At 47.0% G+C, this 117,497-nt stretch overlaps 8 protein-coding genes, 4 long non-coding RNA genes and 1 pseudogene across 25 annotated transcripts; 8 read left to right on the forward strand and 5 right to left on the reverse strand.

The window, feature by feature from the left end:
- The first annotated feature begins 656 nt into the window (after nt 1-656).
- Nucleotides 657-3,862, forward strand: HOXA9 (homeobox A9). Of its 3 annotated transcripts, none has more exons than XR_012090320.1 (2): nt 657-2,441; nt 2,622-2,652. XR_012090320.1 is itself a non-coding variant. In XM_007981817.3 (2 exons), exons 1-2 carry the CDS (start codon nt 991-993, stop codon nt 2,858-2,860), a joined length of 819 nt encoding a protein of 272 aa, XP_007980008.1. In that variant the 5' UTR covers nt 657-990; the 3' UTR covers nt 2,861-3,862. The 3 variants fall into 3 exon arrangements, 1 of the variants encoding a protein (XP_007980008.1); XR_012090321.1 differs by having other exon boundaries at nt 657-2,195; XM_007981817.3 differs by having other exon boundaries at nt 657-1,570; nt 2,622-3,862.
- Nucleotides 3,863-8,940: 5,078 nt separating this feature from the next.
- HOXA7 (homeobox A7) lies at nt 8,941-12,778 on the forward strand. Its single transcript, XM_007981816.3, has 2 exons — nt 8,941-10,332; nt 11,265-12,778. The coding sequence occupies exons 1-2, from the start codon at nt 9,954-9,956 to the stop codon at nt 11,576-11,578; spliced, it is 693 nt and encodes a 230-aa protein (XP_007980007.1). The 5' UTR covers nt 8,941-9,953; the 3' UTR covers nt 11,579-12,778.
- Nucleotides 12,779-14,066: 1,288 nt separating this feature from the next.
- LOC119626282 (uncharacterized) lies at nt 14,067-18,135 on the reverse strand. Of its 2 annotated transcripts, none has more exons than XR_012090327.1 (3): nt 18,029-18,135; nt 14,780-14,854; nt 14,067-14,168 (listed from the first exon to the last, which is right to left on the reverse strand). It is a non-coding gene; the product is annotated as an uncharacterized lncRNA (long non-coding RNA). The 2 variants fall into 2 exon arrangements; XR_005242471.2 differs by having other exon boundaries at nt 14,780-14,886; nt 18,029-18,081.
- On the forward strand, nt 14,067-59,459 carry HOXA3 (homeobox A3). Of its 6 annotated transcripts, XM_007981807.3 has the most exons (6): nt 14,067-14,174; nt 26,287-26,388; nt 39,404-39,588; nt 43,859-43,941; nt 55,704-56,349; nt 57,745-59,459. In XM_007981807.3, exons 5-6 carry the CDS (start codon nt 55,824-55,826, stop codon nt 58,548-58,550), a joined length of 1,332 nt encoding a protein of 443 aa, XP_007979998.1. In that variant the 5' UTR covers nt 14,067-14,174; nt 26,287-26,388; nt 39,404-39,588; nt 43,859-43,941; nt 55,704-55,823; the 3' UTR covers nt 58,551-59,459. The 6 variants fall into 6 exon arrangements, with proteins under 6 accessions (XP_007979998.1, XP_072865127.1, XP_037860694.1 ...); XM_073009026.1 differs by lacking the exon at nt 39,404-39,588; XM_038004766.2 differs by lacking the exons at nt 14,067-14,174; nt 26,287-26,388; nt 39,404-39,588 and adding exons at nt 46,788-46,989; nt 47,642-47,713 and having other exon boundaries at nt 43,860-43,941.
- HOXA6 (homeobox A6) lies at nt 16,113-22,135 on the forward strand. The gene is made up of 2 exons (XM_007981815.3): nt 16,113-19,224; nt 20,572-22,135. Exons 1-2 carry the CDS (start codon nt 18,783-18,785, stop codon nt 20,829-20,831), a joined length of 702 nt encoding a protein of 233 aa, XP_007980006.1. The 5' UTR covers nt 16,113-18,782; the 3' UTR covers nt 20,832-22,135.
- On the forward strand, nt 20,854-25,417 carry HOXA5 (homeobox A5). The gene is made up of 2 exons (XM_007981814.3): nt 20,854-23,424; nt 24,393-25,417. Exons 1-2 carry the CDS (start codon nt 22,530-22,532, stop codon nt 24,641-24,643), a joined length of 1,146 nt encoding a protein of 381 aa, XP_007980005.1. The 5' UTR covers nt 20,854-22,529; the 3' UTR covers nt 24,644-25,417.
- HOXA4 (homeobox A4) lies at nt 35,651-37,704 on the forward strand. The gene is made up of 2 exons (XM_073009027.1): nt 35,651-36,349; nt 36,896-37,704. Exons 1-2 carry the CDS (start codon nt 35,734-35,736, stop codon nt 37,240-37,242), a joined length of 963 nt encoding a protein of 320 aa, XP_072865128.1. The 5' UTR covers nt 35,651-35,733; the 3' UTR covers nt 37,243-37,704.
- Nucleotides 43,616-52,784, reverse strand: LOC103226322 (uncharacterized). 5 transcript variants are annotated; one of them, XR_012090324.1, is made up of 3 exons: nt 52,678-52,780; nt 44,471-44,576; nt 43,616-44,033 (listed from the first exon to the last, which is right to left on the reverse strand). It is a non-coding gene; the product is annotated as an uncharacterized lncRNA (long non-coding RNA). The 5 variants fall into 5 exon arrangements; XR_012090323.1 differs by having other exon boundaries at nt 43,616-44,576; XR_012090326.1 differs by lacking the exon at nt 52,678-52,780 and adding an exon at nt 52,435-52,533 and having other exon boundaries at nt 43,616-44,576.
- On the reverse strand, nt 47,738-48,975 carry LOC140709654 (uncharacterized). The gene is made up of 2 exons (XR_012090328.1): nt 48,236-48,975; nt 47,738-47,821 (listed from the first exon to the last, which is right to left on the reverse strand). It is a non-coding gene; the product is annotated as an uncharacterized lncRNA (long non-coding RNA).
- Nucleotides 59,460-60,907: 1,448 nt separating the features above from the next.
- HOXA2 (homeobox A2) lies at nt 60,908-68,614 on the forward strand. Its single transcript, XM_007981805.3, has 2 exons — nt 60,908-64,405; nt 65,050-68,614. Exons 1-2 carry the CDS (start codon nt 64,024-64,026, stop codon nt 65,787-65,789), a joined length of 1,122 nt encoding a protein of 373 aa, XP_007979996.1. The 5' UTR covers nt 60,908-64,023; the 3' UTR covers nt 65,790-68,614.
- LOC140709653 (uncharacterized) lies at nt 66,625-70,270 on the reverse strand. Its single transcript, XR_012090322.1, has 2 exons — nt 69,975-70,270; nt 66,625-66,762 (listed from the first exon to the last, which is right to left on the reverse strand). It is a non-coding gene; the product is annotated as an uncharacterized lncRNA (long non-coding RNA).
- A 72-nt stretch (nt 70,271-70,342) lies between these two features.
- HOXA1 (homeobox A1) lies at nt 70,343-73,052 on the forward strand. 2 transcript variants are annotated; one of them, XM_007981804.3, is made up of 3 exons: nt 70,343-70,807; nt 71,011-71,105; nt 71,573-73,052. In XM_007981804.3, the coding sequence occupies exons 1-2, from the start codon at nt 70,454-70,456 to the stop codon at nt 71,068-71,070; spliced, it is 414 nt and encodes a 137-aa protein (XP_007979995.1). In that variant the 5' UTR covers nt 70,343-70,453; the 3' UTR covers nt 71,071-71,105; nt 71,573-73,052. The 2 variants fall into 2 exon arrangements, with proteins under 2 accessions (XP_007979995.1, XP_007979993.1); XM_007981802.3 differs by having other exon boundaries at nt 70,343-71,105.
- Nucleotides 73,053-83,175: 10,123 nt separating this feature from the next.
- Nucleotides 83,176-83,861, reverse strand: LOC103226318 (mitotic spindle assembly checkpoint protein MAD2A pseudogene; annotated as a pseudogene).
- Nucleotides 83,862-117,497: the final 33,636 nt, after the last annotated feature.

Below are 117,497 nucleotides of genomic sequence, written 5' to 3' on the forward strand. Positions count from 1 at the left end.
ACCAGGCCCTCAAACCCTTCGCCCTGGGGGCGACTGGCCGCTCCCTCCTGGCCAGCTCCTCAGTGGGGTCCTCGCAGCAAAGGCGAATTTAAGGACTGCTCTTGCGCCCCTCGCTCCAGGCGGGTAACCGTGGGGACCTACACCCGTGGTACTCCCCAGCGGCCAGTCCCTGCCTGGAGTGCCCTGGTAGGGCCGGCGGCTGCTTCGTTTGGGACGGATCCTGCGTTGAATTTGACTTTTCGCAGGAGGCCGGGGGTAAACTCGCCTCTCCCGGGGACCGCAGGGATTATTTACAGGGAGCTCGCCAACCAAACACAACAGTCTAACCTTTCCAAGTCCTCGTAAATTTTTACTGCTGGGAGCCAGGGCGAGGCAAACGAATCTGTTGGTCGTTCCCGACTTCCCGCCAGCCTGTGTGGCTTCTGAAACAATAACTCCTTATGAAATATCATAAATATAGATTTAAATACAGTAGAGCGAGAATGCGATTTGGCTGCTTTTTTATGGCTTCAATTATTGTCTAATTTTATGTGAGGGGCTCCGCTGGCCGCACTCGCACGCGGGACCCGCGCCTCCCTGATGGCGTGATTAATTGTGATATAAAATAGTCCGCTTAAGAAGTGTGTGTATGGGGTGGGGGGGAAGGGGGAGTACAGAGGCAAGGCTAGATTTGATCTTTTAATATTCGTTGGCCACAATTAAAACAAACCCGATCGTAGAGCGGCACGATCCCTTTACATAAAAACATATGGCTTTTGCTATAAAAATTATGACTGCAAAACACTGGGCCATTAATAGCGTGCGGAGTGATTTACGCGTTATTGTTCTGCTGGGCGGGCACGTGACGCGCACGGCCAATGGGGGCGCAGGCGCCGGCAACTTATTAGGTGACTGTACTTCCCCCCCTGGTGCCACCAAGTTGTTACATGAAATCTGCAGTTTCATAATTTCCGTGGGTCGGGCCGGGCCGGCCAGGCGCTGGGCACGGCGATGGCCACCACTGGGGCCCTGGGCAACTACTACGTGGACTCTTTCCTGCTGGGCGCCGACGCCGCCGATGAGCTGAGCTCTGGCCGCTATGCGCCGGGGACCCTGGGCCAGCCCCCCCGGCAGGCGGCGACGCTGGCTGAGCACCCTGACTTCAGCCCGTGCAGCTTCCAGTCCAAGGCGGCAGTATTCGGCGCCTCGTGGAACCCGGTGCACGCGGCGGGCGCCAACGCTGTACCCGCTGCGGTGTACCACCACCATCACCACCACCCCTACGTGCACCCCCAGGCGCCCGTGGCGGCGGCGGCGCCGGACGGCAGGTACATGCGCTCCTGGCTGGAGCCCACGCCCGGTGCGCTCTCCTTCGCGGGCTTGCCCTCCAGCCGGCCTTATGGCATTAAACCTGAACCGCTGTCGGCCAGAAGGGGTGACTGTCCCACGCTTGACACTCACACTTTGTCCCTGACTGACTATGCTTGTGGTTCTCCTCCAGTTGATAGAGAAAAACAACCCAGCGAAGGCGCCTTCTCCGAAAACAATGCTGAGAATGAGAGCGGCGGAGACAAGCCCCCCATCGATCCCAGTAAGTGTCTCCTCCCTTCAAATCAGCCGCCACCACCGCCTCCATGCCGGCCTCCCGGATCTGCTGGCCCGCCAGCTTTCTCTCGAGCCTGCCTTCGTCCTCGCTAGGAGCCTCTCAAGTTGGGGCCAGGAGCCAGAAGTTGGTGTTTGGGACGCCTCAGATAGGGCCCAAAGTCCGGAGAGCCGTGAAGAGTGGCCCGCAGGGCTACGGGAGAGGAGGCTGCTGCTGCTGCAGCGACAGGGGGCGGGGCGGGCACTTCGGGCTGAGCCACGACTGGCCGCCCCTCTCCCTGGTTGCCCGGGCTCAGGACCGAGATACTTTGGGCCGTTCTTCGAAAGCAATGCAGCCCAGAGAGCCTTTTGTGCAACTAGATTGTCCGTGAGCGGCGGCAGCCAGGGCAGCCGGAGCCAGGACGCTGGGGAAGACGGCCGATTTCCTTCCACTTCTTGCCTTCGGCCAGTGGCGGCGTAAATCCTGCCAAGATAAGGCGCGATCGACCCGGGCCACAAGGGTCCCCATGCCAGATTATTCAAATAAGCCACAGACGTGATCAACGGCCTCGGGGCGCCCTGACGGCATGCCCAGCTCCGAAGGCCTTCCAGGAAAGTCAAATAAGGAGTGGGGGGTGAGAGCGTAGAGGGAAAGGTTGGGAAGGAAAGACGAGTCAGCGAACGGGACAGAGGAATCCTAATCTTGCTACAGGACACAAGGCAGCATGCTTTCCGCCTGCGTGGCAAGGAGATCTGTTTCCAAATTTCATTCTATACAGCGTTCGGGGAGTGGGAGGAAGGAGAAGGGGGACAAGAGGACGGAGTATGAGAAAGGAGGGTCTCGGAGGGGAGGGGAAGCCGAAGTTTTACTGCGTGCAATTGTAAGTGACCCTCTGTGCTTCTGTTTGCCAGGGTTCCATTGTGTCTGAGGCCTGACTGCCTTTCCTAACCAATTCAGCAGAGTTCTGCACTTCGGCCAGAGACCCCACCCAGGAGGTTCCTTTGCCCCCAGCAGGGTGTGCGTATCCTCCTCCTAAACCCAGTGTTTCTCTTCTCCACAGATAACCCAGCGGCCAACTGGCTTCATGCACGCTCCACTCGGAAAAAGCGCTGCCCCTATACAAAACACCAGACCCTGGAACTGGAGAAAGAGTTTCTGTTCAACATGTACCTCACCAGGGACCGCAGGTACGAGGTGGCCCGACTGCTCAACCTCACCGAAAGGCAGGTCAAGATCTGGTTCCAGAACCGCAGGATGAAAATGAAGAAAATCAACAAAGACCGAGCAAAAGACGAGTGATGCCATTTGGGTTTATTTAGAAAAAAGGGTGAGCTAGAGAGAAAGAGAACTGCCCGTCCCCCTTCCGCCTTCTTCCTTCTCTCACCCCCACCCTAGCCTCCACCATCCCCGCACAAAGCGGCTCTAAACCTCAGGCCACATCTCCCCCAAGGCAAACCCTGTTCAGGCTGGCTCATAGGCCTGCCGCTTTGATGGAGGAGGTATTGTAAGCTTTCCATTTTCTATAAGAAAAAAAAAAAAAAAAAAGTAGGGGGGGCATTAGTGCTGATAGATGTGTGTGCTACCTTGTATATATATTTTTAAAAATCTACCTGTTCCTGACTTAAAAGAAAAGGAAAGAAACTACCTTTTTATAATGCACAACTGTTGATGGTAGGCTGTATAGTTTTTAGTCTGTGTAGTTAATTTAATTTGCTGTTTGTGCGGCAGATCGCTCTGCCAAGATACTTGAACACTGTGTTTTATTGTGGTAATTATGTTTTGTGACTCAAACTTCTGTGTACTGGGTGATGCACCCGTTGTGATTGTGGAAGATAGAATTCAATTTGAACTCAGGTTGTTTATGAGGGGAAAAAACAGTTGCATAGAGTATAGCTCTGTAGTGGAATATGTCTTCTGTATAACTAGGCTGTTAACCTATGATTGTAAACTAGCTGTAAGGATTTCCCAGTGAAATAAAAAAAAATTTTTTAAGTGTTCTCGGGGATGCATAGATTCATCGTTTTCTCCACATTAAAAATGCGGGCATTTTCGTCTTTCCATGATCTGTAGTCCTGTCTTGTCTATTGTATATATACTCTATATAATCAAAGAAAATATACATAATCAGACAAGCTTGAATATTGTTTTTGCACCAGACAAACAGTGAGGAAATTTGGAGCTATACATATGTGCAGAAGGTTACTACCTAGGGTTTGTGCTTAATTTTAATCAGAGGAAATGGATGCTGATTGTAACGGAGTTAATTTTATTGATAATAAATTATACACTATGAAACCGCCACTGGGCTACTGTAGATTTGTATCCTTGATGAATCTGGGGTTTCCATCAGACTGAACCTACACTGTATATTTTGCAATAGTTACCTCAAGGCCTACTGACCAAATTGTTGTGTTGAGATGATATTTAACTTTTTGCCAAATAAAATATATTGATTCTTTTCTATTTTTTGCGGGTCTGCTCTTTGCACCTTATTCTCTGGGTCAGGGGAGCCTGTGTAGAGTCTCTGGGTAAGGGCGGGCTGGGATGGGGAGAAAGAGCCCCAATTTTGCCTCTGGCTGGCTTTCAGGAGCGGGACCTGCCACAACCAGTCCGCCGAGCTAAGCTCTCCCAAACAGGCCAGCTGCCTGGCGGCGAGAAAATCTGGGAAACCCGGCGGCGGAACCAGGCTCCCGGCTTTGTGTCTATGTGCGGGACGGCTGAGAAGCCCCTGAGAAGCTGGGCTGGGCTGGCCAGTAGCGGTGGAAAAACGACCCTTTCACCTTGGTGCCCCCGAGAAAATTCCCAAACCTGGGCCTTCGTTAGCTTGGTGGGGAAAAGGGGGAGAAGGTGGCAGGATAGAGCTGGGGACCGCCTTCTAAGCAGCCTCTGAAGAGGGAAATAGGAGCCCCACCGGCCCAACGCGGCCATGCAGGCAAACATTTTGGGGGCTTGCAAAGGAACAAAGCCCTGCATCCTCGCACCGCTCACCACCCTCCCCCGCGGCGTCCTGCCAGCCTGGCCCAAGGGAATCTGGGTCCTGCACTGCAAGCCCCTCCCGAGCACAAGTCCTAACAGAGGCAGGGCTGAGGCAACAGACTAGCCCCGAAGCGCCATAAAAGAAAATGAGGGCTGTTACCGTTTATGGGGTGTAAAGGGCTGCGGGGGGAACGGCCACAACTTCGGAGGCCTAAGCGCTTTCCAGATGTGGCCGGAGGGTTCGGCCTCGCTTCCACTCCCTTGCTTCTCTCGCCCTTCCCCCTCTCCCACTCCACGACTTCTGCAAAGTTGGATGTGTTCTAAGTTTAAAAGGGGAACCAGGGCGCGGGTGGATGAGGCGTCTCCTTACACCCACCCCCACCTCGCCACCAGGCTGGGACGCCCTCTGTTGTTGCAGACAGAAGGAACTTCAAAGAATAGGCAGTAAGAGTGTGCCATAAAGGCCGGGACTGCGAACTGTCTGGAATTCGTCCCTTAATGAGTTTACAACTGTCCAGCCCTAATTAGGATATTCCACCAAAGCCCTTTCATTTGTTCATTTGTTCTGTCTGCCGCCGATAAAGCGACTGCGGAAACAGCTCTTTTATTGGCATTGCCTCCTCTGCAGTAGATTCCGGGCTCCACGCAGACTCCCCAGAACCTAGGCCCACGCCCGACCTCTGGGAGTGGAGTGCGGTGGGCTAGCCGGCGGCTCCCAAAGCTCAGGCTGGCCGTGGTAGCTGAGACTGCAGTACCGAATAATGGCCAGCAGATGGCAGTGTGGCTCCATGCAAGAGGCTTCCGCGCCGCCATCTCCCGCCTCCGCAGCCCTGGGAAGTTCCTAAGATGTCGACTTGACACGAGCCTTTCTGGAATGGGAGCCCCAGATTTTAGTGAACAGGCGCCCTATATTTTCGGTGCTCCTCACGCCTGGCTAGAAGCCTCGCTGGGAAACAAGGAATCGGCGGGGTCTTGCCCGACCCTCATCGCTCGCGCCTCCCTGACCCCACCCTGAGGGCCCAGCGAGCCGGGCTGCAGCTGTCCGGGCAGCCGCGGGGCAGCAGCTCCAGGCGCCGGCGCGGCTCCAGGGTCACCGTCCTCAGCTGAGACAGGCCTGACACAACCAGGCTCCAGGGAGCCCCGGCTGACTGTTGGACACAGGAGGAACGCCTGCAGCCCCCAGACCTGATGACCGCCCAGAGGGTGTGGACAGTGCGTGCCGAGGGCGCACACCGTGGCCCGGGTCCCGCGGCCGCCCAGGAGGCCCTCGAAACCTGCGACCTGGGTCAGGGCCCGGCGAGTCAGAACCCGAGACAGATCCAGGACCCCGAGACTCGGCTGACTTGAATCGAGACAGTAAAATTAGGCGGTGAACATTGGGAGTAAAGGCAATCTCGGTGTCTGTCCACTGTAGGTCTAGGGGCCGGGCCGAGTTGACTGGGAAGAGAATCCCGGGGGACAAACCAGGGACTGCTTTGATTATTTTTTTAATGTGATGTTTAATATAACAATCACACCGTAGCACAAAAAGTGTCGCACACGGTGTGGAAGCCGCCCGGGCTGTCTCTAGCCGCGGCACGTCCTCCGCCGTAGAGGAACCGAGGCTGCTCAGGCGTTCACCCATCAGGAGGCCAGAAGGGAGGGGACCCCAATCCAGCTCCAGCCTCTCCGGGACCCTAGGCGGGGAACACGCTGCGGCCTCCTCTCGGGTGGGAGCATCAGCCACGGATGTCGAATGGTTCCAGAGGGAAAACGCAAAAGCAAACAGACAACCTTTCGAAGCGTCCCAGAGTCCTGTGAACACGCAGCACATTGCATTTATTTGGGTCGTAATAGTCTCCGCCAAGCCCACAAAATGTTTACGGCCCGCATCTCCGCGCTGTACACGCTGTAAAACTGGGGACTGGATTTTGGCTGATGTCTCTCCCGGGTGTTTGCTCTCTCTCTCCTTTCTCTCTCTCTCTCTCTCTCTCTCACACACACACACACACACACACACACACACACACAATATCTCTCCTTTCTCTCTCTCCCTCTCTCTCTCATCTCATATATGTGTGTGTGTGTATATATATACACACACACACACATCGATATTACAGACACACGCCTTCGTTATATTTCCGTATATAATTTCACAACATCTGATTGTAAGAAGGGTTTTATAGCTTCCCCGGGAGTCAACCGTGGCTTTGTATTCAAGCCGCAGATAGCTCAATTTCTTTAACTACAAATAAATGGTGAAGTCGCAGATCTGTAGATTCAGAGAGAAAGCTCGATTTGTGTGACTACAAATAAATGAAATCACAGATCGGTGGCGACTGCGTCTCTCCACCGATCACGGAGGCCTCAGGTGGGTGCAGGCAGCCAAGGGTCTCCCAGGCCTGGGTGGACTGTCCAAAGGCGCCTCCCTTGCCCTTGGCAGGCTGGTGACTGGGAGTCTGCTTTTCCTCTGGGAAGCCTGGGAGTGGTTTCCCCGCAGCAGGCCTTCACCTAGGCAAGACCCCGCGCCGCGCCAACCCAATCTCATTTGTACGCGACGGGGACGGGTTTGTCTTTGCGCCCAGGCCAGGGATCACTCACTGACTGGGTGGGGAACAGATGCAGCCGGTGAGAGAGGCAAGGGTGGAAACCTTGAGGAAGCAATTCGCCAGCCACCCACCAAATCTCTGGAAGGCGCTATTCCCTGCCTAGAGCTGGCTTTACCTTCATAATTGAATTTAAATATTGGTATTTGGTAACAAGAAGCAGGGTGAACACGCTCTGCCAGTAGGTAGGAAGGAAGCTCAGGGACAGCAGTTGAAAATATCTATCTAAAGATAGCTCGGCTGATTAGAAACCCGCCTACATGTGCCTGCTTCAGGCTGAGGGTTAATGAGTATTTCTGTGAAAATTATCTCATATAACCTAGTGCATTTGTGTCTTTTCAGTCAAATAAGTAGAGAAACAATGAATTGAGAACACGCAGTTTAAGAAGCCTTATTGAAAGCCTGATTTTATCCGACCTTTTCGTTTTAAATCAGACCACACAGGGCAGGAGGGGAGAAAGAAGCCTGGAAACTAAAGAGAGGTTTCGGTGTCCGCAGGACTGGGCCCAGTTGGCTGACTTGGCCGAAGCCTTGCAAGCGGTATCCGGATCCTCCTTGGCCAGGGCGGAGGGGCAGTGTGTCCTGCCAGAACCTCCTGGACACGCGCCGGGCAAAACCGGGGCAGGGATGAGCTGGTGGCGAGGGCGCCCAGCCCTCCCTTGGCGAAGTGCGTTCCTTCCCGCACTCCCCGAAATCGCTCCCCGCTCGGGCTGTTGGACTGGGCAGGTTCTACTTTAAACACCAGCTCTGTCAGCCCCTCCAGCCGCTTGAGTCTAGACAGACGGCGGCGGCGGCGGGGGCCTTGGTCTTTTCTCTTTGCATCTTGCTCTGTGTCACCCCAGGAACAATTTATTGGTCTAAAGCGGTGTAATTCTGCCTCTTTGATCTCCTAGCCTTCTTGTTTGTTTCATCTTCCTTTAACTTTCTTAGGTTTTTATTTCCTTCCAGAAGGCGATGCGACAGGCATTATTTAGGTTTTTTCTTTTTGTCTTACTCTCTCTATTCTCCATCGGAGACACGATATCATCTGATCTGCCATAAAGGCATCTCCGGATATTGTCCCCCACCCCACACCCCTACCCCTGGACTTCCGTGGCACGGGAGGAGACAGCCCAGGGCCCACCTGCCCCACCAGCCCCCACCTTCACTCCCAAGCCCGGGTGGTTCACTGCGCAGGGACTGGGGCTCCATGGCGTCCCAGTCTGAACCCTCCCTCCACCTTTTGTATTCCTGGGACCCCCTGAGAGGGTGCGGTAAACGGGGGCGGCCTGGACCCTCTGAAAGTGATGGGAAGTGCTTTGTACACAAGGAACTCAACTCTATAATTTACAGGAGAATTTCCGGGGCAATTCCATTGTGAGGTCGAGTTTATGGTGTGTAATGGAGCTGAGCAGTAAAAGGTGGCTGGGCTTCCAGAGCAGCCGGGCAGTTTATGAGGCGTTTAGGGGAAGGGTTCTCCCCACTATCCTCCTCTGAGCGGTGGGCGGCAGGGGCTTCAGCTGGTCCAACATGGTGCAGGGGTCGGAGGCCTGGGAAGGCAGGAATTGGGGGCCTGGATGGGAGGGAGACCACCGTGCGCTCAGCTCCGTGTGAGCTGGTATTTGGATAGGTGAAGCCTCCACAGCTGGGTGGCATTTAGGGGGTGGTCCCCCTATTTGTTTTTGGTGTCTTCAAAAGAAATGGAAGTCCACAGGGGGTTGCAGTCCCTAGACGCAAGAGCCCACTCTCCACTCTCGGCTCTAAAGCATGTATTGTTCCCAGGCACCCCACCTAGGAGATGGAGGCCTAAGGGTGGCTGAGGTGAAGGCTACCAGAAACCTTCCACTGTTGGGAGTGCCTGGAAGGGTGCAGGCCTGAGATTTCTCCAAGCTGGGGGAAACAGCCCTGGCTACCCACTCGCCAGAGGGGAACCAGAAGTTGTGACAAGGACAAAAGAATCTTTAGACATTTATCGGACTGCTGGAGCCAGCCAGGTGCCCAGGAGCGAAGGCACAGAGCCTGCAACACTACAGCGTCCGGGAGGAGGGAGAGGAACCCCACGTTAATAAATCTGTTGGCAAATGAGTCTCATTAATAGATAAATATTTCACTGTTTCCTTTAGGGCGGATAAACAGTGTGCCTCCGATTAAGGAAAGGAAGCTGAGAGACGTTGACTTTATTCGAACCACATGGTTCCAGTTTGCGGTGACATTCTCGCTGCAGCTGCAAGCGACGCTGCGCTTTCCCCGTCTGGATCCGAGTCTAAGTCCGGCGTGTCGCCCATTGGACCTGGATGAGAGAAGACTTGGGCAGAGTCGATCTGCTCATAGCTGAGTCCTGCCCACAAGGCCACCGAAGGGCAGGCTGTTGCGGGGAACAGAGATCCTTCCAGGGGCTGGGCAAGCGGACAGGAGAGGGATGGGGAGGATCCCAAGCTGGGTCCAGGGCTCACTAGCAGGAATGGGGGAGTTGCGCGAGGCCGGGGCCGCCCGGCGTCTGCAGACCCCAGTGCCGAGGTTGGCGGCCAGCTGGGCGCTCCCGCGGAGCCTCCGGGTCTTTTTCCGCCCGACGCGCCAGGCCCACCGGGCGCGGGCGGATTCGTTGGCCGCATATTTGAGCCTCTTCCCCTTCCATTCTAGGCGGCCGCGGGCCCAGCGGAGCGAGACCACCTGTGAGGGCTGCTGAGATTGGCGGAGGCGGTCATGTGGGCGGTCACGTGCTGCGTCGAGCTCAGTCCAAAAGAAAATGGGGTTTGGTGTAAATCTGGGGGTGTAATGTTATCATATATCACGCTACCTCGTAAAACCGACACTGAAAGCTGCCGGACAACAAATCACAGGTCAAAATTATGAGTTCTTCGTATTATGTGAACGCGCTTTTTAGTAAATATACGGCGGGGGCTTCTCTGTTCCAAAATGCCGAGCCGACTTCTTGCTCCTTTGCGCCCAACTCACAGAGAAGCGGCTACGGGGCGGGCGCCGGCGCCTTCGCCTCGACCGTTCCGGGCTTATACAATGTCAACAGCCCCCTTTATCAGAGCCCCTTTGCATCCGGCTACGGTCTGGGCGCCGACGCCTACAGCAACCTGCCCTGCGCCTCCTACGACCAAAACATCCCCGGGCTCTGCAGTGACCTCGCCAAAGGCGCCTGCGACAAGGCGGACGAGGGCGTGCTGCACGGCCCAGCCGAAGCCAATTTCCGCATCTACCCCTGGATGCGGTCTTCAGGTAGGCGCAGTCGCTAGGCTGGCCGGGCTGGTGGAGCGGGACCGGGAGCGGGGAGCGCGGCGCTGGTGAGCGCGGAGCCGGGGGCCGGAAGAGCGGAGCCAGGCTGTTGCGAGCCGGCAGCCCCGTGACTCCCGGCGCAGCCTTTCTGGTTTTAATTACAGCGGAGGCGCCATTGCGTGGAGCCCATAGCATTGTATGTAAATGAGGCTCATAAAACTTTTTATGGTCCAATTAATGGGTTCGATCCTCGTAAATTTATTTAACTCCATTTGCCTTGGAATTTTAACATTAAGTTTGTTCGCTATTCTCTCTTTCTCCCTCTTCTGTCACCCTCCCTCCCTTTCTTCTCTTCCTCCTCCTTTTCCTTGCTGCCTGTCTTTTCTTCCTCAAAAGCTGGGCGAGCCAAGCCCTGCAAGGCCTCTCACCCGACCCTGTGCCAGGGGCCATTTTAAGATGGGGGCCAGGGAATGAGGCCAGAGGGTCGGGGTACCCTAGGAAGGTCCTGGGGATTGAGGTCTCAGGCTGCTGGGAAGGGTCGCCCACTTGCCTAGCAAGGTGGGGGAATGGCCGGGCTCATCTTTGAATGGCAAAAGTGCAGCTTTTCCCACTTGCCCACACTCTATATTTACAGTTTTCCTTTGTCAGGGGAAGCAGGACATTGTGGAAGCTTAGCCGGCTGGAAAAGGCGGTTGTAAAGTTGGGATTCTGTGCCTTTGCTGATTACAGAGCTGCCTGCGCGTCTGGCACTGCAGTTGGGGTCTTTCCCTAACACCCCCCCCTCCTCCCCTAGCTCAGTTTGGGGCCTGGGGCAGAGGGGGATGCTCGCCTGGGACTAGGCCAGGAGGAAGGTGTGGGCTCTGGGACAGCAGCCTAACGAGTGCCCTGTCTACTTGTCTGTCCGTGTGTTCCTGTGTCTGCATGTCTGTCCTCAGGACCTGACAGGAAGCGGGGCCGCCAGACCTACACGCGCTACCAGACACTGGAGCTGGAGAAGGAATTCCACTTCAACCGCTACCTGACGCGGCGCCGCCGCATTGAAATCGCCCACGCGCTCTGCCTCACCGAACGCCAGATCAAGATCTGGTTCCAGAACCGCCGCATGAAGTGGAAGAAAGAGCATAAGGACGAAGGTCCGGCTGCCGCAGCAGCTCCCGAGGGCGCCGTGCCCTCTGCCGCTGCCACCGCTGCCGCGGACAAGGCTGAGGAGGAGGACGATGATGAAGAAGAGGAAGACGAGGAGGAATGAGGGGCTGAGCCGGGGCCCTCGCTGCACCGGACAGTCGGAAAAGCGTCTTTAAGAGACTCACTGGTTTTATTTACAAAAATGGGAAAAATAAAAGAAAATGTAAAAAAAAAAAAAAAAAAAAAAACCGAACAAACAAAACAGTCCCCAACCTGCACTCTACCCGGCCCCCATCACCTACTCCAGCTCCCAACTTTTGTGGACTGAGCGGCCGCAGCGACTGGGTCGCCTTGGATTCCCTCTGCCTCCGAGGACCCCAAAAGACACCCCCAACTCCAGGTCAGCCGGCCCTGCGCTGGCGCGGCCAAAATACTACCTAGCACAGGCCTCTGCTCGAGGCACCCCCAAACTACCTATGTATCCAGCCCAGAGGGCCTCCATTCCCAGGAAGCCCCTATGTATCCCAGCACTGGCAGACACCCAGCACCACCCTCCCAGATCCGCAAGAACGTGAATCTCACTACTACCTACTCCCCTAAAACTACCTATTTTGTGCTGGCTGGCTTGCCTGCTACCTAGTGCCGACTGCTCCCAGGCAAGGCCCCTGCTGCTTACAGCTCGCAGCTTTTGGGGTCCCTGAGGCTGCCCTGAGAATGTGCTGAGGTTCAGGATCAGGGTATTGGCATCTATTTAAATTGAAAAATAATATATTTATTCCAAAAAGCATTCTAAGTGCTGCACCCTAGAATCAATCCCTCCTTCTCTGGCTTGGCACCCAAAGTTCAGGCCCATCAACCCCCACTTCTGGAGGGGAATGTTCCTGAGCTGGCTGCAGATCTCTGGGTTAGCTTCTGCTTAGTAGGACTGTGGAGATGCTCCCAGCTTCGCTGTCCTTTCCTCTGGCTCCTGTATCTTACTGTTCAGCTGTGTTAAATATGTATGCCCTGACGTTTCCTATAATAGCAGATACTGTATATTTGAACAAGATTTTTTTGTTTGATCGTTTCTATAGTCTTGGAGTTCATTTGTAAGGCAGTGTCTTGACTTCGAAAGGATGTGTTAATGGGGTGACTTTGTAGCATGGTATGTTGTCTTGAGCTAACTAGTGGGTGGGGAGGTCCAATGCCCTCCGCAATGCCCTTCATCTCCTGTGTTGTCCTGTATCCCCCTCAGCTCCATCCTGGGGTTCAGGGAAGGTACACTTCCCAGCCCAGCTGTGTTTTATGTAACTGAAAAATAAAGATGCTTGGTGACAAAGAAAAACGTGGACTACCTTATCCAGAGGAGACTGGGAAAGGGGAAGTGAGGAAGCAAAAGTGGGGTGGCTGTCCTTGTGATGGTCCAAGTGTTGGATGCTCATGTATTGGTGTCATGTATTTTTAATGTATTTTTATGTGTGTATTTGTATGAGTATGTGCTTATTTTTCTGTTTATGTATTTCTGTGTGTGTGTTTTTACCTATTTTCACAATTGTGTATATTTTGGTGTCCATAATTGGGTGCATGTGTTTCTGTGTGTCCATAATTGCATGTCATTCTGTGCCCACAAGAGTGTATGCCCTTCCCTGTGTGCATAATTGTATATGTGCCTTTATCCGTGTAGAGACGTTTGTCTGGTTTTTGTGTGTGCACTAACATCTAGATCCCTTGAAAACGGAATCTCTGGTAGATACGTTATATTCTATGAAGCTCCCTAAAAATCTCCATAAATTCCATGAGGAAATTTCAAATCCACCCTTTCCTCTAAGGCTGCGCCGTGGGCTTGGAAAGGGGCATTACCCAGAGGCTGATTACGGATTTCGCATGCGCCCTGAACCCAGCCCCAGGCTAGGAAATGGGATTTAAGGCCCCCACCCCGCCTGCAGGAGAGGCAAGGGCGTCCCAGGGTACCGCACTGCTGTAGGTGGCGCAGGGAGGGGCTAGGACCGCAGACCCTCGCTGGGCTGCGCAGCCTGGGCAGGGGCTGGGGCATCTGGGTGCAGGGAAGGGGCGAGGGGCGAAGGGCGAGGGATTGTGCGGGCAGCTCAGAGCATCCTGAGTTCCGCCTGCAAGACCTCATCTCCAGTCTCCTGCCTGGGTTGGGTCCGCTTCTTATGGCTCTTTTAGTAAAACCGGGCCCAAAAGGGTCTGTAAAACCTGAGGCCCCAAGTCTGGGCGGCCTCGGTGGTAAGATGGCGCCTGTGTAAGAGCTGCCTCCTCTCAGTGATGGGGAAAGGGTCATAAATCCGTTGTTGTTTATGAAAATTTACAACTTTGCAATACAACTTTATGAGTTGTTCGGCCCTTCCATTGGCCGCTGTCGGTCATGTGGATGAGAACCGTGAACATGAACTTTTTTATAATTTCCCTTGCGAGAATAGAGCCGCATTCTTTTGCTCCGCTCCGTCCTGCCTGCTTCGGAGCTCTGCCTTGGAGCCTGGCTCGGCTGCGCTTTGTCCGGAGATGGCGAGCGAAGGGAAGCCCTGGCCAGGCCAGGCCTGGCGGCTCCCGCTGGAGATGGGGCGCGCCCCGTTCCCGGCGCCGCGGCGGCAGCTTTGCAACTCGCAACCTGGCTAATTTCCTGTGTCCTCTGGCACCAGGAAGGAGGACAATTCGTCTCTCGGGCTGCCCAAGCGACAGCTGTCACAGGGGCAGGAGCTTCTGGGAGTCGCCGTCTGAAGGTGAGACATGTGGGGAGGAGATAGGAGTAAAGGTGGTGAGGTGACAGCTGGCGGCGGCAGCGGTGGGAGAGGGCACCCAGGGAGGCTTTAAGAGGGGCACACTCCCCCTTACCATACTCACCCATTCACACTCGCCCCCATCACACACTACAGCACACACACGTCACACACACAGGCACACACGCGCGCGCACACACGCACACCCACCACTCCCTTTCTCTCTCCTCCCTGGCTCGCCTTGGCAGTAAGTGCCCGCCTTCCCTCGGCCCTCCGTGGCACAGCGCCCAGGCACAGGGCAGCATCCCTTGGGTCGTCTCTCTCCCCTTCCCCAGCGACCCCGTGAAGCCCAAAAGGAAGTGACCCGGCACACTGTATTCCCCGCTAGCTCCTTAGGTTTGGATTTTTATGTTTTCATTCATGGCCCTATTTGGTTTTGTTGGATTCCCCAACAATAGGAAACCGTTCTTGACCTGGGAAGGTGGGAAGAGGTGAGGGCGAAGTGCATTAATCCACAGTCATTTTATTAGCATCAGCACAGCACTTTCTACTCAGTGGGAATTGGTTTCAGAGAGAAAGGTAAAAGGGAGAAACAGAGAAAAACTTACTAATTCAGCCAGAGTTCTCCGCTCGTTGATGGCTTCCTTTCGCCCGGTTTTTCGATGAGAGAGGTGTCTGAAGCGCTGGGAGAGGGAATAAGTGTGTGGGTGGAATTCTGTGTTGGAGGAGAGGATGGAGTTAATTGGGTGTTACTTGGTGGGAAGTTTCGGTGCAGAGGACGTGATGGTGTTAGTGCGGGTGGCAGGGGCCCGCAGTTAAGGTTGAAGGAAGGACGCAAACCGAGTCTGGGCGATAGGGGGACCCCCCAATCCACCTTGGCGCAACGGACTGGCGACCGCACTCCCCACCTCCCGCGAGCGGGGAGAGGACTGTGGAGCTGCCCGGGAGGAAGCGCGGAGCGTGCTGCTGGCTGTGGCTTTGCGTAGCGCGGTGGCTCGAACTGTAGCTCGGCCTAAGTGCGTGTCAGACCAGATTTGCCCTGGGAACTCCCCGGACAGCGACAAGAAAGGAGTCCGAGGTTCTTTTTGTTTATTTTTTGTTTGGGTTGTTGTTTCCCCATCTTGAAACAATATCTTGGTATGGATTCGATAAATAGGAAGGGGCTGTGGATGTCTGGGACGTTCGCCCGTGCTCTGGGTGCGCTCGGGGCGGATAAAGAGGCGTATTTGCATCCTAGGGTCGCTGCCTTCCTGCCTGCGGCTGCCGCTGGCGGATTATTTATTGCAACCGTGCTGGCGCTCGCTGCTGCCACGCCGTGGCCGTCGCCGGGACCGGCGCCAGCCGCAGCCCGCCTCTTGCAGCCTGGCGCGACTGCTGTACGGGCCCCTCAGAGATTTCCCAGCAAGCAGGGTAGAGGGGGACGAAAGGGGACCTGAGGGGCTATCACCCAGAGCCTATTTGGCCGGGAAATCTCCCCGCCTCGGCTACCCCTGACCGCAGCTGAACGCCGGTATAGACTCGGGTCCTTCCCCCACCCCCACTCCAGCACCATGGAGACTGGTTGCACAGGCCGCCTGGCACGTCATGGCTGCTTCTGCCCAAACTGCACGTCCCAAGGCGTCCTGGGGGCGCACGCTGGTTCAGGGAACACTCTGTCTTTGCGATTCTGATATCGGAGAGACTACCTGTAGTCCTGAGGCTTGTAGGCCTGGCGGATCTGAGGAGGATGGGCTATGGCAAAGAAGGACGGCTTTGGCTCCAGGCGAGGGCCTGTGAAGGGCAGAGGCCGCACCTGTGTGCTTTGGGCTCTGGCCTGGGCTAGCGAGCTGGATGGACTGAGGTGGCCTTCAAGGTACCACACCTACATACTCCCAGACCACCCTCCAGGCTGGCGAAGGTGGAGCTGTTCAATGGGCAGCCCAGGGCAAGGGCAGACGGTGGGGCCCAGCTCGCCATCCTGCCCGCCTTGGAGAGAAACTGTAAGGTAAGTCGCTTTCTGCGTGGCTTTGGCAGGGAAGAGAGAGAGCCCTGGGGTGGCCATTCTCACCATGGCAGGAGAGGCTCTCTGGAGGGTCTGGGCTGCCTATTCTTGCCGGAATGATCCTCTCTCTGAGAGAGAGAGAGAGAGAAAGAGAGAGAGAGAGAGAGAGAGGTGTGTGTGTGTGTGTGTGTGTGTGTGTGTGTGTATATCTGGTTGGAGAAATGAATTGGTCAGCTGCCAACTTGATATGCACTAGCCTTGGCTAACATGTAAAGATTCCAATGTAATATGTATTTTTCCATCTTAGGGCCTATAGAAGCTAGAAATATAATGTTTTCTGGCTCTTAGCTGAGAAATCAAATTCTCTCGTCAGCTGGAACAATAATTAGATCGAGAATCCTAGTCAAGGCATGACAAATAATAATAACAACAGTAAATTGACACCAACCCCACCACTGTGTGGGACATGGAGGAATGAAAAGGAAATTATAAATGTAAACATTGACATCTCCAAATGGTTATTTTCATCTTAAACAATAACTTGCTTAAAATCACTGTAGTCTGATAATTTCAAGAAAAAAAAAAACACAAACGTGATTTTCTTCAAACAGCTATTTTTAAAAGTCCCTTTTAATTTTTTGACTCCAGTTTTCATTTTCACCTATTGAATTCTTTCCCTGAAGTAATCTGTAGGAAATGCCCAATTCTATCCTCTTATTCAAGGCCCTGCTTTATATGCAAAGTAAACCCATTCTAGGACAGATTGGGGAACAGGCATCCAGCTTCCAGGGGTAGCCCCCACTGCCAGGCTAGTAGCCGCCTTCCAGGAGTGCCTCTTGGGCTCTTTGGAGGTCGACCTTAGGCCAGTCCTTTCCCAATTTTTTCTCTTTGGGGGAGGAGAGCTCAGGAAAAAAAATTGGAAAAGCAAGGAAGAGACTAAGTCATTACTAGATTCCTACTGGAACACTGCCAATTGCCACCTCCCCACTAAGTCCGGAACCGGTGAGCCTGCATTGGCCAGGGTTTTACAGATCTGTAAACAGTCTCCAGAAATCCATCCAAATCACGTAAATAGTCTTTCTTCAACCTCCACAGAATTGAGGATTTTAAAGCTAATTCAAGGGGTTTTACAAGCCCAACAAACACAGTTGTAAAAATGCCACTGGGCTGCTATCACATTTTTCAAAACGAGATTGATCCATGTGTTGTAAAAGTCAACTATCTCGAAGGCACACCTCTCAGGCAAGAGTGAGCAGTCCAGGACAGGCTTCTAATGTCCTGTCTGGGGACCGCCAGGCCTGGAACAGCAGTGAAAACAATTCAGGATTTCTGGAGCCGGTGAGACAACTATTCCCGGTTCCGGAGAGACTGAGGGGCGGCAGCCCTCCGTGCGATCCCAGGAAGGGCAGTAAAGAGGGCGGCCCCAGGACAGTGCCGGTTGTCGGGCGCCCCGGAAACCGAGCCCATCAATTATCCCGCGGCCTTGGGCCCTGCAGAGCTGCCCTCTGTGCCCAGCTTGGCCAGGGCCCCTGCGTCTTCTGTGCCTCTGGAATGTGGACAGAAAGATTCCACATCTGGACTTTTATCCGCCTCAGCTCTGAGCGGTTCTCGCAGCAGATGCCGAGTCCCCAGGCGCTGGGCAGGGGAGTAGGTCCCTCGGCTGGCTTAGGAGCCCAGTCTCAAGGCCGCTGCTCTGTCGGTCCTTTCTTGTTAAAACCAGTGGTTTCTGGCCTCTTAATTCCCTGGGTTCAAAGGTAGGATGGGGACGCCCAGCTGGAAGGGGTGCTTTAAGACCAGGCAGGCGCCGGCCATTGAGCCCCTTGGGACTCAAACAGGATGTGTATGTGGGAGGAGGGAATGGGTGGGAAGAACCTACGTTTGGCTGAGTCCTGGTCAGCTCGAGGTGATCCTTCAGCTCTGGGCTGCAAGGCCCAGGCCCCTGGTGCGAGTGGAGAAGGAGAGAATAACGGAGTTCACCGATTGCTAAGGCGCACGAGTGAAGAGCATAGAGTGAAGGCCTGATTTCTCATGGCCCTTGCTCCAGCTCAAGAACTCGCACCCACTAATAGGGGAGCGCTAGGGGAGGGGCAACTCGGGGCCATGCCTGGAGTGCAGGCCAGCAGGGAGCAAAGCCACCTTTGTCACCGCCCCTCCTGGCGCAGGACCTTCAGGTTTCCCGTTTGGAAGAGGAGGGGTGGGGAACCCGCAAAATTCAATAAAGCAAAAAAGGGAGGAGGAAGGAGGGGGCCTGGCGGGGCCTTTGCAGCGGCCCGAGCGTTAGTGTCCCTACTCTGGCCTGATCGGCTCGCCCCTGAACGGGCAGTGCCCGCCGCTGGCGTTCGGGAAGAGAGCCGGGCCGGCTGGCTGTGCGCGCCCATTAATCTGCCGGGCGGGCGGCGGGCGGGCGAGCTGGGGGCTGTTTGTAACTTTGCTGCCTCGGTCGCCGCGGTCCCTGGGGAGCGGGCTCCGGCGCTCGCTCCCATTGGCCGCCGCGGCGTCAGCTGGTGCGATTTGCTGCTGTCGCTTTTGGCGTTCGGCCATCCAGAAACAAACCAGTTCGATGACTACTAATAGTTATAGCCAGATGTACTAATACACAACAAATCACAGTCCTGCAGAGGGGCGCGCAAATGAGTTCCTATTTTGTGAATCCCACTTTCCCCGGGAGCCTGCCCAGCGGCCAGGACTCCTTCTTGGGCCAGCTGCCCCTCTACCAGGCCGGCTATGACGCGCTGAGGCCCTTCCCGGCCTCGTACGGGGCGTCGAGTCTCCCGGACAAGACGTACACCTCACCTTGTTTCTACCAACAGTCCAACTCTGTCCTGGCCTGCAACCGGGCGTCCTACGAGTACGGGGCCTCGTGTTTCTATTCTGATAAGGACCTCAGTGGCGCCTCGCCCTCGGGCAGTGGCAAGCAGAGGGGCCCCGGGGACTACCTGCACTTTTCTCCCGAGCAGCAGTACAAACCCGACAGCAGCAGCGGGCAGGGCAAAGCACTCCATGACGAAGGCGCCGACCGGAAGTACACGAGTCCCGTTTACCCTTGGATGCAGCGGATGAACTCCTGCGCGGGTAAGGCATATCCCAAGACAGTGGAGGGAGAGGGGAAAGGAGGCAGGAAAAGAAAGAAAGAAGGAGGAAACCGAGTAGAAAGAGGAATAGAGAGAGAGGAGGAAAGAACTAGCAAAGTTTCTTTGGCTTTTTAAAAGAGAAGAAAAAATCAGTTCCCAATGGGGCAATCAGGCCATGGCAGAGGAAGAGCAGGCCCCCAGTGTCCATGTAAGGTGACACTTTAGGGGAGGATGGGGGCACTGAGACGTATATGAGACCTGTGACAGGGACAGCCTGAAGAGAGAGAGGCTGGTGGGGACCCATGCACCCTGGGTACCCTGCTCAGCTTCCCAAGCCAGAGGGCCTTCTGCCCTGGTCACTGATAAATACCCTTTGCTTCCCAAACCCCTCTCCTTTCTGCCCTTTAGAAACCCGTACAGAGAGAGGTGGCCATTTGGCCTCTTCTAGTGTCTCCCCAAAGCCTTGGAGGGCCACAGCCCCAGACTCAGGATTTTTTTTTCTCTCTCCTCCCTCACCTCCTCCCCCTTCCACTCAACTGCTCACTCTTAGCCAACTTCTGCCTTCTTCTGAGCCCATGCCTGAGTTCATACACCTGTCTTGGAGGGATCCCCACCACCCTTGGGGATCTTTGGCACAGATCAGACAGCCCAACACAATCCTACATTGCTAGAAATCCTAGACTAACTATAGCTCCATCTCTTAGCCTCTGGTTTCCAAAGACTCCACAGGGAATCCCAAAGACTCCTAGGAATTCCCTAGGACAGAGCCTAATGCGGATTGTTAAAATTATAATGTTTTGCGTTAAAATCCACTTTATCCTTGGGTGAGTTCTGCATTTCTCAGAAGGGTCATATAATATGGGAGAATGTGTAAAGATTCAAGAGGGCTGACCATTTTTAACTCTTCAAAAAATGTGTTGAGTTCTGACATGGCTGGTCACAGTAGCATCCTCAGAGAGACCACTACGAATTCAGAGTGTGCACAACACATATGTGGTTCCACACCTCCCCCCCGCCCCACACACACACCCTGCATCCCCACAAAAACACGACCTGGGCATCCCAAATTAAGAATGCCCATTCTGTTATTTTGATTGTAATGATTTTCCTATGAGGCAGATTTTTCAAAAACAATAATGTCCACCCCAAGTCGTTATAGGTGGAAAACATCTCGCTTGGTATGAAATAATCTCCCATTCAGTATGCTTTGGGCCCCAGACATAGTAGGAGAGGCTGGAGTGGAGGCGGTGTGGTTTTCAGTTCATATGCCCCTTGTGGGAGGCACTGGGCTGACTGGGTCAACCATCCAGGTCCTGGCTTACCGGCGCCCGGCTGTTTCTGCTCGCAGGTGCTGTGTACGGGAGCCATGGGCGCCGAGGCCGCCAGACCTACACGCGCTACCAGACACTGGAGCTGGAGAAGGAGTTCCACTTCAACCGCTACCTGACACGGCGCCGCCGCATCGAGATCGCCAACGCGCTCTGCCTCACTGAGCGCCAGATCAAGATCTGGTTCCAGAACCGCCGCATGAAGTGGAAAAAGGAAAACAAGCTCATCAATTCCACGCAGCCCAGCGGGGAGGACTCAGAGGCAAAGGCGGGCGAGTAGACGCCTGGGCAGGGACCAGGCCAGCGCTGCAACCTCCTTCGGCTTTGCCCCCTTGCCCTCGCCTGCTCCCCAACTTTTCTCCCCGCCTGCTCCCATCAGGGGCTTCCGCAACTTCAGGGGAGCCAGGAGCTTTGCAAGCGTCTGTGCATTTATTTCTTAAAAAACAAAACAAAACAAAACCTCACACACAGCCAATACCGGCGGTGGAGCGGGGCGCATTGCACACACCCAGTCCCGCTCCACAAGGCTGCTCAAACCGGCTCCCGAGTTCTGGGGTGCGCCCTGAATGCGTCCGGGGCTGCTGTGCTAGTGCCTCTGAGCTCCCCGACCTCGGAACGCTGAGCTGCTAGGGAGGAAAGAACCCTGGGCCGAGCCCCGTTTCGCGTCTGGGAGTCTGTGCCTAGGTCCCTCGCCAGTAGGTCCCGAAGGGCATCATCAAATTATCTCTGACCAGTGGAAAGAGGGGGTCTAAGTGCTGGAGCCCGGCCTTGTTGCGGCCTCCCAAGCGGCCTCCCAGAACAGGAAGCTCAAGGAACAAAGGGGGCCCCAACAGAGCCCAGTCTCTCGGTCCTGCGTGTGCAACCGTCAGTGGAAAAGAAGCAGCCTCAGCCGAGGCAAGCTAACCTGGGCGCGGGTGGAACATTACAGCCCGGGGAGCCCCTGGGATCCCTCAGGCCCCCGGCTCCGAATTCTCGCTCCCTGCCTCCGATAGCGCCCGCGTCGCCGCCACAGCAGCGTTCAGGACCCAATGAGGGGCCCAGGGCCATGGAAGCCGCCAGAGTCCTGGCTTCCAGACGTGCCAGGGGCGCCTGCAACGCGGGGCCTCCAGCGGGGAGACTCCACTTGCCTCTCAGCTATATTTGTGATTTACTTGAGTCTTTCGGAGCCGTGGAAAATAACTACAGAGATACTACGCACTGCCACGAAATGCTTCCATTATCGCCCTCATTTTACTCCTGGAGGTCTAAGCAAGACCCCAGTAACCGGCCCCACGGATCCCCAGACCCCAAGCAGCCTCTGTGGCTGCAGGGAGCCTGGGCTCACTCGCTGGGTTCAAGGAGAACCCTCCAACTTGGGGTCCGGCTGGCTCGAGGAATCGGACCCTGTGGTGAAGATTTTCCAGGCTGGATACATAAGCAAATCAAATAGCAAACTAATGACACGAAAACCATATTCACACGAGAGAAAAATCGACTACGGTTATAAAAGTGTATGGAATTTGACCTCGCCTTGCAGAAACACTACACAAAAGCTATCTTTAATAGACGCCTGTCATTTAAGAGCGGCAGGGACACTGTCCCTCATGCGCTCGCAAAAACAGAGCCGTAACTGTAGCTGCTACTGCTGCGGGCAGGATTTATTTATCCAGTTGGCTAAATGGCTTTCCCCCTTCCCCGAAGGTGATATCTGTATTTTCAAAATTCAGAGCTGCTGGCAGGACGGGCAGAACCGACCCCAACCTCGACACAAAAATAAGAGGGGCTGCAAAACGGGGGAAATAAAGTTGTTGTAAATAAAATGCAAGTCACCACCTTCCCCCAATCCTCTGCATCCTCGCCGGGCGCGCGATCGGCAGCTGACGGCCTAACAATTGGTACATCCTAATGGAACTGCGAGGGAAATGCAATAATTTTGCCATAATGGGCTGTAACCTCAATTCGACCCCGGCCCTTGCAGCCCCCGGTCGGAGACTGGGCGATGCACCCTGCCTCCAGCGGGTGGCGCTCGAGTCCGACTGAACGGCGGCAACTGGCGGCGGGCACGCGCCCGAGGCGCGCGCGCCACCCCTCTCGCCTCCACCCAACTCCCCCATTAGTGCACGAGTTTACCTCTAGAGGTCATCAGGCAGGATTTACGACTGGACAACAAAAGCACGTGATTCGAAGTCGTACCCCATATTTGGGTGCCTACGTAGGAGGGAACCAAGTACATGTCCCAGTCATTTCCATAATTCATCATAAATTGTGCAAGGGTGCTATAGACGCACAAACGACCGCGAGCCACAAATCAAGCACACATATCAAAAAACAAATGAGCTCTTATTTTGTAAACTCATTTTGCGGTCGCTATCCAAATGGCCCGGACTACCAGTTGCATAATTATGGAGATCATAGTTCCGTGAGCGAGCAATTCAGGGACTCGGCGAGCATGCACTCCGGCAGGTACGGCTACGGCTACAATGGCATGGATCTCAGCGTCGGCCGCTCGGGCTCCGGCCACTTTGGCTCCGGAGAGCGCGCCCGCAGCTACGCGGCCAGCGCCAGCGCGGCGCCCGCCGAGCCCAGGTACAGCCAGCCGGCCACGTCCACGCACTCGCCTCCGCCCGACCCGCTGCCCTGCTCCGCCGTGGCCCCCTCGCCCGGCAGCGACAGCCACCACGGCGGGAAAAACTCCCTGAGCAACTCCAGCGGCGCCTCGGCCAACGCCGGCAGCACCCACATCAGCAGCAGAGAGGGGGTTGGCACGGCGTCCGGAGCCGAGGAGGACGCCCCTGCCAGCAGCGAGCAGGCGAGTGCGCAGAGCGAGCCGAGCCCGGCGCCGCCCGCCCAACCCCAGATCTACCCCTGGATGCGCAAGCTGCACATAAGTCATGGTAAAGCCAGCCTTTTTCTAAATCCACGCGACCGCGGGGACGCGGCTCTCGGTCCCCCCTTTCTCCTCTGCCGCCCTCTCCCAGTCTCTCTCCTGGTCTCATTTCTCCCAGCCCTGCGGAGCCTCTCCTTGCCGTTCTCCCTCCTCTGCCTTCCTCCTTCCTCCTCTTCTTTGCAAGCACCCCGCGCTCACAAATAGTGGGGGAAATAGGCGTTCGCTTGGCCAGTTTAGACGTTGAAAGGGGCTGGAAGCAAAAAACCCCTCTGGAACCCCACGCCTTGGAACGCGCTCCCGGGTTAGGCCAGCTGAGCAAGACGCAGAGAGGTAGAGGATGGCAGTAGGAGCCGTGAATCGGGCTTGTCAGGGCGGATAATTTATGAGGAGGGCTACGCTGGGGAAGCAGCGTTACTAATTAGAGCCCCCGAAAAGGGGCTTGGGGGGAAGAATCGAGGCGAGAGCCGGCAGGATTCTGAATTTTGGGGGCAGGAGGGAGAAAGAAGGAAAGGGAAGGGAAGAAAAAGAAAGCAGGCGCCCCAACCCTGCAGGCTGGAAACTGGAGGCGGCTCTCAGGGCTGGAACTTTGAGGGAGGGTGACCCGAAGGCCACTTGGGCGCTCAGGAAAGGGCCTTGCTTCCTGGGTTTCTGTGCGGTGGGCAGCCTGGGAGGGCTGTGCCTCCCGATCGGGGCGCCCGGGGCAGGGCGCAGAGGGCAGGAGAGGGGCCAGGGAACGCCGGAGTCCTCCGGGACACGGCCCCAGCCTCAGATGGGCAGATTGTTCCCAGGATCCAAATCGTATTGTTTTCTCTCTAGAAAGGAAGAGGGAAGGAAATTCGGGAGGGGTGTGCGGGCTGGTAGGGAGAACTTGTTGAGCTTTTCGCCTGGGTTCCCTGCTCAGGACCCAAGCTTGTCCCCCTGGAGGACTTTGGAAGACAGGAGTTGGTGGCTAAACCGCTGACTTTTCTATTGCAGACAACATAGGCGGCCCGGAAGGCAAAAGGGCCCGGACGGCCTACACGCGCTACCAGACCCTGGAGCTGGAGAAGGAGTTCCACTTCAACCGTTACCTGACACGCCGAAGAAGGATTGAAATAGCACATGCTCTTTGCCTCTCCGAGAGACAAATTAAAATCTGGTTCCAAAACCGGAGAATGAAGTGGAAAAAAGATAATAAGCTGAAAAGCATGAGCATGGCCGCGGCAGGAGGGGCCTTCCGTCCCTGAGTATCTGAGCGTTTAAAGTACTGAGCAGTATTAGCGGATCCCGCGTAGTGTCAGTACTAAGGTGACTTTCTGAAACTCCCTTGTGTTCCTTCTGTGAAGAAGCCCTGTTCTCTTTGCCCTAATTCATCTTTTAATCATGAGCCTGTTTATTGCCATTATAGCGCCTGTATAAGTAGATCTGCTTTCTGTTCATCTCTTTGTCCTGAATGGCTTTGTCTTGAAGAAAAAAAAAAATAGATGTTTTAACTTATTTATATGAAGCAAGCTGTGTTACTTGAAGTAACTATAACAAAAAAAGAGAAAAAAACACACAAAAAGTCCCCCTTCAATCTCGTTTAGTGCCAATGTTGTGTGTTGCACTCAAGTTGTTTAACTGTGCATGTGCGTGGAAGTGTTCCTGTCTCAATAGCTCCAAGCTGTTAAAGATATTTTTATTCAAACTACCTATATTCCTTGTGTAATTAATGCTGTTGTAGAGGTGACTTGATGAGACACAACTTGTTCGACGTGTAGTGAATAGTGACTCTGTGATGAAAACTGTGACTCCAAGCGATGTGTCCCTGCGTGCCTTTGTAGGACCCTTTGCACGAACTCTGGAAGTGGCTCTTATAAGTGCAGCTTCAGTGATGTATGTTTTTGTGAACAAAGTTACAAATATTGTCCAAGTCTGTCTGTTTTAAGCAAACTGTGATCAGCTTTTTTTTTTTTTTTTTAATTTGTTTTTAAGGAAAAAATACTGACTGGAACAAAAAATAAACTTTCTATTGTAAGTTCGTTTGGTCTGGTTTGTGCCAAATAGTGAGTGGCTCTGTCTGCTTTTCTGTCTGTCTGTCCAGTCCTGGAAACCGTTGGGTTTGAGGCTACCTGAGCAGATGACCTGTGCAGGGAGACCTCATGCCAAGACTGGCCCATAGCTTCCCTAACTCTGACCCATCACAAAGTTCAGGGCAGAAGGTGGAAAAAGCTGTAGGCGGTTCCAAAGCTCCAGGCCACCATGCCCATCTCTGAGGAAACCAAGTTAACTTGTTGGGTACAAAAAAAAAAGAGAGAAAGAGCAAGAAAAAAGGAGAAAAAGCCCAGGGCTTTGTTAGCCACCCTCAGGCCACACAGATCCTGCCTCTTTCCTAAGGCTGTCCTAGGCCTCCACTTGCTGAAGACGCTGCTCTGTCTGGCTGTGGACCCCAAACCCTCTGCCCTTAACCCATCCCAGCACCCCTTCCCCACTCTTCATCCTGGACCCCGTTGGCTTCTTTTGCTACTATTAATTTGCTACAAATGGAAGGTACTTACCCCATCCTAGCTCGAATGGGAAACTCCTCAGAGCAGCTAAAGCGCAACTAGAGATTTGCACATTTACCGACTGCTTACACTGATGCCGTCTTTCCTTTTAAAAGTTATAAAACAGTAAACTTTATAAGCCCCAGTTCCGGCTATATGACATTTGGGTGCCAAATGAATAGGGTTTTGTCTATGAATTAGATCGTAAAATCATCCATAGCACAGACAGATCGGCTTACTGGCTATAAAACGTCACGTGGGGCCATTAAAGTAAGTTTTATGGTTTTGGGGAGTTGACATCCAACATTATATACCACATAACATATAATCTCACTAACGCTGGACTCCATTTGACTCTTTTGCAGGCTACGTGTGCCGCCTGGCCATTCAAACTGTCAATTTTAGGTCCAGAAGTGTCCAAACCACAAGTTCTCAAAACTCTGAAAAATGGCTCCCTCCGAGTTAAGGTAAGCTCGCCTCCTGAGCGCTTTCAAGTTTATTTGTACTTTGGAAACTTTCTCTCTCTCTCTGTCTCTCTCTCTCTCTGGTTCAATAACTGTGAGGCTGCCTCTGAATTCGAAAAGGCAGAGCAAACTTTCCCTCTGCCCAAAAGAGCAGCGCCAGGAACCAGCTCTGCGGAGGCAGCAGGGTGAGCAGCGCCTGTGGCCGCGCCGCATCCCCAGGCCTAACTTTAATTGCTGCACAACCGCGGATGTTAATGACTTCCGCTGCTCCCGCCGGCGTGCAAAAAGATGATTTTTTGTGTGCGAATGGGCCTGTGTGTGGGAACCTGGCAAGGCCGCATCCCCAGTCCCCCGCGCAATTGCTGGGCCGGCCGGGGCCGGCTCCTGGGGGTCGCGGAGCCCTGGGGTGGGGGCTGGGAGACAGGGGGGCGCCGGCTGCGGGCGCCAAGGCCGCGCTGCGCTCAGGAGTTTGAAAGAAAGGCCCGGGCAGGGCCGAGGCGGACTCTGGCGGGATTCCTTACGGGGCTGTGGCAATATGTCTTCGCGGGCCGGGGTCATCTGGCAGGGCTGAATTGAGGCAGCGGCCTTCGGGGCTGGGTTTCAGGCTAGCTCGCTAGAGCGGGAGGGTGGCAGAGGCCGGCGAGGCGGGGGCTGCACCTCCAGCCTGGGCTCCCGGGTTGCAAGGTGGATCCTGGGCTGCTAGCGCCCACTGGACCCTGAGGACCAAGGGTCCTCACCCTCGTGTGTGGGGGTGTTCAGCACCCCCTCCCCCGCACCCGGGACCAGGCCCTGAACCCTGTTAGCCTCCACGTTCTTTTTATTTCGGTGGGACTGTTCTCACCCGCCTGTGAGTCTGAAGCAATAAACTTTATGGCCGGATTTAACTTTAGTCTTTGAATCCCCAGGCTAATTGAAAGGGGTTAAAGCGCTTTCTTTTCTTCCGCTTTGCCTTTCTTCTCCCTCTCTTCTTTCCTTTTCCTCTCCTTCTTTGTAGAATTAAAAACATCTAGGCACAGGACCCTCAGAAGGCACCTTAGGCGGCCCCCTAGATAACACTAAGATTGGAGAAATTCACTCCCCCTCAACATGCAGGCGAATTCTGTGTTCCAAACTGTGCTCTAAAGTTTTTGGGGGAAATTGAGGTGTCTTCAATGCCCAACTTAAAAGTCCCCAGAGCCATTAGGTTGTTTTTCCTGACACATCATAAACGGTAGTTTAGGGAAGAAATTGGTCCTTTGTCAGTAGGAGATTTCCGCCTTTCTTTTGTTAGCTGCTCTTTCTGTTTGATCCCAGGAAATTTACATAATCTATGATTTCCAGAACAATCTCCAAGATTGCACCAATGGGTGAAGTAAGATGAAATAAGTTTATCCTGGGTACAATTCCATATTGGCCCCAGTCACCCCTTTTGGCCCCAACCCCCCATATTCTTCAATGGCAAAACCCAAGCCCAGTGACTGGGGACTGTGGCCTGTCCCGGGATCTTTTTCTGGATGGGTACCCACAAGGGACCCAGTAGATTTCCCTCAATCCTATTTTAGGAATTAAGCCAATTTCTCCTACTGCATTCAGAAATGAAACAAAAAATAGGATCTGCTTTTCTCCTTAGGAGCTGGGCAGTTTTCAGCAAGTATTAATTGGTAAAGATACCTATTAAGTGCTTAAAGTGAAAAAATTGAAAGTATAGATTTGGATTTTCAATAAACTTTATTGTGCAGAGGCCACCTACACTCAACATAAGTCCAACAGATGTCCCCAAAGTCAGAGGTCCAGAAAGCAAACCCTGGAAAGTTTTTTTTTGAAAAATAGAAACCCTCCCACAAGTGCTACTTCTCATGAATAGTGGCAAGGTGAAGAATTCTGAAGTAATTGTATGTAACCTATTAAAGTAAACATTGGTACTTCAGCAATCGAGAAGATGTGTCCACATCTTAGTGGGAACAAGGATATAAACTCTACATGGGTATGGGTTCTCTTTTATAATGTTATGTGTCTGTTAGAATACTGGATTCCTTGTTTTGCTGCTCTGAATTGTGGGCTCCTTATTGAAAATATTGGGTTAGGGTTCCATTTTAGTTGCTCATTTGGTGATCTTGCTTGAGTGATTTCTTGTTGATTGAAATTAGAAAAAAAAAAAAAAAGTGACAGGGATTCTGCCAGTTTAGTTTGAGTAACTTACACAGAAAATATCCACACTACTTCATGGCCATATTCCACCTTGGGGTGTGGGAATGAGCAGAAAGCCTGTTGAAGTCATATCCAGCACCACAGAACATAGAGAATCTTTCCAAGGAATGAGAAAAATTACAGGCTGTAAATATTGTCAGCTTGCTTATTTCTGTCTGTTTTAATCTTCACAAAACTTAGGTAGAATTTAAGAGAGCAGGCGAACCCACATGGCCACATGGAATTAAATGACTTTAAAAATACATCATGCAGTCAGACCTATATGTTATTGGAGAATTTTTTTTCTTCCTATTTTCATAGAAAGCATAATAAAGAGGATGGCTGGTTTTCTGCTCATTCTGTAGATAAGTTATTTCCTTTGTGGATTCTTTTGGGTTGTTCTTGCAGAGGAACTTTCTAAGAAAAAATATGTCTGTCACTGAGGGCTTTATGAAGACATCCAGCCTCAGCCGGTGGCAGAAGTGCGTGTGTGTGCTCCTCCTCAGCGGCAATGTGCAGGGGCTCGTTTGTTCCCACAAGCTGAAGAGACAATATTTCTGAACTATAAATACAACAGGAAGCTTCTGGTCACACTTACTTAGGGGTTTGTTAGGGTTTCCATGGTCTAATTTCACAACATTATGCCAAGATTCCTTTTCTCCTGCTCTTTCTCCTGCTTCATTGTTGGCGACTCTGGGAGAGCAAGACAGAATTTCCTACCAAAAATAGAGTCCTGTTCATTTGCTGAGATTCTGAGAGGACTATATTGAAATAATTAGTGAGTGGAAAGCAAATCACATCTTAAAAGATGGGCAATTAAGGAGGAAAACAATCTTTTTAGCTTAAAAGATGCCCTTCTCAGCCTCTCCCCTGACTTGGCTGGGGGTCTGTCCATGGCTTGCCCACCATGGAGAGTGCAGAGCATTGTGGGCTCCATCCCTTTGGTTTCTAAGGAGGAATTTCCTTCTAGTCAATGGCAAAACTATAAACGGGGCTCCCAGGCAGGGCTGAGGGGGTCAGCCTAAGCTCCCACCCACATAGGGGAGGGGATCCACAGCCCCAGCCATTCTAAGCCCCAGAACTTGAAGGTCTGCCCAGGTTTGTTTTGTTTGGTGTTGTTCACAATAAATTTGTTCTTCTCCCACCAGATCCCCTCCCCACAAGCCAGTCTTTTCAATAATAATATTTGTTATGAAGGTTATTAGATAATTATTGCGATTTTGTGAAGCAGCCCTTGCTGGAGGTGAAGTCTGTCATCGCCTAACAAATGACGCCCGCGCAGTTCACTGCCGGGTTAAGTAAATGCAGAGAAGATAAATCTGCACACCCTAGGAATCGCCAGCAGAGCACGCTTTAGTACAAGTTCACAGTCAACTCACCCGCCTGGGCCAGCTCTCCTAACAATTAGGGCTGCGTCTTTAGTTTTAAATAAAGGGAAAAAGTGTCTCCACCTCCCATGGCTTGCTTTCCCCCATCTCCTCTTTTCTTTCACTTTTTGCAAGGTTCTCCTATTCTGCTCCAAATTTTCCTCGTAAAATAGAATCACGAGTGATTTCAAGTTAATCTAGTACCTAGTTGCTGACAAAGGGGTCGTAGGCTGATTTAACAAAAAGTCCAGTCACAAACACTGAGAAAAAATATCCATTTCACCCTCCAATTTCAAATGGCAGTGGCAGAAGCAGGGTGTCCTGAGATGCTAGGGGGGCCCCTTTTCCCTGAAAGAAGAGGCTCAGCTTTGTGTATCTTTGTGGTTAGTGCGTTACAACTGCAGGTCAAAAAGTTGAGGGTCAAAAGTTTACATTGTGCAGTGCTCTTAGTCATCTGCCCAGACAGAGTTTGATGTCAATGTTAGAGCTGTGATCTTGACTATCAGCACAAAAGATAAAATGGCTCGGAGTGACGCGTGTATCACGGTATGGACTCCAGGTGAACCCTAGTGGTTGAATGACCTCAATTACGGAGGAAAGGATAGAAAATTCCTCTTTTCAAGAGTAATACACGCTGTATTTCATCTTGAATTATCGCTCCTGTTCTGAGGGAATAGCAGCAGGTAAATAGGCATAGATTACTGAAACACCAACACCTTAGGTGTTGGCGAACCAGGAGTCTGTGGGTTTGTCACAAAATAAAAATGCTAAAAACTCATCTATGGAGCTTTAAAAACTAATGTCGCAAGTTTCCAATATTTCATTATGCCTTCAAAGGCAACAGAATGGTGCAGGAAACCTCCTTTATTTGAAAAGAGGGATTTTGATTGGCCAGTTTTTTGTCTTTTTAGTACATATCATGACCCCTAAAGTGTGTAAGAACAAATGCAAACACAGGCACTTCTTGCAAAATGTAATCTTTGCAGTTTTCAAACATAGAATATGCTTTTTGTGAAACTACAGTCCGCTGAATGCAAAGCGTTCTGAGATCTGAGAAGGGGAAGGAAGGAAGTGGACACCCTCCTGAAAGACACAGAATTCTCCCTTCACCCCTTCCACCAGCACTACCAGTGACAAAATGCTTATTGGTGCCATGAAAATGTTCCTGTTTGGAAATTTTTGTTGTTTATTATTAAACCACAATTGAATGTAAGAGAAGTACTACAAGCTATAAGTGAATAACTAGACTGTAGGGAATGCAGAAAGGTGAAATCCACAAATACCAGGCCACTGTGTAAGACAACCAGGACAGAATAGAATATTTTCTATTCTTCAGAATGTACTTTTTAATAACACACGTGGAATTGAAGAAAAAGTCAAGGAGAAGAGAAAGAAACCTAAGCAGAAGGGTAGGAGAGCAGAAAAGAAAGGGAATAGTGTATTAAGGAAGCCGACTGGAACCATGCCTCATGTGTGAGTTGCAACTGAAGAGCTACACAGTATTTTATTTTTCATGCATCTAGAATGGCTTTAAGTGTTGGTGCTATAATAATCTATTTTCCAGAGGACATATTTCTCTTTTCTATGAATTGACCTTCAAGGGATCAGTATAGGAAAACAGAGAAGAGAAAGGTGAAATATTTTCCCTAGGTTTTTCTTTTTTAACTTTGGAGATAATTCAACTACTCAGAATGTAGACTCTTGCGGGAATGTTTAAGATCATCCCAATATATCTTGGTTGATTGGATTTAACAGTGCCAGGTATGTTCAGTTTTAAAATAAATATTTCCCAAACACTGCCTTCATGGAAGTAATCAGGGTGCTTCTGTGCAACGTGTAAAGTTTTCACTCTGGCCAAGAGCTTGAAGCCAAATGGGGGTTTGCCAGATGAAACAGAAGAAAGGAAACAACTGTGGTGATTGCTGTTGCAGCAGTGAACATTTCACCACATTTGGGCTAGTGAAATGAAGAAAACTGAAACCCCTCGATGAGTCAACAAGACAATTATGTGTCTCTTTGGGAAAAACCTTTTTATTGTGTTTTTTGTTAAAAACATGTGACACACCTTAGAAACATGTCAACTTCAAAAACCATAGATATCTCTTAGTTAGTCTTCAAAGTAAAAGAAAAGGGTACTCGCAGAAGTTATTGCTTTTAGAGTGCTTGCTTCTTTATTTGGAGGATTTTGAACCTCAGGCCTCTCATACAATCCAAGTTAAAATTCATGTGTAATCCCAATATGAATATCAGTCCTCATCCCTGGGTTGTGTGCATTATTTTAAACTACTACAAGAAAATTACCCCCAAACTATTAATTGGTCAAATGGCTGGTAAAGTGTTGTTCCTCTCAAATCTTGTGTCTAGTGTAGGTGTTGGAGGGTAAGCCTTCAAATGCTACCATCAGGCATTTTGAAATTCTGCCACTCCACTGTTCAGCTCCAGAAACACGCATCAGATAGAGAACAGTCTGGTGGACTCTCGCTCTAAAGAACAAAGGACAAATACAGTCAATACATTCCATAACATTTACATTTCCTTTGGCTTTTCCCCTTGGTTTTTCCTGAGAAGGAGTGACCTGGGCAAAGCACCCTGCTCGCTAAAAGACACTGTATAGACCTTTTACAAGCGCAAAGTCCAAGGCCGAGGTGAACTTCAGGTCAGTGCGTCTAACAAATATGAAAATGTCGGCTGGTGAAGGGCGCGCCTTGTGATTTAACAAAGACTGTCAATGTGTAAGATTAATAAGAAACAAAATGCACACGGTGTCACTGTTCGGTCACTTTGAAACTTGGGACAGGATTGCATTCAAGAGGGAAGGCTGTTACAAATATATTCAAAATGATTCAAATCAGATTCAAACCAAGCTGCAAAACATTGCCTCCCTCTCCCCCTCCCTCTCCCTCCAACTCCCTTCACTCTTCTCCATCTGGGATTCGAGGACATGACGAAAAGTTATTTTACCTAATGGGATTTTAAGAAAGGTTTTGTTGGCAATATGTTACCCCTGCACGTGGAAATGAGCAAATGTGCTCACCAGTTTCCTAAGGAAAGGATAACGCTTCCACCCCGCTTGGGACTGGAGCCAGTTGGTGTGCGAGGATTTGCATGCTCCCTCTCTGCTACATTTCAGGGCATCCCATCTTTTCTCAGGCGAGATGCTGCTGGTAAACTTCAGTTTGTTTATTAATTGAGTTAGTTTCTTCCTGGCTTTACTTTGGTGTCTTGGATATTGTGTAAAGGCAAGAGGTATTTTAAAAAATGTTTTTCAAAAGATTATTTGATTCAATGGAATGATGCTACAGTTTGCAAAGGGAGATTGAGGAAGGTTCAGAAAAGGTACTGAGATTGTTTATTACAGCCATAAATCTTGCAGTAAAATGTCAAAATGTCGGTGTGTGAGATAACACTTGGTGGTCCTGGCTCCGTTTGTGTTTATGATACGAACCACAAAGACAAGTTACAGGCCTTGAGGGATTCTGTGTAAGGCCATCTTCCTAAAGTAATAGAACCACACAAAACACAGGCACAGCTAACTCGTTTGGGTTAACCATATACAAAACAGTGCTTATGTCTCATTAATACTTAAAAATAGAAACTTGGTACAAGGTTCTGAGGCTAAACAACAGAATTTTTGTGTTTTAGTGTCTGTAAATATTAAACAGATATGGTTAAGACCCTGGTACTCAAGGTTGATGAAATGAGGAGGGAAGATTTCCTTGTCATGCTTTTTGTCCCCCTGAAACTTATAGGGTTCAGATTTGTAATACATATAACTATATATTATTTATATTACATTGTATACAACCTATGTATATATTATTTTTTCTTGCTAGGGAGAGATATTGGTTCAGGTAGATGTATCACAGGCTGAATTTTTCCTCCAGTCTAGAGAGGATGGCTAAATATTACACTCAGTGTTGATTTCTGTCTGTGGCTCAGATTTCATTAAAAACAAATTTTCAGGGTGCCTCATGTGAATGGACAGCACTCTTCACACACACATACACCTAATATGGAAAATCTCTTTGTACCACTTCAGGGTGATTCCAGTTAGAAAGCTAATATGATCCCCTTTTTAACCTCTTTTCCTAAATTAGTTTAAAGATTAGTCCCATATAATAGGCTTTATGTGGCTAAGCATTAAATGACTATCCATCAAATGGATATATTCCAGCATTTAGTAACTCCTATGAGTAACCAATATGAATGAAGATAGAATTGACATTCCTTTTGAAGTGTCTCCAGGCTTAGGAAATAATTTTCCTTGTCTGCGTTCCAGACTCAGTTGTGAGAAGGTTGTTTATACTGCTCTTTGAAAAATCAACTAAGGTGCACCAGCTGAAAAATGCTTGTTTTTGCTTGCCAATATGAAAATATTTTTAGAATGGTGACTATGCTAGTTTGCACTGCTTTAATCTAGGCAGAAAAATAGAGGATCTAGATATGTCTCTTAGAAAAGAAAGGGAGAAAGTACACAGTACAAATAAGGCATAAGTATTTACTTCAAAGATCAACATTAGGTGGAATAAGTAATTTATTTGTTAATAATGGCGTAATTAGTGTACCCATCAAATTTCAATTACCAAATGGCAGGCAACAGTCTCCTCTCCCTCCTTTCCGGAGCTTCTGATATCGTTAATACGCTAATTTTCAGCAATTAAGAAATTATAGACTGTCCTGTAAATATAACTCTAGTCTCAGATACTGCCTGAGAAAGCAGGATCTAAAAGAGAAAACTTGAGATTCTTAGCTGGAAAAGACCCATCAGCAATCAGACCGGCAAGGCGTTTATTCTACCCTTAGCTTGTTTTTGTTTGGGGATTGTTCTGAAATAGGAAGTTATTGTTTTCAAAGCTCGGTTCTGTGGAGGTATTGCTTCTATCCATTCCCATCCTTGGGCCACCTTCTCTCTCACAATCGCACCTTGCAATCGCGGGCATATTTAGCTCTCACATCGACAACCCCATCAAATTAGATGCTATTACGAAGGTTCCAATTTTTCTTAGGAAAACGCGAAACAGATTGTCTCTGAAAGAAGGAAAAAAGGAAAAGCGTCCATCCAGTTATAATGGAAAGGCCTCGCTTTACATCCTTGGGTCGATTTCTCTTAGCTGCCCACCCACCCTTTGCAGCTTCTGCCAAGCTTCTCAAAACAAGGGCTCTCACGCCGACACGCAAGGAGCAGGGTGTGGGGAAGGGGGATCTGCGGTTGGGAGAATGTGTCTGGTGGCCTCTCAGGGGCGTACATAAAAGCCAGGATGCCCCTTGGTCCCAACGCCCTCCTTTCCCCCGTTAGCCTAGAACCCCTGAAGGACGCGAAGCCTGACGGGGTTGCGCCCGAGGTCAGCGCTGAGTCGCGGCTGCCAGACTGCCCGAGGCCTAAGCCAGCAGTAGGGCAAGCAGAGGGCTCCCAAGAGGACCTACAGCCTGACAGGGCCCGAATTCCCAGGGGGAACCAAAGTTGGGGGGCTGGGGTCCAAAGCTCCTGCTCCCTCCCCCAGCCCAGGGACAGGACAGCAGCATCCATCACGCACCCGCGCGTTTCCTGATCCGGGTCCGCGCGCGCGGTGCGCCCATTGGTGGGGGCGCTGCACGTGGGGCACGGGGCGGGGCGCGCGCTGGGCTGGGGAGGAGCGGCTCGAACTTTGGTGGCGGCGTCTGCGGGAGGGGGAAGGGTGGGCACTTGACAGCGGGGGGAGGGGAAGGGCGCAGAGGAAAGGGGGATGGGAAGCGAGGCAGGAGGGGGAGGGGCCTCGGCGAGCCCAGAAAAAACGACAACGCGAGAAAAATTAGTATTTTTGCACTTCACAAATTAATGACCATGAGCTCGTTTTTGATAAACTCCAACTACATCGAGCCCAAGTTCCCTCCCTTTGAGGAGTACGCGCAGCACAGCGGCCCGGGCGGCGAAGACGGCGGCCCGGGCGGGGGCCCCGGCTACCAGCAGCCCCTGGCGCCCCCGACCCAGCACCTGCCGCCGCAGCAGCCCCAGCTCCCTCACGCGGGCGGCGGCCGAGAGCCCCCTGCCTCCTACTACGCGCCGCGGACCGCCCGCGAGCCCGTCTACCCTGCCGCCGCGCTGTACCCCTCGCAAGGGGCCGCGGACACCGCCTACCCCTATGGCTACCGTGGCGGCGCGAGCCCCGGGCGGCCGCCCCAGCCTGAGCAGCCCCTGGCGCACGCCAAGGGCCCGGCGCACGGCCTGCATGCGAGCCACGTCCTGCAGCCCCAGCCGCCGCCGCCCCTGCAGCCTCGCGCTGTGCCCCCAGCGGCCCCGCGGCGCTGCGAGGCGGCCCCCGCCACCCCTGGCGTCCCGGCAGGGGGCAGCGCCCCCGCGTGCCCGCTGCTCTTGGCCGACAAGAGCCCGCTGGGCCTGAAGGGCAAGGAGCCCGTAGTGTACCCCTGGATGAAGAAGATCCATGTCAGCGCCGGTACGTGGCGCCGCTGGGGAGGCGCGGGAGGTGGGCCGGGGCTGGGCCTGGGTTCGAGGGTCGGGGTCAGGAGGGAGAAGCTCAGGGGAAGGGGTCCTCGGGAGGGGAGCCCCCATCTGGCCCGGGCTGCGGTGAGATGTGGGTATGTGTGCGCCAGCTAGCCGCCTGATCCCAACGTGAGAACCCTTTTGTACCCAGGGTCCCTTTATCAGGAGATTTACGAGACGCCAAACTGTTAGGGCAGTAATTATAGCCCCCATAAATTTAATTGCCCTGGCAGAGGCTTCAGGCCATGTGTCTTTGAAGCTTTTCTTCAGCCCCAATGCCCAGCACCATTCTTTATGGCTCTCGGGTGTTTCCCGTTGTCAATAGCCTGTGAAACATTTTCTTTGCCGTTTTATGTATCTTGCGTGAACTTGGTGTCAGGTTATTATATAATGATGATGTCCAATTGCTCTTCCCCACCCCACCTTCTCTCTCCTCCTCCTTTCTCTCTCTTCCGCTCCCTCTTCCTTGGCCTTCTCTTTCGGGGTTCTGGGTTTTCAGTCAACCCCAGTTATAACGGAGGGGAGCCTAAGCGCTCTCGAACCGCCTACACCCGGCAGCAGGTTTTGGAGCTGGAGAAGGAGTTCCACTTCAATCGCTACCTGACCCGGCGGCGCCGCATCGAGATCGCCCACACGCTCTGCTTGTCCGAGCGCCAGGTCAAGATCTGGTTTCAGAACCGGAGGATGAAGTGGAAGAAAGACCACAAACTGCCCAACACCAAGATGCGATCCTCCAATTCAGCCTCGGCCTCTGCCGGCCCACCAGGGAAAGCACAAACTGAGAGCCCTCACCTCCATCCCCACCCCCACCCGAGTACCTCCACACAGGTTCCCTCCTCCATATAATCTTCTAGAGACCTTGACCAGTTTCTATCCCTTACTTGCTTTTCTCTTCTCTTCTCTTGCTCCTTTCCTCATCCACCCCTCCCCATCCGGACCATAATACACACCAAAACAAACCCAAATTGGTGAAAAGGATAACCAAAAAGAAGACATTATCCGGGTAAGAGTGTGTGCTGGTTGCCACCCAAGAGAGGACAGTTGTCCAGGATGCTGGTTGGTGGAACAACCTGCTGGCCTGAAACAAGGCTGCCAGGTGTGGATACCTGAGAAGGACTGCTTGGTATCAAATACTTTTGAGATGGCTACAGTCAGCTAGCTGGACAGCCCATGCTGACTGGGGATGTATACTTGCATCTTTGTTGAAAGCAGAAGAAAACAGACTCTTTCCCCACCTTCCTTACCTCCTCCTCCCCCATTAAGGCAGCTCATCCAAGCTTGTATTGAACTGAATAAATGAGTAGACACTGTGGACCTCACAAGATTATTTAATTCTTAAGATGTGTAGACCTTGATGGTAGGTGTGACATGTTAGTTTTCCTTACTTGCATTTATTTAAGATACTGTTACAGAGATACTGTTGTCCCCTTCTGGGACACAGTCTTTGGGGAGAGGGGAGTGCATTTAGACTTATGTGGAACTGTACAAATTGTGATGTGGCTATATAGAAAGCCATGTGCTAAGAATAAACTCCATTTAAAAAACATTAAAAATCTAAGATTCATGTGTTTTCTAAGCTTTTCATTAAGAAAACAAAAGTCCTCTGGATTGAGATACTTGACCTTTCATGTAAAAACCTTGTAGATAGCTTGAGCTGTATTCACTTGGATTCTGACAGCTCCCATAATTTGTGTGTGAGAGTGTATGTATGTATGCTCAACTTGAGCTGAACTCTTGTCAAGCTTGGCCTACTGTGGAAAAGTTCCAAAGAGCAGGAAGGCTCTTGAGCTCTGAGAGGGCTCCTCTTCTTCCCAAACTTGGCCAGTCTTTCAGGCTTCAAGTCTCTGTAAGGCATAGAAACGTGTCCTTCTCTGCAATGAAAGTTGAAACCGTGCAGTGCTGTGGGCCCAGGAGTTTCTGCAGCTGTTCTACACACTGAACTCTGAGCACACTTGGAAAGAAGTGGTCTCTTTGGTATTTATTGCACCTTCACACTTAATCTGCCTGTTTCCCTGGAGATAAAAAATAGTTCGTGCAAAGGGTTGAGATTACTTTTTGTTTCTTGGCTGTTCTTAAGGTCCTCTTCACTAACTACAGACTAGGAATTTTTGTTTGTTTGCTTGGTTGTTTCTCTTTTTTGAAGAAGGAGCTTTCAAATAAACTGAATTTTACAAGGACACTCTCCAAAGTTTCTCCTGAGGAAAGAAAAAGCATAATATACCCCCAAAGTTCACCCCATGCAAAGTAGACCTGGGAGAGTTTACTGCTGGAAAATAGCCAAACTCTGAATTAGGGTCACTTTCCTCAAATGCTTTGTGATTTTTCTGCTCAATTCCAGAGATCTAGATCCAAAAGGCTGAAAATCAAAACCCACTTCTCAATCTCTATAACCCTAGTATTTGTTTACTGATTTAGATTTGGTGCTTACTGCAGGGAGTTCCCTACAATAAGACAGCAAAAACCAGTGCGCACTAGCCCCAGAATATTAGAACTGTCACCTGGCCTTGATAAAGTGCAGCTTTTAGGTTATGTAGTAATTTTAGCATAGATGGGAGTAGGTACTCACCTGCCTCTGCAACATCAGAGAGTTTTTAAACACATTTTTTTTTCATTAGTGGCAAAACCCTTTAACCACTGTCAGAGCTGTTACCCCTTTCACCCCTGCTGCCCTGTGTATGATACAAACAAGGGTGATCAGTTCTATACCCACAAATCAGATTTGAGAGGAAAGTGATAGATACCAGTCTCTGAGGAGCCAAGAAAATTTGGGAGCAAACAAATACACACATACCTTCCCAAATCAGGAGAAACCTGGCATAAAGTGCATTTTATAAGGTGTGAACGGGTGCCAGGAATTTCTGGAGGCAATGTAACTGCTGCTGAAACTTATTAACCCTCCCCCTACTACACACACTTGTAAAACAAAATTAAATCACGCTGAAAATAGCAATTTTCCCAGGAATCATTAATCACCTCAAACAATAAATACTTCTTTGTAATTCAACAGCAATTCTGAAAGGCATTCTCTGGGAAAAGTCTGTGGAAGAGAGAGGGATCTTCTTGCAAATAATGTGGTCTCAGGCAAGGACACAGCATCTTGGCTGTCTGCTAAAAAAAAAAAATGCCTAGACTCTCAGTGGAAATTGAGTGTCAAGCTGCAAAATCTCAAATGGCAGACTATCATCATTTAAGGTAAATTCTTACATTTCTCCTTTGTGGGAAAAGAGGGGTATGGGAACATTCATTAGCTTCATGCTGGAGGCAGTTATATGAGGATGAAGGGGGGTGACTTTCTTTCACTTGCACTTATAAGTCTACCCAGAAAGGGAAGATAGAGGATTGAGATCATTTTTTCTGATATTACAGGACAAGATGGCTTTTTTGTCCCAACTGTATTGATTATTAAGGTATTGGTGAGTTTTACAAAACCAAGATTATAGAAAATGATCCAAATGATTGTCATTTCTTTAGTGTTGTTTTGCCTGCTTCAAATTGTCCTTTAAGGGAGCTTGTTATAAGAGATTGGAAAATCCTACTTTGCACTTCAAAATCATGCATTGTCTGCCCTTTGCTGGGGCAACCTTAAGAGTTCACTGAGAGGACAAATTTTCTATCTCATTAATTGTTTTTTGTTTTGTTTTGTTTTGTTTTAAGCAAACCCTACTGGCCCCTCAAACCCTTGACCTTTAAAGACAGTATTTTGTGTAAACTCTATAATTTTACCAAAATAAGCCTTACATGTGCTCTCCTCTTCTCTCTTTCTCCCTCCCTCCAATACACACTCATCTGCTTTAGTCACAGAGCCAAGTTGGGCATAACTCTGGAGATAAAAGTTTTGTCAACATCTGAAATCAACCTAAATCGGATAGGAGACACTTTAATGGTCACAGTTTGAATTAAGTACTTAACACTCTCCCCCTTGAAGAAAAATGGCACTTTGCAGGCTTCCTTCCCTAGTTTTGTTGAAATCTACGATATACCCGGTGTTTTATTACAGCAGGAATTCAACTGTGACAGGCATAGTAGAGTACTTAATACCCAGGATGGAGCTCATGGGAAGATTACCTAGATGGATGGGGGAGGAGGGAAGTCCCTTTGCATAGCATCTCCGACTTCATACCCAGTTGTCCCAGGGGGCCCCATTCCCCTACATCTCAGCCTCCTCCCCGTGGGGTGGGGTGGGGTGGATATCCCTATCTTTCCTCTGTCCCCCTGTTCCCCTAAGCTTCCAAACTCTGCTTCTCTCCTCACTGTTGCCTTCCGTCTAGCAGTTCCCGCATAGAAACAGATCAATGACTCTTTAGAATGAAAGAGAAAAAAACCCAAAGAATCAATGTAGCAAAAAGGCCTGGGGCTTCCCATCTGAATGAGTGGGTTCTGTGCAGGCAGTAGGCTTTCCTTGGCACTCCCTTGGTTTCTGCATCCCTAGACACAGTCTTGTATAGAAGAACACAGGCTCACCTTTCTCAACTGCTGCTCTGTTGCCCCTTCTCTATATTATACACTGTCCCAAGAATAATTCTGCTTTGTGTTTCAAAGAAACACATGGGTTGGAAACAATAGGAGGAAGAGACTTGTGTTCTGTTCCCTTGGTGGTATGAGGGAGGCTGCTGTGGCTGTCTTGAAACCCTCTAGTCTGCAACTTACAGAACTGGCACCTCTTCTGAAGACTCCAAACTCATGGGGAAACCCCCTCCCTTTCAAGCCAGCCCCACTTTCTCTGGGATTGATTCCTGGAATTGAAAGAGATTCCCAGATTGAAAGACTGTCCAAAGTGAAGGAGATCTGGAGGCCATTTTGCTTCAGTCTTCTTAATTTACAGATGAGAAAACTGAGGCAGCTGAATGATCCTCCCTCCACCGTTCCTTATGTTAATGAGTATGGGGTGGAATGCAACCTTTAGTCTCACTCTAGAGAGCAGTAAGGGCACAGACATCCTTTCCTCTTAGGAAGGTATTCTGCCAGGAATGGAGGTATGCATCTAAGCTTACACTTGACCTGGGTGGTCACAGGTGTGTACATCCAGAGAAGAAGGATGGGTTCTTGCCTCATGGGCCATCAAAGCTGTTGGGGAGATTTTGTAACCAAGCCACCCTAGTCATGAAGCTCAGACAGGTGGACTGGCCACTGGGCTCAGGAGGGGACAGATGTCAGGGCGCCTAGGAGAGGAGAGGACTCCCCACTGTCCACAACGGTCATAATCCCAGGATGACTAATTCTGTCAGGCTTGCCCTGCTATTTCGATGGTGGTGGCTTGCCTCGGACCAGGGCAAGGATGAATGTGCCCCGGAGGCCTGCAGAGCCAAACAAGGACCCTGGTTGCAGCTGATAAAGGTGTAGCGTCTGTTCGAGGGAGATATTGAAATTGTAATCTTTGAGGTCACGTGATTCATTAAATAATTAATGCAGATCGTCAGGAATGGATCGGAGTCGTCAGGGCCTCACTAGGAATGAATCTCTCAGAAGTGAGACTCCAACTTACCATTTGATTTTTAAAAACACACACCCTCAGATTTATCTCCAAAAGCTTTTAACTCCTTCAGGAAGGCAGGAGACAGCCCTTCGGCAGGAAGGACGGAGCTGGCGGGCCCTCGCCAGGTCTTGGGGCTTTTTCCGCAGGGTTCTGCGAGTCCGGGGAGCGCGCCGCGTCCGGGGAATCGTGAGTTCGGGCTTGGGTTTTCTGCGGTCACATCCTGGCTTTGGTGATGAAGTGGGACGGATGCGCAGACAGTTGGTAATGTTCTGATTCACGCTGGGGAAGGCTGCAGAGATACCACAGGAAGGGCGCGCGGCTTTGTTCAATTTTCCCGGCGTTCATAAATCACCCGCGCCGGGCGAGCGAGGGAGCAAGCGAGCGCCAAAAACGCGGAGAGCGAGGCCACGGCGGCGGTGGCGGCCATTGCAGAGTGAGAGACCTGGGCAGCATCTCTCTGTGACTCATTAGTCTGAACGATTTATGGGGGACAGCAGCCATGAATATTAGACTTGGGGATAAGGAAACAGCAAAAATAATAATAACCATAATAATTACATACTCCTAAGTGTCACGCAGGGGAGTGCTGGATGGAGGCATAGCGGATCTTTATCGGGTGAAATTGAGAGGCAAAGTGCGGGATGGCTGAGTCCACCTTGCTCACGGTCATGCCAGGATCCCCAAGACCAGTGGGCACTCCCTTTGGGGACACAGAAAACAAGTTTGAACAAGAGAAAGGGGGCGCAGCGTGGATCTTAAGTCCTTTTCCTTTGCTTTGTGGGGGCTGCGGGTCGAATGGTGGCAGAGCGCAGCTGCTGGTGTGCGGCCACTTGTTCAACGTGCTGGGGTGGGGGCTCCGAAGCCAGGGGTCAGGAGACTCCTCGGCTATTTGATAGCCCCTCTTAGTGCTATCTACAAAATTGCATGAAGGCAGACAGACAGCGGAGGGCTGGTTTGGGGCAGGCTGGGGTAAGAGGTTACCTGGGTCTGAGTGAAGGGGTAGTGGGGGCAGGGATAGGTCTGTAGACGCAAAGGGCTCGCAGAGTCCCAGCGGAGCGCAGAACTTCTCCAAGCCAGGGTCCGGCGAGTGGACGATTCTTTGCCCCTTTCCCAGCGTCTCCCACTCCCAGAAAGCTGACTGCTGGCTCGGTGACCCATTTGTTGGTTAGAGGGCAAGAGAGGGTTGCAAACATTGTGAGGGACGAGATTTGAGCAGAATCAAGGCATCAAATCGGCCTGTGGCCGCTGCGCAAGGCCAGGCAGGAGCAGGGCCCCTGAGCAGGTATTGTACCAGCCGGCGTCCCTTCCAGTTTCCAGCAGTCTTAGCTGGCCTGCTCTGAGGGACTAGGTGCTGCGGTAGCCCCGCCAGCCCACTAGGACCTAGAAGGAACGCACCTAGAGTTGAATAAACCAGAAGACAAAACCTCCCAAGACTGCCTCTGGCCAGTGGACTGAGTTCGGGTCTGATTTCGCGCCAACAGAAATGAACACTATTAGTGAGGTTTCAGGAGAGTCCGTGATTGAATGCTCTCAGACAAGGCTTCCTTTTGTTAGGAAAGGAAAATCAAGCGAGCATTCACATTCTCCAAGTTGGGGTGCCTGAGGAGAGAGCTCTCTGAGAGCAGTCCACACCACCAGTAAAGCCACTTCCACCCTCTCAGCTTCCTCTACTTCATTTTCTTGTCTTCCCCATTCTACCCCCCGCACCCCCCTCCCCCAAAAAAAAGAAAGAAAAAGGAGAAAGTATGGGTGTGGAGATGGAGTATGTATTTATTTTACAAAAATAAATCACCATCTTCGGGCCATTTGTAGACTGGAACATTTCGAGCAATGAGTGCGCCGCATGGACGAGTGCCCTGGCGACTTCTTGGTGTTCGCGTCACCTCCAGGGCCACCTTGGCGCCCACAGGAGCCGCGCTTCCCACTCCCGGCCTCCAACTCCCTTCCCTCGCAGCCGCCATTCACCTTCTGCTGTTTATTTGTCTGCAGAGCGCCTGGACACCGGAAAAGGCGATTCCCTGAGCGCCTGGAGTTGGAGACAATTTCTGGTTCAGATTTAAACATCTTTCTAGGTAAGCGCTGCTCCAAAACTCTTCGCCGCGTGGGACTTTGCACCAGGGCGGCTGGGAGGAGTTGGCCCTCCACGGTTCCTGGCAACTGCGGCCTGTTGAAAGAGGTTCTGGTCAATATTTAACTTCAGAGGAGTTTGGAATTGGATTCCTTTAAGCTTCTTGCCCTGCGAATGCGGGGCGTCAGGCAGACAAAGAGCCTACCCCAAAGCTAGCGATGGGCAGGAGAAGCGGTTGCAGAAGGCAAAGATGGGTTGTGGAGAGTCAGAGGGGGTGTGCTTGTTTCTTCCTGCAAGCTCCAAACCACCACACTGAACTTCAGGGCAAAAGCAAGTAAAGGCCACGGGCACGGGCGCGGCGGCCGCTGCGTGGGCTGCTTTCCTTGTCGACTGAGGCGACTGAGGAGGCTGTGAGTTAAGAAATTGTCGACAGCCCCAGCCCCGCTGTTGAGGAAAACTTGTATCACTGCCTTGCAGTTTCTTAGGTCCTTTTGACTTTCCTTCGGCATGAGAAAGATTGCTGTATTTCTAACCTTTAGGACTTAGCAGACAGCGGGTCTTCTCCCCTCTTTCATCGGGGCTCATCATGGGTTCTTCCTACGGGAAAAGCATGGTTTTCTGTCTTGACATTTTCTTTTCCTATTCGAAACAAGGGAAAACTCTTTTAAGTTATTTTCAAGTTCTGACTTAATTTGTAGTCTTAGTTTGGGATGCAGGGAGGCAATTACTGTGGTTTATTACCTTGTAAAAGATCCATAAATTACGTGCCTGTTTGGGGGAGGGGCTGCTGGAATAGCTTTCAAAAGCATGGTATGAAGGAATGGGTTTGCTTTGTTCTTTCCGTAATTACTTCTTTTTAAAAAGTTTTGAGATTTTGTATTCTATTCCTTGGCCTCAGTCTTCCCTTAAATTTGCCCCCAAATAGATATCAGGTTGTTAATTAATTGCAACATGATATTCAGTGGTGCTTTAAGGCTGATATGGTGTTCTGGATACAATTATTTTTTCCAATAGAAGGTAAACAGAGCAATAGTCAACCTGGGTTACTTTCTCAGCTACTGTATGTCTGTTTATATCAAATATAGATGGAACGTTTCAGGAATTTGTAACTCTGTGTATATGATTTCCATCTCAGCAAACAACAGAACAATTACATGTACAAATAGTTGCAGGAGTTTGGGGCCTTATGTAAACACAATATACACATCCACACGTGTCCAGAGAACTTGGCCCATTTGTACTACCCTTGCACCCATAGGAAATATCTCATGTTAAATAAGAATCTATCATACACACACACACACACACACACACACACACACACACACACAGTGGGCTAAGAGAGCCTTACCTGATGCTGAGTAGAAAATCCACTAGATTTAAGAAATGGGACAAAAATGTTAAGTGTACTTTTGACAGAGAAATCAGATTACAGTGTTTGAGTACAGATATATCTAATCTGCCAACAGCCTTGCAAATATTGACTAACGGTCTGTATCCTTGGTTGCCTGCTTTTTCCAAGCCAACTTTCCCCCTATTTTGGCTCTGGTGACCAGGACCACAGCATGAGTCCCAGCCCAGGCCAAGTTGGAGGCCAGTGAAGTGAGTGAAGAGGGACTGGCAGCTGGGTTTTTAAAAGGCCTGTAGCTTTGCTCCAGGAAAGTGGATTGCAGAGTGGCAAAGGAGAACTCTCAGCTGCTGGTTCCCCAGATAGGCTGCCCAGGCCAAGACCTCTCATAGAGAAGCTGCTTTTTTTTTTTTTTTTTTTAACCTCAAAAGTTAAATGTCTTTTGACTTCGCAGATTTTTCCCTTCTCATCCCACCAAATCACCCCATCCCACCCCAAGTCGTTAATGTTAATTGTTAAACAGCAGTTGGAGCATTAACTGGGATGTTAGCAGCCCTGTGGAGGCCCCAGGCTGGAGCTGAGATGCCTCTGAGCTTTGCTGGCGTTAAGGCATTTCTCTGAAGCAGTACCAATGACTTCTCTCATTGATTTATGGCTTTGCTTTTTTTTTTTTTTTTTTTTTTTTGACAGAGTCTCGCTCTGTCCCAGGCTGGAGTGCAGTGGTGTAATCTCAGCTCACTGCCACCTCTGTCTTCTGGTTTCAAGTGATTTTCCTGCCTCATCCTCCCAGCTAGCTGGGATTACAGGCATGCACCACCATGCCTGGCTAATTTTTGTATTTTTAGTACAGACAGGGGTTGCACCATGTTCAGGCTGGTCTCGAACTCCTGACCTCGTGACCACCTACCTCGGTCTCCCAAAGTGCTGGGATTACAGGCATGAGCCACCGTACCCGGCCAATTTATGGCTTTAAGAGTTTTCATTTGCTTGACTGTTCTGAGAGTTTTTAAGGGGACCCCTTCCCATCTTTGAGTTGATGCCTCTTCAGAAACTTGGGGGTGGGGAGGAATTTGCCAGTAATACCTCCAGGTTCCTTTCTAGGGTATCTGGAGAGCTCAATGTGAATGATTGGTGAGGGGTATGAGGGAGGCAGCAGTGAGAAAGAGAGGAGTGAGTTTTTGGGGGACAGGAGAATGCTTTTTGGAAACCAGCTCTTACTCCTGTCCTCTATCCCCCAAACCTGAGAGAGACAGGTTTTCACTTGGAGTTCTTACTTTCCAGCTTGTAACTTAGATAAGAGCTGGAAAAGTTCACATGGAGGTTCTCTTCCAGCTACACCACAGATTGAACCTTACTGAAATACTGTCACCAGCTTAGGCCAGGACTTGCTTCCAAGGGATTAGGTCTCTTCTTTTATTGCCCTTCTGATTTGGACAACCCATGACCAGGTTCTCTTATTAAGGACCTTGCATTTTCATCAGACCCCTTCTGTTCCTCTGCAGGGGAGGAGTGAAGGGGAGGAATCACATCATGCACAGCCGCCTGCAGCTGCTGTGAGTCCTCACACTTAGGCACAGCCAGCTGAAGACCCATTCTCCAGGAACAAAAGAATATGGCCTGAGGATCTCACTAGCCTCAGAGCATTCTCAGAAGTTCAGAAACTAAGACCAGAAAAGAGAAGATTTTTAGACGGCTCATGAAAGGGTACAGTGTTGAAATTAGTGAGCAAAGTCACTAGGCAGAAGGCAGGAGTAGGGGTGGAATCAGGGGTGGGAGCAGCTTATTTGTTTCAGTTAGGTTCTTCCTGAGCACAGTTGGTTCTCTACTGGTTTTCTGCTCAAGATTATTTTGAGAGTTCTGAAGGGGGCTCTTTCTCATCTTTGAGTTTATGTCTCTATAGGAACTTGTGTGGGGATGGGGGTAGAATTTGCTGGTGGACACAGAATTGTCTTGGAAAAGTGGGTGGACAGACCTGCCTGTGGAGAGGTCCCAGATTGCCTTGCCTTGTTAACTTAAGGCACTCCGGTGAAGGTTGATTCTTTCTTTTCCTTTTATTTTCTTTTTTTTGGGGGGTGGGGGGAGGGTCTCTTGCAGAGCAATTAGATCATTTCCTCTGATATTTTTCATATTTAGAAACCTATAATTCCATGTATCACTCAGCTGTGTACTGAGGAAATGCTTAAGTGCAAGTTTGGTCAGGGCACTAGGTTTCTCTAGATTTTGCAAAACCCAGACCCGCCACTCTATAGCCAAGCACATCTTTCCTAGTGGGCTCCCACTGAACAGAACCAACTGGACTTGGAGGAGATGCTTTAACCTTTTGTCAGGTAATTATTGTCCTTTTTGGTTTCTCTAGTGGCTGTGGTGTATGGTGTGCGTGTTAGCAAATTCCATACAATGGCAGGCTGTGAGGAAGTCCGCTGTCCAGGTCAGTTATTTCTGGGCCTGCCCCTTGCCTTTTGATATACTGGCCTGCCGGCCAGAGGAGACTGGGGTGCATGGGTGTGCAGGATCCAGCTTGTCCGTGGGTGGGAGGCTGTAAGGAAAGTTAAAAGGATTTTTAAAATGTGAATAGCATTGCTGTACCCTTGTATTTGGAATGTGTGTAAAGAAATGTAAGTGGAGATAAGCTTGTATGTCTTGCATGGCATTCATGGGGAGATGGCTCCCAGCATCCTATTGCTTAGACAGAACTCTTAAACTCAAAACTGCTGGTCAAGGTTCCCCACCTACCCTCCCCCAAAGCTAAATATTCTGTTTGGCAACCTAGTTCCTTCAGTGGTTCCATATTTCAAATAAAAGGATTTAAGTTGACGTATGACCACGTGAGCACATAATACAGCGCATTATTGTGGCATTTGGAGCGGAGACCCAGGCAGGCTTCGCCTGTGATTACGTTTTCTAGATTCTCTACAGAGCCAGAGCTTTCCCCCAACCCCCACGCACCCACCTCCTCCTTCTTCTTCCCCTTCTCCGGAGAGCGCTCTCTGAGCCGATTGCAGTTTTCAGCACTCATGGAGCGGTTCTGGGCGAGTTAGCCGATGGAAGTCGAGGCCATACCAGGAGGATGGAATTTATTTTAAGGTATTTCCGCTGATTGTTCATATCTAGAGTGAGTTATGGCTGTGAGAGACAAAGGTCAGGCGAGGAGACCCTGGCTCATGGACAGGACCCTCAGCCTCTCTCTTCCTTTGTTTCTCTTTTAGAACCGAAACCATATGAAAGATTCCCGGTAGCGCCTCAGACTCTGAGTTTAATTCCCTGGAAAGTGTTGGGGGTGTAAAGGAGGGGGCACTAGGGGGGCACCGAGGTGGGCCCAATGGCCCCCAGTGCAAGGGTGGCTTTGTCCATTGTAGCAGGGCACGGCTGGAGTCTCAGGAGCTGATCCCCAGGCAGAAAGAGGGTACCGAAGCCAGGTGCAGGCTGAGGTGGATCGGCTTGTAGGGCTAGACTGCCTGGGAGGCATGGGGGATGGGTGGGTGAGAAGAGGAATCTCTCCTCCATGGTGGTGTTTTCAGGCAGGGGATGGAGGGTTAGGGCTGACCTGAGCAGCCTGAGCAGCTGGAAGAGGGAAATCGATGAGGGAAATGTGCAGATGCGCTGCCATTTTATTGATGATGCTTCCAGGCACTTTGTTTAGTGCCAGATTGCAGAGCATGCTTCCCCACAAGCCGGCCCCAAGGATCTGAACTGGAGGGCCCGCCATTGTTTCCCTGAGCACCCTCTGCCCCAGAGGGCTGAAGAAAGACAGCTCAGACCTAGGAGAGCCTTGGGGTGGGGTGAGCATGCTGGATGCCCAGGGGCTCCTTATTCTAACATTCAGGAGACAGAGGAAGGAGGGAGCCAGGATTAGGTTTGGACTTCATCAGTGTGCCTGATCTGGGCATTCCTTGTATACCCCCAGCTAGCTTGGAGAGTTCCAGAACTGGCCAGTGGGGCCTGGGTTGGAGGGAAGTCCAGAGACAAGAATCCTCAGGAAGCAGAGGCAGACATCTCTCCACTTCATAGCCCCCAAAACAGAGCTGTAGCCAGGGTGGAGGCAGATGAAAGTTAAACTGCATGTTTCCAGATTATTGGGAATGCCCCAGCTAATTGGGCTTTGGGGACCCCACACTCCAGGGAAGGGTGGAAACTCCCTGGAAAGTGCAGGAAACTCTACTTTATTCTGCTCCTTGGAGTAGGGAAAGGGATGCTTATAAGGAGTCAGAGGTTGGATTTGCCCCTTTGACTTCTTAAAATATAGATTATTTCTTTCCGTACTTGAAAAAAAAAATCAAATCAGGCATCCCCTACTTGAGTGGGATTTACTACCCCAGAACGAAAGGGCCCTTCTGCTCTCCCCAGTGCCGGCCTCAGCAGTAACCATGTTTAACTGAGGCCCTTTCAAGTGCTCTAAAACACCCCTTGGAAATAAAATGTAAGCTTTAATTGCTGTTCAATTACTTGTCAGCATTTCATATGATTTATGACCTAGTTCTGGCGCATTTTTGACCCAGTTAAAGACTCATAAATAATATAGTTTTGCTAGAAAGAATGAGAGAGAGAATAGAGGTCTGTTAGAGGCATCTTTTTATTGTTGCTTCAGTGCCAGCAAGCTGAATAAATATCTAAGGATGGACTCTGGTTCTATATAAAAGCATGCACAGTGAGAAGCCAAGAGCCACATTTATAGAGCTCAGATTGTTTTTTCCTCCCATGAAAGTGCTAAAGTCAGTCCATTATGTATAAACTATGAGATATCAAAAAAGGCTGGTTCCCTTCTACCTCAAAATGCCAGCTTCACCCTCACAAGCAAGTACATTTCCTCAATAATATTCCTCCTTATTCTGTGATTTTGATACCTCTTCTTACCCACGATATTCCTCACCTTCCTCCCTGGCTGCACAGCCTTGGAACCGCCAGAGGCCCTCTTAGACGCCTTCAGGAGGACACCCCCTTGAACGGTAGAAAGGCACCACGGGCACCTTTGCTGCTCCAAGTATTCTTCTAGTGCTGAGAAAAATCTTTTCTTCTAGTTCCCCTAGATGAGAGATCGGGAGCCATGGGGATTTGGGGGAATTGGTGGAACCAAGGGGTCTTCTCAGTAAAGAAAAGCTCTGCGGTTTTGGCGGAGCCGGGTGAACTGCTGTGGGATTTGTCTAGAAAGGGCTCAGAGACGGCGGCCGGTAATTTCTGGAGGTGGAAATCAACAACCGGCATTTTCGCTTAAAAAACAAAACAAAACACCAGTAACAAACCGACAAATAAAAACATTCCACCAGTATAAATTATTATTTTAAAATCCTCTCGCCTACGTTTGCTCCAAAGCCAGTCCTTTGGATTTCAGCAGAGCGGCTTGAGGCTGGGGCACCGAACATCTGCGTGCCAGGACGCCGGACCTTCGTCTTGAGGTCGGAGCCCCACTTCTGCCCGCTGAGGCCCGCGGCCCGCGAGCCACGTATCGGGGCGGATAGAGGCCCTGGCCGGAACGAAGCTCCAGCCCCAGATCTCCCTGGGCTCCCGCGGCTCCTCAGGTCCGGTCCCCGCGTTTTGCCCGGCAGGGTCTTGGCGCCAGTGGAAAGGTATGCATTCCGGGCGACCCAGCCCTAGCTCGGGCGCCCTCGGTCACTATGGCCCAGAGAATCCCTTCTCCCGGCAGGTTCTCACGGAGAGCTGGCCTTCCCGGCAGCTGGCTTAGCTGAGAAGGCGGTGAGAGTCGCGTCAGCAGTTTGGAGGAGAAAGTGCGGGTTGATTATTGACCCACGCCTTCTTTCTTCAAATGCCACATCCGACCGGGCGGGTTTGAAGAGAAAATGCCGCCGAACGGATTTTTGCGGCTGGCTCTCACCTCCTACGCGGCCGGCTCCCCCTTTCAAGTTGCTCTGCAATATGCCATAAGGAGCAAGTGTTTGCTGTTTTGTGCTCTGTTTACAGCTTTGGGGCGCCGAGTCATAAATCTTGCCCAGCCATAAATGACAAAAACCATTGGTATGCATGAGGCCACCCTGGCCCGGAGTGCTTTTTGATTTCTCCCTTTTCCCCTGGCTTTGTTTTTGCTCTAAGGTGACACTTTGGCTCCTTGACAGTTTAAACATACTACTTATATTTTTAACACCTTCCTTTGAGAAGGACCCGCCGTTGACGCCTTGGGATTGCAGGAAATCTCCATTTCTCTCTTTTTGCCACACTCATAACCCTTGCAGAGTTTGCTTCTGAAGCTGGGGAGCAAAGGAGGCTTTAGGAGGAAAATCATCCTCTTTCAAGTTGTGGCAATATTACCAGGCAAATTCGAACCTTTCTTTTGCCCAGCTCAGCGTTACTCTATCCCACTAATGAGGAAAATATGTATATGTGTGTGTATGAAAAACCACATATTCCTCTGCCCTGTGTGTGTGTGTTTATATATATATATGATATCAGTTTCTGTTGGGGTCAGAGCTTTCTCTGTCTTCCCTGCGGGTGAGCTGCGTGTCTGCACTGTGAAATGGGCACACGAGCCCTGGAGATCCGCATTTCTAAACACCCTTGTGTGTACCTGAGCCTGGAGCATCCCATTTCACTGCTGGAACAAGTGTCTGTCTCTCCCAGGACACTTCCCTCCTGGCTGCTAAGATGTCAGCAATTTCTGCCTAAAAATATAACCAAAGAGAGCCCAGTTGGCTCTTTGGGGTCCCTAGAGAAAAGCCTTATCCCAGCTCCCCACACCCCCACCCAAAGATCTGTTTGGGGGTTGCAGGTGAAATAAACTGGGCAAAGTCTGGGAAACTCACTTTTCTTGGTTCTTTTTCCCCTCACCCCACAATTGGAAGTGTCCAGGGCAGAGGAATATGTGGTTCTATTCTATTCTCAAACGAATTTCTAAGAAATAGAGCCCAGCAAGATAGCCCCTTTGTGAGAGCCGTTTGTCCTCATTAGCATAATTTTCCTGGACTTTAGTGACGCCTGGGAGCAGGAGAGGGAGGGCGTTGGGGGGTGGGGGCAGGCTGCCCTCCTCCCGCCACAGCCGAGCTCCCCTTCTCCCTCCGGTCCCTCCCCTTGCCTCAGCCCCATCCCCCACACCGGCCCGCGCTTCCCCAGGCGCCTTGGTCTCCCCTCCCGCCCGCCCCAGCACCCCCCACCGCACCCCCGGACCAGACGCTACTCCGCGTGTAATATTCATAAGAAACATACCCAAGTCGGTGCCACTAGCCCAGGCAGAGCCCGGCGCCGCGCTAGCGCTTATCTCCGGGCCGCGGCTGCTGCCCTCGGGAAGGGCAGAGGGCGGGGGTGTGGGGGAGGGGTGGGTGGGTGGGTGGGGTGGGTGGGAGGGGGTCCAAGCCGCCCCAGTCGGCCCTGGACAAGCTGTGCTGGAGCAGCGAGGCGGCCACGCTCTGCGCGGCGGTGACCGGGCCTCAGGGTCTCCCGCCCGCCTACCGTATCAGCTGATGCTGAGGGTCGGTGCCCATCCCGCGCGGAGGGGACCCGGCCGGGCCGCCGAGCCAGGCCGGGGGCCGGAGCCGGTGTCTGAGCCTGAGCCCGAGCCTGCGCTTGCGGCGCTCGTCAGAAGTTAAGGTAAGCAGGGCCGCAACCGGCCGCTCCCGGCGCTGAATGGCGGAGTTTACGTCTCGGTGATTTATGGCTGCAGACTTAAATCTCGGTTCAAGAAGAGTTCACAAGCCGGAGCTTCCTTCCCGGCAGTGACTGATACCCTTACACTTCGAGTTCAGGCCGCTTTCCCATCCCCGCCCCCACCTCTTGTCTCTCCCCTAGCCCAGCCTTAACTTTTCTGGGTTGCAGAGAGAAGGAGAGGTGGGCAGGGGACTCGGGGCTCCTATCCGACGAACCCGCTCAGATTTGGGGTGAGGGAAGGCTAAGGAAGAGGAGGGAACGGGAAGAGGGAGCGATGTCTGAAGGACGGAGGGTGAATTTGGACACATCTTCCAGAGAAGCAATAGGGCTTGCTTCTTGCACTCAATTTAGCCTCTTCAACTCTTTTTCGGCTCTTGCACCTGGAGATTATTGTCCAGAAACAGATCTTTGTGGAGGAATCTCCCCTCATCCCCAGCCCTTGCTTGGCAGTGCAAAGCAAAGTTTCCTGACTGGCAAATCTCCAACTTCTTTACTAGGTTGCAAACTTTGGGGGCTGGGTTGGGGTGTGGGGATGTATGAGCTCCAAGGTAGTGGTCTGCTGACCTCAAACAATGGGAAGGATTTTGGTGGGATTCCAGAATCGAATTCATATTTTAAGTTTATGGGGGCTGTTGTATGCTCTTTGATTTTCAAAGATATTTTTGTTATTTTGAAAAACAATGCACAACTTGATAAAAAGACTTAAGTAAGTAGTAGGCTGGTATAACCTGTGATAATGGATTAGCAAGTCACTAGAAATATTGCATGTGCAAAATCAACTTAATTTTGTTTTATCTAATATCTTGCTGTTCGAGTGTCTAATTTTCTTAACCTGACATTTTATTTTACACAAGCCTGGTATCTAAAAAATTTATAATGGCCGACATTAACTCTGCCAAATGTAATCGGAACTGTTTTCAGTAAAAGAAAAGGAAATTGATACATTAAATTGCTATTCAGTTTTATTTTATACTTTATTTACTTTCAACCATGGTATGTGTAGCTTCCTATTTCCAAAAGAGGAACAATGCTCCGGGGCTCATGATCACTGACAATAACTCTGGATAAGGGATGCTGTAATTTTTAATTGAGGTTCTGGAAAATTAATTGTGCCTGTTTTGCAGATGTTGGTCAGATTGTTGGCTTAATAATTAAATCTAAAGGAGTCCATTATTAGCAATGGAATTATAATCATCTACTGGTAGATGCAATACATTATCTTTTTTTTTCTAGTTAACAAAGCATCTAATATTCCTGGAAAATGTGAATAATTCTGGGACTCAATATATATAGTTGGACTGAATGTTAATCATTTTCTTTTGAATTTGTTATAATTTTCTTAAGTGGTCAGAGGGACTAACATTCCCAGTGTGTGTGGGGGTGAATATTTGAAACTCACATGGAACTTTTCTTTGCTGAGAACTAGAGGTTGACCATGCAATGGTTGAAAACAAAAAGAAAACAGATTGAACTTTTGCAAACTGCTTTCTAAATGAAAGAGGGTTGAAGGGGTTTTCAACTGCTTTTTAGATTTTCAGGGTTATCCTTTACTTGGAATTTCTGAAGCAGGTAAATAGGCCAAGTAACAAATATCAACAACAACAACAGTACACAAAGATCAGGAAACTCTGGCAGGATTTTATGGCTTGTGCTTCCATCCCTCGTCCGGAGCCAGATGACCCCCATACATCAAATTACATAGCAGTTTCTAAGACAGAACCTATTATCGTTAAGTTGGAAGGAGAGTTCAAGCCGTGGTCATGGAGATGAACGCTGGTTTTTCAGGTTCCTGGAGGGTTTTTTTTTCCTCTCTAATCCATCATGTTTTAACAGGTAGAATTTGATAGTTGCCCCGAATAACAGCACCTCAGAAAGTCCAAGATAGGAGGTTCTGGGAACCTCCTGTAACCGGGGGAAAGAAGTAAAGAAGTGGGGGTGGCTTGCTGGGAAGTGCCTAAGAAACAGGGAGAGGAAAGGAGTAAAGAACTCTCCAGGATTTTAGTTGTGACTTGCTGGGTGGGGTGTTACTGTTGGTCCCTCCTGCAAACACACACACACACACACACACACACACACACACACACACACACACACACACACACACAATGTGTTCCAACCAAAGTTTTCCCTCCCTTCTTCTTGGCCACAAGGGGTTCATTTGGGGGAGGTGAGTCATATCCCCAACAAGGTGGATTAACTGCCTAACAAGCTCAGCTTCTGAAATCCAACATGGTTGGATGGGGCAAATTGCCTGAAAATTTTTTGTGCAAACCTCTTTTGGGAGCAGGAAGGTCCAAGAAGGAGCTGGGTGGGAAGTTACTCCATGTCAGGGCTCTTTTGGCAAACATCAGTCCTAAAGCCGAGAAAACATTGGCAACCCAAGCTCCCCTTTGCCTCCTCGTTCCCTTCCCAAGGTTCCCAGAGTGGAGGAGTCTTGGTCCCTCTGGAGGAGGCCAAGGAGCAGAAACTAAGCGACACCCCAAGTTTCTTCTTCCCTGGAAAAGAAAGCTCCCAGCCTTGTTCCTTTCTAGCCTATCAAGCCTTTCTCCTTTTGGACCCCGGCTCCTGAGAGTCGGCTTCCAGCCCTCACTCATTCTCCTTCTCTCTCCCCGGGAAATCCCCCAACTCCAGACGCAAGTTAAGCAAATATTTGTAGCTGCCAGTAAATTCCAGCGGTTTTTTTATAGCGCGGCTCCCTGCGCCCGGGGCCAAGTCGTGCTGCTAAATATTGCTGACCACTTTTTCTTTTATGGCTTTCATGTCACTTAGCTATTGAGAGTAAGATGGATTTGCGCGGAGCCCTCACCGCGCTGCGCTTCTCGCCCCCCTAGGTCTGCGCGGGGCGGCCATTGGCGGCGGAGTGTCACGTGACCGCGGGGGCGTGCCAATGTGCGCCCTCACGAGTGTCAAACCCCTGTCAGAGTGTGCGATCAAGATCGTGAAACAACGCGATGCAAAAAGCGACCTACTACGACAGCTCGGCGATCTACGGTGGCTACCCCTACCAGGCAGCCAACGGGTTCGCTTATAATGCCAATCAGCAGCCGTACCCGGCGTCCGTCGCTTTGGGTGCCGACGGCGAGTACCATCGACCCGCCTGCTCCCTCCAGTCTCCCTCCAGCGCCGGGGGCCACCCCAAGGCACACGAACTGAGTGACGCGTGCCTGCGCACCCTGAGTGCCCCACCTAGCCAGCCTCCAAGCCTGGGCGAGCCGCCCCTGCACCCGCCGCCGACCCAGGCCGCGCCCCCTGCCCCACAGCCGCCTCAGCCCCCACCTCAGCCCCCTGCACCTACCCCTGCCGCGCCCCCGCCTCCCTCTTCTGTCTCCCCACCTCAGAATGCCAGCAGCAACCCCACCCCCGCCAACGCGGCCAAGAGCCCCCTGCTCAACTCACCCACAGTGGCCAAACAAATCTTCCCCTGGATGAAAGAATCTCGACAAAACACAAAGCAGAAAACCAGCAGCTCTAGCTCAGGTAAAGGAGTGCCTTCTGGAAGAGGGTCCTCTGGCCTGGCTCCCGGTCCCAGAGCTACTGCCCACGACATCTAGCACAACCTAGGAGCGATGGGGCATATCTGGAATTCACTACTCCCACACCACTGCCCACCAAAAAGGTTTTCAGAGTCTTTGCAACTTAGGGAGGTGATAGGTCTCTGTAGGCTGGAAAACCCCAGAGACTTGCTGGGAGTCCCTCTGGACTTCTCCAAGGGCAAGTAGGGTCTAGTGCAGTTGGAATCCCTTCTTGCTCCACTCTTGGAGTTAGGACCTCTGTGCAGAAACAACCTGAGCTCCACTGTCTATCTTTTTAGCATAGCTCTTCTAATAAAACAGTGACATCCTCTCCATACTACAATGTGGCAGAATAAAAACAGGCCTAATCACCCTCCAAGACAGAATCAATGCTTTGCCTATAATCAGAGCCAATTTTTGCTCCAGCAGATGGAGTGGCTGCCTTACCTCTGGGAAGACCTTACTCAGACTTAGTACAATGAAAGCAGCCAAAGATCTCCTGGAGGAGGGGGATGCAGACTTGTCATCCTAATGGGAACCACATGGGCCTCCTGGAAGCAGGCTCCAGTAGAGGAAAGGCCCCAGGCCTTAGGCTTCCTAGCATTTTGGTTACCTTTGCCCCTCCCTTCTCCAGTTGCCAGTGCCCTGCTCTGAGCCTGAGCATCTGGGACCTCCATAGCTAGGATCTGGGGGGCCAGGGAGGACAGAAGGGTACAAGATTAGTGGACAAAAGCCGGGGCAGGCTGCTTGATGACATAGGGAACCCTAAAGAATAGGACTCGGCATGAAGGGCCTAGGCCTCCCCACCAGAAATACCTTCAATGGGATCTCTTCTTTGGGCCTTCTCTGCCCAAAGTTTGAGGTTTCCAGTCTGCCCATCTCCTCTGGGTAGAGAGAAAAAAGTGGCCAGTTGAAGCTACTGCCTAATTATTGTCGGACAGTGTGGGAGGGGAATGAGTGTGTACATTAGGTTTCCCACATTTCAGTTACTGTGAAGGGAATTGAGATGCTGAGACTGGCCCACAGGGAGGCTGTTGTCCGATAGGCCAAAGGGACCAGTAAATGAGTCAGAAAGTTAATAGCTCTAAAAAGAAAATCCAGACCAGGAAGGCAAACCGGGAGTTCTACTTCTCTGTCCTTTCCCCCTTGAGAAGCCTGTGATTTGTTCCTTGGCTGAATGGGGAGTACCGCTGTTTTACCCACCAGGAGAAGAGAAGAGCACCTAGTTCCTTCTTCTCTCTGGGACCTGACAGATTCAGGAACCTTTGGGGCCTGGTGGAAGGAGGGGCCGGGCTGGGTCAGGGGCTGGGCGGGGCCGCGGCTTCCCCTGACGCCGCTCTTCCTCTCTCTGTCCTCGCAGGCGAGAGCTGCGCTGGCGACAAGAGCCCGCCGGGGCAGGCTTCGTCCAAGCGCGCGCGCACGGCCTACACGAGTGCGCAGCTGGTGGAGCTGGAAAAAGAGTTCCACTTCAACCGCTACCTGTGCCGGCCGCGCAGGGTGGAGATGGCCAATCTGCTGAACCTCACTGAGCGCCAGATCAAGATCTGGTTCCAGAATCGCCGCATGAAGTACAAAAAGGATCAGAAGGGCAAGGGCATGCTAACCTCATCGGGGGGCCAGTCTCCAAGTCGCAGTCCCGTGCCCCCCGGCGCCGGTGGCTATCTGAACTCTATGCATTCGTTGGTCAACAGCGTCCCGTACGAGCCCCAGTCGCCCCCGCCCTTCTCCAAGCCCCCCCAGGGTACCTACGGGCTGCCCCCCGCCTCCTACCCTGCTTCCCTGCCCAGCTGTGCACCCCCACCACCCCCACAGAAGCGCTACACGGCGGCAGGGGCGGGCGCAGGGGGCACCCCCGACTATGACCCACACGCTCATGGCCTGCAGGGCAACGGCAGCTATGGGACCCCACACATACAGGGAAGCCCCGTCTTCGTGGGGGGCAGCTACGTGGAGCCCATGAGCAACTCTGGGCCAGCCCTCTTTGGTCTAACTCACCTCCCCCACGCTGCCTCGGGCGCCATGGACTATGGGGGCGCCGGGCCGCTGGGCAGCGGCCACCACCACGGGCCCGGGCCTGGGGAGCCGCACCCCACCTACACGGACCTTACTGCCCACCATCCTTCTCAGGGAAGAATTCAGGAAGCACCCAAGCTCACCCACCTGTGATGGTGGGCTGGTGCTATGCGCCAGGAGAGTCTCCCCCCACCCACCTTTTTTCTTTGGTTGCTTTTTTTTTTTTTTTTTTTTTAGGTTCTTCCTGCCCTTTCCTTCCTTCCTTCCTTTTCTCTCTTCTCCGCCCCCGCACTCCTTTCCCGGTTTCCCCCCTCGTTGGGAAGGCGTTTTTATAGTTTATGTGACGTAGCAATCTTGGTTGCTGGAATGGCTGTATCAGTAGCGATATTTATCTCTTCCTGCTCCTCGATAGGCCACTGGCCCTGCACCCTTTACCTTCTCCACTCTTTGATCAGAAACAGGGTATATGAACAAATTTTCTAGTCGAGTTTTCAATGTGAATTTGTTCGTACATTATGGCTCCCGAGGGGAAGCGATTACTTTTTTTAATTTTAATTTTTTTAATTGCACTTCTTATAAAGAATGAGAAAAAAAAATCAAAGGCGCTTTGAAACAGGGGCTCCCTGTGCAAGGATGACTAAGTGTACGTCTTTCCGTGTGTGTATGCTGGTGAAGTCAGATTTATTTATATTTTTTTGCAAGCATTGAATAATCTAAGTTCTAAATATTATTTATCCCCATCCGTTCATATTTATATTAAAGAAATTCTGTACCCTGATGGTTCAGAGGGTTCTTGGGCCTTTTGTTCAATTGTGTATTGGCGTACTTAGAATTTTTTTTTTATTTCAAAGGGAAGTATAATTCCTTTAAACGGTAATGATGCAATAAAACCAGAGAAGATCCAGCTTTTGAAAACAGTGATTTAGGTTTGTAACATCCGGCATAACTGAAAAAAAAAAAATCTGTAAACGCGAAAAATACTAGATTTGTTTTGAGAATTCTACATTCCTTGCTGCTCACATTCTGAGAAACAAAAAGAAATAAAGTTTTTATTCTGAATAATATACGTGTTAAGAAGGGGTTCCTTGGCTGAAGACGTGGGTCTGCGTGGAATTCAGGCCGAGGCGAGCCGGCAGAGCAGGCCGGGCTTAGCAGCCCTCCGGCTCCAGCATGGGGCCTGGCCAGGCTATTCGCCTGGAAGCTCGGCGAATTCTCAGGATGGCGGCTGGGGCTCCAGGCGGCTGCGGCAGCTCTGGTAACGCCGTGCGGCCGGCCCGCTGGGCTGCCCGGTTCCCAGCTGCTGCGGAGGTAGGCCGAGGGCGCAGGGGCTGCCGAGTGCTGTGCTCTAAAGAAACAAAGGCAGCCCGGCCCAAGGCGCAGCGGGAGCGCACAGGTGCCCCGCGGCCGAGCCGGGGGATAACGCAGGGCGGTCTTCTGCTCCACGCTCTTGCTCGGGTCAAAGTGGACCAACTAACGTCTAAACCTCGGGATTAGCCAGCCGCGCAGAGGATGCCGAGCACTTTACGGGAGCAATCGGACTCCTGGTCTCCTCTGGGATGCTTTGCAGTCTATTACAGTGTCAGAAGGAAAGAATGGTTCCTAAAATCTGCACGCGGAGCGAAACAGTTTGAAAGGGACTGAGGCTCACCCGGGTCTCCAGCAAACGGAGGACTGAGCTGGGGAGAGTCACCTGAGCCAGTCCTTCCCTGGACTGCCTGAATCCCAGCATCAGCTTCCTACTGAATGTAGTATTTGGCACTCTCTGAATTTATTTCCTCTCCTTCCCTCCCAGCTTTCTTTTTATGGCCCCAGGGGGAGGGGGAGAGAGCAAGGAGATCGGTATCTTTGTAATAAAAATGCAATTTTATAAGTACTTTTTTGATTTGATGTTACAGGAGCTAAATATTACATTCCCACTCCTGGATTTAAGATAGGGCTGCTTACTGACTGGCTGGTAGAGGCAAAAGAAGGCACAGTAAAGGGAAATATTTTCATCTTCAGATTTAAGGATTCCTCGAGAAAGGAACCAAATTCAGAAAATGCAAACCTCAGACCTGCATCCCATCATCACGCGCTTCAGAGCTGGAAGTGAGGAACCGCTTTCGTCTGGGGATCAAGAGCATCGGATGTGAGAAATAAATCCCTATTCTCCCTGGATTGTATCTTTCAGAGGCAGAAGAGGAAAATGTCGCCATTTTGTTTGCAATCCAAAATATCCATCATCATGGCCATTATCTTCCCCCAGTGAAGCTCCCTCGGATTATTCTTAGAAGCAGGCGCTGGAGCCATTTCTGGGTACTGCTGGGTACCAACGAGCTGCTTTTAGAGAAACTCCTCAGTTTAAGGAAAAGACTTGGAGGATGCCAAGCCAGGCTGCTGCGGAGAGCTCAGTGTTTCTCTCACACCCAGAGGTGCTTTCCCCATATCTGTCCTAAGGCTGTTGAAATATATATATATGTGTGTGTGTGTGTGTGTGTATATATATATAACATATATACATATATACAATATTATATATATCCTTTTTAAAGAGTTTGGGCTATGGGAGAAATAGATTTGCTCTCCGCACCTCAACCTCTGTGCCAAAATATGGCGCACCTCAGAAATGCAGAGGCTGCAAAACCAGGCTTTGTGAGGACTAGAGCTTCCACCTTTTGGTCACGCTGAGCAGATACAGGAGTCTTCTTTTAAGTAATCGGTTTAGAGACACGTGTAAAATTACCTGGAAAAATAAGGAACAGCTAGTAAAATTACCTAGAAAAATAAAGATCTTCATCTAAGGATGAAGATCTTTCAGGGATATCACTATTTGAACCCACTTCTGAAATCTACTCTTTAGCTGAGGGAGGGATGGTTTGGAGGCTTCCTCCTTCCCCCAGGGCTAAGATTTTAAAATGAGATTCTAATGTGATTTCCCATATCTTACCAGTCAAGACATTCATTTTGGCTTTCAAAGAAAAAAGTATTGACTTCACCCCCCAGTTTCCTAGATATTAAAAAGAAATCCTTATTAAAATATCTCATGAGTTAAAGTAATAGACTTGGGGAAGATTTCAGTGTTGAGTGGTCAAAGAAAAGGGTTTTCTTCCAGATGGTATTTGAATTAAGGCGGCTGAGGCGGCAGAAAGCTCTCACCCACGCAGCCCCTGACAAAGCCTCAGAGATATGGGGGCAGCGCTGCTCCCTCTCTGCACCCCCCTTCCCTTAAGCCTATAATATTTTCTGGTAAAAACAAATGCCAAAAGCCGCCATCCCAGAGTCCGCAAAGCACCCTTCCTAAAAGGAGCCCTAATCCTTTTCACTGCCAAAATATATATTTTTAAAGACTAGTTTTCCTTATTTACTTGCATTTCCTGCTCTCCTCTTTGCTCGGTCACATTTTATCTTGGAAGGAGCTGGAAGCTGAAATGTGTTCTTAAGGGCTAGAAGCTGTCAAGGCTTTTGGTGAGCAAGATTGATCGCGCCCAGACTTCCTTCGGAGCTTTGTTTGGAATAAAAGCAAGAAAACTAAAAAACCTCACATTTTCCGAAATAGCATCTCCATCTGCAAGGCAATGCTCTGGGCTGGTCAATGATATAGGCCACTTATATCTGATTTCCACCCCAAACCCTCTTTGATGCCGGCCTCAGAGATGGGGTCCTGCCTTTGCTCCTTGGTTGGCCTTTCTTGTTTTCTACGTAGATTTTTCTCCCCCTCCAACCTCTCTCTCCCTGGCCATCAGAATGATTTATTTTCCTGCCACTGATGCCTGCCGGCCTGGGGGACTCTGATCACTTCGTCTATTTCAAAGGAAGCAAAAGCGAATCACCATCCTCAGGGTTTGGGCGCGGGGGAAAGAGGTACCTCCAGATCTACCTCTCAGCCTCCTTACCTCTTTCTGGCTTGGTGGATTTTTAAAAAATTATTTTTTGGTACCTAAAGGTGTTATCTTTTGAACCCTCTAGCACCGTCCAAGATGCGCTCAGTCTCAAGTCTCCGAATTGGAAAAAAGAGAATGAAGGAGAACGAGAATCTTTATAATTCCTCCTTGGGTCACCTCCTCTCCCCCGCAGTGCTGTTTCCCACAACAGAACCCGGAAGCAAACATCCCCGGTGCCCAAGGATCAGGAAGGTGTGGGAGGCAGTTCAGGCTGCCAGGGAGCACTCGCTGTATCTAAACCAACCAGCCCCCAACCAGAGCGTCAAGGACAAGAAGAAGGGTAGAAAAAAAGAGAGAGGGAGGGAGAGAGAGGAACAAACATCTTCTCTTTCCTTGCTGGTAACTTCCAACAGACTTTCTGGAAATCGGAAATACTCACCGCACCCGAGCCCTACGGGTATGAAACCCAGAATGCCAGGAGCCGCACGCGCCTGCTCGGGGCGGCATTTCTTTGGCTGGCCGCCGCCCTGGCTACGGGGATTTGGACACATGGACCTGGGGTTGTTGTCTCGCTTGGCACATGCATCTTTCTCCAGCCACTCCTGAGAAGTTGATGGCGCAGGAAGGTCGGGAAGCTTTGAGAGCCGCCTCCCGTTTTCCGCTTCCCGCCGGAGCCAGATGCAAAGCTGCCGTGGAATAGCCTGCTAACAATGGGCCGGGGGCACAGACTCTGGGCTGGACACTGGGAGGGGGGCGAGAGGCTGCGGGAAGAAGGGGAGGCGGACATAAGAGAGAGGGAGGGAGAAAGGGGGAGAAGAGGAAAAAGAGGGAAAGAGACAAGCAGGAAGCAAAACAGACCGAGAGAGATCAGTTTTGAGATCCAGGAACTGGTTTCAGGAAAAGTGAAAGAAAAGGAGGACCCCCTCCCAACCAAAATCTTTCTTTTCTTCTCTCTTTTCTGTCTTCTCTTTTTCCATCTCTCCATCTCTCTCTTCTTCCCTCTCTCTTTATTCTCCCTCTCGCATCTCCTCTCTCCCTCTGCTCCTTTCTCCTGCTTTAACAGAACTTATGTGGCTGGGATGCAGGGCCCTCGGGTGTCAAAACTTTGAAGATTAATGGATTACTTTGTTAATGACTGCAGGCGTCAGACTGAGGTGCTTAAATGATTTGTGAGGTGCGAGGCGTCTTCCCGACAGTCCCAAACAATGCGCGGAGTGTGCGGGGGAGGCAGAGGGCAGTCGCCGGCGGGACCGACAGCAGGGCTTACACTCTCGCACATTCACACACACATATACTCCCAGGCGCACACACCAGATCCTTGCAGATCAGGAGGCGCTCAGGCACCCTCGCCCCCACGTACTCCGGGACATCCCCACCCACACCAACATATATGTATTTTTGCCCTGAAAAAAGTGTAAATAAAGCCTCGCTGGCCCCCAATGAGGCGTTCCTTCCCGACTTTTTTGGATCAATCAAACAGACAGTGGCTTCTTTTGATTAAAGCCCAAATTGTCATTGGGCAGAAGCAATCATGTGACAGCCAATTCGGTCCAATTTCAACCTTGTCTCCATGAATTCAATAGTTTAATAGTAGCGCGGTCCCCATACGGCTGTAATCAGTGAATTAGAAAAAAAACACCCTAGCAGCGATATTCTATGATAGATTTTTTTTTTCCTCTGCGCTCGCCTTTTTCCTGGGCCTTGCCCCCCCAAAGCCCCTCCAAAAGAGGGAACTTTTTCTCTGAGGGGGCTCCAAGGAGAAGGCCATGAATTACGAATTTGAGCGAGAGATTGGTTTTATCAATAGCCAGCCGTCGCTCGCTGAGTGCCTGACATCTTTTCCCCCTGTCGCTGATACATTTCAAAGTTCATCAATCAAGACCTCGACGCTTTCACACTCGACACTGATTCCTCCTCCTTTTGAGCAGACCATTCCCAGCCTGAACCCCGGCAATCACCCTCGCCACGGCGCTGGCGGCCGCCCCAAGCCGAGCCCCGCGGGCAGCCGCGGCAGCCCGGTGCCCGCCGGCGCCCTGCAGCCGCCTGAGTACCCCTGGATGAAGGAGAAGAAGGCGGCCAAGAAAACCGCACTTCCGCCGGCCGCCGCCGCCGCCGCAGCCACCGGCCCTGCTTGCCTCAGCCACAAAGGTCAGTCCAAAGACTTGGCCCCAGGTCTCCGGGACCCTCTTCCTTCTCCGGGCTGCCCCGAGAGTGGCTGTTGGGGGAGGGGAGAGTGGGCTGGGAGAGAAGGAGGAGAGGGAGAGATGCTTGGTTGCCTTGTCCTTGCCCCTGTGGGCTCAGGAGTGGGTTTGATGGGGAGGAAAGGGGATCCTGTGCTCTACAATGAGACATATATATTTTTAGGAAGTGGGGGGAAACTTTCCCGAACTTGTGTAATGTGGGATGATTTATTTGAGTTGAAACTGACCTCCTCCTGTCTAGTTGTCCTAGAGTTTGGCTTTTTGACAGTAATGAAGAGTGATAGATCGCTCTTGCTCAGCTAAGCAGCTGATGCATTAATTATAAATTGTGTTGTGACTAATATAAAGTTTGCTCCTGGATGAAGAGGTTGAGGGGAGTCATAGGCATGAATTCAATAGAGGAGGAGGAGACCGGGTCTACCCAGGCTGGGCTCCCAGGAAAGGCAGCACAATAGCTCTACTGCATCCAGGGGCGGCCATTTTGTTGCAGTTGATCTTTTCTGCTATATTTATTCTCCAGTGGAATAACCCCGCTCGGACCCCTCCACCTCCAACTGTGCGTGTGTCTCTTGTTGGTTTCCCTTTCCGCAGAATCCCTGGAAATCGCCGATGGCAGCGGCGGGGGATCGCGGCGCCTGAGAACTGCTTACACCAACACACAGCTTCTAGAGCTGGAAAAAGAATTTCATTTCAACAAGTACCTTTGCAGACCCCGAAGGGTGGAGATTGCAGCGCTACTGGATTTGACTGAGAGACAAGTGAAAGTGTGGTTTCAGAACCGGAGGATGAAGCACAAGAGGCAGACCCAGTGCAAGGAAAACCAAAACAGCGAAGGGAAATGTAAAAGCCTTGAGGACTCCGAGAAAGTAGAGGAGGACGAGGAAGAGAAGACGCTCTTTGAGCAAGCCCTTAGCGTCTCTGGGGCCCTTCTGGAGAGGGAAGGCTACACTTTTCAGCAAAATGCCCTCTCTCAGCAGCAGGCTCCCAATGGACACAATGGCGACTCCCAAAGTTTCCCAGTCTCGCCTTTAACCAGCAATGAGAAAAATCTGAAACATTTTCAGCACCAGTCACCCACTGTTCCTAACTGCTTGTCAACAATGGGCCAGAACTGTGGAGCTGGCCTAAACAATGACAGTCCTGAGGCCCTCGAGGTCCCCTCTTTGCAGGACTTTAACGTTTTCTCCACAGATTCCTGCCTGCAGCTTTCAGACACAGTTTCACCCAGTTTGCCAGGTTCCCTCGACAGTCCCGTAGATATTTCAGCTGACAGCTTTGACTTTTTTACAGACACACTCACCACAATCGACTTGCAGCATCTGAATTACTAAAAACATTAAAGCAAAACAAAGCATCACAAAACAAAAACCCCTTTGACCAGGTGGTTTTGCTTTCTTTTATTCTGGAGTTTATTTTTATTTTCTTCTTGACCTACCCTTCCCTCCTTTAAATGTTGAGGATTTTCTGTTTAGTGATTCCCTGACCCAGTTCCAAACACAGCCATCTTTTACAGATTATTTTGGAGTTTTAGTTGTTTTAAACCTAACTCAACCACCCTTTATGTGATTTCCTGAGAGCAATATGAGACCTGCAAGAAAGTGATCATTTAATTGTATCTTCACTTTCTTTTTATTTTTGTATTACATTAGGATGCATTGTCATGCATATTTTTTGTAGAATAAATTCTCCTTTCCTATAAATAGCTTTCTTATTTTTCTCCCCTTTTTCAAGGCTCATAACAGTTTCTTTTTCTTCTTTTAGTCTAACTTGGTAAATAAAATTCTAGTCACAATTTATCCTCTTTTTCAATTTTAATACATTTATTAAGGCGGCATGTTCAAAGTCTTCAATGGACAGCAACAAAACAGAAAGCCAAAAAATGACTAGGGCTTCTAATAAGTGTTTTTGTTGTTGTTGTTTGTTTGTTTGTTTTTGCTTTTTTGCTTCTTCTCCTCCTTCTTTTTAAAGGGAATAGATTTGATTTTCGGTGCACAGGTTCAAGCCATAGATTTAAATTGGTAATAGAGACAGAATTGGGCAGTCTAAGATTTGGGCCAAGCCCAAGCTCTTGAAAGTGGAGAAATAAAGTGCCTACAGAAACCTCCAACTCCAGGAATGAGTAACATGGAGTTTCTTTAATAAGCTACCAGTCTCCAGGTCAATAACTAAGTTATCAACAATTCATTTATTTATACACTTTTGTTTCAAACATCCACATTTCAACCCTCTCCCCCATAAATCTCTCCACATTTTCAGTGTGGTTGATTAATCTCCCAGCTCTTGATGGGTTCAGGCAAAACAGACCTAAAAGACAGAGAAAAACAAAAATAAAACAAAACAGTGATTACTATCTGGAAAATGCACCCCAGAAAATGTTCTTTCCAATCCTCTGGTTCAGTCACTCTAGGATTCTTTTTTTTTTGTTTTTCAGGGTCAGAAAAATCAATATTTCATTCTTAAATCTGTTTACATTGCTAATAATGGATCATTAATGCTTCGAAGTCAGGTTAGCAAGTTGAGATTTAAAATGGTGTGTTTCTACACCCTAGGTTATAAATTAACCCAGGTTCTAGAGAGAGAGAAAAGCACTTTAAATGAAATATCAATAAAATGTGATCTAGGGTGTGTCACTGGGTTGTTGCTTTTTTCCCCCTCCCTTGTTAGGTCTCTCCACGTTTATTTTTCCCTTTCTGAGCTCTCTTCTGATGCCTACTTACTTACCGTGAGAAAACGCAGCATGTAAGCAACATGTGTGTGGGACGGGTTGATTTAAGAACCTGGCTCTTAACAGCAAAGGCTTGGAAGTTCCAATGACAACGCGATGTTTCTTCATAGGTTTGCTCCCTACCTTCCCTTGCCCCTTCCTCTGCTAAATCCCAGCTGCCGCGGCGGAGTGTGGGGACTATGGCTGGTTTCCGGCCCCAAGCTCATTGCAGAGCAGGGCATTCCGGTCGCGGCCAGGGCTGCGCAGCTCCTGGATGCGATTCGTCCTACGCTCATAAATCAAACGCTTTCTATGAATGAAAATGTCATCAAAGAGATCAATTGCAGGAACACATGCACAAATAAAAATCCTCTTACGTATTTGCCGGGGATCCCCGTCTGAAAGCATTAAGTTAGAAGGCGTTTAGTCATAATTCATTTTTATTGCTCTTTTAAAACAACAGCTTGGCTGAGCCGCGTATGCCATGAACAGTTCAGGGCCTCGGCGGCGTTTTGTCTCCTCCTCATTCCTTTCCTTTCTAGTATATGAGCCCTGAAAGAGGCGTTTCGAGCCAAGAGAACCGCTTGTAGGCGATCATTTTAAGCGTAACCAAGCTCGCCTTTCACCCAGTCTCCCAAGGCGTTGAAAGAGTCTTGGGGCGCTGACCTACTTGCCTAGAGGGCCAAGGATCTCCTACTCGGTGGAACAGCCCCCAGAATTTCTTGGGGGAGGGGTGTGGGGAAAGAACCGAGCTACAGAAGCCTAAGGGCTCGAGGCCAGGGGAGGCTGCCTTTGTGTGCGGTTCCCGGAGAGCGGCGCTCTGGGCTGCCAGCCGAGGCATAGCCAGCCCGGCTGCGAGCGCCCGGCCTGCGGGGAGCCGGGAACAGTAAACGGAGGAGGGCGGCCGCGGGCCTGTGTGTCTGCGGGCCTGTGTGCGAGAGCAAGCTCGTGATCCCAAGAAAAACACTCCACCCAGGATACCCCCGAAAAGAGGCCAGGAGAGAAGAGAGGCTGAGGGAGAGCAGCGCCGAAGCAGCGAACTAGCAGAGGGAGAGTGGCTCCTGCCAGGGTCGGCTTTGTGGCAGGCGCCCTGCTCCCTGCCGCTGGAAGCTGGCGCTCCCAAGGAAGCCACCTCCAGGAGGACAGCCTTGCCTTTCCCCTTCTCCAGAAGGAGGATTCCCAGGAGCCGAAACTGGGGCAGGGGTGGCTGCCCAACCCCAGGAAGCGGCTCTTTCCTGCCCCTGCTCCCTCTTAACCATGCTTGGAATGGATCAAAGTCACAGAGAAATACCAACCTGAAAGGAAATGTTTGGGGAGAATGTTTCATTGTTACTGAGGGAGTCCAGAGTCAGCATGGGTTTTCCCTCTTGAGGGGACAGGTTTAGGGGAGCTTCGGTAGGTGGAGAACAGAATACAGAAGACTGAAAGGGTGACTAACATATTTGAAATGTGCCTGCCTTGGAAAAAAAAAAAACCTTCCTTGTTCTAACAGGGGAGGAAAGGCTGAAGGGGAGTGGAAACCCCAAACCCACATACATTCCTCACTATAAATTTCATCTGATTCCAACATTGTACACATGGTTGGAGTAAAATTTATACAGCATTGGCTGCAAAGCTTCCTGGACGAGCTCTCGATTTCTCCTACCCAAGACTGCATCAATTATTGGTCTCCGTTTGGCTTTTTCCTCTCTACAAGCCCAGGGTTGACGTGAAACCTAATAGTAAGCAACAATTAACGATCTCAGCAACGTCAGGGTAGAAGGAGGGTAATGGGGAACAGGACCCTTGGCCTGGGATGACGCTCAGATTTTCACGTGTCTCTCTAAGGAAAGACTTGAAGGTTCTCATAAGCAACTACCCAGCCAGTTGGAAAGGGGAGGAGGTGTCGTTGGGGTATAGTGTTCTGTCCACCATCAGCCATCTGTCCACCGCTCCTCCCACCTGCCAGTCCCCACACCCACTCTAGACGCGCAGCAGAATGAGGAAGGTTACAAAAGGAAGCTCTCTCTCTCTTCTAACATTCCCCTCCAGAAAAAGAGGAACGCAACGAAGGGAGTTCAGCTACTTTGTTGGAGCTGTGGACCGGCCCTGCGAGGCCCACGCGGGAGCGGAGGCTCCTGGGTCTCGGGCGCCGGCAGATGGCCTGCAGCGCACCGCCCGGCCCCCACGCTGGCCACGTCCGCCAGCGTCATCTCTCTCCCCCGCCTCCTACCCCTAAAAATCCGGCGGTCGAGTAGCTCCGCATCCCGGAGGGCTCCCGGTGCAAAACTGAGTGGGAAAGAAACGGCGGAGAGCGAGGAGAGAGGGAGGGTGGGGAAGAAGAGCCCGGCCGCCCCCGGCCTTTTCCGGCGATCCCTGTTTCCAGGGCTCTTCCGCACCCCCCCTTCCCCGGTCGAATTACAGAAACTCCTCATTGCCATGCTAATGAAGAGCGGGGGCTGTGGGGAGAGGGTTTCGGAGACTCTTCTGGAACAAGGGAAGTTTCTTTTCTTGCCCTCGTCTCCTTCACCCCCATCCGAGTTCCTCCCAGCCAGCCCTCTGCGCTCTTCCCTCTCCATTCCGCGCTTGGAGAGCCGGTGGCGCAGCCTCGCCCTCTGTCACGGTTCTGTGCGCTCCTCACAGCCCCATGGTCTCCCAGCCCAGCCTCAGAGCAGAGAAGGCGGCCTGGGAACCCGGGGCTCGGTGTCAGCCGGATTCCCCGCCTTCCGGTTGGGCGCGCTCCGGGCTGGGCCCGCGAACCTGCGGCCACCCGGCGAACTCAGGCCCACTAACTCACGCCCCGAGAGAGCCGGGAGCCCTCTTCCCTTCTCACCTCTCGCCAGTTCATCTTTCAGTGCACAGTGGGGAGGGGGCGGGAGCCGGGGACGCCTCTCAGCCCCCACCTCCCGGAGGCCTGGCGGGGCGGGCAGCGGAGTCCAGCGCGCGCAGAAGGCAGCCTTTGCTCTTCTTCGCTCCAGCACTCCAAATCGGCCGTTGCAGTCGCCGCAGCAGCTGCCGCCGCCTTGGCTGCCTGGGGGGGCGACTGCGCGTCACCTAGACGGCGGAGCGCCGGGGATTTAAATGCCACTGAAACGGTGATCCATCACCGCGGAAGCCGGCAAACTTTTGCAGGAGGCTCAGCCATTGGCTGACACCATCACGTGCCCCTCCCCTAGCGTCCTCCGCCCTCCCGCCCCCCCCGCCCTTGCGCACTGTACATTCATATCATTTTTCTTCTCAGGCCCCATGGAGGAAGTGAGAAAGTTGGCACGGTCACCCAGGGCTTCGCAGGACCAGGTCACTCAGTGACAGATGGACAATGCAAGAATGAACTCCTTCCTGGAATACCCCATCCTTAGCAGTGGCGACTCGGGGACCTGCTCAGCCCGAGCCTACCCCTCGGACCATGGGATTACAACTTTCCAGTCGTGCGCGGTCAGTACCAACAGCTGCGGCGGCGACGACCGCTTCCTAGTGGGCAGGGGGGTGCAGATCGGTTCGCCTCACCAACACCACCACCACCACCATCACCACCCCCAGCCGGCTACCTACCAGACTTCCGGGAACCTGGGGGTGTCCTACTCCCACTCGAGTTGTGGTCCAAGCTATGGCTCACAGAACTTCAGTGCGCCTTACAGCCCCTACGCGTTAAATCAGGAAGCAGACGTAAGTGGTGGGTACCCCCAGTGCGCTCCCGCTGTTTACTCTGGAAATCTCTCATCTCCCATGGTCCAGCATCACCACCACCACCAGGGTTATGCCGGGGGCGCGGTGGGCTCGCCTCAGTACATTCACCACTCATATGGACAAGAGCACCAGAGCCTGGCCCTGGCTACGTATAATAACTCCTTGTCCCCTCTCCACGCCAGCCACCAAGAAGCCTGTCGCTCCCCTGCATCGGAGACATCTTCTCCAGCGCAGACTTTTGACTGGATGAAAGTCAAAAGAAACCCTCCCAAAACAGGTCAGTCCTGCTGGTTGGTGGATGCTCCTTGATTAATCTGGAAGGAGCTCGTATGCTTAATTTCCAAGGAAAATTAATAATAATAATTATTATTATTTTTAAAGGCTTTAAGACTAGTGTTGTAGTGCATGGAGAGGGTGCCCAGAGGTGTTGGGGCAAAGAAGCCTCAGGGATTGGCGTGCTTTCAAGGATTTTATACATTTGGGAAGTAGGAAGTGTGTGGGGGTGGTTATTGTGACGGTAGTGTTCTGTCAATATCTTAAGGCTCCATTAATCCCCGATCTGACCACGCTAATGGTTGACTTCAGGTTAACACTTTACACCTCATCACTCACCCTCCACAGCCCGATTTGTGTTGAGTTCTTGATCTTTTCTTTACCTGAGTGTTGCCATGAAGCGTGTAGGTAATCTCAAGTCGGTTTAAAAATTTTTACCTTTCCATCTCATGGCTTCCCACTTTGCCCCAGGGAAAGTTGGAGAGTATGGCTACCTGGGTCAACCCAACGCGGTGCGCACCAACTTCACTACCAAGCAGCTCACGGAGCTGGAGAAGGAGTTCCACTTCAACAAGTACCTGACGCGCGCCCGCAGGGTGGAGATCGCTGCATCCCTGCAGCTTAACGAGACCCAAGTGAAGATCTGGTTCCAGAACCGCCGAATGAAGCAAAAGAAACGTGAGAAGGAGGGTCTCTTGCCCATCTCTCCAGCCACCCCGCCAGGAAACGACGAGAAGGCCGAGGAATCCTCAGAGAAGTCCAGCTCTTCGCCCTGCGTTCCTTCCCCGGGGTCTTCTACCTCAGACACTCTGACTACCTCCCACTAAGGCGGCTCCAGTCCCAGACCACAGCCCAGGCATCTCCTTGGGCTGGGACGTCTTACCCAAAGCACATGCTTAGCTTATCTTTCTTTCCATTTACAGTCTCTTCCTTTCTGATCCTATCTGGGGAGCTCCTGGCCAGGATAATATGTTTGCAGATAATTCTGGACCAGAGACTTGGTGCCGGGTTAACACCTTAATCCAGATTGGGTGCCAGCATACATTTTCTGGTGGGCCTTAACATCCCTCTTGATTTTAGGAGAATTCACAGAACCTACTGTTCCTTTCAGATGACTTTTTGGAAAATAGTTCCCTTTGCCAACAGAAACATGCCAGAAGGAATCTTTTCATCTTTTATCTAACTATATGTACAGTTCTCTCCTCCCTTGTCCTTGAAAGTAGGATATAGTGAAAGGAGAGTCCAGGAGCTCAAGAAGAAGAGATACACTGTGTGTTTACACAATTAATTCATCTCTTAAGTCATTTTCATGTGTGTGAGTTTGCTGGTTGTGAATACTTTGTCCTAAGAGATTTATCTTTATACAGATTTTCTAGAAATGTTTAGGTTACTAAAACAGGGTGGGCAAACTCTCAAAACTGGTACAATTTTATAAGTGAAAGAACAAATTCCCTCATTTAAATCCAATCAGATGCCTCAGAGGGTAGCCTCAATTTGTTCTTACAGTTAAGAAGCCCTGCAGAGCACAAAGTTCAGAAATCCAGCTTCCTGTGCTAAGTCTTTCCCAATCCCCACTCCTTTCTTCTTGGGCCACCCTCTGTTTAAAATTTGTGCTGGGTTATTCAGAACCTAAAAGTATTATTCAAACCAACTTCTTCCTTCCACAGTTATCTTAGTTGGATATAATGTATTTTCAGGTCAATTGTTAATGTGATGGATGGCACAATGAATGTATATTTTGTGTGATTCGTGAATAGTCTTTTGCATGTCGCACAATGTTTGATGTCCCCGAAGTACCACACTGAGTTCTATCAGTTATCCTTTGTGAGCCTATGATATTCCCCATTTCCTGTACAATCATGAACAGCTCTGAGATCCTGGAGAGATATGATCCAGAGCAGAGTTTACGGGTCTTAGGATGTCTGTAATAAATAAATATACTCAAGTTTCAGGTATGCTTAAGCATCCACGTATTTGGCTGGGCTACAATTTGTTAATTCTTACGAAGTTGGCATATTTCATGAGGGGAAAGGGAGAAGGGTGGTAAATATTTTCAAAGAGATGGGCCTTTTCTTGAATAAAAGTTAGTAACAGCTCCTTTATTATAATCAAAGCTCATAATGGAAAAAAAAGACTGATGAAGAAATTTATGAAGCAGATTTATTTTTGAAACAAACATGGATACTTCCTGGGTCAAGTGCTAACCTTTTCACCTCCAACTGGATGTTGACATATATATACACAAAACTCCCTTCAAAAGCCAAAACTGTCTTCAGTCAGTCTTTCCTCACATCAGTGAACCAAGAGCTAAGAGATTCACATTTAATTAGCTCCAGTATAAAGTTGTTGTGAGGATGGGGCCCTCATTCCACTCCTCTTCCTTCTTTTTGGATTGTCACGCAGAGTTCTGATATATTCCACCCTTCAAATGGAGTGTTTTTAGTAAACCCTTGCATCCCTTCCCCCATTCTTCCTGTCAACATCCATCCCTTCCTGTGGCTCTTCCCTCCTTCTTCCCCATCTCTGGGTTGCATATCTCATTCCCTTCAGACTTAGCTCTGATTTCATAGCCACCATGGCTGTAATGGATGCATAGTTCTAATTCCATGCCACATAACCCAGAAAAAAAAAGTCATTTTCTTCTCTGGGCTCAACAGGTACTTCCCAGGTGAACTTGTGGAAGCTACCCTGAAGCCTTTCAATATCCAAGTTGTTTCTGACCAAGGTACATATCTGCTCTCAAAAGAGGAAACCAGCAAATGATAGAGTTCAAAGTGGCTCTCCTCCCAGACCTCTTTATTGCTTTCCTTTACTTTCACACATTTTTGGAGGCATTTTATTTAGACCAACAGTAGAGCAGAAAATTTACGACACTGAAAACAAACACAGACATATGACTTCCTTCCTCCCCAAAGGGTGTTTTACAAAGGATGGGCTGGAGGAGAAAAACCCTACAAAAACTTGGAATTTGCAGGCCGTCTAGAGCCCTCCTGAGAATTCCTGCACTTCCCTGTCAAAGAAGAGAAGGCTGAACTTTGCGGTGCAGTTGCTGCGGCCATATCAAGGGCACCCGGTGCCCTCCCCTCAGCTGCTGGGTTCTGAGGTTGCCTGTAAAAGACTCAAGTGGATGGAGAAGAACTTCAAAGACGGTCAACCCTTTCTTTCATTTCCTGCCTGGCCTTATACTGTATCTTTTGTTTATTAGTGTAAGGTCACACAGCAAAACAGATGGCTGGCTTCCAAATACTTTAATGTGTTAAAGTGTCATTAGCATGCCATTGACTCTATTTCAATATCTAAAAGCAGGGCCTGATCCGCTGGAATCTGGGAGATTCCAGTCTTTAAGGTGCTGGTTTTAATGTAGCAGAGAGAGAGAGAACAATAAATTATGGCTAACCATCTCTAGCTTTCTCTAGGTCATGGAATAAATCAGTTAACAAGCAATGCATTTAGGAAACATTAATACACCTTTCAACAAGGAAAACATTTGTATCTTTTTAGCCCTCCCAATCGATTAAATCAAAGGCGCTTAACACATCCTATTTCAAGGTCTCTCTCTTTCTGCTTTGGTCTCTAAGGAGCACAGTTAGCTACTTGAAAAATGACAGCAATGGTAACTAAAACAACATAGAGTGGGAAAACTGAAAATAACATTTTATTGATACATTTAAAAAGGAAACAAGGGTCTCAATTAGATACCTGAGATAATTGAGATATAAAATTCTAGTTTTCTAATGTTTTTTTCCTTACTTCCTCTATGTTTATCCAAAGTACTCCCCAAATACAGTGTTCCCAAACTAGGCTGAGTTGAGGTCTTGCTTTGGCTCTGAAGTCTGCTCTGGGTTTCACCTTTTAAAGTTTACTTTTGGAGGTTATTCAAATGCGGTGGTGTTTTCCTCTGGGACAATCAGATTCAAACCGATCAATATTTACTCAGTCTGAAAGGGTTGTTGAAAAGGCTGCTAACAACAAACTGCTTAGCTGCTCACCCCTGTTTAATCTCAGGTTCACTGAAAGTTCAAGAAGAGATGAATGCAGTGATGGGTCACTTTAGAATGAGTCCCAGCAGTTTATCTGAGCTCTCAGCTAAAGGCAACAATTACAGTTTCATCCCTCTTTGGGAAAGGGGCAACTTTCCTATTATTCTTTTGCTAAACAATGTTTACCAGAAACTTAAAACACTTTCCTCTCCCCTCCTGGTTCTTTTCTTTTCTTCCTTTTTTTCTATTTTCTTTTTTTTTTTTTGGAAACTTCCAGCTGCCCTTCTCCTGCCTCCTCCTCTAGTTTTCTGCCAATCCATTAGGTTTGACTTTAAATAAATTACATCAAATATTTTAAAAATGTTAAATTAGTCTCACAGAAGATATCTGATTTATTTCAGATGCCACGAGCTATGAAATGAAGCTCTTTGGGCCATTAGAGTTTATCTTTGTGAAAGTACAGGGCAAGATTGAATTGAAATCCATTTGTGTTTGAGTAATATTGACAATCAGAGCCCCAATATCCATCTGAGATGGCTGTTGAGTGGGAAAGACGGGAGGGAGAATTGGCTTGCACAGAAGCAAATACCTCAGGTGGAAAGTCAACTTTTAAATTTTACGATTTCTTAATGCATGAAGTATTGAGGTATGAAAAAGAAAGACACAAGGAAGCCAGTGGGGAATGGTGAGTAGAAGATGCTAGACACTGAAGCTAATTGCTACAGCTCTTCAGAGGTCAAAGTTCATGTAATCACTGCATAAATGCATACTAAATAGGGATTTATTAAGCTTTCCTGATGGCTGAGCACGTCTGTAAAAAATGGTCACTGCTGTTTGTTTCCTCCTTAAGAATAATCATTCTTAAAGTAGAAGCTCTAGGCGTTTCAGGCTTTAATTTATTTTGAGAGGCAACTCCTCTGCTTAAAAATTTTGAAATTAGTGCATGAACAACATCTTTCTTTATATTGGATGGGGCTGTAAAAGAAACGCTACAGCTTTTTCAGTACATACAAGAACACACATTAGCATGCCACTATTGGATAAACTAGTCACTGGTCAATTTTGGTGATCCTCTGCCTTAGATAAGACCCTTTGTGCCTGCATTTCTGAGAACACACAAAAATTCTGTCTTAGGACTCCTTGTGCCTAAGTGATCAGAATTGAATGGGACCCACATCCCTAATCTCTCACCCTACAGATCAGAAAAAGGCACCCAAAGGTGGATTGGTTTGACTGAGAGCAGTTAGTATTCATACTCTCACTTCCTAAATAAAAAACAGGGCACCTTAGAACCTGAGTCCAGTGCACTTTTAAATTCTGAAATCCTCATTCGATTTTGTCCCTCTCTGACTTATTCCATGCAGTTTGTTTCAGGCTAGATATGATTTATTTTTTCCATTTCTGTTTTACTGGCCACCCCACTCAGTCAAGTCCTTGACTTTGAGGCCATTAGGAACACCGAATCTTTGAAACAACCTGAGTTGAATGCTTCTGCCATCTTGTTTGAATAATAAAATGTGCTACTTACCTTTAAAAACATACGTTTTAAAAAAGATACATTTTTAAAATATAAAAATAACAATCTTAGAGGGCAAGTAAAATTCAACACACATACATATATTTCTGTTTTGTTTTTAAACTTAGATGGGAAAGAATAAATGAAAGAGGAGTTGCCTACACACAAATTTGACATCTGTTAAATTGTCAAGAAGTATCATCTACAAAGGGCTTCAAGACACAAGGGACATTCCAGGAGGGGTTCTAACTCTGAACCTTTTAAAAATGTGTTTGCTTTTTCTGGCTAGTTTGTGGCGCAGCATACCTTCTAAATTGTTCTGACTCATATATCTTAATTTTTTCCAAGACTCACTCATGTACCTAATACACACACACACACACACACACACACACCCGCAAGCCCAAACTATTAACATAAAGTCTCTCTGCAATACAACTTTCCACATTCTCCTTCATCTCATCCCCGTGGGGTCCTACTGATCTCAGCAGAACCTGATGCCCAAAGGGACATCAATGGTTGTCAGTGTTTGAAGGAGCGAGCTGGAATCCTCAGCGTTTTAGTGCCTTATTTTTAATAATACCAGCTATCAAATACAGCTAGCTGACCTTCGATAGCAGAACTGCAAACAAAATATCAATTAAACAGGTATGTTCAATAGGCGCTGGCCTCCAAACATCTTTGCTTTTTTTTTTCCTTAGGCAACTCTAAACCCTCATCATGTCCTGCAAAACATGCTTAAATGACTGCATTTTGAGTTTACTGGAAATAAATGAAAAGACCAATGTCGCTTTTTGCAACATGTTCAAACACAACTAAAACACGTGTTTTCATTTTTTAATCAGCTCATTACATTTTACTCTTGTATTAAAAACGTGTTGGTAAAACGTCTAGTTACAAGGCTAATCTATAGAAATCAGTTTTGCATTTTCATTTAGGCTTGTGTGGTTAATTGGTTGGGAAAAAATACACAAATGATTGCAACAGAAAATAAAAGAAAAATTATTGAGCGACTTTTCTTTTCAAACTGGGACACTTCAGCCGCGTTGGACATTTTTACGATTTACGACCCACTTCGATTTAAGTCGCCACAGAACCATAACAAGGAGGCAGAAAGCCACGATTTAAAATGGTACCCCCAACCCCCGAAATATCAGCAACACAGTTCTGGCAAAGTATGCACGGGAATTTTCCCATTCTGAGGAACAAATGGGGTCTTTCCTTTAGGGTGCGCAGGGGTCAGCTGTCCAAGGCTTGGGAAGAGGTCGGCTCGGGCGATCGGGTTGCTCGGGCAGCGGCGGCCGCGGGAACTCCGGCTCTGCCGGGGCCGCGAGGAGCGGGCAGGGGGTACCAGCGCCTGCCCCCGGCCGGCTGGGCAAGGGCAACTGCGAAAGGAGATGCCGCAGGACCTTCGCGGCCCTGCGAGGTTGCAGGGAAGCCCAGACGCCGAGGTCAGGGCGGCTTTCCTTCCTTGGCTTCCCAGCCTTCACCCTCTGAGTTCTTGACCCAACGCCGCCGCTCCGTTCCTCCTGTTTCCTGGGCCCCGGGCAGAGCAAGAAGGGAGCAGCATCCGGGCCCTTCCCCGGCCTGCAGGCGTCGCGCCTCTCGATGGACCAGGGCCGGCCCGGGGCGCGAAAGGAGCAGCATCCGGGCTCTTCCCTGGTTTGCGCTGAGGGCCCAGCTTGGGGCCTGTGCGTTTCCCGGTCCGCGCCGTAGGCGGTTTCGGAGGGAAAGGAAAGTGACTCCGGGCACGTCCCCGAGGCTGCGAATAGCCCCGCTTTGTCTCTGGGGACAAGAAGGCCTCGTGTTTCTTTCTGTCAGCGTCGCCCGGCCTCGAGCGCTCCTGAGGCGCGGTCTGAGCTGCCTCGGGCCGCCACCTGACTCTCCCGGCGAGGGCCTCGGGACCCAACACTTCCTCAGAGGAGGAAACCCAGGTCAGAGGCCTCACCCATCGTCTGTCTCTCCAAGATTTGAAAGGGGAAAGGAGATTTGATTCCCTGTCCGCCCCTTGCCCCAGATATCTGCAGAATGTACTTAATTGAGTAACATATTCATTCTCCTCCTAGTTCAATTGAGTTTTTTTAAACAGTAGCGGTGCGAGTTTCTGAACATTGGATGTTCAGGGACGCATCCTTGCCTTGCTTCTCAGATCAGATGCCTTCTGCTCCTCCAGTTGCTGATTCAAATGCCCTAACGCCTTGCCTCGTCTCACTTCTTTCTAGAAAGTTTCCAAGTACTGCTTCCCACCCTTTCTGCTTTCCCCTCCTAACAATAGCACTGTTTTTTTTTTTTTTTTTTTTTTGAGATGGAGTCTAGCTCTGTTGCCCAGGCTGGAGTGCAGTGGTGCATTCTCGGCTCACTGCAACCTCTGTCTCCTGGGTTCTAGTGACTCTCCTGCCTCAGTCTTCCGAGTAGTTGGGATTACAGGCACGTGCCACCATGCCCGGCTAATTTTTGTACTTTTAGTAGAGACGGGGTTTCACCGTATTGGCTAGGCTGGTCTCAAACTCCTGACCTCAAGTGATCCGCCCGCCTTGGCCTCCCAAAGTGCTGGGGTCACTGCACCCAGTCTCCCCCTTTTTTTTTTTTTTTTTTTTTTTTTTGTTTAACTTGCATAAGTGAACAAGGACTTGGTGTAATTATCGACATTAGAAATTACTGACATTGGCCGGGAGCGGTGGTTCATACCTCTAATCCCAGCACTTTGGGAGGCCGAGATGGGCAGATCTCCTGAGGTCAGAAGTTCGAGACCAGCTTGGCCAACATGGTGAATCCTTCTCTGTACTAAAAATACAAAAATTAGCTGGACATGGTGGCAGGTGCCTGTAATCCCAGCTTCTCGGGAGGCTGAGGCAGGAGAATCGCTTGAACCTGGGAGGCAGAGGTTGCAGTGAGCCTAGACTGTGCCATTGCACTCCCGCCTGGGCAACAAGAGCAAAACTACGTCTCAAAAAAAAAAGAAAAAAAAAGAAAGAAAGAAAGAAAAAGAAATTACTGACATAAATTATATCTACAATCACAGAATCAAGTAAGACACTTTTAAAATAATCTAATCTGGCTTCTCCATCATACAGGTGAAGAAACTGAGGCCCAGAAGGGTGTTAGCAGCAATCATGGTAAGAAAAAAAATTAGTTATATCTTTAATATGTACTTTAAGTATGTATTTAATAAAACAGGCAAAAATTAATTCCAGACTAGATATATTAATAACATTAATTATTAATATATTAAGCATACTGATTATAGTTATCATTAAATATTGAAGAACTTAAAGCTATTAAAAATAAGCAGGTTTGAATAAACAGATATTTGGCCAGAGGGTTTTTTCCTTCCTGTTTACTTTCATGAACGCTATAGGAAGGGTAACAGCTTAGATCTCTCCTGCCCAATGGATAAAGAGAAACTGGTTGATCTATTTTATGCCTTCCATTTCACAAATTCCTTACATGATTTGCCAGATGAGACAGAGAAAAAAATCAAGAGAGTAAACTTTATAATTGCCCTGCCCAAGCTGTTCAGCTGGCATGTTAACTCCATAGTCAACTGTTTGATTCAAGAACCTTGGAAATTGAGGGCATTCTGGCTTCATGGATGAACCATAAAGACTTTACTTGCAGTTCATTATCTTACATAAAATATACTCTTTCCTCTTGGGGGCACAGTGGCTCATGCCTATAATCGCAGCACTTTGGGAGGCCAAGGCAGGAGGATCACTTGACTTCAGGAGTTCTAGACCAGTTTGGGCAACATGGAGAAACCCTGTCTCTACAAAAAGTATGAAAAATTAGCTGGATGTGGTGGTACATGCCTGTAGTCCCAGCTACCCAGGCTTAGGTGGGAGAATCACCTGAACCTGAGCCTAGTGATCAAGGCTGCAGTGAACTGTGATTGTGCCACTTCACTGTCCAGCCTAGGCAACAGAGACCCTGTCTCGAAAAAAAAAAAAAGAAAAAAAAGTACGCTTTCTATGAGATAAATCTAGACTTCAGAAAATTGTGACAACTTATATTTTTATGTTAACATTTATTGAAGACTGTTTCGGCACTAGATGCTGAGCTAAAGGTTTTTTATGTATGATCTTGTTTTTCCTCACAGCAACCTTATGATATGCTTTTTTTTATTCCCATTTACACATGGAGAAACTGAGACTTAGGGAAGTTCTGTAAGTGTCTCACCATTACACAGTGAGTGATTAGCAAAGTTGGAATTTGCAGCCCATGCATTTCATTCAGTTATTACATGTTGAAATCTCATATTTTAGGACTGCAAAAGTAGAAATGTAACTAAAACTAATCTTAAATTTAACTTCATATTTAAAATACGTTTATATGTTAGAAACCTGGTATTAGGCTATTAAAATCTATACAGATGGAGCATCCCTAATCCAAAAATCCAAACTCTGAAATACTCCCAAATCTTGAATTTTTGTGTCAACATGGCACCACAAGTGGAAAATTCCACATGTAAGTACTTAACGAAAACTTTGTTTCATGCAAAAGTTATTAAAAATATTGCATGCCGGGCGTAGTGGCTATAATCCCAGCACTTTGGGAGGCCGAGGTGGGTGGATCACCTGAGGTTAGGAGTTTGAGACCAGCCTGGCCAACATGGTGAAACCCTGTCTCTACTAAAAATACAAAAATTAGCCAGGCGTGGTAGCAGGCGCCTATAATCTCAGCTACTCAGGAGGCTAAGGCAGGAGAATCACTTGAACTCAGGAGGCAGAGGTTGCGGTAAGCCAAGATCGTGCCATTGCACTCTAGCCTGGGGGATCAGAGTGAGACTCCGTCTCAAAAAAAAAAAAAAAAAAAAAAAATTGCATAAAATTACCTTCAGGCTTATGTGTATAATAGGTATATGAAACGCAAATGAATTTCGTGTTCAGACTTGGGTTCCATCCCCAAGATATCTCGTTAGGCATATGCAAATATTCCAAAATCCAAAAAAATCCAAAATCTGAAACACTTTTTGTCCCAAGCATCTCAGACATGTAATACTCAACCTGTATATACAATATGATCTTAGTTTTGTACAATAAAACATAGATGACTATATACACACATAGAATAAAGTTCATTTTTATTTTTTTGAGATGGAGTTTCTCGTCACCCAGGCTGGAGTGCAATGGCATGATCTCGGCTTACTGCAACCTCTGCTGCCTGGGTTCAAGTGATTCTCCTGTCTCAGCCTCTTGAGTAGCTGGGATTACAGAAGTCCACCACCATGCCTGGCTAATATTTGTGTTTTTAGGAGAGATGGGGTTTCACCATGTTGGCCAGGCTGGTCTTGAACTCCTGACTTCAGGCAATCCACCCGCCTCGGCCTCCCAAAGTGCCGAGATTACCGGCGTGAGCCAACGTGCTGGCTTCTTTTTTCTTTTTTGATGGGGTTGGCTACCGTCTGAACCCTTTATGTTTAGAGAATTTTTCATTATAAGTCTGAGAAGGCCATATCCTCGCTTTCTCAGCAGGGTCATCTATTTCTAGCACAGCCATGATAAAGGTGCTAAAGATGACATCCAATAGTGACCAGGTCTAGTGGCTTGACAGTGCAGGTGGCAGCATAAGGTTTGGGGCAGAAGAAGTTGTCTGCTCACCAGACTGACTTTGTGGTGACAGTTAGCCCTGGATCTGACTGCCAAGCTTTTCATTTTTCAAGCTTGCTTTCCAGTCTTTCTAGCAATGTTCTGAGCTACCCATCTGTTCCTGTTCCAATTAAAATACCAATAGTCAGTTGCTGTTGCTTACAACTAAGAAATCTGATACGTGTACCATATAATATACCAAATAATTGAGCTTTGATATTTTTGGGGGCCTGTGGACTGTGGTCTGGAATTGTGGGAGGAAAATTGGACTATATGATTTAGTAAGTATCTATAGAAGGTGGACCAGAAGCCAGCTTCTTCATATTCCATTTTTTCTCTTTGCCTAACTTTGGTTTATTTTATTTTATTTTTTATTTTTTTTAAAACAAACAACTTTATTTCCTCACTTTTACTTAAAACTTGATTTTATAAAACACACACACAGAGAAAACATTTTTAAGAGTTCTGTATCACAGAACATTAAAGAGTACAAATATCCATTGCTTCATAGGTTGAAGTTACATAAATTAAAGTCAAATAATTGGAAACTGATTCATTAGGGAAAACCATACATGAAATGAAGGTCAAAAGGAGCTAATACAGCAATATTTCATTGTTTATAGATTATTAGTTACTTTCAGGACCTTAACAAAGATTCTGAATATTTAGACTTCTTTTGCTGTATTTTGTATCCCTACCTATACTGAGTCGAGCTACTTGACCAAAACATCTGATTTAGGAAAGCATTTAGCTTTATAGCACAAGTTTTTCCATCTACAGTTACTATCTTCAAAGGAATATACATCACAACATTGACAAAAAAAATTCCTGGTTCCTTTTGAACAATGTACAATGAATTCATGATGTTAACTCCATGATAAGTCAAATAGGTACCAAAAAATAAAAGGAACAATTACAGTTCAGTAAGTATCATTTTGGTTTTCTCCATGTAAAAATTAACCAATGAAATAAAACATATTAACTATAGATGACTTGATTTCAGGAAAACCAAATTTCAAAATTACAATTACATTATTTTCCTCATAGTCATCCTCAGTCATTGACAGGAATTTTGTAGGCCACCATGCTATTTACTTTGTGGATTGTAGTAGTAAATGAACGAAGGCGGACTTCCTCAGAATTGGTAATAAACTGTGGTACCAACTCTTCCCATTTTTCAGGTACAACCAAATCTTTGTCTGTATAAATCAGCAGAACAAATGAACAAGAAACTTCCAACAGTGGCAGAAATGTCACTGTAGCTGTGATCTGTCTGATCACTGAACGGATTTCATCCTGGATAGCTTTCTGAGATTTTTCTCTGGGTGCACTGTCATCTTTTGCAGTCTTGTCACACTCAATATCAAACTGCCGTCTTTCCAGGACCTCACCACTTTCAATATTTGAGATAACTACAACCAGTTTCTGAACTGAACACTTGTATAACCAATCTTTTAGTTGTTCCACCACATTATTTAGATATTTTATGAGCTCAAGATCAGAAGTTACAAGCAAGGTGAGTCCGTATTTCTGCACTCTAGTAAAAGTTTCAGATGGATATATGCCACGCTGATATAAAATGCTGTTGATGATGAATGAGAAGAACTCGGCCACAATTTCGGCCGAGTTCGGCCACAATGAAGGGTGATTCCCTGCTCCCGGAAGAGCTGCAGTGCCATGGCCAGGGACACTAACAAAGGCACGCACTTCCACTCCACGGACAGCAACCACAGCGGCTCCCACAGCCGCTTTGATTTATTTTAATGCACACTCTCTTGCCTTGTTAAACCTATACAAATATATAAAAAGGGTGAATGATGGCCCTTTTCTTTACCCACCAAGAAAACACAAATTTATCTAATTGAGTTGGAGAGCATAATTTATTTTCTATTTTATTTTACAGCCTTCCTATCATATCCGCTTGAGTATTTATTCTTCTGAGGCTCCTATGTGTATAGCAGTAGTTGACACTTGTTGATCCCTTACATTGTGCTGGGCGCTGTGCTAAGTACTTCACATGGATTGATTCATTTAAATCCTCTTCACAACCTGTGAGATGTAGGTGCCATTATAACCCACGTTTTACAGAAGAGGAAACCAAAGATGAGAGATGCCCAGCTGTGAAATGGCAAAGTCCACTTTTAAACTCAGCTGCCTGACTCCCAAGCACTCATTCTTAATGACGCTCTCTACTCTTTCCCTAACTTGTTTGACTGACTAGAAATTTCCTTTTTTTCCTTACCTTTCCTCTCCCTTCCCTTCCCTTCCCTTCCCTTCCCTTCCCTTCCCTTCCCTTCCCTTCCCTTCCCTTCCCTTCCCTTCCCTTCCCTTCTCTCCCCTCCCCTCCCCTCCTCTACCCTCTCCTTCCCTTCCCTCCCCTCGCCTTCCATTAGGTTCCCTCCTTCTTCTTCTTTCTCTCTTTTCTTTCTATTCCTTTCTTTTCTTTCTTTTTTTGAGCATGTCATGAAGGCATCTGTGGAGACCCTGATTGAGCATCTATAATTGTGTAAGGTGAGTGGTTGAGCTTGATTCAAGGAGCCAAGCTCTTTCTTGCCTTAGGTCTTTGCATGCTAGAATAGACCCTCTCTCCCCATTTCTTTCTATGACCTTGAGGCCTTAGCTAAATGATGCTTCCTCAGGGAGGCCTTAGTGGACTATTCCACTCAGAATGTATCGCTCTCTGTTATATTCTACTTCAGCATTCTCTTTGTTTCCTTTACATACTTAGCACAGTTTGAAAATTTAGTTTTACATTTTTTGTTAGTATCACTTTCTAAAGCAAGCTTGTCCAATCCATGGCCTATGGGTGCGTGTGGCATAGGATGGCTTTGAATGTGGCCCAACACAAATTTGTAGACTTTCTTAAAACATTATGAGATTTTTTTTGTGATATATATTTTTAGCTCATCAGGTATCATTAGTGTTAGTGTATTTTATGTGTGGCCCAAGACAATTTTTCTTCCAATGTGGCCCCGGGAAGCTAAAAGATCGGACACCCCTGTTCTAGACTATAAGCAACCTGTGTCCTGGGAGCTTTTCTGCTTATTCGCCACTTTATGTTTACCCAGAAGACAGTTCTTGTCACATAGTAAATGCTCAAAAGACATTGAATAAATGTTTATATTAACTAGGGTCCAGGCCGGGCACGGTGGCTCAAGCCTGTAATCCCAGCACTTTGGGAGGCCGAGACGGGCGGATCACGAGGTCAGGAGATCAAGACCATCCTGGCTAACACGGTGAAACCCCGTCTCTACTAAAAAATACAAAAAAAAAAAAAAAAAAAAAAAACCAAAACACAAAAAACTAGCCGGGCGTGGTGGCGGGCGCCTGTAGTCCCAGCTACTTGGGAGGCTGAGGCAGGAGAATGGTGTGAACCCGGGAGGTGGAGCTTGCAGTGAACTGAGATCCGGCCACTGCACTCCAGCCTGGGCGACAGAGTGAGACTCCATCTGAAAAAAACAAAACAAAACAAAAAAAAAAAAACACTAGGGTCCAGCTAAGCTGCTGTAACAAAGAAACCAAAAAATTAAGTGACTTAAATATGGCTGAAGTTTAATTCTCTTGCATGTGACATGTTAGAGGAATGTAAGCGTCCACACTGGTGGGGTACCTCAGCATGTGAAGTCATTCAGAATCTGTTTCTTTCACTGTGCTGCTCTGACATTCCCTAGTCTTGTCTACATGGTTGAAGCTGTGTCAGCTCCACATCCCTATTTCAGTTTTTAGGAAGAAGAGTAGAGCAAAAATGTATAGCAAGCAATTTCCTGTGAAGTAAATGACTTGTATGTTGTACACATTACTTCCATTTACTTTCTATTCTTTTTCATGTTTCTAGAATCATAAAATTTATTTCTGATCCAAAATATATAGTATGGATGAAACATTAGTCAAGATAAAAAGCTAGATCAACAAACATTTATTAACATAATACTGGATGGGTACTGTTGGAAATAAAATATATGTAAAGACAGGGTTTCTGATCACCAGGAATTTACAATATATTTGGAGATTTCACTGACATTCCATTCTGATAAATGTAGCCATGTGGCCACACCTAGGATACTAGGAAATACCATCTTTGGGTGGGTGGCCATGAGCCCAGCTAAAATGGAAAAGGAGACAATGGGCATTGAGGGGATAACTAACCTGTTGCCTCACTGTTGGATAAATGCTGTTGAAAGAATGAATATATTTTTTAAAAGAATAAAGAATGGATATTCCTTGTTACATTAGCAGAGTTTGGAATAATGTAGGGGTTTGAGGGCTATTTTGTTTTTGTTTTTTGTGACGGAGTTTCACTTTTGTTGCCCAGGCTGGAATGCAGTGGTACGATCTTGGCTCACTGCGACCTCCACCTCCTGGGTTCAAGTGATTCTCCTGCCTCAGCCTCCCAAGTAGCTGGGATTACAGGTGTGTGCCACCACTCCTGGCTAATTTTTGTATTTTTAGTAGAGAGGGGGTTTTGCCATGTTGGCCAGGCTGGTCTTGAACTCCTGACCTCAGGTGATCCACCCACCTTGGTGTCCCAAAGTGCTAGGATTACAGGCATGAGCCATGGTGCCCAACCTTGAGAGCTATATTTTAGAACTCTAAGAAAAATGGGTGTGATACAAAAATATTAGACACTGACTAAAATAACATCAAATATGCTTTATGACAACCTATTCATCTGCACATTTTGGGGCAAGGGAGGGTTAAAGACCTAAGAAAGTTGCTTAGGCCAAGAAATTGTGCAAAAGAGGTCAGCACTGGATTTTGTAGAGACACACCTGGCTTTGCTGGAATTTAGGGAGGATGGAATAGGAGCTTGTCTGCCTTCAGCAAGTTTCCAGGAATAAGCCCTTATCTGCTATAGCTAGGCAAGACCCCCTCTAATACTTCCCTGGCTAGAAGGAAGCTATTTTGAGGCAAGGACATTGTTTGATTACAAACCTTTGTTATCCTAACACCAACAAAGGCTTTGAAATTCTTAGGCCAAAAACAGGGCAAAACCAAATTGTAATAACTATTTTAAAGGATGTGGATAAAATTTATGTTCCAATGATATATCCTGATACAAACATAACTTTTTAAAGAGTGTAGGCTGAGCATGGAGTTGTATGAAAATGTTTGCACCTGCCCTCCCCTAAAGTGGCTAAGGGCATCTTGGCAAGGCTTGTCATCAACTGTCTTCTCTGTGTGACTGCAGATAAGAGGAAAGGGCCCAGCTGCTGCCACAGCCCATTTTCTTTGTGGCTGCAGTAGACACTGGGCTTGCCATTATCTTCTCTGGCCTTAAATTCCCTCTGCGCAAAGAAAGGTAACCCATTCCCCTCATCCTGTCTCCTTTCATATTTGGCTGAAAGTTTGGGAAACCCATTTCAATCCTTTCTTTGCCTTTCAACATGTCACATTCCTTCAAGCTGAGCTCACAGATCTGTCCTTATGAAACCTGTTCTGACTCCCCAGGGGGAGTGAATCCCATCTCTCCTGTTCTTTTTCAGTGTTTTCTACTTGTCAGAGCACTTCTCACTTTTGGGCTTTAAATATTTTTAATATGTTTGTGACTCCTCCTTGCAAAATACTTCAGGATAGAGACCATATCTTATTAATCATCGATTCTCTCTGCCTTGTACAATACCTGGTACATGGTAGACCCTTGGTAAATGTTTACTGAATGCATGAATGAATGATTAAATGAACAAATGATCCTTTGGGTTCTTTATAGCCTCTCAGCTTTTTTTTTTTTTTTTTTTTTTTTTGAGACAGAGTCTTGCTCTGTCACCTAGGCTGGAATGCAGTGGTGGGATCTTGACTCACCACAACCGTTGCCTCCTGGGTTCAAGAGATTCTCCTGCCTCAGCCTCCTGAGTAGCTGGGACCACTGGCACATGCCACCACGCCTGGCTAATTTTTTGTATTTTTAGTAAAGATGGGGTTTCATCGTGTTAGCCAGGATGGTCTTGATCTCCTGACCTCATGATCCACCTGCCTCGGCCTCCCAAAGTGCTGGGATTACAGGCATGAGCTACGGTGCCCAGCTCCTCTCAGCTATTCTAATGTTGTTCATGACTCCCGAAGACTAGGAATACAAAGTGTGGTTGCAAATTCTTCCTTGTTTCCAAAATATTTTCTCACTTGCTTACTGAAGTTAAATTGAAGGTCAGAATTATTTAATGGAGAGGCAATTGGCCTTTCATTATGCAATAAGGGATAAAATGACTTAAAATGTAAGTATTACTTGAATTAACATACTGCTAAAACTTACTAGAACTAAAGTGGGCCAGGTATGGTGGCTCATGCCTGTAATCCTAGCACTTTGGGAGGTTGAGGGGGAAGGATTACTTGAGCACAGGAGTTGGAGAACAGCCTGGGCAACAGAATGATACCTCATCTCTACTATAAAATAAAATAAAAATTAGCAGAGTGTGGTGGCACACACCCATTGTCCCACCTACTTGGGAGGCTGAGACAAGAGGATTCCTTGAGCCTGGGAAGTCAAGGCTGCAGTGAGCAGTCACTGAACCACTGCACTCCAGCCTGGGTGACAGAGTGAAACTCTATCTCAACAACAACAACAACAACAACAACAACAACAACAACAACAACATCATCAAAGGAACTAAAGTGTAACTAGTCAGTCAATCAAAAAGTGTAAATAACATACTAGTTTCTTTTCTGCTTTGCAGGGGGTGGAAGTCAGAGAGAAGTTAGTGTTTGGGTTTTAGTGAGGGATAGGAGGGAAAGGGGGGTCAAAAGGTCATTTAGATAGCTACAGAGCATAGAAAGAGAAACTAGGGATCACTGATTAACACTTCCTTAATGTTTCAATTTTCAAGAGAAGTATAACTGCTCTTGTTTGCAATTTTATGAGAATATTGTTGGGAACTATATAGCACGATGAACACCATCTTATATTATAGAATTTGATAAGATCTGGGGTGTTTGTGAATGTGTGGACTTAAAAATGTTGACTTTGTTTCAGAGGAACTAAATTTTCAGAAGAGTTAATAAAGGAGTCATATAATCTAGATTGTACCTAAAATACCTCTCCCAGTAGTAGAGCAGTTTGGGTACTTTGCATGACTAAGAGATACTGGAGATGGCCCCAGACAGGAAGGGGTAGATGGTATGGCAAGATTTAGTTTTGAGTTGGAGCTTCCTAAATGGAGGCTATAATAATGTACATTTTTGGGTAAATTGCTATTTATCAGGATCACTGATAACTCATATATATAATAATAATTTTTTTTTCTTAGAGACAGTATTTTACTCTCTCACTCAGGCTGAAGTAGTACAGTGGCATCTTTGGAAGTGGAAAGCAAATGTAGTCATATGTTGCTTAATGACAGGACTATGTTCTGATAAATGTGTTGTTAGATTATTTCATCTTTGTGCAAACATCATAGAGTGTATTTACACTAATATAGATGGTATATAACCTACTACACACTTAGGCTCTATGGTATAGCTCTTCCTAGGCTACAAACTTGCACAACTTATTACTATACTGAATACCGTGGGCAATTGTAATGCAGTGGTAAGTATTTGTGTATCTAAATGTTGAAAAGACACAATAAAAATATAGTATAAAAGATAAAAATGGTATGGCTGTATAGGACACTTACCATGAATGGAGCTTGTAGGACTGGAAGTTGCTCTGGATGAGTCAGGGAGTGAGTGGTTGGTGAATGAGAAGGGCCAGGTCATTATTATCCACTGTTGTAAACTTAATAAACACTGTACACTGGCTCATGGCTGTAATCCCAGCACTTTGGGAGGCCAGGGTGGGTGGATCACCTGAGGTCAGGAATTCGAGATCAGGTTGGCCAACATGGTGAAACCCCATCTCTTATAATAATACAAAAATTAGCCAGTTACAGTGGCAGGTACCTGTAATCCCAGCTACTTAGGAGGCTGAGGCAGGAGAATCACTTGAACCCAGGAGGCAGAGGTTGCAGTGAGCCAAGATCTGCCACTGCTCTCCAGAGCAAAACTCCATCTCAAAACAAAACAAACAAACGAAAAAACGAAACAAACCAAAAAAGGCCACTGTACACTTAGTCTACACTAAATTTATTTATTTTTAAATTTTTATTTATTTTTTCGAGACGGAGTTTCACTCTTGTTGCTCAGGCTGGAGTGCAATGGCGCAATCTCGGCTCACTGCAACCTCCACCACCCAGGTTCAAATGATTTTCCTACCTCAGCCTCCCGAGTAGCTGGGATCACAGATGAGTGCCAACACGCCTGGCTAATTTTTGTATTTTTAGTAGAGACGGGGTTTCGCCATGTTTTTGAGATAGAGTCTCACTCTGTAGCCCAAGCTGGAGTACAGTGATGTGATCTTGGCTCTCTGCAACCTCTGCCTCCCGGGGTCAAGCGTTTCTCGTGCCTCCGCCTCCTGAGTAGCTGGGATTACAGGCATGTGCCATTATGTCCAGCTCATTTTTTGTATTTTAGTAGAGATGGGGTTTTGCCATGTTTCCCAGGGTGGTGTCGAACTCCTGAGCTCAGGCAATCCACCCCGCTCAGCCTCCCAAATTTCTGGGATTACAGGCCTGAGCCACTGCGCCCGGCCCACTAAATCTATTTTTTAAAATTAATTTCATTATATCCTGACAGCTATGACATCACTAGGTGATAGTAATTTTTCAGCTCCATTATAATCTTATAGGACCACCATTGTATATGAGGTCTATTGTTGACCAAAACATCTTTTTTTTTTTTTTTTTTGGAGACAAAGTCTCGCTCTTATCCCCCGGGCTGTAGTGCGATGGCGCCATCTCGGCTCACTGAAACCTCTGCCTCCTGGGTTCAAGCGATTCTCCTGCCTCGGTCCCCCGAGTAGCTGGGATTACAGGTGCCTGCCACCACGCCTGGCTAATTTTTGTATTTTTAGTGGAGATGGGGTTTCACCATGTTGGCCAGGCTGGTCGAGAACCTCTGACCTCAGGTGATCCACCCGCCTTGGCCTCCCAAAGTGTTGGGATTATAGTCGTGAGCCACCGTGCCCGACCATTGTTGACTAAAACATCTTATGTGGCACATGACTGTATGTGCAAACAGGGGCCCAGTATTACACAATTCATTGAAAATTTGCTACTTCTGTAGTGTCAAATGATTAGTTTGACTTTTTAAAAATCTCACTTGAACTGGAATCCAACTAGAGTCTGAGAGTCAATTGTCCTAGGTTTTCACTTCTGCCTCCACAACTGACTAGCTGTGTGATATTTCAGAGATCATTTCTCCTCTGTAGATCAAAGTGAGATTATGTGAGTTTCAGGGCCCGTTCCAGGCCTAACACTTTCTGTATTTTTATTCAGTAGCAGCAATTAAAGCATTTCACATAACACAGCAGTAGCAAAGTCTGGACTGGAATGCATGCCTTACAACCCACTTAACCTCTTTTTTTTTTTTTCCTTTACCTTTCAAACTTTTTAAAAGTAAAGTATAATATACACACAGTATAGGAAGTACATAGAGTATACTAATCTTTTTTTTTTTTTTTTTTTTTTTTTTTTTGAGACAGAATTTCACTCATGTTGCCCAGACCGAGTGCAGTGGCACCATCTCGGAACACTGCAACATCCACCTCCCGGGTTCAAGGGATTCTCCTGCCTCAGCCTCCCGAGTAGCTGGGATTACAGGCATATGCCACCATGCCCAGCTGATTTTTGTATTTTTAGTAGAGATGGGGTTTCTCCATTGGTCAGGCTGGTCTGGAACTCCCCACCTCAGGTGATCTGCCTGTCTCTGCTTCCCAAAGTGCTGGGATTACTCTGCTTCCCAAAGTGCTGGGATTACAGGTGTAAGCCATGACGCCCAGCTGAAGTGTACTAATCTTAAGTGTTTAGATTGTTGAATGTTTTCAAAGTAGGCAATGAATTATAATTGAGCTTTAAGATTCATCCTTTTAAATGTATAGTTTGATGAATGTTGATAACTGTGTAGAGTCAGATAACCACAACCACAGTCAAGATATGGACTGTTTCTATCATCCCCAAAAGTTTGCTTGTAACCCTTTGTAGTTAGTTCCCTCCTTTTACCCAAATCTTCTGGTAACCACTGACCTATTGTCTATCCCTACGGTTTTGCCCTTTCCAAAATGAAATCATACTACATATAGACTTTTGTGTCTCTTTTCTATAATGCTTTTAAGATTTATCACATACGTTTATTTGATGTGTATCTTGATCATACCTGATGTGATGTGTATCTTGATTACTTAGATCAAGATATAGAACTTTTCTAGCACCCCAGAAGATTCTTTTGTGCCCTTTTCCAATCAGTTCCCACCTCTCACACCTCACCCCCACTATTCTGACTTTTATTGCTGGATTACTTTTCCTATTTTTGTATTCCATATAAATGGATTCATATGGTAGATACTGTGTGTCTATTTTCTTAATACAGTATCTGTAGGACTTATTCATGTTATAGCTAGTAATAATAGTTTGTCCTTTAAAAAAAATCACGGTGTAATATTCCATTGTATGAATATACCATGTTTCATTTATCTCTTCTACTGTGGTGACATTTTGGTTGTTTTGAATTTTTGGCTGTTTTGAGTAAATCTTTTCTTTTTCTTTTTAGAAATGGAGTCTCACTTTGTTGCCCAGGTTGGCCTTGATCTCCTGGGCTCAGGTAATCATTCCACCTCGGCCTCCTGAGTAGCTGGGACTGCAGACACATGCCACCACACCTGGCTTTGAGTAAGTCTTTTGTGAACACTCTTGTTAATGTCTTTTGGTGAGAATATGTATCCATATCTCTTGGCTATGTTCCTAAGAGTGGAATTGTTAGATCATAGACTAGGTATGTGTTTAGCTTTCATAGAGGCTGCTAAACAGTTTTCTAAAGTGGTTGTACCAATTTATTTATTTATTTACTTATTTGTTATTATTTTTTTGAGATGGAGTCTTGCTCTGTCACCCAGGCTAGAGTGCAGTGGCATGATCTCAGCTCACTGCAAGCTCCGCCTCCCAGGTTCAAACAATTCTCCTGTCTCAGCCTCCCAAGTAGCTGGGACTATAGGCGCCCACCACCACGCCCAGCCAATTTTTGTATTATTTTTTAGTAGAGATGGGGTTTCACCATATTAGTCAGGCTGGTCTTGAATTCCTGACCTCAGGTGATCTGTCTGCCTTGGCCTCCCAAAGTGCTGGGATTACAGGCATAAGTCACCACACCCAGCCAGTTGTATCAATTTAATACTCTCACCATCAATGTATGAGAGTTCCAGTTACTCCACATCCTTGTCAAAGCTTGATATTGCCAGTCTTATTAATTTTAGCTTTTTGGAGAATGTACTGTAACCACTGCTTTTGGATTGAAATTGCATGTACACCACCAGTAGTGTCATTCAGAGATGTAGAGAGTCAGGAGAGATCAGTCAGGTTCCTTATGTTTCTGGGCAGAGACTTAACAAGGCAAGCAGTAGGGATGAACAGTGGTAGAGCTACCTTATATTGCCAAGAAGACCTGAGTCCTTATTTACCATTCCACCATAGTGATGGTACTGGGGAGCCTTCCCTCCCTAATTCGATAACCCTAATCCTGTCCTTTAATATTTATTTAATAGCAGTTACCCTGGAAGAAAAGATATGGGGGATTGGTTGGTGAGGACTGCCCTTGTTCAACCTTCTTAAACGAAATCAGTGAGCTTATTCCTCCTTCATTTGAGATGGCCTTTGGAAGCCTGTATCAAATCTCCACTGCAATCAGGGTAATTAATCATCAAGAATGGCAAGATGATTGTAGAGAATCCAGGAATGGAATGTGGATCCATGTGCATGTGTAGAGCAAAAATCTGCTTTTTATTTGCAAAGATAGTAGTCTCCAGGAAACGTAGTGAGGCTGAAAGGTCCATTTAAGATTTGGCTGTTATCCTTGATGTTCATAGTAGCAGTTGGGTTTGAGCTGGTGGGTTTTGGGTGTGCCCTGCAGTGTGGTTGTTTAATAATAATATGCCTATGAAAATAAAGCACAAACTGCCAGATGTGTTTTACTCTAAACTTGGTATAGACTGTTTAATGGGGTTTTTATGTGTACCTAAGAATCACTATGCTTTTAGAGTACTTCTGGCCACTCTACAAATACATGAATCAGATTAAAGAACAGTCAATCAGACTTGAATTAAATATATATTCCCATAATGGTGATTATCTTTTTTCTTGACTTGGCATTATTATAGCAAGCTAAAATAATAGGAGATAAGTAGCTGTTATAAATGAACCATTAAAAGCAGCAGTAAGCCAAAGTTATCATTGATCTCTCCCTGTCTCTTACTTTATAAAAACTAATGTGAATTGCTATGGAGTTACCTACTTTAATAATAAATCTGTTGTGTCAGGGTAGTGACCTGAAGTTTTTTTTTTTACATATAATTTATAGTCTATCGATTTAATCCTCTGAATATCTCATCCTGTTGGCATAGCATAAAACCATTTCTGAATTGAAAGACAAAAGTAGCTTGGGAAAAATATTTTTATTGAAGATATCCATTTGATCAATAGTCAAATAAATATAAGCTTATTTTGAATGACAGTTTCAAGTTTAAAAGACCAAAAAGGAAGCTGGGCATGGTGGCTCAGACCTGTAACCCTAGCAATTTGGGAGGCCGAGGCAGGTGGATCATGATGTCAGGAGGTCGAGACCATCCTGGCTAACACAGTGAAACCCCATCTCTACTAAGAACACAAAAAATTATCCGGGCGTGATGGCACATGCCTGCAGTTCCTGCTACTCAGGAGGCTGAGGCAGGAGAATCACTTGAACCCAGGGGTCAGAGGTTGCAGTGAGCTGAGATTGTGCCACTGCACTCCAGCCTGGGCAACAGAGCGAGGCTCCCTCTCAAAAACAAAACAAAATGAAACAAAAAAAAAAAAAAACCCAAAAAGGAGATGCTTTGATTCATTACCTATTTGGGTAATTGATTTATAGATGTATTTTGAAATTTAGATTTTTTTTCTTCATGAGCAGGGGTGTGAGGCGTATGGAGACATTTTATGAAGATACTAGCTTTTTGAAAAGTGAATCATAAACTAGAATGTGGAAAATGAACTCAAGTAGCAGACAGTTTAATGTGACTACATAAAACATTGGTGCCATGCTGCTAAAACTCTTCCTTCCCTTAATTTGCTTAATTTGTGGAAGAGAAAATCAGTAGTTTATGCTATTCCAGCCAATACCTGGCACCTTTCCATTTGGCTATACATGCCAGGATGCCAAGAACCACACCACTACTTTATCACTTGAATAGAGCTGCTGGCTTCCTCTTAATGCCAATTTCAAATTTCTGGCAATGACTGACTGTTACCATAGTCTTCTCATCCCTCCTGTTTATCTGTACGTATCTTAAGCTTAGTGTTCAGCTCCTGAACTTTTATTACCTGTCTCAGGCAAAAGTGTAATGAATACCTTTAAATATCACTGAGAAAAAACTGAGAAATAGCACATATGATTAACACATAAATAATTAATTTGGGAGCGTGCTTTCCTCTATTTTTGTCCACTTGCCTACTTATTCATTTGTTGCTTTTCTTTAGATGTCACAGATCTAACCCAGTTAGTCTAAAGAAATGACCATGCATCATTGCCATATCATAAACATAACTCAACTTGGAAGGAAGCAATTTGAGGATGGCTATCCTATTATTATGCTTTATTTTTTTCTTCACCTAATGCAAGTAGCCATAGAGAATATGGAAGATCTTAATACTCACCCTTTGAAGAGAAAGCAGTGATTTTTTTTTCTTTCTTTTTTTTTTTTTGAGACAGAGTCTCACTCTGTCGCCTAGGCTGGAGGGCAGTGGCGTGATCTCGGCTCACTGCAACCTCCACCTCCTGAGTTCAAGTGATTCTCCTACCTCAGCCTCCCAAGTAGCTGGGATTACAGGCAGGCACCACCACGTCTGGCTAATTTTTGTATTTTTTGTAGAGATGGGGTTTCACCATGTTGGCCAGTCTGGTCTCTAACTCCTGACCTCAGGTGATCCACCCACCTTGGCCTCCCAAAGTGCTGGAATTATAGGCGTGAGCCACTGTGCCCAGCCAGAAAGCAGTGATTTTTTTTTTATGTTCCTTATTACTCATGCTATCAATTTTATCTGTAATAGGTCCCTGTCAAAATCAGAGTAATTAAGTGGAATGACAATTCTGTTAAATGTGTTCATGCCATTGCATTGGCAATAAAGCATGCACATATTTACAATTAAGACTTATCTTTTTACTTTGCCATGGAGAATTGTGATGAACATTAAGTTGCACAGGCATGGGGATCCAAAAGGGTATTCATAAAAATAACACCAGGTGTATACGCTCAGGATTATAATATCTTCTTATGCAATTACTTGTTTTCACTGCGTATTTTTTGACTGAATAATAATTACCTTAGCACTGAGAGGGAGACAGGATCAGCTAGTTTTAACCTTTTATTATAACCTCCCTTTTAAAAATTTGTAGCACAGCATAGAACCATAACTATTTATTCAAATATATTTGTTCCAGTTCTTAGTTTTTAAAGGGTAGCCGACTTTCACATACAGCACACTGAGCTTTTAATACAGTCATTTTGGTGCTACACAACAGAACATTAAGATGCATACTGATAGGATGGTTACTTTCTTAAGCTACCACTAGGAATCATCAATATAACAGAGATAAAGGAGACTTGAAACCTAGCCCAAGCAGTGAATTGACAGCCGTCTTTAACCACTATGACCTAAGAATGACCCTGAGCTCTGCTGGATTCAGGAGATAGATCTGTTGCAGAGCACAGGAATCAGATACCTCACGGGCCTAGAAACTCCCATTGTGCAACAACTGCAGAATCACTTGCAAAGTCTGATACACACATAGGTGATAAACAGTGATGCAAACGCCATGCTCTTTTATTATATATTTTGAAATAGAGTTGTGAGTGGTTAATATTTATTTTATTTGCTTCTTCCTTTGTAAAGTTAACATTTATAAAAAAACAGTAAGTTTTAAAATATTATTTAAAATTTTCTTGTAAATTTGTTTGAGTTCTTTGTAGGTTCTGGATATTACCCCTTTGATGAGTAGATTGCAAAATTTTCTCCCATTCTGTAGGTTACCTGTTCACTCTGATGGTAGTTTCTTTTGCTGTGCAGAAGCTCTTTAGTTTAATTAGATCCCATTTGTCAATTTTGGCTTTTGTTGCCATTGCTTTTGGTGTTTTAGACATGAAGTCCTTGCCCATGCCTATGTCCTGAATGGTATTACCTAGGTTTTCTTCAAACAAATTTACAAGAAAAAAACAAACAACCCCATCAAAGAGTGGGCAAAGGATATGAATAGACATTTCTCAAAAGAGGACATTCATACAGCCAACAGACACGTGAAAAAATGCTCATCATCACTGGCCATCAGATAAATGCAAATCAAAACCACAATGAGATACCATCTCACACCAATTAGAATGGCAATCATTAAAAAGTCAGGAAACAACAGGTGCTGGAGAGGATGTGGAGAAATAGGAACACTTTTACACTGTTGGTGGGATTGTAAACTAGTTCAACCATTATGGAAAACAGTATGGCGGTTCCTCAAGGATCTAGAACTGGAAGTACCATATGACCCAGCCATCCCGTTACTGGGTATATACCCAAAGGATTATAAATCATGCTGCTATAAAGACACATGCACACGTATGTTTTTTGTGGCACTATTCACAATAGCAAAGACTTGGAATCAACCCAAATGTCCATCAGTGACAGACTGGATTAAGAAAATGTGGCACATATACACCATGGAATACTATGCAGCCATAAAAAAGGATGAGTTTGTGTCCTTTGTAGGGACATGGATGCAGCTAGAAACCATCATTCTCAGCAAACTATCACAAGAACAGAAAACCAAACACTGCATGTTCTCACTCATAGGTGGGAACTGAACAATGAGATCACTTGGACTCGGGAAGGGGAACATCACACACCGGGGCCTATCACGGGGAGTGGGGAGGGGAAGGGATTGCATTGGGAGTTATACCTGATGTAAATGACGAGTTGATGGGTGCTGACGAGTTGATGGTGCAGCACACCAACATGGCACAAGTATACATATGTAACAAACCTGCACGTTATGCACATGTACCCTAGAACTTAAAGTATAATAATAAAAAAATTTTTTTTTCTAATTTAACCATGTTTTCAAATATTGGTACTATTTTTATATATGTATATATTTTTCTTTTTCTTTTTCTTTTTTTTTTGAGATGGAGTCTCAGTCTGTTGCCCAGGCTGGAGTACAGTGGCGCAATCTTGGCTCACTGCAACCTCTGCCTCCCAGGTTCAAGCAATTCTTCTGCCTCAGCCTCCTGAGTAGCTGGGATTATAGGCATGTACCACCATGCCTGGATAATTTTTGTATTTTTAGTAGAGATGGGGTTTCTACTTCTGGGCTTGAACTTCTGACCTCGTGATCTGCCCACCTCTGCCTCCCAAAATGCTGGGATTACAGGCGTGAGTCACTGCACCCGGCCACTGTATGTAAATGTATATATTCATTCCTTCCTTCCTTCCTTCCTTCCTTCCTTCCTTCCTTCCTTCCTTCTGTCTCTCTCTCTGTCTCTCTCTTTCTTTCTTTCTTTCTTTTTGAGAAAGAGTCTTAGTCTGCAATCTCAGCTTACTGCAACCTCCACCTCCCGAGTTCAAGTGATTCTTGTGCCTCAGCCTCCAGAGTAGCTGGGATTACAGGTGTGCACCACCATGCCTGGCTAATTTTCATATTTTTAGTAGAGATGGGATTTCACCATGTTGGTCAGGCTGGTCTCAATCTCCTGACCTCAAGTGATCCACCTGCCTTGGCCTCCCAAAGTGCTGGGATTACAGGTGTGAGCCACCATGCTCGGCCTGTAAATACATTTTGTACACCTACACATACATATCGATAGTTGATTTTATGTGGGTGGAATGATATACTCTAAAGTGCGTAAAGTCACATGTGGCATTTTATGATAAAATATACCCTTTGTTTTGTTTGGTAGCTCTTTAACCCTAAGGTGTGCTTACATTTAAACTTTCTAACATCTTTCCAACTGGATTAATGATGATGGTTTAGTAGGGGAAGCACACAAACAGAACTTTAAAATATGGACTTGAGCTTGATTGCCCTGCTACCTTGTTGCAGAAATGCTATATGAGACAGTTTTATATATATATATGTGTGTGTGTGTATATATATATTATATATATATTTTTTATATATATATTTTATATATATATATTTTATATATATATATATTTTATATATATATATATATTTTTAGATGGAGTCTTGGTCTGTTTCCCAGGCTGGAGTGCAATCTTGGCTCACTGCAACCTCCGCTTTCCAGGTTCAAGCAATTCTTCTGCCTCAGCCTCCCGAGTAGCTGGAATTACAGGCACCTGCCACCACGCCTGGCTAATTTTTGTGTTTTTAATAGTGACGGGGTTTCACCATGTTGGCCAGGCTGCTCTCGAACTCCCAACCTCAGGTGATCTGCCTGCCTCAGCCTCCCAAAGTGCTGGGATTACAGGTGTCAGCCACCGCGCCTGGCTGAGACAGTTATTTTAATAAAGCAGAGTTATTAATAAGGGAATAGACATTTAGAGAAACTAAATAATAGGAATGCAGCCTACTTCATTAGCTTTTATTCATTAAAGTAGAGATTTTGGTGGTTGTTTTCTTTTTGGTAACACTTTTTCCTCTAGGGTTCTCACAAATGAAAAGTAGATATACTAAAAAAAGATATAAACAAATTTTTTATACTTTTAGCAAATATATAATAACTAAAATGTTTACATGTCATTCAGTGGAAATGCAAATGGATGATTTTGGTACAATCTTCTCCAAGTGTAAAATGCATTTAAAAATTATTCAACTCCGGGAAACAGTGAGATCCCATCTCTACAAAAAATTTAAATATTAGCCAGGCATGGTGGTATGCGCCTGTGGTCCCAGCTACTTGGGAGACTGAGACTGGAGAATCACTTGAGCCCAGGAGATCAAAGCTGCAGTGAGCTATGATTATGCCACTGCACTTCAGCCTAGATAACAGAGTAGACCCCTATCTTAAAAAAGAAAAGAGAAAAAAAATTATTCACAAGCAATGAATAATCCTCATACTCTGCTCCTCAAGTTTCTCTTTCAGTTTTTCAAAGGCTACTGCAGCTTGCAGGTAGATCCTGCATTGGGAATTTGCTGGAGACACTTTGGGAGTTCCATGGGCGGTTCCATGGGAACTGGACTCCCAGGTCTTTTGGGGGTATATGACCTTAAATTAGTGCTAAACACAGGATAGAGCTGGAGCTCCCAGCCTGACTCCATTGGGGGAAGAAAAAACCCTTGCCTCATACTTGTAGCACTGAAAAGTGATAGAGGTTTTTAATTAAATCCTAACAAATACCAATATTAGTTGAATCACCTTTCCTCTAGGGCCATTAGAGAATGCTAAGTTCAACTTTTGTATTTACCTTCAAGCCCATCCTTTTCCCAGGATAGCATTTTATGGTTTTTTATTCCTTGCTGTGCTTTTTATGAGAGAAACAGGTAGTGATCTGCATATTCTAATTGGTAATGCTTTCTAATAATACTGTAATTATTATAACAGTTCTATAATAGTTATTCTCTGAAAAGTGTGGAGAGATCTGTGGCTAAGGGAAGAGCATTGCCTCCCTTGCTCTGTGACAAATGAGGATTTTAATCTGATTCATAACCTTTCACAAACAGCTACATCTTGACCAGACCACTGTATTTGGTGACCTATTCAATTCATTAATGTTTCACATTGTGCGTAAGTGCCTACAATGGGAAAATGACAAGTGAGTACCAGTGACCTCATTAACTTGGCTAACACTGCTAAACAAATGGCTTGGCATTATGGAAGTTTGCCCCATAGAAACCTGTCTAGCTGAGGACAGTAACACAGTCTTACTATTGGCTGCTTCAGAGATTAATATGCTCTGCCACTTTGCTCACTTGCATATACCCCAATGCTTTTCCCAAGTAATATTTTTTTTGTGTCCAACTGACACCTCCCTGTAAATGAGATGCATCTTTGGTTTGACTTGTTTATCATCACATATCTATAATGCTTTAGAAAGTAGAATGCTTCAGCATTTAGTTTCAGGAAACGGAAATCATTCTAGATCTTTTTAGGAAGAAAGAGATTTAAATATAGAGAATTAGGTCCTCATAAAATTGGAGTAGTGAGCTCAAGTTTGGGCTTGCAGGAGTGACTCCCAGAATAATACTGATAAACTGACCTGACATTTTAGCTGCTACTTGATCATGAAGATGAGGAATCAGGAGGTTGCCATGGAACTGTAGAATATAAGAACTCATTACAATAGCCTCACAAAGCTAGTGACAGGACACTGGAATTCTGCTGCAGAAAAACCCAGCATCTCTCCTCCCTAACCATACAGAGAAGGCAGCAGGGTGATTGCCATCATATATCTTCCACCTTTCAGATCTCACATGATTGAATCTTATTGGTGGGTCCTAGAACTCTTGCTGCAGGGGAGTGTAGGGAAAATATGAATTTAACATTCTAGTTTCTACAGTACTGAAAGGCATTTTGGAAGGATGTTGGAATGGTGTGGCTAATTTGCCATTTCCATCTAAAGAAGCAGAAATATGTAACAGTAACATCTGAGCCAGTGCGGTGGTTCACGCCTGTAATCCCAGCACTTTGAGAGGCTGAAGCGGGCAGATCACCTGAGGTCGGGAGTTCGAGACCAGCCTGACCAACATGGAGAAACCCTGCCTCTACTAAAAATACAAAATTTGCCAGGCATGGTGGCACATGCCTATAATCCCAGCTACTCGGGAGGCTGAGGCAGGAGAATCGCTGGAACCTGGGAGGCGGAGGTTGCCATGAGCTGAGATTGCACCATTGCACTCTAGCCTGGGCAACCAGAGTGAAACTCCGTCTCCAAAAAAAAAAAAAAAAAAAAAAAAAGAAAAGAAAAGGAGAAAAGGGAAATCTGTGGGTTCTCTTCCTCTTCCTATGACCTTTGATTTTCATTTAGATGAGTACATTTTTTTCACTAAAGTAGTAAAAATTTAAAAATGGCTCTCCAATATTTTTCTACTGTTTATCTGAAACAGCTTAGCACCTCCATAGCCCTTTCCCAAGTGTTGATTGAAGATGTAGTAACCCGGGTCTCAGAGGTTCTCCATCTTGTTCCATCTCCTCTTCCAACCAGTTGCTCTTGATTTTTCCATTGACTCCCATTTATTTCTCTCTTACCCTATGTACATTCCCCTTATATTATTGCTTTGGTGGGATTGTGTTGCTTGTTCTCAGCTTCCTTTCCAGAAGCTGTCTTTGGGATCTTCATTGTTTCTAGACTTAGCAGCCATAGAGTTTCTTACTCAAATTCTCACATCTGTTCTTAAAAACCTAGCCTGCGTATGTCATTTGGATCCCCAAATATCTAGGAGGGAGTCTGACTAGTAACAGTTACATTACTGAAATGCTCTTAAAATGTTTCCTTATATGCAGGGTGTGGTGGCTCATGCCTGTAATCCCAGCACTTTGGGAAGCCGAGATGGGCAGATCACGAGGTCAGGAGATCGAGACCATCCTGGCTAACACGGTGAAACCCTATCTCTACTAAGAATACAAAAAATTAGCCAGGCATAGTAGCAGGTGCCTTTAGTCCCAGCTACTCGGGAGGCTGAGGCAGGAGGATGGCGTGAACCTGGGAGGTGGAGCTTGCTGTGAGCTGAGACTGTGCCACTGCACTCCAACCTTGGTGACAGAGCAAGACTCTGTCTCAAAAAAAAAAAAAAAAAAAAAAAAAAATTCATTATAAAAGTTTCAAAAAGAAGTAGATATGTCAGTTGAGCAAATTAAAACATTTAGGGACTGCGTTTATTTTCCATTGCTGAGCTGCCCTTATCTTGCTAGAATCAGCACTTAGCACAGTCACAAAATAGGCATGCAATATGGGTTGAATTAATCACAGAATTTAATGACCATGACGCCACAGTTCCAGAACTCATTCATGTATTTTGATAAGTAAGAATTATACTTTAAGTTTATGCATCTTCTTTTGGCGTGCAAACCTTAGAAAGTGCTATATTATCAAGCTATCTGACTATACAGTGTGGCTTAATTATAAGAGGAAGCGATTAAACTACGGATTAGCCAGCACTCCTCAGGTAATTTATTGGCTCACATAACAGAAAGGACAGGGACAGTCTTCAAGGGCAGCTGGTCAGAGCTCACATGATGTCTTTAGAACCTATCTTCTTTTCACATCCGTTGGCTACATTGCTACTTTCTGCTGTATTTAATTAGTTGGCAGGCTATCCATGATGGCTTCAAGCCCTACAAGAACACATTAACCCAATACCAAATGACATGAGAAAGAGAGTACACTTCCTGGCAGCACAAATATAGGTTGAAGTCTGAGACCTGAACCTCCTTTAATTCTTATTGGCCTGACTTAGGTCAGGTGCCCATCTATGAAAAAGTCAGTGGCTGGGGGAATGGGATGCTCTGATTGACTTACTTTTGATCTTAAACTCCACCCCCAAATCCAAAGGTAGAATTAGCCTCATCATGGACTGAGAATGGGGCTAGGGTGGATCCCCAAATGGAAATCTAGGGACTTTTTTAATCGCAGGAAACAGTGTAAATCCTGGACAGCAAAAGCAACACATGTCCACCACAAATAGAAAGCAATCTGCCCTTACCAAGAAGATACTGTGTCCCCAGAAACTTAGAGATGAGATATGAAGTCATGAACCATCCTGAAATTTCTGGCTGTGTTTTAGTGCCCTGGACCACAGGCACATCTCACTTTTGAGTTGGACTTCCTGAAAAAACATTTTAAAAATGTATTATTATTATTGTTATTATTTTTAGAGATAGAATCTTGCCTGTCACCCAGGTTAGAGTGCAGTGGCACAGTCATAGCTCACTGTAGCTTCTGTCCTGGGTCAAGAGATCCTTGTACCTCATCCTCCCTAGTAGCTGGGACTATAGGCACGTGCCATCATGCCTTACTAAAAAAAACACCTTTTTCTTCCCCGAGATGGAGTCTTGCTCTGTTGTCAAGACTGGAGTGCAGTGGCTTGTTCTCGGCTCACTGCAACCTCGGCCTCTTAGGTTCAAGTGATTCTCCTCCTCAGCCTCCTGAGTAAGCTGGGATTACAGGTGCACGCCACCATGCCTGGCTAATTTTTGTATTTTTAATATAGACAGGGTTTCACCATGTTGGGCAGGCTGGTTTCGAACCCCTGACCTCAGGTGATCTGCCTGCCTCAGTCTCCCAAAGTGTTGGAATTACAGGCGTGAACCACGACACCCGGTGAACACTTATTTTTTAAAGGAAACAACAAAGCTGAGAGCCAGCATGCAAACTTTAAGGACATGAGTCTAGAGTTGAACTAAGATACACTAAGATGGAATACACCCTGCAGTTCTCAAGAATGATTCAGGACTCTAGGCCCTGTTTGTCCAGATTTCTGTTTTTAATTTAAAATTGTTATTGCAATAAAGTAACACTCAAAAAGAAAAAATCCAAACATACGCAAATGTTAGAGAAGTAGTACAATGAACTCCCATCTACTCACCACACAAATGAAATTACAATCTAGATTTTGTCATTTTCTTCATCTGTCATCTCCTTTTCCCCCTTTGCTTAAGTATTTTAAAGCAAGTCCCAGATACCATGCCATTTTACCCCTACATACCACAGTATCAAAATTTTTTAAAAGAAAAATTGGCCTTGTTTTGTTAGTTATTTAATACAACTAGAAAGGATTTAGCTATAAATCCAAATAAGCTGGGGTATCGGAAGCTTAAACTCGTTTTTCCTAAAACCCTAGAAGCCAAATACACCTTCGACCCAGTATCAGACCTAGAGAGCCTTCACAATACAACAATATTACAGTATTCCACACAATAAGAAAGGAATTAAAAGGGTAAGTTTGTTCTATGCCTGAATGGAGAGAACTTTGGCTGGCTTCCTGTTGAAGCAGTTTAGACATTTTGAAAACTGCTGCAGCTGCCAATTTTGTGGATCTGATTGTCTAATGGTTGTCTGTTTTTTTGAAAGTAAGGTTTTCTCCCTTGGGATTTCAACATAATTGTTTTCTGGAAACTGAATTCCTTAGAAAACTATTTATAAATTGCATGTGAAGCTCAAAATTTATTTTAATGTTTTAAAATACTATCTTGAGTTTCAACACAGGCAACCCAGTCAGTCTGGTTAGCCTGAGCCAATTTCTTTCTTTTTTTTTTTGAAACGGAGTCTCACTCCGTCCCTCAGGCTGGAGTGCAATGGCGGGATCTTGACTTACCACAACCTCTGCCTCCTGGGTTCAAGCGATTCTCCTGTTTCAGCCTCCCTAGTAGCTGAGATTACAGGTGCCTGCCACCACGCCAGGCTAATTTTTGTACTTTTAGTAGAGATGCGGTTTCACCATGTTGATCAGGCTGGTGTCGAACTCCTGAGCTCATGATCCACCCGCCTCAGCCTCCCAAAGTGCTGGGATTATAGGCATGAGCCACCACGCCCAGCCCAGCCTGCACCAATTTCTTATGTATGGATTGATATGCTGGGATAACCAGGTTCCGAAAGAAACTGGTGGTTGGAATTTTTACGCTAAAAATTTCAATTAGGACTGTTGTAAGACAGATTATAAATCGAAGTTTAGACCTGCGACCTAACAGTATCTTTTTTTTTTTTTTTTTGAGACGGAGTCTGGCTCTGTCGTCCAGGCTGGAGTGCAATGGTGCGATCTCAGCTCACTGCAACTTCCACTTCCAGGGTTGAAGCGATTCTCCTGCCTCAGCCTCCCGAGTAGCTGGGATTACAGGTGCCTGCCACCACGCCTGACTAAATTTTTGTATTTTTAGTAGAGACGGAGTTTCACTATGTTGGCCAGGCTGGCCTCGAACTCCTGACCTCAGGTTATCTGCCTGCCTTGGCCTCCCTAAGTGCTGGGTTTACAGGCGGGAGCCACTGCCCCTGCCCATCAGTATCTTTTTAAGTAAAATATCTGGCATAGTTTCTACCAAGTTGTCAGTGAGGCTTCTCCTCCCCTGTAGCCTGTAATTCAAAAGGTCCCATTGAGGCTTTGACCTCTAGCAGCATGTCCAGCATGAACAGCTTGTCCACTGATACTGAAACAAGGCAGGGTGGAAAGAGCAACTGGAAATAGCTATTGATTTATTCATTTGATAAATATTTTTGGAGCTTTTGTTACATGCCAAGCACTATTCTGTGGGAGTTCTGTGGGTAACTTAAAGTGGAAGTGACGAGAACCCTGGTTACAAGGTGCTTACCATCTGCTGGAGATAAGCCCTTACACTAAGTAGAATATGAAGTGCCATAAGAGGAAAATGGGAATTCTGAAAAGGAGAAAATTTGTTACTCCCAGAGTCTGGGATCTGGGAAGCTGCATGGAGTTGAAATAAGCTGAGGAATATACATTGGATTTGGATATGCAGAAATATGCAGGAAAGAATATAAAGGTCTTGCAATTATTATGAAGCATTGCATTGCTTTTTTTTTTTTAAAGGCAGAGTCTTGCTCTGTCACCCAGGCTGGAGTGCAGTGGCACGATTCCAGCTCACTGAAACCTCTGCCTTCCAGGTTCAAGTGATTCTCCTACTTCACCCTCCTGAGTAACTGGGACTACAGGCATGTACCACCACGCCCAGCTAATTTTTGCATTTTTAGTAGAGACAAGGTTTCACCATATTGGCCAAGCTGGTCTCGAAACCCTGACCTCAAGTGATCTCCCTGCCTCAGCCTCCCAAAGTGCTGGGATTACAGGCGTGAGCCACCATACCTGGCCTGCATTGCATTTTTTAGGGAAGAGCCATAGCCATAGGGAGGCTGGTGACTCAACAAGTGATATTGCTGTTTGTCAGTTTATGTCTTCTTCTTCTTCTTTTTGAGACAGGGTCTCATTCTGTCACCCAGGCTGGAGTATAGTGGCATGATCATGGTTACTTCAGCCTCTACCTCCCAGGCTCAAGTGATCCTCCCACCTCAGCCTCCTGAGTAGCTGGGGCTATAAACGTGTGCCACCCCTGGCTAAAATATTTTATATTTTTCTTTGTAGAGACAGGATTTTGCCATGTTGCCCAAGTTGTTCTCAAGCCCCTGGGCTCCAGCAATCCTCCTGCCTCAGCCTCTCAAAGTGCTGGGATTACAGGTGTAAGCCACTGCACCTGGCTGTCAACTTATGTCTTATATAATACATATGTATCATGTATAAGTTATCTCTAAGTTATGTCTTACTAGTTGTAAAAGGGATAAAAGAAATGACATGACAATAGCCGGGTTTGGTAGCACATGCCTGTAGTCATAGCTACTTGGGAGGCTGAGGTGGGAGGATCCCTTGAGTTTGAGACTGCAGTGTGCTATGATTATGCCACTGCACTGGGTGACAGAGTGAGACCCTGTCCCTAAGTGTTAAAAAATGGGCTGGGCTCAGTGGCTGTAATCCCAGCACTTTGGGAGGCCGAGGTGGGTGGATCACTTGAGGTTAGGAGTTCAAGACCAGCCTGACCAACCTGGTGAAACCCCGTCTCTAGTAAAAATATAAAAATTAGCCGGGCATGGTGGTTCATGCTTGTAATCCCAGCTATCTCAGGAGGCTGAGACAGGAGAACCGATTGAACCTGGGAGGTGGAGTTGTGCCGTGAGCCAAGATCATGCCATTGCACTCCAGCCTGGGCGATAGAGGAGACTCTATCTCAAACAAAACAAAACAAAACCCAACAAAGAAACAAAAAGACAAAAAAAAGTAATAAAAAGAAATTACATGGTGAATATTCTCTTATTTATTTAAATTTACACATAATAATTATACATATTTATAGGGTGTATGTGATGTTTCAGTACATACAATGTATAGTGATCAAATCAGGGCAATTAGCATTCCATAATCTCAAACATTTATTATTTCTTCTTATTGGGACATTTCATATCTTCTCTTTCAGCTATTGGAAAATACATACGATTGTTAATTATAGTCATCCTAAGGTGCTATAGAACGCTAGAACTTATTCCTCCTCTCTAGCTGTAATTTTGTAGCCTTTAAGGAGTCTCTCCTTATCCTCTTCTTCCCTATGCTCTTTCCAGTCTCCATTAACCTCTGTTCTACTTATTATTTCTAGGAGATTTTTTTTTTAAGCTTTTCTACATATGAGTGAGAAAATGTGGTGTTTAACTTTCTGTTCCTGGCTGATTTCACTTAACATAATTGTCCTTCAGTTCCATTCATGTTGCTGTGAATGACGGGATTCCATATTTTCTTTATCCATTCATCTGTTGTTGGACACTTAGGTTGCTTCTATATCTTGGCAATTTTGAATAGTGCTGCAGTAAACATGGAGTGTAGATATCTCTTCAATATACTGATTTCCTTTCCTTTGGATAAACGCCCAGTAGTGGAATTGCTGGATCACCTGGTCGTTCTACTGGTAATTTTTTGAGGAAATTCCATACTGTTTTCCATAGTAGCTGTACTAGTTTACATTCCCACCAACAATGTATGAGTTCCTTTTTCTCTACATTCTCACCTGCATTTGTTATTTTTTGGCTTTTTGATAATAGCCATCCTAACTGGAGTGAGATAATATTTTATTGTAGTTTTGATTTTCATTTCATTGATGATTAGTGATGTTGGGCATTTTTTTCATATATTTGTTGACCATTTGTATATCTTCTTTTGAAAAATATCTATTCAGATTGTTTGCCCATTTTTAAATTGGATTCTTTGCTTTATTTTGTTTTTCTGTTGAGCTGTTTGATTTTCCTGCATATTCTGGCTATTAATCCCCCTGCAGGATGAATAGTTGGCAAATATTTTCCCCCATTCTGTATGTTGTCTTTTCACTCTCTTGATTGCTTCCCTGGCTGTACAGGAGCTTTTTAGTCTGATATAATCTCATCTGTTATTTTTGCTTTTGTTGCCTGTGGTTTTAAAGTCACATTCATAAAATATTTTCCCAGACCAATGTCCTGAAGTATGTTCCTTATATTTTCTTCTAGCAATTTTATGCTTTGGGTTTTTAAGTCATTTTGAGTTGAATTTTTTATGAGATGAGACGGGAGAGTCTAGTATCATTCTTTTGTGTGTGAACATCCAGTTTTCCCAGCACCATTTATTGAAGACACTGTCTTTTCCTCAGTGATTGTTCTTGGTGTACATGGTAAATAGTTTGATGCTACATCTAATCAGTATTTTGTGAATCTGTTGAAAGCTTTGCCTCCATAAATCCCATAAGATTTTGAATTGAATAGAAACAAGATATTATTTCAACCAGTATTTAATGTGAAATAGCTTTAGTTTGTAAACTTTGAACCCCCTCCCTATATGTAAAATGCACAAAAAGTATAAGTAGAAGGGGACAAGATATAATAAACAGGGCTGATTAGGTTCTGTTTCACCTCCTTAAGTCTCTCTAGAATCTGCTTGCTTTTTCTCATGTTCATTGCCACTATTCAATTTTAGGTGGGTAGCTAGTTCTCACTTACGACTCCTCGTCTTGAGCCCTGATATCTTTCACTCCATTCACCATCCTGCGGTGTGAAATTTCTAAAATACCAAATCTAATAGTTTCTCGTTGTTTTAGAATGCTTCAATGGCATTGCATGGCTCTTAAGGTTTGAATTCTGTTACATGATTTGCAAAGTTCTCTATGATCATTTTATCAGGGTTGATGTGTGTGATCAAACAGTATCTAAATAGAATGCAAGCCACTCAAAAAAGTCAGTTAAATGTTATGGTATGAGTAGTAGGCAGTAATAGATATCACATGATAATACATTTACTCCCTCTTGTTTGATACTTTTCTTATCGTGTTTCTTACGTGAGCCATTAGCTGAAGCTTACTTTATGGAATAGATGAATTCTTTAAATATTCTCTATAAAGTGAATTTCTGTATTTTAAGTCTTTTCCACACTAAATTTCATTATAGAATTAGAAATTGATCCTTCTGTAAGGACTGTTGACCTTAAGATACAAAAGTTTAAACTTTCCAGCATATATTGAAAGGAAATGAAAATATGATATACTAATTTAATTCATTTTAATATATAAACATATATATTTAATATATGAATTTAAATCAAGATTATTTCTATTTTTAATCTAATGAAATAAAGGTTAAACTAAAAAGGTGTCAGTGACTTTATTAAATGTAATACAGCAGAATGAATAATCTTCATACCTTATCAACATCTAAGTCTCAATAATTTTCAGCAGGACAGCATGTGATTTTCAAACCTTGCTGAAAATTATTGAGATTTGTTTTTTTACTACCTTTGGAAATTGTTGACTTTGGCCAGGCATGGTGGCTCACGTTTGTAATCCTAGCACTTTGGGAGGCCGAGGTGGGCGGATCACAAGGTCAGGAGACTGAGACCATCCTGGCTAACACGGGGAAATCCTGTCTCTACTAAAAATACACACACACACACAAAATATTAGCTGGGCGTGGTGGCGGGCGCCTGTAGTACCAGCTACTCTGGAGGCTGAGACAGGAGAATAGCGTGAACCCGGGAGGCGGAGCTTGCGGTGAGCCAAGAATGTGCCACTGCACTCCAGCCTGGGTGACAGAGTGAAACTCTGTCTCAAAAAAACCAAACCGTTGACTTTGGGAAACATAAGTTGATCTGGGTAGATGGTGTAAAATCGACATTGACTTTAACAAATGGCACAGAACATTTATTGGCGCATATTCAAAGAGAAATAGTGATCAGAGAGTAGTATCATACATATGTTACTAAAAGGTCAGGGTGTTCTTGAACTTTTCAGTAGTCTATCATTCATTCATTTAAATGCTTATTCACATTAATTCAGAAATATTTACTGAGGCCCTGTGTGGTCCTTCACATCTGCAATCCTAGCACTTTGGAAGGGCCAAGAGGGAGGATTACTTGAGCTCAGGAGTTTGAGAACAGCTTGGGCAACACGGCAAAAACTCATCTCTACTAAAACAACAACAACAACAAAAATTAGCCAGGTGTGGTGGTGCATGCCTGTGGTCCTAGCTACTTGGGAGACTGAGACGGGAGGATTGCTGGAGCCGAGGAGTTCAAGACCAGCCTGGGCAACATCAATACAAAAAATTTAAAAATTAACTGGACACGGTGGCACGTGCTTGTAGTCTCAGCTACCTGGGAGGCTGAGGTGAGAGGATGACTTGAGACCTGAAGATCAAGGTTGCAGTGAGCCGTGATTGCACCACTGTAGTCCGGCCTGTGTGACAGAGCAAGCCCTGTCTCAGAAAAAAAAAAAAAAGTGATTTCCACATTTTATCAATGGTTCTCAGTTCTGACTCTCTTAGAATTTACGATCTAGTGTGGAGGTGGTTGGGAACAGACAATAAATAAATGGATAATAAATAAGAAAGTTAATATTTGGTAGAGGTAAGTTCCATGAAGGAAATGACAGTAGGAGGTGATAGAGACCATAAAGGGAGTGGTTATTTTTATATAGGCTGGTCAGGAAAGGACTTTCCAAGTACAGAGTAGAGACTTCTGTGATGAAAATGAGCCAGAGAGGGCGGGCGCAGTGGCTCATGCTTGTAATCCCAGCACTTTGGGAGGCCGAGGCAAGCAGGTCACGAGGTCGAGAGTTCAAGACCAGCCTGGCCAACACAGTGAAACCCTGTCTCTACTAAAAATACAAAAATTAGCCAGGCATGGTGGCAGGAGCCTGTAATCCCAGCTACTCAGGAGGCTGAGGCAGGAGAATAGCTTGAACCCGGGAGGGAGAGATTGCAGTGAGCTGAGATCATGCCACTGCACCCCAGCCTGGGTGACAGAGCCAGACTATGTCTCAAAAAAAAAAAAAAAAAAAAAAAAAAAGCCATAGAAATAAAGGCCTAGGAGAAGTGTTTCCTGTAGAGGGGATGATAAATGCAAAGGCCTAGAGGTAGGAATAAATTTGGCATGTTTGCAAGACACTCGGGGCAGTGGGGAGGTGTAAGTGGACAGGCTGGGGAAAGATCACACTGGGCCATTAGGCCATGGTATGGAGTTTGGACTTTTTAAAAACATTTTATTATTTATTTATTTTATTTTTTTGAAATGGAGATTCACTCTTGTTGCCCAGGCTGGAGTGCAATGGCGCAATCTCAGCTCACTGCATCCTCCGCCTCCCAGGTTCAAGCGATTCTCCTGCCTCAGCCTCCCAAGTAGCTGGGATTACAGGCTCCTGCTACCATGCCTGGCTAATTTTTGTATTTTTGGTAGAGATGGGGTTTCGTCATGTTGGCCAGGCTGGTCTTGAACTCCTGACCTCAGGTGATCCACCTGTCTCAGCCTCCCAAAGTGCTAGGATTTCAGGCGTGAGCCGCCACACCTGGCTTCTATTTTATTTTTTTTGAGATAGGGTCTTGCTGTGTCACCCAGGCTGGAGTGCAGTGGCGCGATTACAGCTCGTTGCACCCTCAACTTCCCAGGTTCAAGCAATCCTTCTGCCTTGGCCTCCCAAAGTGCTGGGATTACAGGTGTGAGCCAAATTGCTTGGCCTGGATTTTTATTTTATATGAAATTATTGGGTACCTGCTATGGGTTACCAGAAATACAGATAAATAATGTCAAGTCAATGTGATAAATTTGGAAATAACTGATTTCTACCTATTATCAGTAGTTCTCAGTTTCGGCTGCAAAGTAGAGAAAGTTAGGAACTATACATATCTGGGTGCCATCACCAAAATTTCTGATTTTAATTGAGTCGGGCTGGGTTTAGGCCTCCACATGTTTAAGAAGCTGTACAGGTGATGGTAATGCCATCAAAGTTGCTAACTGCTGAGGACAAAGGCTTGATTCCAGTGGGCAGATGGTAGTTTCCACACAGGTTCACTCAAGGAACCACAAATGTAGCACCCTGAAAAGTTTATCTGAAGATCAAGGCTGGAACCAGATAGCACATGCAACGTCCACAAGTTAATGTTTATAAAAATGTGTTCAAGGCCAGGCACAGTGGCTCACGCTTGTAATCCCAGCACTTTGGGAGGCTGAAGCGGGTGGATCACCTGAGGTCAGGAGTTTGAGACCAGCCTGACCAACATGGAGAAACCCCGCTTCTACTAAAAATACAAAATTAACCAGGTGTGGTGGTGCATCCCTGTAATCCCAGCTACTCAGGAGGCTGAGGCAGGAGAATCGCTTGAACCTGGGAGGTGGAGATTGCGGTGAGCCGAGATCCTGCTATTGCACTCTAGCATGGGCAACAAGAGTAAAACTCCGTCTCAAAAAAAAAAAAAAAAGGGTATATTCAAAAGATAATCACAGAGGTGGGGCTGGGTGCGGTGGCTCATGCCTGTAATCCCAACACTTTTTGGGAGGCCCTGGGTGGGAGGATTGTTTGATTCCAGGAGCTCAAGACCAGCCTGGGCAGCAAAGTGAGACCCTGTCTTTCAAAAAAAAAAAATAAAATAAAATTAGCCGGGCATGGTGGCATGCCTCTGTAGTCTCAGCTACTGTGGAGACTGGGACAAGAAGATCTCTTAAACCCAGGAGTTCCAGGCTGCAGTGACCTATGATCATGCCACTGCATTCCAGCCTGGGTGACAGAGTGAGATCCTGTCTCTAAAAATAAATCAACAAAATATTAAATAACAATATGTATTAATGAACATTTAGAGGCAACACTCCAAGAATGACTCCTTAGGCTGGGCATGGTGGCTCACGGCTGTAATCCCAGCACTTTGTGAGGTTGAGGCAGATACTTGAGTCCAGGAGTTCGAGACCAGCCTGGCCAACATGGCAAAACCCCATCTCTACTAAAAATACAAAAATTACCTGGGCTTGGTGGAGGGCGCCTGTAGTCCCAGCTGCTGCAGGAGGCTGAGGCATGAGAATTGCTTGAACCCAGAAAGCAGAGGTTGTAGTGAGTTGAGATAGCACCACTGTACTCCAGAGTAAGACTGTCTCAAAAAAAAAAAAAAAAGAATGACTTTTTACCTTAGATTTTGACAATAGAATTTAACAGAATATACTTAATGTACTGAGTTGATTCTGATATCTCAGTTCAGTACAAACACACTAACCTTATTAGTTATACAATCTCTGTGTTATACAGGTATGTGTATGTGTTTGGGAATAGTTTGGACCATTTAAACTTATATTCTGCTCCTTCTGTTTGTATTTCATATTTTCTGTATTAAATCACTCTATGCAGTAGTTTCTCCTACTTATTTTTATTTTTTGCTTTTTCTGAGACAGGGTCTTGTTCTGTCAACCAGGCTGGAGAGCAGTGGCACGACCACACCTCCTGGGCTCAATGGATCCTCCCACCTCAGCCTTCTGAGTAGCTGGGACTACAGGCTTGCACCACCACACCAGGCTAATTTTTTTAATTTTTGCCATGTTGCCCAGGTTGGTCTCGAACTCCTGAGCCCAATTGATCCGCTCACCTCAGCTTCCTAAAGTGTTGGGATTACAGGCATGAGACACCATGCCCAGCCAAGTTTCTTCTTTTTATATTAAAACTTTTTTTTTAACATTTTACTAAATTACCTTTTCTAAAGTCAATTCAGAAGATGTCAACAAATAACGACCATCTAATCTATTATTACCATTGTACTACTCCAGTCTTATTCCATACTCAGAGATCATTTCAATTGCCTGTAGAATTAAATGTTACTTTTCTCTCCATGACCTTTAGGACAATAGTTTCTACACTTTTGGATTTCATGTACTTGTAAAATTTTAAAATACAGTTAGGAAACTCATATATGTTTGCAAATATTTTATTTTCCTAAGTAAGGCCACTAAGGAAAACAAATACTATCTAACAGAATTATCATTCCACTTAAAAAGTATTAACTCAAAAAAGTAAGGACTCACTGCTTTAATATTTCAGTTCTAAAATTCTATTTTAAATGCTGATTGTATAGAAGTGATAGTTGCCTCTCCACATTCCTCTATAATAATTGCCACCATATTTAGCACAGTGCTAAATACGTAGGTGGTGCCCACAAAATATTTTGAAGCTGATATTCTAGTTGTTTTAGACTCACATGATATTGGATAGGTAGCAGTAGCTATTCAATAAAGGTTTATAGAAATGGTCGGTGAATAAATGAATGAATGTTCATTCTAAGTATATCTAGAGAGCTTGGACACTGATTCCCAGCACTTTGAGCAGGTAGATATCATCACCAAAGCATGAAGACTGGATTCTTCTCTATATCTGTCTCTGTGTTGCTGTAAATAAAACGGCCACATTCAATGGAAATATGAATTTTGATTACAAATGGTTGTGTTTCTGCTATTAGCTCATTTTATATAGATAATTTTTAGTAAGTACAGAAAGATTTTCCAATTTAATTTTTATTCTTGTATTTGAATGTGAACTGATCAGTAAATTTGTAAGCAGTTTTGATATTTTTCATCTATTCCATTCTTTCTCCTAAGTACAATAATCTTTTCTTTTTCCAACACTTTGCCATTACTAAGTTGATTTAAAAAGGTAACTTCTTAGGGAAATGATCCATGTGTTTAAATGTTTCCCAATTGTGCTTTGATTTACAGGCTGCATGTTTCTATTGATTGTTACATTGGACACAAGTGACTTAGCTCATTATTCTTGTATTGAAAGTTATAGCAATTAAAAGTAAGAAACTACAAATGGACCTAGGTCTCAGTCCAATTAAAAAAAAAAAAAAGTGACAGTAGTACCAGCTTACTGAGAATATTTTTGTTTGTTTGTTTGGAGACAGGGTCTTGCTTTGTTGCTCAGGCCAGAGTGCACTGGCATGATCATAGCTCACTCTGAGACAGCCAAGTATAAAGGGGTCCACGGAGACTCTTTGACTGGCCTGTGCACCTGGAGAACCGGGTAGAGCCCTGGGATGTTCGTGCCCTTTGCATGGGGGAGGAGCCTGGCCTCTCCTATTCCTGGGTGGTAACTTGAGATTCAGTCTGTGAGGCAGGAAGCCAGCTAGCAGGACTCTTGCTTTTCTGAGAGTCCCTATTTCCCTTTTTTTTTTTTTTCCTTTTCAACCAATAAATCCTGCCTTTCTCACCCTTCAAAGTGTCTGAGAACCTAATCTTTCCTGGTTGTGTGACAAGAACTGAGTCACGGCACCAAAATGTCATGCGCGTCTGTGTGAAGAGACCACCAAACAGGCTTTATGTGAGCAATAAAGCTTTTTAATCACCTGGGTGCAGGCGGGCTGAGTCAGAAAAGAGAATCAGCGAAGGGAGATAAGGGTGGGCCAGTTTTATAGGATTTGGGTAGATAAAGGAAAATTACAGTCAAAGGGGATTTGTTCTCTGGAAGGCAGGAGTGGGGATCGCAAGGTGCTCAGTTGGGGAGCTTTTTGAGCCAGGATGAGCCAGGAAAAGGACTTCCACAAGGTAATGTCATCACTTAAGGCAAGGACTGGCATTTTCACTTCTTTTGTGGTGGAATGTCATCAGTTAAGGCAGGGCAGGGCATTTTCGCTTCTTTTGTGATTCTTCAGTTACTTCAGGCCATCTGGGCATATACATGCAAGTCACAGGGGATGCGATGGCTTGGCTTGGGCTCAGAGGCCTGACAAGGAGAAAGTCCTAGGACAACTGCAACTTTGAACTCCAGGGCTCAAGGGATCATCCCATCTCAGTCAGGAGCCTCTCTCCTGACTGGGATTATAGGCACCAGTCACTGTGCCCAAACTTAAAAAACAAAACAAAACAGTCTGGTCAACATGGTGAAACCCGTCTCTACAAAAAACACAAAAAATTAGCTAGGCACGGTGGCAGGGTGTCTATAGCCCCAGCTACTCAAGAGGTTGAGGTGGGAGGATCGCTTGAGCCTTGGAGGTGGCAGTTGCAATGAGCCAAGATTGTTTCACTGCACTTCAGCCTGAGTGACAGAGTGAGACCCTGTCTCAAAAAAACAAAAACAAGAATAAGATTAATCTATATTCACTTTTAAGTATTTGCTTTTTTAAAAAATTAATTGTATCTGAATACATTCATGCCTTTCATTTTTTAAAAAAAGTAAAATTTATTTGCTTTCAGTTCCCAACCCATTTTCTATCATTATAAAAATACTACATTCTCATTATAAAATGTTTGGAAAGTACTGAAAAGTAAGTGTGAAGAACTAGAAAAAATTCACCCATGGCCTCCTCAAACTAGAAACTACTATTGTTATCATCATTTCTATTTGGTCTTTTTATTTTTATTATTTATTATTATTATTTGAGATAGAGTCTGGCTCTGTCGCCCAGGCTGGAGTGCAGTGGCATGATCTCGGCTCACTGCAAGCTTCGCCTCCCGGGTTCATGCCATTCTCCTGACAGCCTCCCGAGTAGCTGGCACTACAGGTGCCCGCCACCATGCCT

The sequence above is a fragment of the Chlorocebus sabaeus genome, chromosome 21 (assembly GCF_047675955.1).
Source record: "Chlorocebus sabaeus isolate Y175 chromosome 21, mChlSab1.0.hap1, whole genome shotgun sequence".
Taxonomy (NCBI): Eukaryota; Metazoa; Chordata; class Mammalia; order Primates; family Cercopithecidae; genus Chlorocebus; species Chlorocebus sabaeus.

Bases quoted from the DNA above. Each gene is read 5' to 3' on its own strand.
- HOXA4 (XM_073009027.1), top strand. From the start codon at position 35,734: ATGACCATGAGCTCGTTTTTGATAAACTCCAACTACATCGAGCCCAAG. The intron at 36,350-36,895 runs GTACGTGGCGCC...CTGGGTTTTCAG, and splicing joins GAAGATCCATGTCAGCGCCG to TCAACCCCAGTTATAACGGA.
- HOXA7 (XM_007981816.3), top strand. From the start codon at position 9,954: ATGAGTTCTTCGTATTATGTGAACGCGCTTTTTAGTAAATATACGGCG. The intron at 10,333-11,264 runs GTAGGCGCAGTC...GTCTGTCCTCAG, and splicing joins CCCCTGGATGCGGTCTTCAG to GACCTGACAGGAAGCGGGGC.
- HOXA2 (XM_007981805.3), top strand. From the start codon at position 64,024: ATGAATTACGAATTTGAGCGAGAGATTGGTTTTATCAATAGCCAGCCG. The intron at 64,406-65,049 runs GTCAGTCCAAAG...CCCTTTCCGCAG, and splicing joins TGCTTGCCTCAGCCACAAAG to AATCCCTGGAAATCGCCGAT.
- HOXA1 (XM_007981802.3), top strand. From the start codon at position 70,454: ATGGACAATGCAAGAATGAACTCCTTCCTGGAATACCCCATCCTTAGC. The intron at 71,106-71,572 runs GTCAGTCCTGCT...ACTTTGCCCCAG, and splicing joins AAGAAACCCTCCCAAAACAG to GGAAAGTTGGAGAGTATGGC.
- HOXA9 (XM_007981817.3), top strand. From the start codon at position 991: ATGGCCACCACTGGGGCCCTGGGCAACTACTACGTGGACTCTTTCCTG. The intron at 1,571-2,621 runs GTAAGTGTCTCC...TCTTCTCCACAG, and splicing joins CAAGCCCCCCATCGATCCCA to ATAACCCAGCGGCCAACTGG.
- HOXA6 (XM_007981815.3), top strand. From the start codon at position 18,783: ATGAGTTCCTATTTTGTGAATCCCACTTTCCCCGGGAGCCTGCCCAGC. The intron at 19,225-20,571 runs GTAAGGCATATC...TTCTGCTCGCAG, and splicing joins GCGGATGAACTCCTGCGCGG to GTGCTGTGTACGGGAGCCAT.
- HOXA3 (XM_007981807.3), top strand. From the start codon at position 55,824: ATGCAAAAAGCGACCTACTACGACAGCTCGGCGATCTACGGTGGCTAC. The intron at 56,350-57,744 runs GTAAAGGAGTGC...CTGTCCTCGCAG, and splicing joins AACCAGCAGCTCTAGCTCAG to GCGAGAGCTGCGCTGGCGAC.
- HOXA5 (XM_007981814.3), top strand. From the start codon at position 22,530: ATGCACCCTGCCTCCAGCGGGTGGCGCTCGAGTCCGACTGAACGGCGG. The intron at 23,425-24,392 runs GTAAAGCCAGCC...TTTCTATTGCAG, and splicing joins CAAGCTGCACATAAGTCATG to ACAACATAGGCGGCCCGGAA.